The 144179-nt window shown below is 42.3% G+C and overlaps 1 protein-coding gene across 14 annotated transcripts; it reads right to left on the minus strand.

Moving 5' to 3' along the window:
* Window positions 1–24859: 24859 nt before the first annotated feature.
* LOC123772839 (zinc finger protein 98) lies at window positions 24860–102724 on the minus strand. Of its 14 annotated transcripts, none has more exons than XM_069323198.1 (4): window positions 102637–102724; window positions 86072–86211; window positions 35494–35585; window positions 24860–31683 (listed from the first exon to the last, which is right to left on the minus strand). In XM_069323198.1, exon 4 carries the CDS (start codon window positions 31584–31586, stop codon window positions 30555–30557), a length of 1032 nt encoding a protein of 343 aa, XP_069179299.1. In that variant the 5' UTR covers window positions 31587–31683; window positions 35494–35585; window positions 86072–86211; window positions 102637–102724; the 3' UTR covers window positions 24860–30554. The 14 variants fall into 14 exon arrangements, 13 of the variants coding, with proteins under 13 accessions (XP_069179299.1, XP_069179303.1, XP_069179298.1 ...); XM_069323202.1 differs by having other exon boundaries at window positions 24860–31680; window positions 102614–102711; XM_069323197.1 differs by having other exon boundaries at window positions 102614–102711.
* Between the last annotated feature and the right edge of the window lie 41455 nt (window positions 102725–144179).

Below are 144179 nucleotides of genomic sequence, written 5' to 3' on the forward strand. Positions count from 1 at the left end.
GCCGTTCTGATGTTAGCCAGCCTCGCATATGCCGCAGACGTTATTCTCTTTATGTGGGCTTCAGGAGACAGGTTTGGTGTGATATCAACTCCTAGATCTTTCTCTCTGTCTGTTTCATTAAGTACTTCATCTCCTATTCTGTATCCTGTGCCTGGCCTCCTGTTTCCACTGCCTAGTTTCATTACTTTGCATTTACTCGGGTTGAACTTCAACAGCCATTTGTTGGACCATTCACTCAGTCTATCCAGGTCATCTTGTAGCCTCCTACTATCATCCTCTGTTTCAATCCTCCTCATAATTTTTGCATCGTCGGCAAACATTGAGAGGAACGAATCTATACCCTCTGGGAGATCATTTACATATACCAGAAACAGTATAGGTCCGAGGACTGACCCCTGCGGGACTCCACTTGTGACGTCTCGCCAATCTGAGACTTCACCCCTCACACAGACTCGTTGTCTCCTGTTGCTTAGGTATTCCTCTATCCACCGGAGTACCTTCCCTCTCACTCCAGCCTGCATCTCCAACTTTCGCACTAGCCTCTTGTGTGGCACTGTATCAAAGGCTTTCTGACAATCCAAAAATATGCAGTCTGCCCACCCTTCTCTTTCTTGCCTTATTTTTGTTGCCTGGTCGTAGAATTCAAGTAACCCTGTGAGGCAGGACCTGCCATCCCTGAACCCATGTTGATGCTGTGTTACAAAGTTCCTTCGCTCCAGATGCTCCACTAGTTTTTTTCGCACAATCTTCTCCATCAGCTTGCATGGTATGCAGGTTAGGGACACTGGCCTGTAGTTCAGTGCCTCCTGTCTATCCCCTTTCTTGTATATCGGGACTACGTTAGCTGCTTTCCAAATATCTGGCAGTTCCCCTGTTGCCAGTGATTTGTTATACACTATGGAGAGTGGTAGGCTCAGTTCTCTTGCTCCTTCCTTTAGAACCCAAGGGGAGATTCCATCTGGGCCTATAGCCTTCGTCACGTCCAACTCTAGTAAACACTTCCTTACTTCCCCACTGGTAATCTCAAACTCTTCCAGTGGTTCCTGGTTAGCTATTCCCTCACTTACCTCTGGAATTTCTCCTTGTTCTAAGGTGAAGACCTCCTGGAATTTCTTATTCAATTCCTCACACACTTCCTTGTCATTTGTAGTGAATCCTTCCGCCCCTATCCTTAATCTCATAACCTGTTCCTTTACTGTTGTTTTTCTCCTAATGTGGCTATGCAACAATTTAGGCTGAGTCTTTGCCTTGCTTGCGATGTCATTTTCGTATTGTCTTTCTGCCTCTCTTCTCATCCTGACATATTCATTCCTGGCATTCTGGTATCTTTCTCTACTCTCCAGTGTCCTGTTATTCCTATAGTTTCTCCATGCCCTTTTACTTTGCTGCTTAGCTAGCCTACATCTTTGATTAAACCATGGGTTTCTCATCTTCATTTCTCTGTTTTCCTTTTGGACTGGGACAAACTTGTTTGCTGCGTCCTTGCACTTCTGCGTGATGTAATCCATCATATCTTGGGCCGTCTTTCCCCTGAGCTCTGTTTCCCATGCTATATCTGTTAGGAATTTTCTTATCCCCTCATAGTTTCCCTTTCGGTATGCTAACCTTTTGGTTTCGGTATCCCTCCTCGAGTTCAATAACCCTTCTTCAATCAAGTACTCAAACACCAGTACACTGTGGTCGCTCATTCCTACTGGGTCCTCAAAACCGATTTCTCTTATGTCGGAGTCGTTCAGAGTGAAGACTAGGTCGAGTCTCGCTGGTTCGTCATTGCCTCTCATCCTTGTGGGTTCTCCGACATGCTGCGTTAAAAAGTTGCTTGTCACCACCTCCAATAGTTTGGCTCTCCACGTATCCTCGCCTCCATGCGGTTCCTTGTTCTCCCAGTCAATCTTTCCGTGATTGAAGTCGCCCATGACTTCAATGTGTGTGTGTGTGTGTGTGTGTGTGTGTGTGTGTGTGTGTGTGTGTGTGTGTGTGTGTGTGTGTGTGTGTGTGTGTGTGTGTGTGTGTAATTACCTAAGTGTAGTTACAGGATGAGCTACGCTCATGGTGTCCCGTCTTCCCAGCACTCTTTGTCATATAACGCTTTTAAACTACTGACGGGCTTGGCCTCCACCACCTTCTCACCTAACTTGTTCCAACCGTCTACCACTCTGTTTGCGAAAGTGAATTTTCTTATATTTCTTCGTTATCTGTGTTTAGCTAGTTTAAATCTATGACCTCGTGTTCTTAAAGTTCCATGACTCAGGAAATCTTCCCTATCGATTTTATCAATTCCTGTTATTATTTTGCATGTAGTGATCATATCACCTCTTTTTCTTGTCTTCTAGTTTTGGCATATTTAATGCCTTTAACCTCTCCTCGTATCTTTTGCCCTTCAGTTCTGGGAGCCACTTAGTAGCATGTCTTTGCACCTTTTCCAATTTGTTGATGTGCTTCTTAAGATATGGGCACCACACAACCGCTGCATATTCTAGCTTTATGTGTGTGTGTGTACTCACCTAGTTGTACTCACCTAGTTGTGTTTGCGGGGGTTGAGCTCTGGCTCTTTGGTCCCGCCTCTCAACCGTCAATCAACAGGTGTACAGATTCCTGAGCCTATCGGGCTCTGTCATATCTACACTTGAAACTGTGTATGGAGTCAGCCTCCACCACATCACCCCCTAATGCATTCCATTTGTCAACCACTCTGACACTAAAAAGGTTCTTTCTAATATCTCTGTGGCTCATTTGGGCACTCAGTTTCCACCTGTGTCCCCTTGTGCGTGTTCCCCTTGTGTTAAATAGACTGTCTTTATCTGTCGGAAAATCCGACACCATTTAATAATAATATCATACAGACAGATAAGAGCTGTGTTGTATAAACAAGTTACCCATAGAAAACGTAACATTGTAGTGGAATTACCGTCTAAAGAAAACGGGATATCATCACCACATAAAGAACACTGTTTCCAAAAACTGTGGGTTTTCTGAGTGGAAGAAAACGTATGTCTGGAAGCCGACTTTAACCGCTCCAAGCTGCGCGCGCATTGACCCGAGGTTATATAAACCGGGACGGAGACGGCGTGGGCCCCTTTCCCCAAGCCAGCAGCTGCTCTTACATAACGACTCACTGCTGCTCAGCGAGTCGTAAACACAGAAGTTTAGCCCCAGCATGGACCCTACAACAGTTCCTCGCGACAACGACTCGGAGCGACCCGTTAGGGGCGTCCTGCCCTTCTCAACATTTAAGGTAGTTTTTGTGTTTTGTTGGCGCGTCGGACCAGTGTTTGTCTCTTTGTTGGCGCGCGCGCCCTGAAGCACGCCTGTTGGTTCAGCCTTGGTGACCAAATGCAGGTGCAGTGGTCCTAGAGGGGAAGGTGACCCTCGGTGTTATGGGGCACTGGGTTTTTCTCCAGTAGGTGGCTGTTATTTGAAGCACACTCGGGAGGAGTGTGCTTCAAGATAACAGTCTCCGTGGTGTAGTGGTAAGACACTCGCCTGGCGTTCCGCGAGCGCTATGTCATGGGTTCGTATCCTGGCCGGGGAGGATTTACTGGGCGCAATTCCTTAACTGTAGCCTCTGTTTAACGCAACAGTAAAATGTGTACTTGGATGAAAAAACGATTCTTCGCGGCAGGGGATCGTATTCCAGGGACCATAGGATTAAGGACTTGCCCGAAACGCTACGCGTACTAGTGGCTGTACAAGAATGTAACAACTCTTGTATATATCTCAAAAAAAAAAAGGAGGCCTGTCCACCCCCACCCTCTCCTTCCCCAACTGCTCAGCCCTGTCCTTAAGCTCCCCACCCAGTCGACGGGAGGTATGCTGTTGGGCGACTTCTGTTATGCCTTTATTTATTATTTACGTTCTTTATATGTCCTTCCTTACAGTCTGACTGTTAGTCAGGGTGTGTTTCCTCACGCTACAATATTTACTGTAATTTTACCTTTGCTTTTGCCCCTAGCTTTAATTTTTCATGGATTTGTATTTTCATAAGTTCCTTAATTTATTAATGAATTTAATGGTGGCAAGCTGCATGTTTTATTTTGTAGGCTTTTCATTCAGGTCTGTTTTAACTTTTGCTTATTGCCTATAAGTTATTAGGTAAAGTCAGCTAGGTTAGGCTAGCTGCCGAGTCACAGGCCTCTGGCCACCAGCTTTAAGTTTAATGGACTAGTTTTTCCATAAGTTTCCTTAACTTATTACCGATTTTAATGCAGTGTCAAGCTCCATGTTTCTTTTTCAGGTTGTACATTTAGTTTTATTTAACTTTAGCTTATTGCCTATAAGTTATTAGGGAAAGTCAGCTAGGTTAGGCTAGCTGCTGTGTCACAGGCCTCTGGCCCCTAGCTTTGTTTTCATGGACTTGTTTTCCCACAAGTTTCCTTAATTTACTACTGAAATTTATGCAGTGTTAAGCTGCATGTTTCTTTAGCTGGTTTTACATTTAGGTTTGTTTTAACTTCTGGTCATTGCCTATAAGTTAGTAGGTAAAGTTAGCTAGGTTAGGCTAGCTGCAGTGTCACAGGCCTCTGGCCCCTAGCTTCGTTTTCATGGATTTGTTTCCATAAGTTTCCTCATTTTATTATTGAATTTTATGCAGTGTCAAGCTGCGTGTTTCATTAGCTGGTTTTAAATTTAGGTTTGTTTTAACTTTTGGTCATTGCCTGTAAGTTATTAGGTAAAGTCAGCTAGGTTATGCTAGCTGCTGTGTCACAGGCCTCCGGCCTCTAGCTTTAAATTTTCTTGGACTTGTGTTTTCCATAAGTTTCCTTAATTTATTATTGAATTTAATGCAGTGTCAAGCTGCATGTTTTCTTTTGCAGGTTTTACACTTAGGTTTGTGTAACTTTGCTTGCCTATAAGTTATTAGGTAAAGTCGGCTAGGTTAGGCTAGCTGCAGGGTCTCAGGCCTCTGGTTCCTAGCTTTGTTTCCTGGACTTGTTTTTCCATAACTTTCCTTAATTTATTAATGAATTTTATGCAGTGTCAAGCTGCATGTTTTCTTTAGCTGGTTTTACATTTGTTTCTTTAACTTTTGCTATTGCCTTTAAGTTATTATGTAAAGTCAGCTAGGTTATGCTAGCTGCTGTGTCACAGGCCTCCGGCCTCTAGCTTTAAGTTTTTATGGACTTGTTTTCCATAAGTTTCCTTAATTTATTAATGAATTTTATGCAGTGTCAAGCTGCTAGTTTCTTTGCTGGTTTTACATTCGTTTGTTTAACCTCTGCTTTGCCTTTAAGTTATTATGTAAAGTCAGCTAGGATGTGATAGTTGTCGGGATCGGGCCCTTGCCTCTTGCTTTAAGTTTCTTCTGGCCCTGCATTTATATTTAGTTTCCTCAGCAAATGTCCTGCATTTTACATCGCCCTTGCTGCATGTTTTTACTTTACTGGTTTACAATTGTTTGTTTAACTTATGCTTCACCTTTAAGTAAAGTCAGCTAGGATGTCCTAGATGTTGTCTTCGGGCCTCATGCCTCTCCCTTTAATTTTATCTCGGACTCGTATTATGATTAGTTCCATCAGCAATTTATTACTAATTATGCATTGCCCAAGTGCATGTCATTTTACTTACTGTTTTACCTTTATACTTGTTTCCTTGACTTTGTCATAAAGTTGTCAAGTACTGACGCTAGACAATACCAGTTTCGTTTACCAGTACCAGTAAACGTTTTTCCAGTCGTTTTGTCTGCCCGGTGTAGTTAGTTAGTTTAGTTCATTTATTATGCACCCCATACCCATCTTGTGGGCGGTAGTGGAAAGGGTTACAGAGGCACATAATGGGCTCAGGGACTGAACCCCACAATTCATTTAGCTAAGCAAGTTACAATCTTGATGAGCTAGTTACAAAATTCAATATAAGTCATCACATCAACAATGGGTTCGAGATCGACCTCAAGTACAGGTTCTAAATTAAGCAACTGACATATGTGGAGAGCTAGTGTCAAAATTTATATGTTTGTCCTGCACACCGCCCCCCATCCAGTGGGCAGCGGTGGATAGGTTACAATCACTTAGTTACTACCTACAGTTAGCAAACTGGGGATATTTGGCTAAAATTTCTGGTAGCAGATCATTTTGAATGAAATATTGACACATCGCTGGAACATTGGTTATAGAATTGTCTCTAAATTCACGTATCTTTTCGCACTCCATCACATAGTGACGGAGGGTGTGCGAATAATTTTGTTGACACAGTTTACATTTGGTCAGGTCTACATCAGCAGATAATGAGAATTCCCAGAGATACTTGTAACCGAGTCTAAGCCGAGCAGTAGTAACATCTAGAAGTCTGCTGATTTTATTGGATGATCCATAGATGTGTGGCTCCTCTTGCATGATAGTATGATGATAGATGGAATTACTGGTGTCAATTTCACTTTGCCTCAGATCTACAAGATCTTGTTGAAGTTCTCGGTGTACAGCTGCTCTCAGATTGCTCATTGACAATCCAAGGTTACACTCAACGGCTCCTTTAAAGGCAGATTCTTTGGCTAACTTATCAGCTCTATCATGCATTCGGAGGCCAACATGAGATGGAGACCACATGAAATGGACTCTGTTACCATCCTTAGTAATTTTGTTGTATTTGTGTCTAGCTTCGGACACGAGCATGTTACAGTTATGTCTTAAAGAGTTGAGAGCATTTAAGGATGATAAGGAGTCACTTACAATTAATGTATCAAGTTTTGAGACTTGTACACATTTCAGTGCAAGGATCAAGGCAAATAGTTCAGTCTGAAGGGTAGAGGCCCAGTTGTTTATACGGACTCCCCACTCAAAGTATAGGCCATCGCCCATTGTCAGGACAACTGCACTTCCAGCTGCACCCGTGGTGCGGTGTAGGGAACCATCAGTGTATATAATTTGAGAGAGAGAATGCTCTGTGGACAGAGCATCAATATGGCTTAAGGCGTTGAGCTTTGCCTCAAGACGAAGCTTGGGCTGATCTCTAATTTGCTTCTTGGGTGGAAAGGGAGGGATTAAAACTGGAAAGGGTGTAACCTCCCACGGTGCAGGAAAGTGCCGCTGTTGTTTCTCTTGGTACAAATCATGAACCTGATACATTCTGAGTTGAGTTCCAGTTTTTGTTATCCATTTGGAACAATGCTGATCTTCAATAAAGAAATTCTGGAGGGCTTCTGTGCAAGGATTAGGATGAGTTAGCCTAAGCATTTTTATACCAATTTGACAGTTAATTTCAGTAACACGATCAACAACACTCAGAATATTAAGTTCCTTTCTCATATTAAGTATCTTTGTGGTACGAGGGCACCCAAGGATTATCCTCAAGGCTTCGTTTTGCAATTTTTCAAGCCCTCCAAGCCCAGAAGAATCTGCAGCCTCCCGGCTGCTGGCTTATCCAGACATGTGTGGCCTCCCAGGACGCTGGTTATCAGACGTATTGTCTGCTCGGTGTAGCCCGGAATATACTGCAGCCTCCCAGGCCGCTGGTTATCAGACGTATTGTCTGCTCGGTGTAGCCCGGAAGATACTGCTGCTTCCCAGGCCGCTGGTTTATTCTAGACGTTTAGTCTGCCCAACGTAGCCAGGAAGGTTGACAGCCGCTGCCGTCTTAGCTGACTGCGTTCAGGGGCTGCTCCCCAGCCGACGTCCTTCCTGTGATGAGTTAAGCCGGCGATGTTCTACAGGTATTATATTTATATTGGTCATATAAATACACGGCCTTTCTGGCCGCGGGTTTATCCAGACGTGTTGTCTGCCAGTGTAGCCCGGAATCTACTGCGGCCCCCCAGGCCGCTGGTTTCTCCAGACGTTTTGTCTGCCCACTGTAGCCACGAAGGTTGTCATAGCCGCTGGCGTCTTCGCTGTCTGCGCTCGGGGGTTCATGTCCAGCCGACGTTCTTCCTGTGGTGAGTTAAGCTGGCGATGTTATTCAGGTATCTTATTTACATTGGCCATATAAATATGCGGCCTTCCAGGCCGCTGGTTTATCCAGACGTGTTGTCTGCCCGGTGTAGCCCGGAAGTCACAGTGGGGCCCCCCCATGCCGCTGGTTTATCCAGACGTTTCATCTGCCGGTGTAGCCCGGAACGTTTCCACAGCCACCGACTGTGGAAACTTACAAGTGTTAATCCCGTTTCTCTAACGAATTATAGTCCAGCTTTATTTTGAGCATACTTTGTTTTGCAATTTATAATTATTTATAATGTTATAATTAATTAGTTATAATTGGTTTATAATTTTATTATTTACACCATTTATTTACGATTATTCATATAATATTCATATTACATTGTTAGGCTTTCCAACGACGTCGTCCCAGCCGGTGTTGTTCCTGCAGAGGATGGGCCAGCTGGTGGCTCGGCCGTAGCTGTTGCAGTGGGCGCCCTCACAGACTCGGCTAGTTTCAGCAGACGATGTTACAGCTGCTAACGCCCCAGTTCAATGTTAGGCTTCCCGGCAGCCGACGCTTCAGTCATGAAGCTCCAGCTGAAGCGTTCCACCCGATGTTGGGCCCATCAATTTATCACTCTTTTCAGTTTAGTAATTCTCGCTTTCCCAGCTTCATGAATTGTTCCCGTTATTTTCTAGGACAGTTATATTCCAGTCTTTAGCCTAAGTTGTCTTGCAGCTGGCCCTCTACTTACCACTAAGGTCTTCTCTGGTGGCCAGTTGCCCTATTTTCCTCCCTTTATCAGATGTTGATGCTCCAGCGGTCGATGTCCAGCTGCAGGTGCCCAGCTCCGATGTTCCAGCCGCTGATGGCAGGATTTTGCAGTTCAACATTCGGCAACGGTCGTTAAGTTAATCCATTATATTGCACAATTTTGACTATTGGTGTTTGTGTTACACGCTACGTTTAATGCGGGTTTAAGGTCCAGCTACTACCCACGTGCATATTTCTTTAACTTATAAAACCCGGGCTTATTGTACTTGAGTTATTAACTAAGCCAGCTAGGTTGTGCTAGTTGCCGTGTCACAGGCCTCTTGCCTCAGTTTCCCTGGCTTCGCTTTTTCCACTAGCCTACTCACTTTATTCCCACTCAGGATGCTTTGTCTTGTTGCATGTGTCTTTTACTGTGTTTACAGTATGTTTGTTTAACTTTTGCTTTGCCTTAAGTTATTAAGTAAAGTCAGTTACGGGCCCTTGTCTCCTGCTTTAAGTTTCTGGCCCTGCATTTATGTTTAGATTCCTCTGTAAATTATTACTGTTTACGGGTAGCCTTGCGGCATATTTGTTGTTTCTCCAGGTTACGTTATGTGGTTTATCATTTACGGCCTAAATGTTTACATTTACCCTATCACAGTTTAATTCTTTTGATGCCCTCCCAACACCAGCTGCAGGTTTTACTTCCCGGTGGAATTTTATGCTTGTTCGCTCGACTTTAAGTTGTTAGGTAAGGCCAGTTAGGCGGAGCGAGTGGCTACTCGCTGTCTCGGTTAGCTCTACCTTAAGCTTTGACGCCCTGGCGTCGTGCGGTACGCCGTTTTGGTGTTTTATAATTTATATTTGTGAACAAGTTTAAAATATATCTTATGATTGCTAGACTTTCAGTTAAGAGTTGTATTGCTTCCGCAATTTATAGCATTGCTTTCGCCTCATGCCTAAAATTTGTTATTGTTGGACTCGCAATTACGATTCGTATTTAATACAATAAAAAAAAAAAAAAAAAAAAAAAAAAAAATTCCCGCAATTTACACTTTGCTTAAGTTTCACGTTCAATTTGTTATATTAAGGGACTTTCAATTAGGATTTGTATTAATCTATTGCTTTGCCTCTGTGCCATTAAGTTAATTTCAGCTAGGGTACGCTAGTTGCAGTGCATTCGGGTGGGGTACCCCCCCCCCCATTTTTTCCTCCGGTTATTTCGTCCTATTACACTCGTTTCCCCCATTATATATTCTAAATATTGTGCATTATATTTGACCACCCATTCTTCTTCGCATGGACAGTACATTAAGATACATTTGGAATGCTACAGAGAAGTTGAGCATGGCCTCGCGCACGGTGTCATGCAATAACTGGCCATCGGCCTTCCTTTCATCAAGCTTAAGCCAGTCAGCTAGCATGATGTCGGCCAGTATGTTGTTGGCCAGCAGCAGCCAGCATGCTGTTGGCCATCCGGTCGCTAACGTTCTTTGGCCATCCGGCCTTCTGGGCTAATTTAATACTTTTTAATAATTTAATAATTTTAATAATTTAATACGTTAATACTATTATCTTCCCTTATTTGCTAGGCTATATGGTAGTATTATATTATTCCGTATCGTTACTGTCATTCCAGTATTATTTTATTAAAAATATAAATTGTTATTATGGTTTGGCGTTGCTTTCTTGATTTCTTCCATTCTGCGGCACTTGCCGTCATCGGTTATTTACGATATTACATTGTATTCTTACATTGTACGATTATTTACGACATTGTATTCTTAATATTATTCCTTATTACAGTTACTGGATTACGGTTCCCTGCCGTCGATTTCACTTTGCTCCTGTTCTAAAAGATGTAGCCGAAGTTCACGGCGTACTAGCTGCGGCTTGCAGACGCTCATTGACAACACAAGACTACACTCAGCGGCCACTTAAGGCAGACTCCTCGGCTTCTATCCAGCCCTATCACCCGTCTGGAGGCAGAGATGGGATGGAGACCAAGGGTAATGTTCCCCGCTCACATTCTACATCCGCTTAGGACACAAGCATGTTATAGATTTGGCTTTAAGAATTGGTTCTTATTCCATTTTATTGTTTATGTATATATTGCTTTGTTGTATATACCCGTTCTTGGTATATGTTTGGTTTATATTCAAGATTTACAGTGTTTCGTATTATCCCTGTTTATAGCTGCTTTGTGCTTCTTTGCTGTTCTCCTACTGGCTTTCTCCCACCTTTGCTCTTAGCAAAGGTACTTCCCCCTTCTGTTTTCTGGAAGATTCTTAGAATTGTTAGCCCCCTTCATTGCTTCAGTATAATTGTTCGGAAAACTCTTTATTCATCCAGGATTGTTAATTATAAGGAATCTCTTAATTCCTGTGCCGGGCTCCCTCCCCCCGTTTACGTCTCCGTATTGATTCAGCTAGGGTTTCCCTCTCGTCTGTGCCCTTGCCTGTCACGATAACACTGCATGCCGCTTCTGCCCACCCTTACTGCCTTATATCTTTCAGCCCGGGGGAGGTGATCTATGCGACAAAAAATCGACGCACGCTCCGACTGGACCAGGTATCGCTTACATGGTCAGGAATCGACACTCTTCGGATCCTACAAGCGCAGTGCAGGGCGCACGCATACCCTAGCCCAGCGAGCGCCCCCCGGCAAGTTCTACCCGGCCCGTGCCCAGTGAACAGGCAACACTTCTTCAGGGCGATTAATTCGCGCCGCCCTCGCAGAGATAGGCTCGCCTTCAGCCGACCACGCACTCTTACCTTTAGAATTGACAGGGCCACTCGGCTCTCTTGACGGGCTAGCCATCGGAGTTAACGGCGGGTCCAGCAACCAGCTGGAACACCTAGCTGACTACGTCTGGGACGTTGTTGCACTGCCATTCTGAGGCCTCCTTGCGACCAGCGGGCCTCGCCCTTCGGGGGGGGGGGTCCGGCCAGCTGGCCTGCGGTGGGGGTGCAGCGCCGGTCCCCAAGTGTCCCGCTGTCCACAGCTAATCCTTTGCCCAGTCTACGTGCTAGTAAGAGTAAGGAACCCCCCCTCCTTAATCCTTCTCCCGCTGGCCCTCGCGGGATTGGGGGTGCTCCGCCGGAACCCCCAAAGTGATAAGCCTGCAGATAGCTAAGAAATATTCCCATGAATTGTAATTAGTCTAATTAATGCAACTTTCATTTACTACCTATGGATGTAGTTATTAATTGTAATTGATCTCTACTTTATCATTAAGGATTATTCATTATAATTATTCCTTAATACTTTATTGTTATACACTAGTCAATAATTATTTATCATTCATCCTAATTAGCTATTTGATTCATTAAAAATAATTGCTTATCATTATACTATTTGTTATTATTATTATTATTATTTATTATATAATAATTTTATCTATTTGTTATTTATTAATTTATATAATAATTTAATTTATATAATAATTTAATTTATATAATAAATTAATTTATTATATATTAATTTTATATATTAATTTATTATTTACCATTATAAAATAAACAAGCCCCCAATCTCAGCACGTTTTCTTCCAACCTCAGAAAAAAGAACACTGTTTCCCAAAAACGGTGGGTTTTCTGAGTGGAAGAAAATGTATGTCTGGAAGCCGACTTTAACCGCCCCAAGCTGCGCGCGCATTGACCCAAGGTTATATAAACCGGGACGGAGACGGCGTGGGCCCCTTTCCCCAAGCCAGCAGCTGCTCTTACATAACGCCCACCCTCCTCCCGGGATCCTCTGCATCCCCTGTTTTAATTTTGAAAGGGACGGCCCACAGATGTGCTCAGGGGGCACTTGCTCTAGCATGCTAAACATTTGCTGTATCTTTGGGGGTGCTCCGCCGGAACCCCCAAAGTGATAAGCCTGCAGATAGCTAAGAAATATTCCCATGAATTGTAATTAGTCTAATTAATGCAACTTTCATTTACTACCTATGGATGTAGTTATTAATTGTAATTGATCTCTACTTTATCATTAAGGATTATTCATTATAATTATTCCTTAATACTTTATTGTTATGCACTAGTCAATAATTATTTATCATTCATCCTAATTAGCTATTTGATTCATTAAAAATAATTGCTTATCATTATACTATTTGTTATTATTATTATTATTTATTATATAATAATTTTATCTATTTGTTATTTATTAATTTATATAATAAATTAATTTATTATATATTAATTTTATATATTAATTTATTATTTACCATTATAAAATAAACAAGCCCCCAATCTGAGCACGTTTTCTTCCAACCTCAGAAAACTATTATAATTCACCACCTATTATGGTGGGAATTATTCTTAAATACATTAGTCTTTGGACTTTACCATCATAAAAACATCTTATATAAATTAACTTAATTATCAATATTAAAGTAGAGTAAATGTGACCCTTCTATCACTTTCTGACATTTGGACAATGTAGGCCAGGCGTCAGTGGGGAAGGAGGGCAGCCATTGTTGTTGATACTAGACCAGAGGCACACGGGAGCAAATACGGCTCCTGTTAATTTTACTTGGACGTAGTGTTATGGAAACCAAAGGTGTACCATTTTCAACACGCTGTCAACAAATTCAAGTTAAGTGTTCTTTCCGAAACCCGTTTATTTTCATTTATGGCCATTAATGTCATTATATAGGGTGATCCGGTTAGAGCATGTGGTAGCCTCAAACTAAAGGTAATTAAGCCAGGTCTTCATGTTCCATGTACAGTTTTCTCTGAAATACTTGTCATATATAGAATCTGGCTTTACAGCTAGCGCCCTTTTGACAGGTCAAGACGAGGAAGCATATGCTTTGTGCATCAGTTACTGGGTGATGGAAGCTACCTCAAAGAGGATAATTTGGTGTCTACACCCTAGTTATACCTGGTGGACTAGCCTGCTGTACTATAAGATAAGGAACCTCTTCAATGTATGTAGTCTATTACTGTAGTTTGATTGGCTGCATATATATTCAATTAATATAAACCCCCCTAATGTGTAGAGGATCGATTTGTGAGATTAAGAGATTATTGCAGAAATACAGTCCACTTATCATTATACAAATTGCTATCGAAGTATATAAATTAACGTAAATATAAATTTATATAAATTAAATAAATATAAATCTCACAGGTCGGTTCCCACATTATTTGGTCATGTTCGAACCGGATGACGGATTATTTGATCCTTTGAACCCACATTTGGTCATCTTAGTACCGGATGAACCAGTTAACCAGTGGATTCATTAAATAAACTAGTGCAGTGTGATTTAAACAAAGGCCAGCCAGTCATAGACAGCGGCGTTGACTCGTGCCAGTTCACGAGCCCCGCTCAGTTCAGATCAGCCTTAGTCAGCGGTTTCATGCACACCCACAGATTTGGTGGAGTGTTATTCTGTGAAATGACAGCGCTAATATAGAAGCCAGCCAAATTAGTGGCTGTGTCCTCGCAAGATTGTTCACGGATTTCGTGGTGTTAAATTTCGCGAGAGATTATCCACGAATTTTGTGGACTTTATTTCGCGAGGTCACTAATAATATTTAATACTTCTAGATAATATTAGAAGTTTCATAGAGGCTAATTAAGAGGCTATTATCAATAATTGTGTATATTATTTCTCCAAAATAGAGAATTATTTAATATATATTGCACTAGTGATCACAGTATAATATTTACTAATTGCCAACCCACAACAGGGTAGGATAAAACCATTGACTAGTTGAACTATTATCGTTCATCCTAGTCCCATTATTACCATAGTCAGTTGTACTATATTCAACAACCTAACACCATTAATGAATGGTCCAGACCCTATTTTGGGTGTAATTTTTATCAACTCGAGTTGAGTTGTATATATAATAATTTACTTATGATCATTACACCTTTGAGTGATTAATTAGTGTCTCTACCATCCTAGGGTGATATTGAAGAGCTAACCTAAAGGTACTTCCAGTGACACTGGTTTATCACTCAAATCATTAGTGTGGATGATTGTATATATATAATGTGTATTAATTTTAAGTGCTAACCTCTAGTAGAGGTAGGATTATCGCCTAGTGAGTGCAGAATTTGACCCTAGGCTACCATCAGTGCTTGTTCAGTATTATGAGCAGCCCAAGTACAAGTCACCATGACTAATCCACAGAAAGCAAAGCGTGCTTTAATATCAAGCAAACGTCAACTGACAAGAGATCTCGACCAATATGAACAGTTGTTATATGAGCCTGTAATTAATTATCATCGGTTGAAAATACCACTGTTGCAGATTCAAACCCAATTGCATATATTGAAAGCAAATAGGAAATCTTACCAAAATCAGGTCCACGACGACGACGACATAGTAGTTGAAGATGTGGAACCATTCCTGTCTGACCTAGCACAATATGAAGAAGAAACTCAAGGCAGGTTGGAACATTTACACAGGATAATTGAATCAGAACAAATAGCAAGTACATCAAATAAAGTAGATAATGTTATGGATGATCTGGATCTTTTTGAGAATAAATGTAAAGCCAGATTAGATCCTTTAATCAACAAGGATAAAGCTTCACCCAGGAAAGCTTCACTCACTACAGCTTCACCTAATATTATACCACCAGAAATTAAGCAGTTCTCAGACAATTTATCCACTGTCTCTGTGGATTCTGAAAACCCAATACCTGAGGCTACTAAGTTAACATGCCTCCAAACTAGAGGTGAAGCTGAATCAGTAGTAGAAAATGTAAATGAAAATAGCGACAGCACTAATTTCTCAGTCCAGCTTCCTAGGGATAATGCTGGCAATGAGAAAACTGTCATACATCTAGTACTACAATTGTTGGATTTACCTCAACCTGACCAGACTGCTGACTCATTACAATCCTTCAGCATGGAGTTTGAGTCACTACTAAGAACATTCAGTCTTAAGGTTGATATAACTACTAGTGAATGGATGACCAAAGTAGTCCTTCAACGAAAATTGTCCAGCGATATACTAGATGAATTATATTCACATCAACATAACACCATCCTGACAGTACAGGACATCACTGAAGGTTTACATTCCATCATAAACAAACGACGTGCAAATGAGGAAGTTAAAGCCTCTTGCAAGCCTTCAGAAATAGAAAATAAGAGTCAATTAAAGGGTAAAACAACTACCCCAAATAAACATCAGTCAATTACTCTAACATCAAGTTGCAGAAAATCTGACAATGCAGCAGCATCCTCCAAGCCTACTGTTACTAGTTCACCCAAACCGGTAACTTCCAAACGTGCAGTAGGCTGGGGGACATGTATGTTCTGCAAAAAGAAACATTCAACATACTGTTGTGCTAATTATCCAACCAGAGACATTCGTATGGAGCGACTCCAGGAATTAGAGAGATGTGCAAGGTGTCTCAAGTCACACAACATAGACTATTGTGATACCCAATTCAACACCTGCAACAGGAGTAGAAGAGGTAGACACCATGCAGCACTGTGCAAATATACGAAATTAACGTATTCAAGACCCAAGGTGGAAGATAGCATTCCCACCACAGTACAGTACTGCAAGGTGCAACAAACAAAGAGTGTCCATTCGGCAAAGTCTAAAGGTAATACGACTTTGCCTACTGCCCAAATTACCATCCTGAATAAGAGGGCCAAGGTCCATACCCGTGGGTTGTTTGACCAAGGATCCCAAAGAACATATGTCACTAAAAAGTTGGCAGATGAACTACAATTAAGGCCTGTAGCCCAGATGTCATTCAACATCTCAGGGTTTGTAACAGATGCAGGACCTCAAGTCTACCAGGTGGTACAACCATCAGTACGCTTAGGCAGGTACGTCTGTCGAGTACAAGCCATTGTGGTGGACAAAATACCAGTAGACCTACAAGTTCAAGGTCTGAGAGCAACAGCCAAATTCCTGAGAAATAGAGGAATAAAATTGGCAGATAATATTAAGTCTGATCACCTCACTGACTTCGGTCTCCTTGTGGGGACAGACTATTGTCATCGATTCATCGGTAGCCCTACTAAATATCAGGGTATAACCATGTTAAACTCTGCAGGAGGTAAATTACTCTCAGGCCCAGTAACAAGCCTGAGGAGACCTATGCCTGCAGATAAACAATACTAGTAGAAATCTAAATTTGTCAGCTGATTATATTTCTCCAGTAGCATTATACTAAGGAGATTACAGCTGACTATACCAACAGAGGTTGATGTTAGTATCATCATTTAAAGCTGGAGATGAGTTCATGAGGCCTCAGTGGCAAATCAGTGAACAGTAGCCTAAAACAGCTACAAGTCACTGCGACCAATGTCACTGAACCCACTGCAGTCTCAGAACCATACTTTACTTTAATGATGAGCTATTCAATCTTCTGAATCAATTAATTAAATTAAACCCCAGTAAATCTGATGACTGATTTGATACATTTATTATTTAATCAAGATGTATTCCATGGGCCTCAGTGTTTATATATCAGTGACCAGTTACCTGAACAAACTTCAAGTTATATCTAATGTCACTGATCTCACTGCAGTCCCTGAATCATACTTGACTGTAGTACTTGATCACATTCAGTCTTCTGGGTTAAATAATATGTAATTAGGCTTGAATATTAGCCTTTCAAGAGTTGACAGGGAAATGAAATTGCATTAGACTTCTAACCTCTGCAACTCTAGTACGGGACATCCGTCCTGTACGAACAGACACACAAACGTGTGATTACTAACTACTAACATCAAATTAATCTAATAATTCGAAGGAGGAGTATCGGTGTTCGTCTGTTCTAAAGAAGACTTCGACCCGTGAGCAGCCCCCTGGGGAATTATGTCGGAAAATCCGACACCATTTAATAATAATATCATACAGACAGATAAGAGCTGTGTTGTATAAACAAGTTACCCATAGAAAACGTAACTTGTAGTGGAATTACCGTCTAAAGAAAACGGGATATCATCACCACATACTATTATAATTCACCACCTATTATGGTGGGAATTATTCTTAAATACATTAGTCTTTGGACTTTACCATCATAAAAACATCTTATATAAATTAACTTAATTATCAATATTAAAGTAGAGTAAATGTGACCCTTCTATCACTTTCTGACATTTGGACAATGTAGGCCAGGCGTCAGTGGGGAAGGAGGGCAGCCATTGTTGTTGATACTAGACCAGAGGCACACGGGAGCAAATACGGCTCCTGTTAATTTTACTTGGACGTAGTGTTATGGAAACCAAAGGTGTACCATTTTCAACACGCTGTCAACAAATTCAAGTTAAGTGTTCTTTCCGAAACCCGTTTATTTTCATTTATGGCCATTAATGTCATTATATAGGGTGATCCGGTTAGAGCATGTGGTAGCCTCAAACTAAAGGTAATTAAGCCAGGTCTTCATGTTCCATGTACAGTTTTCTCTGAAATACTTGTCATATATAGAATCTGGCTTTACAGCTAGCGCCCTTTTGACAGGTCAAGACGAGGAAGCATATGCTTTGTGCATCAGTTACTGGGTGATGGAAGCTACCTCAAAGAGGATAATTTGGTGTCTACACCCTAGTTATACCTGGTGGACTAGCCTGCTGTACTATAAGATAAGGAACCTCTTCAATGTATGTAGTCTATTACTGTAGTTTGACTGGCTGCATATATATTCAATTAATATAAACCCCCCTAATGTGTAGAGGATCGATTTGTGAGATTAAGAGATTATTGCAGAAATACAGTCCACTTATCATTATACAAATTGCTATCGAAGTATATAAATTAACGTAAATATAAATTTATATAAATTAAATAAATATAAATCTCACAGGTCGGTTCCCACATTATCTACCCTATCAATCCCTTTCAGAATCTTGAATGTGGTGATCATGTCCCCCCTAACTCTTCTGTCTTCCAGCGAAGTGAGGTTTAATTCCCGTAGTCTCTCCTCGTAGCTCATACCTCTCAGCTCGGGTACTCGTCTGGTGGCAAACCTTTGAACCTTTTCCAGTTTAGTCTTATCCTTGACTAGATATGGACTCCATGCTGGGGCTGCATACTCCAGGATTGGCCTGACATATGTGGTATACAAAGTTCTGAATGATTCTTTACACAAGTTTCTGAATGCCGTTCGTATGTTGGCCAGCCTGGCATATGCCGCTGATGTTATCCGCTTGATATGTGCTGCAGGAGACAGGTCTGGCGTGATATCAACCCCCAAGTCCTTTTTCCTTCTCTGACTCCTGAAGAATTTCCTCTCCCAGATGATACCTTGTATCTGGCCTCCTGCTCCCTACACCTATCTTCATTACATTACATTTGGTTGGGTTAAACTCTAACAACCATTTGTTCGACCATTCCTTCAGCTTGTCTAGGTCTTCTTGGAGCCTCAAACAGTCGTCTTCTGTTTTAATCCTTCTCATAATTTTAGCATCGTCCGCAAACATTGAGAGAAATGAATCGATACCCTCCGGGAGATCATTTACATATATCAGAAACAAGATAGGACCGAGTACAGAGCCCTGTGGGACTCCACTGGTGACTTCACGCCAATCGGAGGTCTCACCCCTCACCGTAACTCTCTGCTTCCTATTGCTTAGATACTCCCTTATCCACTGGAGCACCTTACCAGCTACACCTGCCTGTCTCTCCAGCTTATGTACCAGCCTCTTATGCGGTACTGTGTCAAAGGCTTTCCGACAATCCAAGAAAATGCAGTCCGCCGAGCCCTCTCTTTCTTGCTTGATCCGTGTCACCTGATCGTAGAATTCTATCAAGCCTGTAAGGCAAGATTTACCCTCCCTGAATCCATGTTTGCGATTTGTCACGAAGTCCCTTCTCTCCAGATGTGTTACCAGGTTTTTTCTCAGGATCTTCTCCATCACCTTGCATGGTATACAAGTCAAGGACACTGGCCTCTTGTCTGTCGCCCTTTTTGTATATTGGGACCACATTCGCCGTCTTCCATATTTCTGGTAGGTCTCCCGTCTCTAGTGACTTACTATACACTATGGAGAGTGGCAAGCAAAGTGCCTCTGCACACTCTTTCAGTACCCATGGTGAGATCCCATCTGGACCAACAGCCTTTCTAACATCCAGATCCAGCAGGTGTCTCTTGACCTCCTCTCTCGTAATTTCGAACTCCTCCAAGGCCGCCTGGTTTACCTCCCTTTCTCCTAGCACAGTGACCTCACCCTGTTCTATTGTGAAGACCTCCTGGAACCTCTTGTTGAGTTCCTCACACACCTCTCTGTCATTCTCTGTATACCTGTCCTCGCCTGTTCTAAGTTTCAATACCTGTTCTTTCACTGTTGTTTTCCTTCTGATGTGACCGTGGAGTAGCTTTGGTTCAGTCTTGGCTTTGTTTGCTATATCATTTTCAAAATTTTTCTCTGCTTCTCTTCTCACCCTGACGTACTCATTCCTGGTTCTCTGGTATCTCTCTCTGCTTTCTGGTGTTCTGTTATTCCGGAAGTTCCTCCACGCCTTTTTGTTCAGTTTCTTCGCTTCGATACATGCCCTATTATACCATGGATTCTTCTGTTGCTTCTCGAATTTTTCCCTTTGGGCCGGGATGAACCTGTTTACTGCCTCCTGACACTTTTGGGTAACATAGTCCATCATACCCTGTACAGACTTGTCTCTGAGGTTTGTGTCCCAAGGTATTTCACTTAGGAAACTTGTCATCTGTTCATAATTCCCCTTTCGGTATGCCAGCCTTTTGATTCCTAGTTCTTTTTTGGGGGAGATAAGTCCTAGCTCTACCAAGTACTCAAAGTTCAATACACTGTGGTCACTCATTCCCAAGGGCGCTTCCATCTTAACTTTCCTTATATCCCATTCATTTAGGGTAAATATCAAATCAAGCATTGCTGGTTCATCTTCTCCTCTCATTCTTGTTGGTTCTTTGGTGTGCTGGCTTAGAAAGTTTCTTGTTGCCACGTCCAGCAGCTTAGCTCTCCATGTTTCTGGTCCTCCATGCGGGTCTCTGTTCTTCCAATCTATCTTCCCATGGTTGAAGTCTCCCATAATTAGTAGTCCATATCCATTCCTGCTAGCAACAGAAGCTGCTCTTTCTATTATGTTAATGGTGGCCATGTTGTTTCTATCATATTCCTGTCTAGGTCTTCTGTCATTTGGTGGTGGATTATATATATGACTGCGACTATAATTTTTTTCCCTCCATTTGTTACAGTACCTGCTATGTAGTCACTGAAACCTTCACAGCCCTGAATATCCATCTCCTCAAAATCCCAGCCTTTTCTTACCAGCAGAGCTACACCACCCCCACCTCTTCCTTCCCTCTCCTTCCTCATAACATAATAGTCCTGTGGGAACACTGCATTTGTTATCGTTTTCGTGATCTTTGTTTCTGTGAGGGCTATTATGTCTGGGTTTTCCTCGAGTACCAGTTCTCCAAGCTCATTTGCTTTATTTGTAATTCCATCTATGTTAGTGTACATCGCTTTGAGGCTCACTTTCTTCTGTCCCTTCTCAAATCGCCTCCTTGGCGAGTGTTCTGCTGGTGGGGGAGGCTGTTCCATGGTTGTGAGGACCTGTGAGGTGGATAACAGGGTCTCAGAGGATACTGGGATGAGGGGCGGGGGATCCAGTGAAGGGGGAGGGACAGGGAGGGTATGGGGTGAAAGGGGAGGGAGGACGGGAAGGAAAGGGGGGGGAGGGAGGACTCGGGAGGAAGGGGAGGGGTAGAAGGGTGGGGATTGGGTGTGGGGGGAGGGAGATTTGGCTGAACATTTGAGTGGGGGCAGGGAGGGTTTGGGGTAGGGGGGTTTTCTATGCAGAGGAGGGAGGTGGGGTTGTCCTACCTTCTGGTGTTACTGGGTAGCTGGTTGTGGGTTCCCCCCTCGCCTCTGGGGGTGTCGTGCTGGGAGCTGTGACTTCCTGGTTTTCCCCTCTCGCCCTGCGCCTCTTCCTTGCTTCTGCCGCCACGGCTCTCTCCTCCCTTGTCATGTCTCTCTGGAGGAATACATTTTTTAATTTTCCCACGTTTTTCAGGGAGCTCTTCCTTGATAGGATCTTCTCTTTTGTGTTCTCGTTTGCAAACACTATCTTTATCATTCGATCTCGGTCTTTGATGTACCGGCCTAGCCTGAAAACCTTCTCAATGCTATGTGTGTGTACTCACCTAATTGTACTCACCTAATTGTGCTTGCGGGGGTTGAGCTCTGGCTCTTTGGTCCTGCCTCTCAACCGTCAATCAACTGGTGTACAGATTCCTGAGCCTATTGGGCTCTATCATATCTACATTTGAAACTGTGTATGGAGTCAGCCTCCACCACATCACTTCCTAATGCATTCCATTTACTAACTACTCTGACACTGAAAAAGTTCTTTCTAACGTCTCTGTGGCTCATTTGGGTACTCAGCTTCCACCTGTGTCCCCTTGTTCGCGTCCCACCAGTGTTGAATAGTTCATCCTTGTTTACCCGGTCGATTCCCCTGAGGATTTTGTAGGTTGTGATCATGTCCCCCCTTACTCTTCTGTCTTCCAGTGTCGTAAGGTGCATTTCCCGCAGCCTTTCCTCATAACTCATGCCTCTTAGTTCTGGGACTAGTCTAGTAGCATACCTTTGGACTTTTTCCAGCTTCGTCTTGTGCTTGACAAGGTACGGGCTCCATGCTGGGGCCGCATACTCCAGGATTGGTCTTACATATGTGGTGTACAAGATTCTGAATGATTCCTTACACAGGTTCCTGAACGCCGTTCTGATGTTAGCCAGCCTCGCATATGCCGCAGACGTTATTCTCTTTATGTGGGCTTCAGGAGACAGGTTTGGTGTGATATCAACTCCTAGATCTTTCTCTCTGTCTGTTTCATTAAGTACTTCATCTCCTATTCTGTATCCTGTGCCTGGCCTCCTGTTTCCACTGCCTAGTTTCATTACTTTGCATTTACTCGGGTTGAACTTCAACAGCCATTTGTTGGACCATTCACTCAGTCTATCCAGGTCATCTTGTAGCCTCCTACTATCATCCTCTGTTTCAATCCTCCTCATAATTTTTGCATCGTCGGCAAACATTGAGAGGAACGAATCTATACCCTCTGGGAGATCATTTACATATACCAGAAACAGTATAGGTCCAAGGACTGACCCCTGCGGGACTCCACTTGTGACGTCTCGCCAATCTGAGACCTCACCCCTCACACAGACTCGTTGTCTCCTGTTGCTTAGGTACTCCTCTATCCACCGGAGTACCTTCCCTCTCACTCCAGCCTGCATATCCAACTTTCGCACTAGCCTCTTGTGTGGCACTGTATCAAAGGCGTTCTGACAATCCAAAAATATGCAGTCTGCCCACCCTTCTCTTTCTTGCCTGGTCGTAGAATTCAAGTAACCCTGTGAGGCAGGACCTGCCATCCCTGAACCCATGTTGATGCTGTGTTACAAAGTTCCTTCGCTCCAGATGCTCCACTAGTTTTTTTCGCACAATCTTCTCCATTAGCTTGCATGGTATGCAGGTTAGGGACACTGGCCTGTAGTTCAGTGCCTCCTGTCTATCCCCTTTCTTGTATATCGGGACTACGTCAGCTGCTTTCCAAATATCTGGCAGTTCCCCTGTTGCCAGTGATTTGTTATACACTATGGAGAGTGGTAGGCTCAGTTCTCTTGCTCCTTCCTTTAGAACCCAAGGGGAGATTCCATCTGGGCCTATAGCCTTCGTCACGTCCAACTCTAGTAAACACTTCCTTACTTCCCCACTGGTAATCTCAAACTCTTCCAGTGGTTCCTGGTTAGCTATTCCCTCACTTACCTCTGGAATTTCTCCTTGCTCTAAGGTGAAGACCTCCTGGAATTTCTTATTCAATTCCTCACACACTTCCTTGTCATTTGTAGTGAATCCTTCCGCCCCTATCCTTAATCTCATAACCTGTTCCTTTACTGGCTGAGTCTTTGCCTTGCTTGCGATGTCATTTTCGTATTGTCTTTCTGCCTCTCTTCTCATCCTGACATATTCATTCCTGGCATTCTGGTATCTTTCTCTGCTCTCCAGTGTCCTGTTATTCCTATAGTTTCTCCATGCCCTTTTACTTTGCTGCTTAGCTAGCCTACATTCTTTGATTAAACCATGGGTTTCTCATCTTCATTTCTCTGTTTTCCTTTTGGACTGGGACAAACTTGTTTGCTGCGTCCTTGCACTTCTGCGTGATGTAATCCATCATATCTTGGGCCGTCTTTCCCCTGAGCTCTGTTTCCCATGCTATATCTGTTAGGAATTTTCTTATCCCCTCATAGTTTCCCTTTCGTTATGCTAACCTTTTGGTTTCGGTATCCCTCCTCGAGTTCAATAACCCTTCTTCAATCAAGTACTCAAACACCAGTACACTGTGGTCGCTCATTCCTACTGGGTCCTCAAAACCGATTTCTCTTATGTCGGAGTCGTTCAGAGTGAGACTAGGTCGAGTCTCGCTGGTTCGTCATTGCCTCGCATCCTTGTGGGTTCTCCGACATGCTGGGTTAAAAAGTTGCTTGTCACCACCTCCAATAGTTTGGCTCTCCACGTATCCTCGCCTCCATGCGGTTCCTTGTTCTCCCAGTCAATCTTTCCGTGATTGAAGTCGCCCATGATGAGCAGGTGGGATCTATTTCTACAGGCAGCAGAGGCTGCCCTCTCAATTATAGTGTTAACTGCCTTGTTGTTGTTTTCATACTCTTGACTGGGTCTCCTGTCATTTGGTGGAGGGTTGTATATTACTGCTACTACTATTCTTGGTCCTCCCATTGTTATGGTGCCTGCTATGTAGTCTCTGAACTCCTCACAGCCCAGGATGGCCATCTCCTTAAAACTCCATTCCCTTCTCATGAGTAGGGCCACTCCGCCTCCTCCCCTACCTTCCCTCTCTTTCCTTATTACTGTATACTCCTGGGGAAACACGGCATTCGTTATGATTCCAGAGAGTTTTGTTTCAGTGAGTCCGATTACATCTGGGTTAACTTCTTGTGCTCTTTCCCTTAGTTCACTTGTCTTGCTTGTGATCCCATCTATGTTCGAGTACATCACCCTGAAACTGACTCTTTTGCTTTTCTGGGGGGGACCTTTGCGATCTGGGGTGAGTGGGAGCTGGGGGGACCTGGCACGGGGGGATTGGTGGAGGAGGGAGGTGTGTGTGTGTGTGTGTGTGTGTGTGTGTGTGTGTGTGTGTGTGTGTGTGTGTGTGTGTGTGTGTGTGTGTGTGTGTGTGTGTTTGTATGTGTGTGAATTACGAAAATTAACACGTGATGAAAAGTGTGACAGTGTCAGACCACGAAGGAAGAATTAAAACAGGAATTTCCTTAAGTACTTTCATTTTAATAATACAACTTCATTAAGATATATATATGTATATTATATATGTCATACCTAGTAGCCAGAACACACTTCTGGGCCTACCATGTAAGGCCCGATTTGCCTAATAGGCCGAGTGATTTTCTAAATTTTCAAAAAATTGTTCCCAATTGGTTTATTTGTATTATTATTATTATAATATCCTAAGAATATAAAATTATTGACTTAGTTGTGTTAGTTTAGGTTAGGTTAGGTTTGGTTATATGTCAACGTTAGTTTTTAACTCAAATTAAATAAAATAAACTCATACATAATGAAATGGATAGGTTTATCATTTCATAAGAAAAAAATTAGAAAAATATATAAATTCAGGAAAACTTGGCTTATTAGGCAAATCGACCCTTGCGTAGTAGGCCAAGTATGGTGTTCTGGCTACTAGGTACAACATATATATATATATATATATATATATATATATATATATATATGTCGTACCTAGTAGCCAGAACTCACTTCTCAGCCTACTATTCAAGGCCCAATTTGCCTAATAAGCCAAGTTTTCCTGAATTAATATATTTACTATAATTTTTTTCTCATGAAATGATAAAGCTACCCTTTTCACTATGTATGAGGTCAATTTTTTTTTATTGGAGTTAAAATTAACGTAGATATATGACCGAACCTAACCAACCCTACCTAACCTAACCTAACCTATATATATAGGTAAGGTTAGGTTAGGTAGCCAGAAAAAGCTAGGTTAGGTTAGGTTAGGTAGACGAAAAAACATTAATTCATGAAAACTTGGCTTATTAGGCAAATCGGGCCTTGCATAGTAGGCTGAGAAGTGAGTTCTGGCTACTAGGTACGACATATATATATATATATATATATATATATATATATATATATATATATATATATATATATACACACACATGCAACAATGATCACAAAAACACTGATTCAAGTATGCAGAATATATGTATGTGAATAATATAAGTGAATAATATATATACAGGTATACAGTATATAATAATATATGTATATGCAGAATATATATAAGCAGTATATATGTATGTGTATATATACACACACACACAAAACAAAATCATCAGAACAAAAGCATGTTCTAAATTTTATATATGGAAAAATACCATTTTTTTTTAACTTGTTTACGTATGAAAATTTCTGAGTTTTCCTATTATTTGCAGCTTCACTGCGGCTTGCTTGATGAATGAAGTGAATTGAAATGTTGGTAAATAGCAGATTATATTAAAATACTACCTCCCCAGTATATTTTAAATGAAACTCAGAACTTCCATATACAGCCATTTGCTGGATGTCCAAATGACATTACACTGTACACTAAATATAAAGTCCTGTTTCTAAACAGTATATTGGATCAATGGGAAGTTATGTTCTGACATGTATTCGATATAATACTGTACAACTTGATTAAATGGCACTCAAGGTTTATCCAAAATATGCATCATCTGGTGTCGACTAAAATTAATTTGATTTCTAAGACATTAATAACAATTATAATTTATTTTGTTTTATTGGGGACTGACATCATATATATATATATCAAGGTTACCTTGAGCTGCTTCCGGGGCTTTGTGTCCCCGTGGCCCGGTCGTCGGCCAGGCCTCCTGGATGCTGCATATACACAGTACAGTACAACCTCGATTCAACGCACTATATGGGACCAACCCCAGTGCGTTGGAGCATTGGATGATTTGCAAGAGGTGACCTTCAGGAGGCGTTTGCATCAGTGTCTTTTTTTTCTTGTACACAATAAAAATGCATTATCATATAATATACTGTACCTATATATTATTACCCTACTAAAAAATAGTGTTACATTTGTTATTTACCTTATTGTTGGAGTTATGTCCATCTTGAAGTCTCATGGAGTTATGAATGCTGTAAATACGTACTGTAGTGATTATAGCATTAACACTGTGTTGATTAAGTAGCTCTGCTGTATGTTGAGTACTACAATACAGTTTATGAAAACTATTGTACACTAAAGTTACTGTAACTTTAATTTTAACTCTGCGTACACACTTAAATTTAGCACTTGTTCTCACTGTTCACGCCACTCACGATATTTTTAGATGTTTGCATCAGCTTTGCTGGTGCTCGCTGCTGCTGTGGCTTCAGCTGCTTCTGAGCTGGTGCTGGCTGCTGTTGTACCAGTGCTGGGTACGGCTGTTCTCATGCTGGGTACGGCTGTTCTCATGCTGGGTGCGGCTGTGCTCGTGCTGGTTGATTTTCTGCTACAAGTTCTTGCAAAATATTGCTTCATTTTTGGCATTAATAAGGCACTATTAGTAAGCCCATGAGACATTTTGTTGTATAACAATACAGCTGTAGTAAAAAAATGGTAAATTCCACAATTATTCTTCCACCGGTGGATAAATACTGTATGTCAATCGCAGACAAAGCTAAGGGCACTGGGTGCATACTGTACGAACACAGACTAGGTCTATATGTACACCTTACAGTAGGCTGGTGTTTAAGACAGATCTAGTAACATGAATTTCTCTCATATATTCGATTTACATCAAATTAAATATTTTAGGTTATATATTTAGTTTAGCAACATTATTATGATAATAAGAGCTATAAAAAATACCTATTTTAGAACTCATTTAATTAGTTTATTATTTTGAAGCCATAGGTCACTGAACTGTGGTGACAAAACTGAATAAAACACACATAGTGTTGTGCACACGGATTAGACCCGTCCACTCGCGCTGGAGTTGTGCCACCAATAGCATGAATAATTTCTCAAATAGCAGATATCTATCATATTACAGTATTTTTTGGTTTTATTTAGTTTAGTGTAATTATTATAATAAAGAGTTATTAAAACACCAGTTTTAGAAGTGATTTATTAATCTGAAACGTTCAAAGTCATGGCTCACTGAACTATGATGACACAGATGAGTGGACCATTCTGGCTGGTGTTTGGTTCATATGGTTCACTTGTTGTGTGGTCCACTTGTGTGAACCAACTTGTCTTATGAAGGAATTATTATTTGTCATCTGTGACAGAATGAGACAGTTTTCCACCACTCTGTGAACTCTGTCCCAACATCATAAGCTTGTGGACCACTTGTAGTCCACTTGTGAGGTCCACTTGTGAGGTCCACTTGTGTGGTCCACTTGTGTGGTCCACTTGTGTGGTCGGTCCACTTGTGTGGTCCAACTTTGTCATATGAAGGAATTATTAATTGTAACCTATGATGGAATGGGAAAGTTTTCCACCACTCTGTGAACTCTGTCCCAACATCGTAAGCTTGTGAACCACTTTGGTGGTTCACTTGTGTGGTCCACTTGTGTCATCGAACTTGTCATATGAGCTAATTATTAATTGTAATCTGTGATAGAATGGGAAAGGTTTCCACCAGTCTGTGAACTCTGTCTCGACATCGTAAGCAAATCCGAACATCCCCCGCTTCGAAGAACCATTGTTCGTTGAACCGGGTGAGTAAATCCGGCCTGAAAAGTGGCGAACTTGCCGGAGATTCGTTGAATCAGGGTATATTGAATCGAGGTTGAACTGTATAAGCGAAAAATGTAAATCAGATCCAGGCCTTTTCTATAAATTCATTAAAAGCAAGATAATAATTAGAGGTTGAAAATGGAGGACAGATAGACAGAAAATGAAAAGGAAATGTGTGAAGCATTGAACGCAAAGTCCCAAAGTGTATTTATAAAAAATGAGATCTTCAGAGAACCAGACACAATAAGAAATCAATGTATTGGACTGGAGAAATGTCACAAGTGGAGTACCACAGGGTTCAGTTCTTGCACCGGTGATGTTCATTGTCTACATAAATGATCTACCAGATGGAATAGAGAATTATATGAACATGTTTGCTGATGATGCTAAGAAAAAACGAAGGATAAGAAACTTAGATGACTGTCATGCCCTTCAAGAAGATCTGGACAAAATAAATATATGGAGCACCACTTGGCAAATGGAATTTAATGTGAATAAATGCCATGTTATGGAATGTGGAATAGGAGAACAAAGACCCCACACAACCTATAAATAATTTGAGAAAGCTTTAAAGAATTCTGATGAAGAAAGATATCTAGGAGTGGTTCTAGATAGAAAACTATCACCTGAGGTCCACATAAAGAACGTTGTGCGAGGAACCTAGGCTACACTTTCTATCTTCAGAATTGCTTTTAAATACATGGATGGCGAAATACTGAAGAAACTGTTCACGACTTTTGTTAGGCCAAAGCTAGAATATGCAGCGGTTATGTGGTGAACATATCTTAAGAAGCACATCAACAAACTGGAAAAGGTGCAAAGACATGCTATTAAGTGGCTTCCAGAACTGAAGGGCAAGAGCTACAAGGAGAGGTTAGAGACATTAAATATGCAAAAACTAGAAGACAGAAGAAAAAGAGGAGATACGATCACCACTACATACAAAATAGTAACAGGAATTGATAAAATTGATAGGGATGATTTCCTGAGACCTGGAAATTCAAGAACAAGAGGTCATAGATTTAAACTAACTGAACAAAGATGCCAAAGAAATATAGGAAAATTTACTTTTGCAAACAGAGTGGTAGACGGTTAGAACAAATTAGGTAAGAAGGTGGTGGAGGCCAAAACCGTCAGTAGTTTCTAAGCGTTATATGACAAAGAGTGCTGGGTAGATGGGACACCACGAGCATAGCTCTCAATCCTGTAACTACTTAGATAATTACATTTAGGTAATTACTTGTCATTTGTATCACAGACACAGAAATTTCATGAAAATCAGTATATAATGATCTGATATATTGATGTTAACTGTAACCTTATGTTTGGTAGTGTACCATGACCTGACGAATAACTGTTAACTGTAACCTTACATTTGGTAGTGTACAGCTATGGACAAAAGTGCACAGCTATTTTTGTGCACAAAAGTGTACAGCTACAGACAAAAGTTAAAAAAAGATTATATGAAAGCAAAAGAGGCATCATTGAAGATGAATTTGCACCGATGAATGTGAACAGTAAGAGAAAAATGCCATAGTTATTCCTGAAAGCATGAACAATAATCATCAATTATTTCAGAAAAAAACAGTCAGTATTGATTTCAGAAAACAGGAAGGTCATTATTGATTTCATAATCTAATATAGTATGCTGAATCTTAAAAAATTATTGAAGTTAGATAACAAGATAAGATTACAAGATGTAAACACTAGAACAAGGTTCATCTTGTCTTCGACATTAAATTTACAATTAATATACTGTAGACGATAATTTATTAACAAGATACCTGTGGAAGCTCTGAGCTGTTGACAGGTTTGAGTGGTAACCCTTTTAATTAAAGGATTAAATCATAAGAAGGCTGGCAACCGGTGGTATAGCTGTGTAGTCACGGGTTGCTGCCTCTTTCCCTGGCACATTGTTCCTATGTTATCTAAGCCATGAGGGGTTCTGATTTCGAGGTACACACCAAGATTGAAGTACTGTACTGACCTTCTCTAGGATGCAATACCACAACAGTTGCCTAGCTCCTGGTTATCTATTTAATGCTAGGTGAACAGAGGCCTTAGACAAATGGAATCATGCCCAACCATTTTCGTGTCCTCCCCAAGATTCAAACCCGGGATTCCCAATTGCAAGCCGAAAACAAATCCAACTGTACTACCGACACCCATTAAATGACAAGAGCATCAGAGCTTGTGAAGTTTGTCACCAGGATGTACTAATATGTGACGTATTATACTATTACGGTGCCTAAATCTTTTCCCACATTCAGCGCACTCAAAAGGTTTATCAGTTGTATGAATTGTTGTGTGAGTCAACATAGCTTCAATTTGATTAAATCTTTTCCCACACTCCGGACACTCAAACAATTTATCATCTTCATGAACCATCATATGCCTTTCCAAATTTTCAAGTTGACTGAATCTTTTCCCACACTCTGAACACTCGTGCAATTTATCACCTTTATGGACCTTCATATGCCTTTTCATATTTTGACGTTGACTGAATCTCATCCCACACTCTGGGCACTCATGAGGTTTATCACCCGTATGCACTAACATGTGAGTCTTCATATTACAAAGACGACTGAAGCTTCTCCCACACTCTGGACATTCATGTGTATTATCACCTGTATGTAAAAACATGTGAGTCTTCATGCCTCCAAGACGACTGAATCTTTTCCCACACTCTGGACACTCATGCGGTTTATCACCAGTGTGCACCGTCATGTGAGTCTTCATATTTGTGATATGACTAAATCTTTTCCCACATTCTGGGCACTCATGGGGTTTATCACCTGTATGTGTTAACATATGACTCTTCATATAATCAAGACGACTGAAACTTTTTCCACATTCTGAACATAAGTGAGACTTATCACCCGTATGCACCAACATATGAATCTTCATAGATCCCAAACGGGAGAATTTTTTCCCACACTTCCTACACTTGTGAGGCTTATCATCAGTATGTATCTTCGTATGAGTCATCAGATTTCCAAGTTGACTGAATCTTTTCCCACACTCTGTACACTCGTGCAATTTATCACCTGTATGAACAGTCATATGCCGCTTCACATGACCAAGTTGAGTGAATCTTTTCCCACACTCTGAACATTCATGAGGTTTATCACCAGTGTGTAACAACATGTGCATCTTCATATTTTGAAGACTGCAAAACTTCTTCCTACACTCTGGACACCTGTGAGGTTTTGTCATCTTTATGATTCGTATAGATTCCGTGAAGTTATCCCCTCCTGGTGACTGCAGGAGCTGCCTTGTGACCTAGGACGTCTTCTGGAGGCCAACACTCCTACTGGGTAGAAGAATTTAACCTTTAGGAGTTGTGAATTAAAGGGCGACGACATGAAACCTTTAGGTTTATTAAGGTTTTATTCTATCTTGACTCCATTGGATCTACATGCAAGCTGATATTGACCTGTAACAAAATATGCTGTCACAAATCTACAATAACCAACATATTGATTATCACTACTGCAAGTATTACACAGCAAACCTTGCAAAAAAAAAAAAAAAAAAAAAAACTTGCCTTTCAACCAAAATGTCAGATCACTTGGTAAACATTTTGATGATATGAACAGCCCATCCTCCAAAAATGGGGAAGTAAATGTAACAGCCCCATAAGTGCAATTATGTACTATGTATGGCAGTCAGGAAATGTACTTATTACACTTAGTATTAAAACGTACTGTCAATTCGGAGGATGGGTTGGATATAAATGCACTACTCACAGCACTTGGTACTAAACAATCGTTCATTATTTTTAACAGAAACATGGTTAAGTAAAGACCATACCCAACTTTACAACTTAGCCAGTTATACAGCCATTCACAACTGTAGGCCAAATGAAAGAGGAGGTGGCAGAGCTATATATTACCAAGATACCTTTATCTTCATTAGTGATAGAGATGACTACTGTGATCATACCTTAGGTCAGTTCCCACTTAAATCCCTTAAATAATCCTTGACTATTGGAGCTATCTATAGATTTCCCAATACTAATATAACTGCATTCTCAGATAACCTAAGAAATCTTATAAACAACAAGCTCAACAAAAATCACATTATTCTAGGTAACTTCAATATTGATCTGTGTCAACAAAATAGCCCTCAAGTCGATTATTTCCTAAATTGCATGAACTCCTGTATACTAATCCCCAGAATCACCAAGCCCACCCTAATCATTCAAACATCCACAATTGCCTTGGATCACTTATGGACTAACATAACAGCTCTCCTTGCATCTGGTATAATCACGAACAGAACAACTGACCACTATCCTACCTTCCTCATAGCTAACACGGACATAACACAAGAAACTTACATTTAGGCTACACAGTGAAGCAGCAATAGGCAATCTCACAAATGCACTTCACAATACAAACTAGAAATCTGAATTCAATAATACACAGGACATAAATTCATTAGTCAACATACTGTATTCCTTTTCAAAATTTGAAGCTTCTACAACACTCACTGTCCTCTCCTCACCAAGCAAGTAATTGTCTAAAGATTAAACAGCCCCTGGCTCACAAGTGGCATACTCAAATCAATTAACAATAAACATGAACATGAAAAAAACTTAGGATTGTTATAGTTATAAAAGTAGTAGTTAGGAGGTACCCCTCAATGCTTACAAGTATAACAATAGGAGCAAAATTTTCCTATTATGAGAATAGATTCAAAGATGCAAAAGGCAACATGAAAAGCACATGGAAACCCATCTCAAACATCCTAGGATCTAAACAGCAATCACATAACATGCAGAAAAAACTTTCCAAGGATAGTTATACACCTGCAACAGATTTAGAAACAGCAATTGAATTTAATACCTTCTTTTCATCATTTGGTGCTAACCTTAACAGAAAAATCCCACAGACCCCCACACATGTTACTACATACCTTACAGGCAGCAATCCAAACTCTCTTCTTCTTTTACCAGTCAACCCAATAAATGTTATGTCTATCATGCACTTACTAAAAACCAAAGCTGGGAACATTAATGAAATACCATTTATGGTATAAAAGAAGGTCTCCTTGCCCTTGTACCACCTATAGCTCTGCTATTCAACAAATCTCTAGTGTAATACTTTCCCCTGATATCCTTAAAAAAGCACGAGTAACGCCAGTTCATAAATGCCATACGGCATAAACAATTACAGACCAATATTAAATCTACCTATATTATTAAAAATATTTGAAAAAAAAAAATATTTATAAACAGCTCAACTCTTACCATGTAAAATTCAACATACTAAGTCCCTGTCAGTTTGGCTTCCTCTCGTACTTGTGGTCATTCTCGAACCCATTGATGATGTGACGACTTATATTGAATTTTGTAACTAGCTCATCAAGATTGTAACTTGTTTAGTTATATGAATTGTGGGGTTCAGTCCCTGAGCCCATTATGAGCCTCTGCAACCCTTTCCACTACCGCCCACAAGATGGGTATGGGGTGCATAATAATTGAACTAAAAAAAAAACTATCAAAAAGAGTACCAACAATGAAATTATTAGTCTGCTTGATATAATCTACACAGCCCTTGACAAAAGTGAGTTCCCAAGTGGACTCTTCATTGACCTGAGAAAGACCTTTGATACTGTTAACTATAACTACCTCTTACTAAAACTTCACCATTATGGAACCCGAGGCCTTGCCCTGAACTATATCCGATCCTATCAAAGTGACAGAAACCAATATGTAGCCATCTACTTCGCTTTATTGGTAAAAAAAATGCTCTTTCATCCTTCTGAAAAATTCCTAACTAATCATTAAAGTCTCCATGTACTTAAATAAGTATCTACCTCAGTATCTTAGTAAAATCTTACTCATATGTATAATCTTACCTTATCTTTAAATTTAATTGTAATTTGATTTATATTAGTCATTTATCGGAATTAATTTTTTTAGTTCATTTTTGTTTTCTTAAGTTCATACTAATTATAGTATCATAACTAAGCTACTTAAAGTTAATTATCATTAAGATTATTTTACTTTATGATTAGTATTCTTATTATTATTCTCATTATACATTATTCTTGTCAATTTTTTTATTTGATTTATTTTTTACCTAACTTCTGTATCCTTCTTGCCTATCTACAGTGATCTTTATTTTACCTCTAACTATTTCTATTATATGTGTATTTGCATTTATTGTTGTGTTTTTACTATATTTACTTTATATTTACAGCAGATTTAGTATTTAACTGTTCTGTAATTGCTTGTCTTATTGTATCTTGACCCCAATGCATCTACATGCAAGCTGATATTGATCCTGAAATCAATCTTCTGTCACAAATTTACAGTAATCAGCATACTGATCATCACTATTGCAAGTATTACACAGCAAAAAACAAACTCCAAAATAACACTTGCTTATCAGTTTTCAACCAAAATGTCATTTCACTTGGTAAAGATTTTGATGATATAAATACACTACTCACAGCACTAGGTACTAAACTATCATTCATTATTTTAAAAGAAATCCGACTAAGTAAAGACTATACCCAACTTTACAACATAGCTGGTTATAAAGCCATTCATAGCTGTAGGCCAAATAAAAAAGGAGGTAGCACAGCTATATATTACCAAGATACCTTCATCTGCAATAGTGCCATTAATAGAGTGCCATTAATAATACTGCAATAGAGACGACTACTGTGAATATACATTTGCCCAGTTCTCGCATAAATCCCTTAAATCCTCCTCGACTATCAGAGCTATCTATAGATTCCCAATGCTAACATAGCTTCATTCTCAGATAACCTAAGGAATTTTATCATAAAAAACAATCTCAACAAAAATCACATCATTCTAGGAGGAGACTTCAATTTTGACCAATGTCAACAAGATAGCCCCCAAGTCGACTATTTCCTAAACAGTATGAACTCCTGTATGCTAATCCTTACAATTGCCAAGCCCACCCAAACCACTCAAACATAAGCTACAGAGCACCATTTGGTTTCCAAAACTCTTGAGGACGAGACCCGTCGATTATCGTGCAAGTTCGTAAAGGAGAAATGAAGGAAAATGGAGAAAAAATATATAAGGTAAGAAATCGACAGGTTCATAGCATACATGCGACAGTAGTTTGTTTGCACTCACCAATAAGAGAAGTTCTGATCTCCTTCTCCCTCAGGAGAGGTGGGACCAAAGAGCCAGAGCTCAACCCCACAAGCACAACTGGGTGAGTACACCTAGAACAAGAAACTTCATTGGTAACTCAAATAGAGGAGGTTAATTAAGAACTAGAAAAGTATAAAAATCCAGCGTTGAATGTAATGAAACGCCATTTTCTGGGTGAGTCCCAGAGGCTTCCCGGAGCTATCCAGGCTGAATGGATATGTATAACTTTCTGGCATCAGTCAATGCATGGAGTTCTTGCCTACCGGGGACCACGAGCCAGAATCTAGAGAGGCACGAGGAGCAATGGCCTATAGAGACCCCCCTTATGATTGGGAGCATTCTATGTCTGCCATCGACCGGGACAGGCACCCAGAAAGGTAGGCGCCCCAAAACAAACCCCCTATTCTGGTAAACTATTGCGACCGAAGATCGAACAGGTGGACAGAACTCCCCAAACGAAAATTAGCCCTCATGACATCATCATGTCGCCGCGCCGCCGTCTGCGCAACCCCCCCCTCCCCGGGAGGGGGAAGGGGGGAGCCCCAGACCCCACCGTCGGCGACCCAACCATTAGTTCTTAGGCTGGATGTCAAAAACGCAAAAAACACCGCCGACCGGAGGGAGGGAGGGATGCCGGGGAGCCTCCGGGACTCACCCAGAAAATGGCGTTTCATTACATTCAACGCTGGAATTCTGGGGGGAGCCCCGTCGGCTCCCCGGAGCTAACTACCCAAAGATAAGGAAAAAACAGGGACTTACCCGGGCGGCGGTCCGTCCTCACTCCTCAACGCGAAGGCGAGACAACTGGCTGCAACCATCGACCCAAAGCAACGCAGGCCCGACGAGGCCCAGGAACCTTCACCAGGTAGCGAGCGGCCAGGACCCTGTTCGATCTCCAAGAACCCCGGGCCCGAATGTCCACCCAAGACATGTTGCCAAAGACAGCCGCCAAAGCAGCAAATTTACGAACGTCGTGGGCTCGGGGAAAAACCGCAGGCTGGCTACACTTAATAACCCTGCGGACAACCTGAGAGACCCGAGCCCGGGAACAGAGAAGAAGGGAAACTGGATCAACCCAGAGCGCATCCCCGGCAACAGAAGCCGTGGCGCGCAAATAACAGCGTTGAGCCGCAACTGGACACAACACATGATGCACCCCCGGCCTGACCAACCAAGCATCAACAACCCACGGCCCCCTCCGGAATGCAGCCGACTCATTCTTTGCCAGAAAAGAGGAAGACGGCTGCAAACGAACAAAACGACCACCAGGACCGAAAGAGCAGAAACCCCAGCGCTGGAGGAGAGCATGAAGCTCGCCAACCCGACCCCCCCGAGGCTAATGCCAACAGGAAAAGAGCCTTGGAAAAACAATCCCGAACGGAAGGGGCCACCACAAACCGGGGCAGAGAGAGAGAAACGAGAGCACTCGGTCCAAAGACCAAGACGGCTCAGGCGGCGCATGAGCAGGCCGGAGGTGAAACAACGCCCGGGATAACTTGCGAAACGGGGCTGAAGTAACATCAACCCCGAAAGCAAGCTGAAGTGGCTCCGCCAACGCCGCACGATACGAAGCGACAGTATTCGGCATAAGATGACGGTCCTGAAACAGCCAAGAGAGAAAGGACAGAACAACCCTATCAGAGACCGAAGAACACCGACGCAATGATAGGAAAAACCGGAAGGACCGCCAGGAAACCTCATACTGCCGCTGAGACGAAGCACGCAGATGGGAGACCAACAATGAAGCCACCTGCGCACCATACAACGAATGATAAACCTGAGTCAAAAACACCAGACGCGAAGACTCGAGGAGAAGATGGAACCAGCCTCGTACAGGGCCGGACCGATCTGCTGAAAGAGGCGGAGCCGCGGGAAGACCCTCGGGTACGGACACCGAGCAAGCAATGCCTGAAACCAAGGCTGGGCCGGCCACCAAGGGGCCAGAAGGACCACACGACCCTGGTAAGTCTCCAAGCGAGTCAGGACCTGGAGCAACAGCGGAACCGGGGGAAAGAGGTACAGGTAATCCCACCTCGCCCAGTCCAGCCGGAAGGCGTCGACCCCGACGGCTTTCGCAGTCGGGAAAAGGCGCCACATAAACTGGAAGACGCCTCGACCACGCCGACGCGAAGAGATCCACATCCGAAGTCCCAAACATCCGGCACAGCCAACGGAAGGAGTCGGCATCGATCGTCCACTCCAAGGACAGGGGACGGAACCGAGACAGGCCGTCCGCCAGGACGTTGGACACCCCCCGGACATGAACCGCCAGGAGAGCCAAACCCCGAGAACTCAGCAGACGAGTCACCCGAAGCGACCAGCCCCAAAGAGCCAAGGATCGCATCGAACCCCCTTGGCTCAAACAATGAACCACCGGGGTGCAGTCCGAATGGAGCTGGATCGTCGATCCGCGAGCGACTCGAATCCTCCGAAGCGACATCCACACTGCCGCGAACTCCCGCACTGTGCTGTGAGCCCAACGGAAAGACGGAACCCACCGTCCCTGGCCGGCCTGGTGAGCACTGGTCACAAAACCCCAGCCAAGAGATGACGCTTCCATGTACACATCGAGCGAGGGCACAGGGAAGGCGCCAAGGCACCGAACCCCGAAAAACCCGAAGAGGAAACCAGCGACGCAGCAACCGACGCAAAGCCCCCGGAGGTCGAACCCAACGATCGCGAGAGAGGCGGAAGGGCCGGCCCCGAAGGAACCAGAACAGCCGACGAAGCCACACCCGACCCGGCGGGTAGACCATCACGGCAAAGTTCAGGCTCCCGCACAAACTCTCGAGCAACCGCCTTGTGACCCGGGAACCCCTCAGAAACGGGCGAAGGCGGGACCGCAGGCGCAAGAGACCCGCCGGAGGAAGAGACAAGGAAGCAGTCCAAGCGTCCCAAACCAGACCCAGCCAAGACCGAACCTGACAGGGAACCAGATGGGACTTCCTCCAGTTCACCAAGAACCCGAATCTGGCGAGCTGGGAAAGAACCAAATCCCTGGCGAGCAGACACGCGGACCGGCTGGGAGCCCAAACCAGCCAGTCGTCGAGATAGGCCAGCACCCGAACACCTAGCAGACGCAGGCGGGCCACCACGACCCAAGTGAGGCGTGTGAAAACACGTGGCGCCAGATTCAACCCGAAGGGAAGACAACGAAAGCGGTAACCTTGACGCCCCACAACAAAACCGAGCCAGTCCCTGAACTCCGGGATGAACCGGGACGTGCCAATACGCGTCCTTGAGATCCAGGGACACCATCCAAGCGCCCCTCTCCAAGAGAAGACAGACCTGGGACAGCGTAGTCATCCGAAAGGAGGGGCACAACACCCACGGGTTCAGACGGGACAAGTCCAGAATGAACCGGAGGTCTGTGCAGTCCCGTTTCGGAACCGGAAACAGGGGGAAAACCCACCTGAGGGACAACGTCGTTTCGACTACGCCCAAGCGAACCCACTCCGAGATGACCTGACAGAGCGCAGGAGAAGAGGCCTGCCCCGCAAGCCCCGAACCCCTGAGGGAGGAAGAGCCACCCAACGCCACCACAGGCCGCGCGAAACGACCCGAAAAGCCCATGAATCGTGGGACCAGGCGTGGGCAAACCGGGCGAGCCGCCGCCCCCCCCCATCGCCCCATCAATGGGGCGAACCGCGAAAGGGCCGACGCACCTTGCGAGAACCAAGGCGGCGAACAGGACGGAGCCCACTCCGTCCAGCAACAGCCAGAACCGAAGGCTGCCGCCAGCCCCGAATCTGGCACCAAAGGCTTCCCCCGACGAAAAGACCCCCGAGCCCTGGCACGACCCTTCCGGGAAGGCCCCCCACGAGCCCCCTGGAGCAACAACAACTCCAACATAGGCCGACAACTAACCGAGGCTGCCTGCAGATACTGCCCCACCGCAGACTCCACAAACAGCAACGGACAAAAGGGCGAGGATAAACGAAGAGCCAGGGCTCAGGTGGACTCCAAGGAGGAAGCTAGCACCACCTGACGACACGCGAGGCGAGAAGCATAGAACCGCGAAACCGCATCACGCAGGATGGGCGCGAAGAGCTTCAACAAAGCAGACGACGCCCGCACAGCCGAGGGCAGCGCACCAGACCCAGCAGCGGCCCCAAGCGCTCCCACATCCAACTCGAGCCAATCCCGAGGATAGCTCCAGGAGGGAAAAGAAACGCAGAGCCGAAGCAAGCAGGCCACGAGTCCGCAAATCCTCCGCAATCAAGGCAGCCGAGAGGGAAGGAACCTGCACGTGAAGCTGCATGACACCAATATCCCACGGAAGGGCAGGGGCTAACAAACAAGCATTCAGATGCTCAAAAGCGCCCCCCAGGAAAACCTGCAACGCCAAGGAAACTTCTCGCCACTCAAGCGCACGGGACCGACAGAACATGTGCCAAGCCTCCAATGAAAAGAGAGGACAGTCTGCCAACCAGGACGACTCCGGAACCTCATAACGAAACCAGCACGAACCTGGGGAACCGTACATGAAGGAACGAGGATCCATCAGGAAGGCATAATCCGGGTCACGCAAGAGGTAAGCCGCCAAAACCTCAGAGGGAAAAACAGAGGTGGGAAACCTCTGGAAAGACGGAACCGAAGAACCCTCGGGATCACGGAACCTAACTCGGGGAGGGGTGGACACCAAACCCAATTTGTACGCGGAGGGAGCGAAAGAGAACCCCTCTCCTTGTAACACCAAGCCCCGCTCGGAGGGCAAAAAAAAAAACAGGCGGGGTCCAATGGGGCCCAAGGCCCCCAAGCCAACCCCTCCCCAATCCCAGGAACCTCACCCAGAAGGCCCGGGGCCGAGCCGTCTTCCTGAGCCCCCACCCCCAAAGAAAAGGTGGGAGCAGCCGACAAAGCAGGAACAAAGGGGGCCCACTGGCCAGACCCAGAAGCTTCGGCAGAAGGACCAGGCTCGAATGCCTCCGCCACTGCCCCAGAAGGGGACACCCCCGAGACCGCCCGAGTCTCACAACCGACTAAACCCTGCCCCGGCTCCGAAACCCTCAGACATTTAGGAGCCGGCAGCAAGGGGGGGGGGGGGGGGACGGAACGAGCAACAGAAGGGGAAGGACTTGGAGGGGCGGATGGAACCAGAGCTGAAGCGACCCCCACCCCCACGTCCGGGTCCCTATAACCAAAACGGGTCAGTCTCAGGGCATCCGGGGCAGCGACCAACCTAGCGTGTTGCAGCAACCTAAATCGAGCATGCAACGCCTCAGCTGCCCTCACCTGCATATCAGGCGCAGTAGCCTGGGTGAACTGGAGTACATACAGACAACACACGTCGCACGACTCAGGGTCAAAACAATCACCAACCCAACAAGCAGCATGGCGGAGGCAAAACCGGTAAGTGTCCCCCCTGAGACAAGGGGACAGAGCAACCGTCAAACTCGCAGGACCCGAGGGGGGACTCAGGGGTCACATCCATCGGACCACGTAGCCCCCGTGGGGTTTTCCAGGGCCCGTAGCCTTGATAACACGCTAAGGGAAGCCCAGGCAGGGTACTGCGAACCGGCACCCAAAACTACCAACAAACTGCTATAGCTGAACCCCCAGGACATGTACACTCACGGGGCCAAGCGGGGAAGACCACCAAGTAGACAATCTGGAGACAAACCCCAAGAACAGCGATGGGGGACCAAACAGGCAGACCCCCCCCACCAGGCAAAAACAAAAGAAAAACCCCGCAAGAGGACAACGTACCCAGGCGGAACAGAGTCGGCCGCTGTTGTTGGTGAAAACTAGCTGTGCAGTACCCCGCACCTCTGCCAATGACGAAAACTACCCCCTACCCAGAGACAAACAAGGGCAAGACAAAACCCCAGCTGGCCCCAAGGGCGGCCATGTACCGAGCAGTACACGGCACAGCGGAGGTAGACCCCAAGGTTGACCCAGGGAAGGTAGCCCTAAGCCACAAGGGCAGTACTTACAGGGCACCTAGGGAAGATAACCCTAGGCGCATGCAGCCCGAGCACCGTGGAATAATACTCCTGGCCCACACACCACCGGAAGGGACAGCTCACACCACTAGGAACAGAACTGCAACTGCAAACAGGAGCCAGAGGCACGACCGCACCAGATCCCATCAGCCTGAGAACTGATGGTTGGGTCGCCGACGGTGGGGTCTGGGGCTTCCCCCTTCCCCCTCCCGGGGAGGGGGGAGGGTTGTGCAGACGGCGGCGCGGCGACATGATGACATCATGAGGGCTAATTTTCGTTTGGGGAGTTCTGTCCACCTGTTCGGTCTTCGGTCGCAATAGTTTACCAGCATAGGGGTTTGTTTTGGGGCGCCTACCTTTCTGGGTGCCTGTCCCAGTCGATGGCAGACATAGAATGCTCCCAATCATAAGGGGGGTCTCTATAGGCCATTGCTCCTTGTGCCTCTCTAGAGTATTTGCATGTTTTGTTCACCATAACGAACCACTAATTTGCTATTATGAGTCAAAAAGTAACGAGGAGTGACCGCCGTGTACCAGCCAGCCACTCACGCCCTCCCTCAAGTCACCTGACTCACCCACATTTTCCTCCCACAATACTGTTTTTGCTCTTATATACAGACGTTATATATAAGTATTTACATGTTTTGCTCACCATAACTGTACATCTAAGCTTGTATGGTGAGTAAAGGCACAAAGACGTAGGACCTCACACAGTCAGCTGATGGCTGCCGCCCTCAAGGCCAGACGCACTAATATTTCTCCTCCAGCAATACTATTTGTGGTGTTATCACGCTATATTCACACATTATATATAAATATCTACCTGTTTTATTCACCATACTTGTACATGTAAACTGGTATGGTGCCCAAAGACCATCGTGGTAACCTGTAAACAACACCATCGTCTGCACGGTGGCATCATGCAGACAACGCCACCTCCCTCACCAAAATGGCGGCTCCCAACCTACTCTTGCTGTTTATACCCTCTATACACAAATTATATATAAGTATCTACATTTGTATTCACCATAGCGAACCACTAAGCTGGTATAGTGAGTGCAGTCAATAAAAGGTGGCCACACACAGAAGACATCGCCACTACCCTCCCTCCAACAGCATTACTCCTCCCTCCATGGCGCACAGCGCTAAATATCACCACAATCCTGCTATTATCAGAACCCTGGTCAGTTTTATCACAGTCAGGGGTCTTCTGTAATAATATCATCGCTACATAATAGCATAAACAAGTACATTATGGCATTTTTAGGCAATGCTGTGGTCACAAGCTGAACAGCAGTGCTGTGAGCTCATGCTGCGTGCGTTAGGCTTGGTAGCTCACTCAATAGTGAGGCCCTTCACACCCGGGAATTTGGCCCACGATTTTTTTTTTAAATGGTGTCTGTTTACAAGAGCCCTGATGAATGTGTGGTGAACCCCGTGTATCCGCGGGCCGTTTAAATCTTGCGTAGTACTCCAAAGCATCACATGATGCGATGCGCAATTTACTGCAAGTTGGTCAAAGCATCATATGATGCGATGCGCAATTGAAGGGTTAAGCAGGCCACAAGAATGAGGGAAGGGGTTGTACCGTCAGTACTGGATCTCGTATTCACCAGGAAAGAAGAAGAAATATTTAACATCAAGTACCTTCCTCCATTGGAAAAGAGTGATCATGTCCTGTTAGACATTAAATATGCTTTAAGATATCATCTAGAAGAAAATGGGGACATTGAAACAGTTGATAAACTCGATTTCAAGAGAGGACACTATGGGGACCTTCAAAATTTTTTTAATGAGTATAATTGGACAGGATTCCCTTCCTAGGCAGGAAAGTAAATGAGATGTATGCAAAATTTTGCAAAATATACGATGAAGGCACACAAACATTCATACCTAAACGAGATACTATAATCTCAATCTCAACCAATCCTGATTTCTGCGGGGCCAGAAATCAGGATTGGTTCAACAGAAATTGTGAGAGGGCCAGAGACCAAAAGACACAAAAATGGAACCAATATAGGAAGAGGCTAAACCCTCAAACATACCAGCGATACAAAGATGCAAGTAACAACTACAGCAGTAAGGAGAGGGGCAGAAAGAAATTTTGAAAAAGGGATAGCGGACAAATGTAAAACAGAATAAGACCTATTCTATAAATTCATAAACAACAAATTGCAGGTAAAGGATAATATCCAGAGGTTGAAAATGGTTAACAGAGTCACGGAATATTAAAATGAAATATGTGAAACATTAAACGAAAAGTTCCAAAGTGTGTTTGTACAAAATGAAATCTTCAGAGAGCCAGACACAATAAGAATTCCAGAGAAAAACATAGTAGAGCACATAGTGGTGTCTAGAGACGAAGTGGAAAATATGCTAAAGGAGCTAAGTAAGAACAAAGCAGTTGGCCCACATGGAGTTTCACCATGGGTTCTGAATGTGCAGCTGAGCTCAGCATTCCACTTCACCTGATTTTTCAGGCATCCCTGTATACAGGAGTCGTAGCAGACGTGTGAAAAAAAGGCCAACATAGTTCCAATCTACAAAAGTGGCGACAGGGAAGACCCCCTCAATTATAGACCTGTATCGTTGACAAGTGTAATAGTCAAAACAGTGGAAAAATAATTAAGATTAAATGGATAGAACACCTGGAGAAAAACGATATATCAAACCATCGGTATGGTTTTCGATCTGGAAGATCCTGTGTAACAAATTTACTCAAGTTTCTATGATCGAGCAACAGAGATTTTACAGGAAAGAGACGGTTGGGTTGACTGCATCTATTTGGACCTAAAAAAGTCCTTTGACAGTTCCACATAAAAGGTTGTTCTGGAAACTAGCACACATTGGAGGGGTGACAGGTAAGCTGCTAACAAGGATGAAAAACCTTCTGACTGATAGAAAAATGAGGTCAGTAATAAGAGGAAGTGTATCGGACAGGAGAAATATCCTACGCAGTGTACCACAGGGTTCAGTTCTTGCACCGGTAATGTTCATTGTCTACATAAACGATCTACCAGATGGAATACAGAATTATATGAACATGTTTGCTGATGATGCTAAGATAATAGGGAAGATAAAGAAAGGGATCTAGGGTAGTTCTAGATAGAAAACTATCACCTGAGGATCACATTAAAAACATTGGGGGGGGGGGGGGCAATGCTACACTTCCTATCTTCAGAATTGCTTTTAAATACATGGATGGCAAAATATTAAAGAAATTGTCATTAGTTATTAACCCTTAAGCTACTAAGGGGTCCTGAGGAGATTTACACCCCTGTGCGCAAGAAAAAAAATTCTAAAAAATTATTTCGTCTTCTAAAAATGTTGTGTTCCCTGAGTATGGGAAAAAAAATAAATCGTAGGTGACATATTTTGGGCGCAATAGACCGAGGAAGTCTGGCAAAAAGTGGGCGTTGACAGAGCGGTCGTCAGAGCCAGTCAGTGTCACCCGAGCTGACAGGTGGGAGTTGCAACAAAGATATTATCACTTAATTATTTCAATGTCTCCGATTGATTTTTTCTTAATTTTTTGCAGTAATATTATTCAATAGTGAGTATTGTGATATATTTATATAATAAAAGGGATGAATAATTGCTATACTCAAAAGTATGGTGTGCATATTAGTGATTCAATTATGTTCATAAAACAATAAACAAATAGTTTTGCTGTTATTACACTCTATAAACAGGTTATATATAAGTACCTGCATGTTTTGTTCACCATAACGAACCACTAAGTTGGTACTGAGAGTCGAAAAGCAATGAGGAGTGACCGCCACACACCAGCCAGCCACTCGTTGCCACTCCCTCAACAATGCCTCACTTTCCCACTTTCTCCTCCCACTATCCTGTTTTATATTTTATTTACAATATACAGACGTTATATTTAAGTATCTACATGTTTTGTTCACCACAACTGTACAACTAAGCTGATATAGTTAGTTCAGGCACTAAGAGTCGTCGCTATGCACAGTCAGCTGGCGGCTGCCTCCTGCACTCATTCAAGTTCACATGCACTAAAATTTCTCGCTCCAACAATACTGTTTGCAGTGTTATTACACTATATACACATACAGTATTATATATAAGTATCTACATGTTGTATGCACCATAACTGTACACCTAAGCTTGTAGTGTGGCCACTATGCCCAAAGAGCATAGTGGCCACCCTCTACACAGTCAGACAAATCATGCATACGACGTCACCTCCGTCACCTAAATGGCTCCTCCCAACATAATCCTTTTGCTGTTATTACACTAATACACACATTATATATAAGTATCTACATTTGTGTTCACCATAGAGAACCACTGAGCTGGTATGGTGAATGCAGACAATAACAGGTAGCCACGCAGTCAGTAAACAATGCAATCTCCCTCCGTCCCTCAGCATCACTCCTCCCACAGCGCTAATTATTACAACAATCCTGCTATTATCACAATCCTGGTCATTTTTATCACAGTCAGGGGTCATCTGTAATATTATCATCGCTAAATAATAGCAGTTATATATTGATTTTGACATTTTCAGTGATGCTGTGGTTACAAGCTGAACAGCAATACTGTTCACTCATGCTGCGTGCACCAGCCTTGGTTGCTCCTACAGTACTGTGGCTCTCACACCTGAAAATATTGCCCATGATTTAAAAAAAAAATGCATTCTATTTACAAGAGCCCTGAGGAAGCTAATGTGAACCCCGTGTAGCGGCGGGCCATTTGAATCGTGCTTGGCACCATATGGCGTATGTATACACCATACACATTGTGGGACATGTTACTCATAGCGTATATATACGTCATGCGCAGTTTAAAGGTTAAACTAACAAAAGTCGTGAGTTCACGACTTTTGTTAGGCCAAAGCTGGAATATGCATAAATTGCATAGTGCCCATATCTAAAGAAGCACATCAACAAACTGGAAGAGGTGCAAAGACATGCCACTTAGTGGCTCCCAGAACTTAAGGTCAAGAGCTACGAAGAGAGGTTAGAGGCATTAAATATGTCAAAACAAGAAGACAGAAGGAAAAGAGGTGATATGATCACTATGTACAAAATAGTAACAGGAATTGATAAAATTGATAGGGGAAGATTTCCTGCGACCCGGAACTTCAAGAACAAGAGGTCATAGATTTAAACAAACTAAACACAGATGCCGAAGAAATATAAGAAAATTCACTTTCGCAAACAGAGTGGAAGACAGTTGGAACAAGTTACGTGAGAAGATGGTGGAGGCCAAGACTGTCAGTAGTTTCAAAGCGTTATATGACAAAGAGTGCTGGGAAGACCGGATACAACGAGCGTAGCTCTCATCCTGTAACTACACTTAGGTAATTACACCCTCGCTGTTGCGAGGGGTGTAATTACCAAGTTGTAAATTAGGGTGTCTCCCTCCCTTCCCCCCTTAGTAGATTGCCAGCCAGAGAATCTCCATCTAATACATTAAAGCATTCATGAAACAAGTATTTTTATAACTTTTTATATAATAATATTACTAAACAAAACCTGTAACCAAAAATATATATGATTATGTACATTCAGAATTGAAGAAACAAATCTGGCTAACGGGGTTGAGTGTGATAGGCTTATCAGAGTGAGCCCGCCCCTCCCTTACCACAGACACACCTCCCCCACCATCCCTACATCCCATACACACTCCCATACTTGGGAGTTCTATCCCAAGTTCTTTCCCAAGAGGCAGACAAGAGGAGCACCAGCATATTTCAATAATCCTAAGTATTGTAGCACAGGATGATGATAGTGAGTGGTGTCCCAGAGAACATAAAGGTATAGTGCTTTTGAAAAATAGGTGAGATAACAGGAATGTGCCAAGGGAAGTGAAACAGTGGATGAGAAAAAGTTGCCCAAGTGTTTCCAGTGCAGAGAACAACATTCAAGATGGCTGCCGACAAGAGGAAATACAAAACAGAGCTTGATTTTGCTGGATTCAGTGAAGAAAGCATTGAGATAACCAGTCTATACAACAAGTTGGTAAAATTAGATACTATAGTGACCTCTCATGTAGAAATAATTAGTAAATTGAAAGAAAGTAATGACCATTTAAATAGCAAAGTTGTATGTCTTGAGGGTGTAGTGAAAGACTTGCGCAAGGATAAGATTCAATTGGAAACAAATTGCAAAGCCATGGAAGAAGAAAATAGACTCTTAAAAATAGCTTTGGAAGAAGTTAAAGTAAATTTAAACATAAATGACTTCAATAGGTTAGGTAAGGAATTTCAACAGGAGAAACAGCTTTTGTCAGCACAGATGGAGGAAGTTACACAGGGAATAGAACAGTGCAAGAAAGATATGCAACTCACTTATGTACAAGTGGCCAAGGAGAAAGAAAAAATAGAAGAAGCAGTAAAGGAAGTCAAACACTGCAGCAACCAAGATAAAACAAACATTAGGCTAGAAGTGAGGAAAGAATTGGCATCTAACCCGAAGTTGGTGCAAAACACAGTTGATCGGAGTCCCTGATCATTTTTGGCTGCAAAGAAAAGGAGATAACATCTAGGTCAGAAAGAGCTGTAGACGAAGCAAAAGTAGTAGATAAAATTGTTGGCCTCGTGGAAGGTCTTACAACCATAGAGAATGTGTGCGACTACAGGAGAATAGGCAGATATGTAAAAGAGAAAGATCGACCTTTGAGGATCACTCTAAACGGTGCCAAACAGATGGAAGAAGTACTAAGGAATGCTAGAAAAATACAAAGTGATGAGGATGGGAAAGTGTGGTCGTTAAAACGAGATCTTTCAAAAGAAGATAGAGAGAAGCTGAAATTGAACCTCGCCAAGGCAAAACGTTTAAATGAGAGCAGGAATGAAGAAGAAATCAATTCTTTTTTCTACAAAGTGATAGGGGTAGGCAGGCCAGTAAAGTGGTACACAAAGGCAAACCAACAAAATCATTAGAGAAAGGGAGAGTGAAAAATAAGAAGAGGGGGAACAAGTTCCTCAAGATTGCATACACCAACATAGATGGAGTAAGATCAAAGATACTGGAGTTAAGTGATATAATACAGCTGCAGACACCAGACATTGTTGCACTCACGGAGACAAAACTTGAAGATGCTATTTTAAATGAGGTCATATTCCCAAGGGGCTACTCAATTTGGAGACGGGACAGAAAAATCAGGAAAGGTGGTGGAGTTGCTGTGCTGGTGAAAGAACACCTAAAGGTGAAGGAAATAGTGACTGCCAATCCACAAGAAGTTGACATAATAGCACTAGAGATCTGCCATGAGGATGATAAACTAATGATCATAAATGCATATAGTCCACCACTAAGCAGCACATGGTCAAAGGAGGAGCTAGATAGTAAACGAGAAGGTCTTATAACAATAATGAGAGAGATCATAGAGAGAGCAGATAACGATAGTTCACGACTGTTGATAGTCGGCGACTTCAACTTGAAATCCATAGACTGGGAAGCATGTGAAGCTAAAACAGAAGATTTCTGGACCTGTAAATTTGTAGACCTCATCCTGGAAACATTCTTGTATCAACATGTTAAACAAGCTACGAGGATGAGGGAAGGGGACGTTCCCTCCATGCTAGATTTGATATTTACCAGGAAGGAGGAAGAAATATTTGACATTCAGTACCTTCCTCCCTTGGGTAAAAGTGACCATGTCTTTTTGGGAATAAAGTATGCAATGCGTTATAATCTGGAAGAAAATAAGGAGGTTGAAGCAGTTGAAAAACCAGACTTCAGGAGAGGACATTATGGTGACCTTAGAAATTTTTTTAGTGAGTATAATTGGACAGACTTGATGCTAGGCAAGGAAGTGAATGAGATGTATGGCAAGTTTTGTGAAATATATGATAAAGGCACAAAAAATTTTATACCGAAACAGAGAAGCAGAACTAGGAAACAGGATTGGTTCAACAGAAAGTGCGAGAGGGCTAGAGACCAAAAGACACAAAAATGGAATCAATACAGGAAGAGGCCGAACCCCCAAACATACCAGCGATACAAAGATGCGAGAAACAACTACACGGCAGTGAGGAGAGAGGCAGAAAGAAATTTTGAAAGAGGGATTGCGGACAAATGTAAAACAGAACCAGGTCTATTCTATAAATTCATAAACAACAAATTGCAGGTAAAGGATAATATTCAGAGGTTGAAAATGGGAAATAGATTCATGGAAAATGAAAAGGAAATGTGTGAAACGTTAAACGAAAAGTTCCAAAGTGTGTTTGTACAAAATGAAATCTTCAGGGAACCAGATAAAAGAATTCCAGAGAACAACATAGAGCACATAGAGGTATCTAGAGACGAAGTGGAAAAAATGCTCAAGGAGCTAAATAAGTACAAAGCCGTTGGTCCAGATGAAGTTTCACCATGGGTTCTGAGAGAATGTGCACCTGAGCTCAGCATTCCTCTTTAACTGATTTTTCAGGTATCCCTGTTTACAGGAGTTGTAGCTGATGTGTGGAAAAAGGCTAACATAGTTCCAATCTACAAAAGTGGAAGCAGGGAAGATCCCCTTAATTATAGACCGGTATCATTGACAAGTGTAATAGTCAAAATATTGGAAAAAATAATTAAATCTAAATGTGTAGAACACCTGGAGAGAAATTATATATCAGACAGACAGTATGGTTTCGATCTGGAAGATCCTGTGTATCGAATTTACTCAGTTTCTATGATCGAGCAACAGAGATATTACAGGAAAGAGATGGTTGGGTTGACTGCATCTATCCGGACCTAAAAAAGGCTTTCGACAGAGTTCCACATAAGAGGTTGTTCTGGAAACTGGAAAATATTGGAGGAGTGACAGGTACGCTTCTAACATGGATGAAAAATTTTCTGACTGATAGAAAAATGAGGGCTGTGATCAGAGGCAATGTATCGGACTGGAGAAATGTCACAAGTGGAGTACCACAGGGTTCAGTTCTTGCACCAGTGATGTTTATTGTCTACATAAATGATCTACCAGTTGGTATACAGAATTATATGAACATGTTTGCTGATGATGCTAAGATAATAGGAAGGATAAGAAACTTAGATGATTGTCATGCCCTTCAAGATGACCTGGACAAAATAAGTACATGGAGCGCCACTTGGCAAATGGAATTTAATGTTAATAAATGCCATGTTATGGAATGTGGAATAGGAGAACATAGACCCCACACAACCTATATATTATGTGAGAAATCTTTAAAGAATTCTGATAAAGAAAGAGATCTAGGGGTGGTTCTAGATAGAAAACTATCACCTGAAGACCACATAAAGAATATTGTGCGAGGAGCCTATGCCACGCTTTCTAACTTCAGAATTGCTTTTAAATACATGGATGGCGATATACTAAAGAAATTGTTCATGACTTTTGTTAGGCCAAAGCTAGAATATGCAGCTGTTGTGTGGTGCCCATATCTTAAGAAGCACATCAACAAACTGGAAAAGGTGCAAAGACATGCTACTAAGTGGCTCCCAGAACTGAAGGGCAAGAGCTACGAGGAGAGGTTAGAAGCATTAAATATGCCAAAACTAGAAGACAGAAGAAAAAGAGGTGATATGATCACTACATACAAAATAGTTACAGGAATTGATAAAATCGACAGGGAAGACTTCCTGAGACCTGGAATTTCAAGAACAAGAGGTCATAGATTTAAACTAGCTAAACACAGATGCCGAAGAAATATAAGAAAATTCACCTTCGCAAATAGAGTGGTAGACGGTTGGAACAAGTTAAGTGAGAAGGTGGTGGAGGCCAAGACCGTCAGTAGTTTCAAAGCGTTATATGACAAAGAGTGCTGGGAAGACGGGACACCACGAGCGTAGCTCTCATCCTGTAACTACACTTAGGTAATTACTAAAGAAATTGTTCACGACTTTTGTTAGGCCAAAGCTAGAATATGCAGCAGTTGTGTGGTGCCCATATCTTAACACTTTCCTGGATTTTCGACTTGGACTTACGGGCGGTTTCCCTAACCGCTTGTCGGATCACGACGTAAATTTATGAACAGTGTTATATTGGGTATTTACTACTCGATCGACTTGGGGTTTGTATGAATATGTTTGCCATTAAATTTTTGTTTTCTCTAATAGGCACTGTGCCTATTTGAGAAAACGGCAATGTATTGTAACTTAGAGGAGAGACTATTGAATTGGTGTCACAACGAGGGTAATCGCGCACTCCACACACTCTTGTGTTGGCCGCGATCATGATTCTACATTTATATGCATATGTCTGTGTAGAGAATTTTATTCCGCACACTATACAAACAAAAAAAAACGGAGTGAATCAAGTATAAACTTGAAAAAACATGAGCAAAGTAAAAACTTTTTACGCTCACGGGTACAAACACGCATAAGATTCGCGTAAGATTTTATTCGCCGCAAATTTATTTGACGCTCTGTTGGCCAATTCTACCCATGTTCTTATAGAACTTTCTATTGCGAACACATTGCTATAAAAATGAAATACGTAGCTCGAGAAATAATGTCATGACAGTGAAATAAGTATAAACTTTCAAAGCGCTGCATCACAACAGTGTCGTCTCTGCTGAAATCACGGCTAACGCTTCGCCCAGTTCCCACACTCGTGCGGAAAATAACTAAACATTGATAGGCATATGTCTGGGTGGGGAATTTTATTGCGAGTTCAGTGATATCAAAATAAGCGCTGTAGGATGACTGTGAGGCTGGCAACAAACGAAAGAGTATGAACATTTACTTCCGGTTTGGGTGTCACGGCGAGTCATCTTCGTGTTTATTTACTTCGTGGTGGGATAGCAAATGCTTGGGTGACATTTTATGCATATGATCTTGTAGAGAATTTTATTGCCAACGCATTGATACCAAAATGAAAAACGTAGCTCGAGAATTGATGTTAGGAGCGTGAAAAGATTATAAACTTTTCTGGGGGGAGCCCCGTCGGCTCCCCGGAGCTATCCCAGGCTGATATGCTAATGTCAGACTTTGGCATCAGTCATGTGTATGGAGTTCTTAGGCCTACCGGGGACCACGGCCAGAACCGGGCCCCCTCAGAGAGGCAAGGGGAGCAATGGCCTATAGAAGCCCCCGTGTAGTTGGAAGCATTCTATGTCTGCCATCGACCGGAACAGGCACCCAGAAAGGTAAGCGCCCCAAAACAAACCCCTATTCTGGTTAAAATTGCTACCTAATACCGAACTAGTGGATAGAACTCCCCAACCGAAAACAAGCAAATTAGTGTGACGTCACACACTGCCGCGCCGCTGTCTGCGCAGCTCCCCCCTCCCCGGGAGGGGGAAGGGGGAGCCCCAGACCCCCCGCGCCGGCTACCCACACCTCAGTTCTTGAGGCTGATGCTATAGGCGATGGTCGTGTGCTCTGGCTCCGGTGTCGCTACTGCACTGTGCTTTGAGTGTGGTGTTAGTTTTGTGGGTGCGAGAGCCAGGAGTTATCTTCAGTACTCGGGCTGCATGCGCCTAGGGCTGCCTTCCCTAGGTGCCCTGTAAGTACTGCCCTTGGGGCTTGGGGCCGCCTTCCACAGGCTCCTCGGGGTCTGCCTCTGCTGGTCCGTTTTACCTTTCGGTTTTTCGGCCGCCTGTTGGGCTCTTGGGTGTTCTGTTCTCCCTTGTTACCGGCAGGTAAGAGGCAGTTTGCACTGGTAGGGGCGCAGGGTGCTGCTCAGCTTGTATTTCCCGACATCGCGGCTGGCTCTGTTCCTTGGGGTTCGCTGTCCTCTTGCGGGGTTTTGTTTTTCTTTTTCTTTTTGCCTGGTGGGGGGTTCTGTCATTTTATTCAGTTTGTTTTTGCCCTTCCACTGTTCTCCTCGGTGGCGCCCCCTGCTAGGTCCCCGTGAGTGTACACGTCCCTGGGGTTCAGCTTTAGAAGTTTGCTTGGTAGTTTTGGGCGCCGGTTTGCAGCACCCTGCCTGGGACTACCTGAGCGTGAGTCCTCTTAAAGTAAACGCTCAGGACCCTGGGAATCCCCTAGGGGGCGCGTGGGTCCGATGGATGTGACCCCGGAGTCCCCACTCGCTGTGTGCGAGTTTGAGGGTTGCTCGGTCCCCTTGTCTCAGGGTGACCCTCATTGTTTTTGCCTCTGCCACGCTGCCTGTTGGGTCGGTGATACTTTCGACCCTGAGTCCTGTGAGTGTTGCTGCTTGCTTGTGACTCAATTTACCCAGTCCTCTGATGATTCTATTCGGGTACAGGCGGCACGTGCGTTGCAGTCTAGGTTTCGTCTGTTGCAACGCGCTCGGTTGGTTGCTTCCCCGGATGCCCCGGGGCTGCCCCGCTTTGCTTTTCGAGACCCGGACTTGGGGGTGGGGGTCGCTTCGATCCTGGTTCAGTCCGCACCTCCTCGTCCTTCCCCTTCTGTTCGTTCTGGTCCCCCGCCCCTGCTTCCGGCCCCGAAGCGTCTGAGGGTTTCGGGGTCGGAGCAGGGGTTACTTGATCTCGAGACTCGGGCAGCTTCGGGGGTTGCCCCTTCCGGGGGGGCGGCAGAGGCATTCGAGTCTTGTCTCCCGGCCGAAGCTTCAGGGTCTGACCAGTGGGCCCCCCTTCCTCCAGCTTTTCCGGCTGCTCCGTCCTTGTCTTGTGGGGTCGGGGCTTGGGGAGAGGACTCGGCCTCGGGTCCTGTGGTGACGGACCTCGAGGCTGGGGAGGGGCTGACTTGGGGGCCTTGGGCCCCGCTGGACCCCGCCTGGGTTTTTCTTCCCACTGAGCGGGGCTTATTGTTACAAGGAGTGGGGTTTTCTTTCCCCCCCTCTGCGTACGAGTTGGATTTGGTGTCGGCCCCTCCCCGGGTACGGTTCCGTGTTCCCCCGGGTACGTCGGTTCCGTCCTTTCGGAGGTTTTCGGCTTATCGCATCCAACCTGGTGTGGTGCGAGCGGCCTTTGCAGCTTACCTCCTGCGTGACCCGGATTATGCCTCGGAAATGGATCCGTCCGCGTTCAGGTTTGGGACTTCGTTCCCTTTCTGGCTCCGTTACGAGGTTCCGGAGTCGTCCTGGCTAGCAGACTGCCCCTTGTTTGGTCTGGATTCCTGGCATTCCTTCTGTCGTTCCCGCACGCTGGAGTGGCGGGAAGCTTCCACGGTGCTTCAGGTTTTCCTGGGGGGTGAACTTGAGTACCTGAATGAGTGCTTGTTTGCCCCTGCCCTTCCCCGCGATGTGGGCGTTATTCAGCTCCATGTGCAGGTTCCCTCCCTTTCGGCGGCGCTCGTGGCGGAGGACTTGCGCGCTCGGGGCCTTTTGTGTTCAGCCTTGCGGTTCTTTTCCCTCCTGGAGCTGTCTTCGGATTGGCTCGTGGAGGATGTGGGGACGCTTGGGTCCGTCCCGGGGTCCGGCACCTTGTCCTCGGCTGCGCGTTCGTCGGCTGCCTTGTTGAAGCTGTTCACGCCGATTTTGCGGGATGCGGTTTCCCTGTTCTATGCTTCCCGTCTCGCGTGTCGGCAGGCGGTGCTGGGTTCCTCCGTGGAATCTGCTTGGGCTCTGGCTCTTAGGCGTTCTTCACCTTTTTGTCCTCTCCTGTTTGGGGAGTCGGCCGTGGCGCAGTTTATTCAGGCTGCGTCGGCGGCTTGTCGTCCGATGTCGGACTTGTTGGTTTTCCGGGAGTCCCGGGGTGGGTCTTCCCGGAAAGGTCGTGCCAGGGCTCGGGGTTCCTCTCGTCGTGGTAGGCCTCTGGTGTCAGGTTTGGGGTTGGCTCCTCCTGCGGACCCTCCCTCGTCTGGTCGGCGCGGTGTTCGCGCTGTGCGGGGTTCTGGGTCTCGTAAGGGTCGCCGGCCCTTTCGCGGTTTGCCCCTTTGACGGGGCGATGGGGGGGCGGCTTGCGCTGTTCGCCCGCGCCTGGTCCCACGATTCGTGGGCCTTTCGGGTCGTGTCTCGCGGCCTGCGGTGGCGTTGGGTGGCCCCTCCCCCCTTTGGGGGGTCGGGGCTGGCGGGGCAGGCTTCTTCCCCTGCGCTCTGTCGAGTCGTCTTGGAGTGGGTGCGCTTGGGCGTCGTCGAAACGACGTCGTCCCTCAGATGGGTTTCCCGTCTGTTTCCGGTTCCGAAACGGGACTGCGCGGACCTGCGGTTCATTCTGGACTTGTCCCGTCTGAACCCCTGGGTTCATTGCCCCTCCTTTCGGATGACTACGCTGTCTCAGGTTCGGCTCCTCTTGGAGCCGGGTGCTTGGATGGTGTCCCTGGACCTCCGGGACACTTATTGGCATGTCCCGATTCATCCGCGGTTCAGGGACTGGCTCGGTTTTGTAGTGGGGCGTCTGAGTTACCGCTTTCGTTGTCTCCCGTTCGGGTTGAACCTGGCACCTCGCGTGTTCACACGCCTTACACGGGTTGTGGTGGCTCGTTTGCGTCTCCTAGGTGTTCGGGTGTTGGCCTACCTCGACGACTGGCTGGTTTGGGCTCCCAGCCAGTCAGCTTGCTTGCTAGCCAGGGATTTGGTTCTTTCCCAGCTCGCCGGGTTCGGGTTCTTGGTGAACTGGAGGAAGTCCCATCTGGTTCCCTCTCAGGTTCGGACTTGGCTGGGTCTCGTGTGGGACTCTCGGACCCCCTCCTTGTCTCTCCCTCCGGAGTCTCTCCTGCGGCTGCGGTCCCGCCTTCGTCTGTTTCTGGAGGGCCCTCGGGTCACCCGGCGGTTGCTCGAGGGGCTGTGCGGGAGCCTGAACTTCGCGATGGTGGTCTACCCGCCGGGTCGGGTTTGGCTTCGACGGCTGTTCTGGTTCCTTCGGGGTTCCCCCTTCTGCCTCTCTCGCGATCGCAGAGTTCGACCCCCGGGGGACTTGCGTCGGTTGCTGCGTCACCGGCTTCCTCTTCGGGTTTTTCGGGGTTCAGTGCCTTGGCGCCTACCCGAGCCCTCGCTCGATGTGTACACGGATGCGTCGTCTCTCGGCTGGGGTTTTGTGACCAGTGCTCACCAGGCCGGCCAGGGGCGTTGGGATCCGTCCTTCCGTCGAGCTCACAGTACGGTGCGGGAGTTCGCGGCAGTGTGGTTTGCTCTGGGGAGGATTCGGGTGGCCCGCGGATCGACGATTCGGCTCCATTCGGACTGCTCTCCGGTGGTTCATTGCCTGAACCGCGGGGGTTCGGTGCGGTCCTTGTCTCTTTGGGGTTGGTCGCTTCGGGTGACTCGTCTGCTGAGTTCTCGGGGTTTGGCTCTCCTGGCAGTTCACGTACGGGGCGTGTCCAACGTCTTGGCCGACGCCCTGTCTCGCTTCGTTCCCCTCTCCACGGAGTGGACGGTCGACGACGAGTCCTTCCGTTGGCTTTGCCAGACGTTCGGGCGCCCCGAGGTGGACCTCTTCGCGTCGGCGTGGTCGCGGCGTCTTCCCGTTTATGCGGCGCCCTTCCCCGATTGCGAGGCCGTCGGGGTCGATGCCTTTCGGCTCGACTGGTCGGGGTCGATGCCTTTCGGCTCGACTGGTCGAGGTGGGGGTTCCTGTACCTCTTTCCCCCGGTTCGGCTGTTGCTCCAGGTCCTGACTCGCTTAGAGACTTACCGGGGGAGAGTTGTCCTTCTGGCCCCTTGGTGGCCGGCCCAGCCTTGGTTTCAGGCGCTGGTTGCTCGGTGTCCGAACCCGAGGGTTTTTCCGCGGCTCCGCCTCTTTCAGCAGATCGGGCCGGTGCGTCACGTAGCTGGTTCGATCTTCTCCTCGAGTCTTCGCGTATGGTTTTTTTGACTCGAGTCTATCATCATCTCTATGGTGATCAGGTGGCCTCTTTGTTGGTGTCCCACCTGAGGGCTTCTTCTCGGCGGCAGTATGAAGTTTCCTGGCGGTCCTTCCGTTTCTTTTTGCGTCTTCGTCGTGTTAGCTCCTTGTCTGTTCGGGTGGTCTTGTCCTTCCTCTCGTGGTTGTTTCAGGACCGTCATCTTATGCCTAACACTGTCGCTTCGTATCGTGCGGCGCTGGCGGAGCCGCTTCAGCTTGCTTTCGGTATCGATGTTACGTCTGCGCCGTTTCGCAAGCTGTCTCGTGCATTGTTTCACCTCCGGCCTGCTCATGCGTCGCCTGAGCCGTCCTGGTCTTTGGACAGAGTGCTCGCTTTCCTTTCATCTCCTCGTTTCGTTGTGGCCCCTTCGGTCCAGGATTGTTTTTCCAAGGCACTTTTCTTGTTGGCTTTGGCCTCTGGGGGTCGGGTAGGGGAGCTTCATGCTCTCCTCCGGCGCAGGGGTTTCTGCTCTTTTGGTCGTGGTGATAGTTTTGTTCGTTTGCAGCCGTCTCCTTCTTTTCTGGCGAAGAATGAGACTGCTGCGTTCCGGAGGGGTCCATGGGTGGTTGATGCTTGGTTGGTCAGGCCGGGGGTGCATCATGTTTTGTGTCCGGTTGCGGCGCTTCGCCGTTATTTGCGCGCCACAGCTTCTGTGTCCGGGGACGCGCTGTGGGTTGATCCGGTTTCCCTTCTTCCCTGTTCGCGGGTTCGGGTCTCTCAGGTCGTCCGCAGGGTTATTAGGTCTAGCCAGCCTGCGGTCTATCCCCGTGCCCATGACGTTCGTAAGTTCGCGGCTCTTGCTGCCGTCTTTGGGAATATGTCTTGGTCTGATATTCGGGCGCGGGGATTTTGGCGGTCGAACAGGGTCCTGGCTGCTCGTTACCTTGTGAATTTCCCTGGCCCTCGTCGGGCCTGTGTTGCTTTGGGTCGGCGGTTGCAGCCAGTTGTCTCGGCTTCGAGTTGAGGGGTGAGCGACGACCGCCTCCCGGGTAAGTCCCTCTTTTTCTGTCTGTGGGTAGTTAGCTCCGGGGAGCCGACGGGGCTCCCCCCAGAAAACCAGCGTTGAATGTAATGAAACGCCATTTTCTGGGTGAGTCCCGGAGGCTCCCCGGCATCCCTCCCTCCCTCCGGTCGGCGGTTTTTCGCGTTTTTGACATCCAGCCTCAAGAACTGAGGTGTGGGTAGCCGGCGCGGGGGGTCTGGGGCTCCCCCTTCCCCCTCCCAGGGAGGGGGGAGCTGCGCAGACAGCGGCGCGGCAGTGTGTGACGTCACACTAATTTGCTTGTTTTCGGTTGGGGAGTTCTATCCACTAGTTCGGTATTAGGTAGCAATTTTAACCAGAATAGGGGTTTGTTTTGGGGCGCTTACCTTTCTGGGTGCCTGTTCCGGTCGATGGCAGACATAGAATGCTTCCAACTACACGGGGGCTTCTATAGGCCATTGCTCCCCTTGCCTCTCTGAGGGGGCCCGGTTCTGGCCGTGGTCCCCGGTAGGCCTAAGAACTCCATACACATGACTGATGCCAAAGTCTGACATTAGCATATCAGCCTGGGATAGCTCCGGGGAGCCTCCGGGACTCACCCAGAAAATGGCGTTTCATTACATTCAACGCTGGTTTTTTGTGTTTACGCTTGAGCGCCCAGAACGCCGCACGCACAACCCGCTTTTTTTTCCAGCTAGTGCCGCGCGCACTAAAGTGTTAAGAAGCACATCAACAAACTGGAAAAGGTGCAAAGACATGCTACTAAGTGGCTCCCAGAACTGAAGGGCAAGAGCTACGAGGAGAGGTTAGAGGCATTAAATATGCCAAAACTAGAAGACAGAAGAAAAAGAGGTGACATGATCACTACATTCAAAATAGTAACAGGAATTGATAAAAAATCGATAGGGAAGATTTCCTGAGACCTGAAACTTTAAGAACAAGAGGTCATAGATATAAACTAGCTAAACACAGATGCCGAAGAAATATAAGAAAATTCACTTTCGCAAACAGTGGTAGACGGTTGGAACAAGTTAGGAGAGAAGGTGGTGGAGGCCAAGACCGTCAGTAGTTTCAAAGCGTTATATGACAAAGAGTGCTGGGAAGACGGGACATCACGAGCGTAGCTCTCATCTTGTAACTACACTTAGGTAATTACATACACTGCTTAAAGGTCACATAGTTCAACTTGACATCCATCCCGCCCTCCCTGCCTCTGTGCATGCCTGCCAGCCAGCCTACCTGCCAACCTGCCTGCCTGCCAGCCTGCCTGCCTGCCAGCCTGCCTGTGGGAAAACTTGACTCATGTAAATCATATATATTGCTACTATTTCGATAGCTACGAAGGTCCACCACCTTTTGAGAAAAAATGGAAAACAAAGGTCGAGCAAGTGGTTAAATATTTTACTCCATGAACTAGTGTCCTATAGATGTTTAAATTAATATTACATTGAATATTAAAGGGACTGTATTATGAGTCAAATTCACTTACCTAAATTGGGGGGTTCATGCTAAAAGATTAATACATCCCTAGCATTATTCTGGTACTGGTATTTCACCAGAGTAATCATAATATGAATGTAAATAAAATTGATCATATAATAATAATTAGAGGTAAATACACCTCAATACACTACTGTAATATAGACTAATATTACTATGGCAATGGTTAGTAATATTGATCTGGGAGATCAATAATGATTGGGAGATCATTAATATATACATGGTTATTTTTACGGATAAACATGAACAGCTTAGCTGTAAAATCTAGATAGATGTAATCGGTCGCTACACTCCACTACATATCGTATCGGTCAAATTGTTGCACGTGTAGATGGGGAAGCCTAACACTTTGGTTGACGTGGACCTGGGAGCTGGAAGGCAATTACATTGTAGAAATCTACTACTTAGGTAACTACAAGTACATCCTAGATTAAGGAATTCTTCCATAAGAAAATTAATTGATGTATATATCCAGCACTGTAAAATTCTTCTACAGAAATAATGAATATAATCTCCTGACTAAGTTATAAAAACTGCTGGAGAAAATATACGAGATTTTGTTATTTTGCATTCGGCCAAACGACAACTAGTCTAAATGTTAACTGTGGCCACATGAAAACAGAAAGGAAATAATAGTTGCTGAGCCGTGTGTCTGTTGATGGAGAGAACTGTGCAGTCCTTCGTCCTCCAACTGCTGCGTGAAAAGCGCTGACTATGGAATTGCAGTTATACTAGTTATGGGACATGGCTGTTGATTGCCATTTCACGTAGCAACGTTTTTATAAATGTAAGAATGAACAGAAACTGAGCAAATTCTTTGCTATGGCGTCTCTTTCTGCAAGCACGTTGGTAAGTTATGGCGTCGTCCACACCGAGTGGCGTCTTCTTCATCCTCTCTATTGCGCTTGCGCGACTCTCGATAGGCATCTCGAGCGTAAATGGATTTATATACATCGGAATTAACTAAGGAAGGAAGAGATTGTGACGAGTATTTGTCACGTTTAAATCTTTCATGTTATAATATAACTCCTCGTAGCGTAAGTCAACTTATTAAAGTTACGTACATAAATGAGGAATATAAAGTGGAATTATTTTACATTTAAATAATTTCCACTGGAATGTTGACCAGACCACACACTAGAAGGTGAAGGGACAACAACATTTCGGTCCGTCCTGGACCATTCTCAAGTCGATTGTGAGAATGGTCCAGGACAGACCAAAACGTCGTCGTCCCCTTCACCTTCTAGTGTGTGCTCTAGTCAACATACTTTAGCCACGTTATTGTGACTCATTGCTTCTACTGGAATGTTTAATATCAGCTAAATAAGGGAGTTCCAGTAAGCAGTAATGTGCTACGAAAATAAACTTATTAGTAAGTAATTATCCTTAGTAAAGGAAATGATAAACTGGACTCTGTTACAAATCCAACTAAATGTGGAAAGAATTCATGTTTCAGCCTGTCGTTCCTCACGTCGGCACTCTGACTAGGAAAATCTGGCAATATGACTATTATAAATCATAATGATGATTAATTTTACAAGTTGGTAATTTTAATAACTACAGTACTTGTGGTTAATACAGTATCCACTCAATTTAACGGCCTCTTTTATACCGATCTGCCGGTAATAACGACCAGTTTGGGAGACCATTATTTAGAGCCTCATATAACGGTCTGTCGGTCGATATTACCAAAGGTCGGTATTGGGTTTGTTTTGGCATCAGGGGGTCCTCACATGACAAGCAGGCTGCCTACCTCTATCATCCCCTCCCTCACCCTCACTGCACGTCTCCCCCATTCCCTCACTCATGCTCTCCCCCACACCCTCACTTCCTGCCCCCCCCTCCCCAAACCCTTCTGGGAAATGGCTCAGTAGATTGCCAGCCAGCCAGTGACAGCCTGGATAGTCTCCATCTAATAAAATAAAGAATTCATGAAACAAGTATTTTATAACTTTTTATTATCCTAATAATATTACTAAACAAAATCTGTAATCAATGTATGATGATATACATCCAAAATTTAACACTTTCGCCCGGCGATGACTCAGCATTGAGTCCTCCGTAAAATAGGGGCAAGTCTGGCGAGGACTCAGCATTGAGTCCTCCGTGAGGCAACAGTAGTGGCGTTTTCAGGAAGGTTTTGCTGCAGTTTTGGACATTATATGCATATACTCTTGTAGGGAATTTCATTGGGAATACATTGATACCAAAATGAAAGTCCTAGGACCAGAATTGAGGTAACAAAGCTGAAAACAGAATACCCATTTTATTGCTCTTTATTAGCACTCATGGGGGTAACGCTCTGTCACTTTCCCTGCTTGTTGTGGATGGTACGCCAGGTTTTTGGACTTTATATTTCCATACTCCTGTAGGGAATTCTATTGTGAACACAATGATATCAAAATGAAAGACTTAAGACGAGATTTGAGATGTCCAAAGTGAAGAGAGTGTACACATTTTATTGCTCTGGCTTGCTCCAGGGTAACACGCTCTCACTTTCTCACTTTCTTTCTTTCTTTCTTTATATGCATTTAGTCCTGTAGAGAATTCTGTTGCGAACACATTGATACCAAATTGAAAAACCTAGGACAAGAATGGAGATGACAAAGTTGAAAAGAATATACACTTTTCATAACGAGAAGCGCCTTGGGGTGGCGCAGCACTCTCTTTCTTGTAACCGCGGCCTGTTTTCATCATGTCGGCGGGAGGAGATCGCTGCTGTTTTTTATATTATATGCATATAGGTCTGTTCGGAATTCTATTGCAAACACATTGATACCAAAATTAAAGACCTAGGACGAGAATTGAGTTGACAAAACTGAAAAGAGTGTAAACATTTTATCACTCTCGTGCGCTCCCGGGTAACTTTCTCTCACTTTCTCTGTTAGTTGCAGATGGTAAGCCAGGCCTTTGGAGTTTATATGCATTTAGTCCTGTAGAGAATTATATTGCGAACACAATGATACCAAATTGAATATCTTAGGACGAGAATTGAGCTGACAAAGTGGAAAAAATTATACACTTTTCAGAATTTACCGGGCTCTCCCTCACACTCCCGCAGAACGCCCAAGCCCACCTGGGGTAGTGGGGAGGTCCCGCGCCCAGTGAGCGAAAGTATTAAGAAACAACAAATCTGGTTAACTGGGTCAAGTGTGTTAGGCTTATCAGAGTGAGCCAGTCCTTCCCCACCACCGACACCCCCCCCCCCCATACATCCCATACACACAGTCTCTGCTTCACCTCAACTCAACACCCATCCCTCCATTCTTCCTTCCCTCCCTCCCTCCTTCCTTACCTCTCTCCCCCTCCTTCCCTCCCTCCTTCCTTCCCTCCCTCCCTCCCTCCTCCTTCCTTCCTTCCCTTCCTCCCTCCCTCCCTGCTTCCTTCCTTCCCTCCCTCCCTCCCTGCTTCCTTCCTTCCCTCCCTCCCTCCATCCTTCCTTCCCTCCCTCCCTCCTCCTTCCCTCCATCCCTTCCTCCCACCCTCCTTCCCTTCCTCCCTCCCTCCTCCTTCCCTTCCTCCCTCCCTCCTTCCCTCCCACCATCCCTCCCTGCTTCCCTCTATCTCTCGATCCCTACCTCCATCCATCCATCCACCCCTCCATCTATCCATCCATCCCTCCATCCAACCATCCCTCCATCCATCCATCCATCCCTCCATCCATCCCTCAATCCATCCTTATATCCATCCCTCCATCCATCAATCCTTCCATCCATCCCTCCATCCTTCCATTCATCCCTCCATCCATCTCCATCCTCTCCCTCCCTGCCTACCTCGCAGCCTCTGCCTACCTGCCTCCTTCCCTGCCTCTCCCTCCCTGCCTCCCTCCCAAACTCTGCCTGTCTGCGTCCCTCCCTGCCTCTCCCTCCCAGCCTCTTCCTGCCTGCCTGCCTACATTTCAGCCTCTCCATCCCTGCCTGCCCATCCACCCACTCACCAGTCAGCCATCACTGACACAATGAGTGCATTTGGAGCCGACATGGTGCACGGATGTTCCTTGAATGTGCAGGCATGTCCAACAAAGTCACGGAATGAACACTCCAACCTCTTGACAAATCAAAATTATGTGCCGTGAATCTGTGAAATCACAGGGTAGAAGGCACTAGACTGGTGGACCAATTGGCTGTCTGTACAAAATATATCTTACCTGAATGTTACTTGAAAAATTATCGACACTTAATTTCAGAAATACCGGAGCTCCGGAAATAACAACCAGGGTACAGCCCCATATAGGCCGTCAAATCGAGTGGATACTGCAGATGCACATATAACAGAAACAAGTGAAGTAAAAAAAGTTACTGTAGTGATACAGTAGTAGCAAAATAACAATACAGTAAATGGCAAATGAAGAATTGAACAATAAAAAATAGTCGGTTAAACAACGGAAAAAAAGAGAAAAACAATTACAAAAAACCAGCGTTGAATGTAACGAAACGCCATTTCTGGGTGAATCCCGGAGGCTCCCCGGAACTATCCAGGCTGGATGAATATGTATAACTTTCTGGCATCAGTCAAAGAGCTTAGAGTTCTTGCCTACCGGGGACCATGAGCCAGAACCTGGCCCCCCTCAGAGAAGCACGAGGAGCAATGGCCTATAGAAACCCCCCTGTGGTTGGGAGCATTCTATGTCTGCCATATGTCCGGAAGATGAGAGGAAATGTCAACACTGTGGAGAAATGCCCGACAGACCACTGGAACATTATCTAACACAGTGCACAGTTACAAACCCATTAAGATTTCAACTTAGATTCAACAGAGCAGAAGTTGTTAAACACATATGGCAAAATCTTACTGAAGCGACCATACGAGTAATAAATACTCATACTCCGCCCAAGTAAAACAGAAACAAGCAACATTCAGTGGGCCAGCCAGAGGCTTAGGGCCTGCGCAGGAATATCCCTGAAAAAAAAAAAAAAAAAAAAAATATGTCTGCCATCGACTGAGACAGGCACCCAGAAAGGTAGGCACCCAAAAACAAACCCCTATTCTGGTGAAAATATTGCTGCCGAAAGCCAAACGAGTGAACAGAACTCCCCAAAGAAAATTATGAAACTAGCATGACGTCATCATGTCGCCATGCCGCCATTTATGCAACCCCCCCTCCCCAGGACGGGGAAGGCGGAGCCCCAGACCATCCACGCCGGTGATCCAACCGGCAGTTCTTAGGCTGAATGTCAAAATAAGCGAAAAACACCGCCGACCAGCAAGAAGGAGGGATGCCGGGGAGCCTCCAGAACTCACCCAGAAAATGGCTTTTTATTACATTCAATGCTGGTTTTCTGCGGGGGGGGGAAGCCCCATCGGCTCCCCAGAGCTACCTCACCACGGATAAGGAAAAGAGGGAAGGATCCGGGAAGCGGACGCCATGCGCCCTAACCTAAAAAACAAGACCACAGACGAAACTAAAAGGCCATGCAAACCCAAACCCCAGAAAAGAAATGAGGGAAGGAAGGGAACCCAGTCAAACCAAAATACATCCGTGACCCCAGAGGCCAAGATGCGCAGGGAACAGCGAAGAACCATAACCGAACAACAAAGTAAGCACCCCCGGCCTGACCAACCAAGCAGCAACCCAAGGACCAAAATGAGGAGAAGAAAAAAAAATAGACCATACGAGCCAATGACCAGGACGGCACCGGAAATGCAAGAGCAGACCTGAGGTGAAACAACGCCCAAGACAGCCAGCGGAATGAAACAGAAGGAACAGCAACACAGAATGCAAGCTGAAGCGGCTCCACCAGCGCCACCCAAGACTCGGTAAAATGTCTTTATAACCGCACCACCCTTCTACTGGGTGGTGCGGCTCGTATACCAGTCGGACATACACATGTCGGACATACACATATCGTACATACACACATCGTACATACACCAGCAAGGCGTACATAACGAATACGAGGACTGTCGAAACAGGAAAGAAAGATGATGTGAAAACAAAATAAGGCAGAACAGAAGCAAAAGACAAGGAAGACAGAAGGGGACCAAAAAGTCCGAAAAAGGACCAGAGGAAAACCACCCCGGAAGTCAACAGATGTTCCAATAATATTGGAAGGTACAAAGAGGTTCGCAAACTAACAAGAACCATGACAAGCAAGCACAATTGCACGGAGGTACATATGAACAAAAAACCAGCGTTGAATGTAATGAAACGCCATTTTCTGGGTGAGTCCCGGAGGCTCCCCGGAGCTATCCCAGGCTGATATGCTAATGTCAGACTTTGGCATCAGTCATGTGTATGGAGTTCTTAGGCCTACCGGGGACCACGGCCAGAACCGGGCCCCCTCAGAGAGGCAAGGGGAGCAATGGCCTATAGAAGCCCCCGTGTAGTTGGAAGCATTCTATGTCTGCCATCGACCGGAACAGGCACCCAGAAAGGTAAGCGCCCCAAAACAAACCCCTATTCTGGTTAAAATTGCTACCTAATACCGAACTAGTGGATAGAACTCCCCAACCGAAAACAAGCAAACTAGTGTGACGTCACACACTGCCGCGCCGCTGTCTGCGCAGCTCCCCCCTCCCCGGGAGGGGGAAGGGGGAGCCCCAGACCCCCCGCGCCGGCTACCCACACCTCAGTTCTTGAGGCTGGATGTCAAAAACGCGAAAAAACCGCCGACCGGAGGGAGGGAGGGATGCCGGGGAGCCTCCGGGACTCACCCAGAAAATGGCGTTTCATTACATTCAACGCTGGTTTTCTGGGGGGAGCCCCGTCGGCTCCCCGGAGCTAACTACCCACAGACAGAAAAAGAGGGACTTACCCGGGAGGCGGTCGTCGCTCACCCCTCAACTCGAACCCGAGACAACTGGCTGCAACCGCCGACCCAAAGCAACACAGGCCCGACGAGGGCCAGGGAAATTCACAAGGTAACGAGCAGCCAGGACCCTGTTCGACCGCCAAAATCCCCGCGCCCGAATATCAGACCAAGACATATTCCCAAAGACGGCAGCAAGAGCCGCGAACTTACGAACGTCATGGGCACGGGGATAGACCGCAGGCTGGCTAGACCTAATAACCCTGCGGACGACCTGAGAGACCCGAACCTGCGAACAGGGAAGAAGGGAAACCGGATCAACCCACAGCGCGTCCCCGGACACAGAAGCTGTGGCGCGCAAATAACGGCGAAGCGCCGCAACCGGACACAAAACATGATGCACCCCCGGCCTGACCAACCAAGCATCAACCACCCATGGACCCCTCCGGAACGCAGCAGTCTCATTCTTCGCCAGAAAAGAAGGAGATGGCTGCAAACGAACAAAACTATCACCACGACCAAAAGAGCAGAAACCCCTGCGCCGGAGGAGAGCATGAAGCTCCCCTACCCGACCCCCAGAGGCCAAAGCCAACAAGAAAAGTGCCTTGGAAAAACAATCCTGGACCGAAGGGGCCACAACGAAACGAGGAGATGAAAGGAAAGCGAGCACTCTGTCCAAAGACCAGGACGGCTCAGGCGACGCATGAGCAGGCCGGAGGTGAAACAATGCACGAGACAGCTTGCGAAACGGCGCAGACGTAACATCGATACCGAAAGCAAGCTGAAGCGGCTCCGCCAGCGCCGCACGATACGAAGCGACAGTGTTAGGCATAAGATGACGGTCCTGAAACAACCACGAGAGGAAGGACAAGACCACCCGAACAGACAAGGAGCTAACACGACGAAGACGCAAAAAGAAACGGAAGGACCGCCAGGAAACTTCATACTGCCGCCGAGAAGAAGCCCTCAGGTGGGACACCAACAAGGAGGCCACCTGATCACCATAGAGATGATGATAGACTCGAGTCAAAAAAACCATACGCGAAGACTCGAGGAGAAGATCGAACCAGCTACGTGACGTACCGGCCCGATCTGCTGAAAGAGGCGGAGCCGCGGGAAAACCCTCGGGTTCGGACACCGAGCAACCAGCGCCTGAAACCAAGGCTGGGCCGGCCACCAAGGGGCCAGAAGGACAACTCTCCCCCGGTAAGTCTCTAAGCGAGTCAGGACCTGGAGCAACAGCCGAACCGGGGGAAAGAGGTACAGGAACCCCCACCTCGACCAGTCGAGCCGAAAGGCATCGACCCCGACGGCCTCGCAATCGGGGAAGGGCGCCGCATAAACGGGAAGACGCCACGACCACGCCGACGCGAAGAGGTCCACCTCGGGGCGCCCGAACGTCTGGCAAAGCCAACGGAAGGACTCGTCGTCGACCGTCCACTCCGTGGAGAGGGGAACGAAGCGAGACAGGGCGTCGGCCAAGACGTTGGACACGCCCCGTACGTGAACCGCCAGGAGAGCCAAACCCCGAGAACTCAGCAGACGAGTCACCCGAAGCGACCAACCCCAAAGAGACAAGGACCGCATCGAACCCCCGCGGTTCAGGCAATGAACCACCGGAGAGCAGTCCGAATGGAGCCGAATCGTCGATCTGCGGGCCACCCGAATCCTCCCCAGAGCAAACCACACTGCCGCGAACTCCCACACCGTACTGTGAGCTCGACGGAAGGACGGACCCCAACGCCCCTGGCCGGCCTGGTGAGCACTGGTCACAAAACCCCAGCCGAGAGACGACGCATCCGTGTACACATCGAGCGAGGGCTCGGGTAGGCGCCAAGGCACTGAACCCCGAAAAACCCGAAGAGGAAGCCGGTGACGCAGCAACCGACGCAAGTCCCCCGGGGGTCGAACTCTGCGATCGCGAGAGAGGCGGAAGGGGGAACCCCGAAGGAACCAGAACAGCCGTCGAAGCCAAACCCGACCCGGCGGGTAGACCACCATCGCGAAGTTCAGGCTCCCGCACAGCCCCTCGAGCAACCGCCGGGTGACCCGAGGGCCCTCCAGAAACAGACGAAGGCGGGACCGCAGCCGCAGGAGAGACTCCGGAGGGAGAGACAAGGAGGCGGTTCGAGAGTCCCACACGAGACCCAGCCAAGTCCGAACCTGAGAGGGAACCAGATGGGACTTCCTCCAGTTCACCAAGAACCCGAACCCGGCGAGCTGGGAAAGAACCAAATCCCTGGCTAGCAAGCAAGCTGACTGGCTGGGAGCCCAAACCAGCCAGTCGTCGAGGTAGGCCAACACCCGAACACCTAGGAGACGCAAACGAGCCACCACAACCTGTGTAAGGCGTGTGAACACGCGAGGTGCCAGGTTCAACCCGAACGGGAGACAACAAAAGCGGTAACTCAGACGCCCCACTACAAAACCGAGCCAGTCCCTGAACCGCGGATGAATCGGGACATGCCAATAAGCGTCCCGGAGGTCCAGGGACACCATCCAAGCACCCGGCTCCAAGAGGAGCCGAACCTGAGACAGCGTAGTCATCCGAAAGGAGGGGCAATGAACCCAGGGGTTCAGACGGGACAAGTCCAGAATGAACCGCAGGTCCGCGCAGTCCCGTTTCGGAACCGGAAACAGACGGGAAACCCATCTGAGGGACGACGTCGATTCGACGACGCCCAAGCGTACCCACTCCAAGACGACTCGACAGAGCGCAGGGGAAGAAGCCTGCCCCGCCAGCCCCGACCCCCCAAAGGGGGGAGGGGCCACCCAACGCCACCGCAGGCCGCGAGACACGACCCGAAAGGCCCACGAATCGTGGGACCAGGCGCGGGCGAACAGCGCAAGCCGCCCCCCCATAGGGGCAAACCGCGAAAGGGCCGGCGACCCTTACGAGACCCAGAACCCCGCACAGCGCGAACACCGCGCCGACCAGACGAGGGAGGGTCCGCAGGAGGAGCCAACCCCAAACCTGACACCAGAGGCCTACCACGACGAGAGGAACCCCGAGCCCTGGCACGACCTTTCCGGGAAGACCCACCCCGGGACCCCCGGAAAACCAACAAGTCCGACATCGGACGACAAGCCGCCGACGCAGCCTGAATAAACTGCGCCACGGCCGACTCCCCAAACAGGAGAGGACAAAAAGGTGAAGAACGCCTAAGAGCCAGAGCCCAAGCAGATTCCACGGAGGAACCCAGCACCGCCTGCCGACACGCGAGACGGGAAGCATAGAACAGGGAAACCGCATCCCGCAAAATCGGCGTGAACAGCTTCAACAAGGCAGCCGACGAACGCGCAGCCGAGGACAAGGTGCCGGACCCCGGGACGGACCCAAGCGTCCCCACATCCTCCACGAGCCAATCCGAAGACAGCTCCAGGAGGGAAAAGAACCGCAAGGCCGAACACAAAAGGCCCCGAGCGCGCAAGTCCTCCGCCACGAGCGCCGCCGAAAGGGAGGGAACCTGCACATGGAGCTGAATAACGCCCACATCGCGGGGAAGGGCAGGGGCAAACAAGCACTCATTCAGGTACTCAAGTTCACCCCCCAGGAAAATCTGAAGCACCGTGGAAGCTTCCCGCCACTCCAGCGTGCGGGAACGACAGAAGGAATGCCAGGAATCCAGACCAAACAAGGGGCAGTCTGCTAGCCAGGACGACTCCGGAACCTCGTAACGGAGCCAGAAAGGGAACGAAGTCCCAAACCTGAACGTGGAAGGATCCATTTCCGAGGCATAATCCGGGTCACGCAGGAGGTAAGCTGCAAAGGCCGCTCGCACCACACCAGGTTGGATGCGATAAGCCGAAAACCTCCGGAAGGACGGAACCGACGTACCCGGGGGAACACGGAACCGTACCCGGGGAGGGGCCGACACCAAATCCAACTCGTACGCAGAGGGGGGGAAAGAAAACCCCACTCCTTGTAACAATAAGCCCCGCTCAGTGGGAAGAAAAACCCAGGCGGGGTCCAGCGGGGCCCAAGGCCCCCAAGTCAGCCCCTCCCCAGCCTCGAGGTCCGTCACCACAGGACCCGAGGCCGAGTCCTCTCCCCAAGCCCCGACCCCACAAGACAAGGACGGAGCAGTCGGAAAAGCTGGAGGAAGGGGGGGCCCACTGGTCAGACCCTGAAGCTTCGGCCGGGAGACAAGACTCGAATGCCTCTGCCGCCCCCCCGAAAGGGGCAACCCCCGAAGCTGCCCGAGTCTCGAGATCAAGTAACCCCTGCTCCGACCCCGAAACCCTCAGACGCTTCGGGGCCGGAAGCAGGGGCGGGGGACCAGAACGAACAGAAGGGGAAGGACGAGGAGGTGCGGACTGAACCAGGATCGAAGCGACCCCCACCCCCAAGTCCGGGTCTCGAAAAGCAAAGCGGGGCAGCCCCGGGGCATCCGAGGAAGCAACCAACCGAGCGCGTTGCAACAGACGAAACCTAGACTGCAACGCACGTGCCGCCTGTACCCGAATAGAATCATCAGAGGATTGGGTAAATTGAGTCACAAGCAAGCAGCAACACTCACAGGACTCAGGGTCGAAAGTATCACCGACCCAACAGGCAGCGTGGCAGAGGCAAAAACAATGAGGGTCACCCTGAGACAAGGGGACCGAGCAACCCTCAAACTCGCACACAGCGAGTGGGGACTCCGGGGTCACATAAATCGGACCCACGCGCCCCCTAGGGGATTCCCAGGGTCCTGAGCGTTTACTTTAAGAGGACTCGCGCTCAGGTAGTCCCAGGCAGGGTGCTGCAAACCGGCACCCAAAACTACCAAGCAAACTTCTAAAGCTGAACCCCAGGGACGTGTACACTCACGGGGACCTAGCAGGGGGCGCCACCGAGGAGAACAGTGGAAGGGCAAAAACAAACTGAATAAAATGACAGAACCCCCCACCAGGCAAAAACAAAAAGAAAAACAAAACCCTGCAAGAGGACAGCGAACCCCAAGGAACAGAGCCGGCCGCGATGTCGGGAAATACAAGCTGAGCAGCACCCTGCGCCCCTACCAGTGCAAACTGCCTCTTACCTGCCGGTAACAAGGGAGAACAGAACACCCAAGAGCCCAACAGGCGGCCGAAAAACCGAAAGGTAAAACGGACCAGAAGAGGCAGACCCCGAGGAGCCTGTGGAAGGCGGCCCCAAGCCCCAAGGGCAGTACTTACAGGGCACCTAGGGAAGGCAGCCCTAGGCGCATGCAGCCCGAGTACTGAAGATAACTCCTGGCTCTCGCACCCACAAAACTAACACCACACTCAAAGCACAGTGCAGTAGCGACACCGGAGCCAGAGCACACGACCATCGCCTATAGCATCAGCCTCAAGAACTGAGGTGTGGGTAGCCGGCGCGGGGGGTCTGGGGCTCCCCCTTCCCCCTCCCGGGGAGGGGGAAGCTGCGCAGACAGCGGCGCGGCAGTGTGTGACGTCACACTAGTTTGCTTGTTTTCGGTTGGGGAGTTCTATCCACTAGTTCGGTATTAGGTAGCAATTTTAACCAGAATAGGGGTTTGTTTTGGGGCGCTTACCTTTCTGGGTGCCTGTTCCGGTCGATGTCAGACATAGAATGCTTCCAACTACACGGGGGCTTCTATAGGCCATTGCTCCCCTTGCCTCTCTGAGGGGGCCCGGTTCTGGCCGTGGTCCCCGGTAGGCCTAAGAACTCCATACACATGACTGATGCCAAAGTCTGACATTAGCATATCAGCCTGGGATAGCTCCGGGGAGCCGACGGGGCTCCCCCCAGAAAAGACACCCCTCATCAAGGGACATGCAAGGACCCCGATACAAAGGGAACAGTATCGCGATGTAAGAGCGAAAAGGGTGAAGAAAAGGGGGTGAAACACACCCCCAGGAATGATGGGACCGACAGCCCTGAAGGGACACAGAACCAAACCCAGGGAGGGGTAGACCCGAAACCAACATGAACGCAGAGGGGGAAGGAAAACCCCACTCTGAGGAACTGCAAGCCCTGCACCGAGGGTACAAAGACCAACGGGGCAAAACGGGGCCGAGGCCCCCCAGGCAATCCCTCGCCAACTCCGGGAACCTCTACAGCAGGACCCGGGGCTGAGCCATACCCCCAAAGCCCCAGCCTCACAAGGAAAAGCCGGGGCAGCCATGCAAACACTAAGGAAGGGAGCCCACTGGTCAGACCCATACAGCACAGCTGGAGGAAGGCTCGAATGCCTCCGCTGCCACACCGGAAGAAGAAAACCCCCAAGAACACCCATCTTCCGGCCTCTACTGGACCCCTACCCTCTCTTTCCGCCTCTACTGGACCCCTGCCGTCTCTCCTTGATAGCGAGTGCAGGTGGCTGCACTCGCTATCTGGGTCTGGAGTAGGGTCTAGTTGGGTTGCCAACCAGACCCTACTCCAACCCCGAAACCCGCCTACGGTTCGGAGCCGGAAGCAAGGGGAGGAAATATGCACAACAGAAGGGAAAGGACTAGGAGGAGCAGAAGGAATCAGAGCAGAAGCGACCCCCACTCTCAAGTCCAGAACTCAACAACCAAAACGGGGCAGTCTCAGTGCATCCGGGGGCCACAACCCACCAACAGCATTGCAGCAACCTAAACCTAGCATGCAACGCCGCAGCCACCTTGCACTCGCTATCATGACCAGTGCAACCCGTTCTCACACAAGACAGCACATATATGACTTAATGCTTAAAGTCAATATGTTGAATATGAATTAGTAAATATGTGATATATTCCCAGTTACTTTTTTTACCAAGGCCCAAACTCTTCCTCACGTACCAATTTACGTGTCACAGTACCCGTCCGTCAACATAGATAGCAGAATATTCGTGATTGGTTCAATTATAAGGAAAATTGTAGTTTTCAGGTCCCACATGGGTTGTGAAATTTACCTACTGTTGTCCATGCTCTTATAATATTACAGATCAGCTATATCCTATTGAAGGCTCGTAGTTTTGTTTTGAGAAATATTAGTTGTTCTTAGTAAATTATAATAAGCACTATAAATTATTACATAGAATAACAGTGCTTCACCAATCAATATTATATACCATAGTTTGGCTTTAAAAGTCTTTAAAGAATGTTTTGTAGGAACGCTAACAGAAAACGATGTTACATTTGAATATCTATGGGGTAAACTACTGCAAACAGGACGGTATTGTGTCTACTATACCAACTATAGCTAGGATGGGTATATTGTCACCTACCGCCTGTTAGGTGGGAAAGGGGTCCAATACCACCCACAGGATGGGTATGAGGGTCACATCCACCCACAGGATGAGTATGGGGATCACATCCACCCACAGGAAGGGTATGGGGTCCAATATACCACCCACAGGATGAGTATGGCGTCCACTACAACCCACAGGATGGGTATGGGGCTCCAACCACCCATAGAATGGGTATGGGGCTCCAACCACAAATAAAATGGGTATAGGGTCCAATAACACCCACTGGATGTGTATTGCGTCCATTGCCGCGCGTCGAGCTCGAAAACCGCAGCATTCATCTCAGAACCATGCCTATTTCACACAGATTCCTTAATAAACGTAAGAGTTTTATATGTCACAAGAAAGATAGAAATATAAGCTTCATTCTAAATACCTTACCATGGGCATATTTAAATTTAAAGCGAAGATACGTGTACTTTTATAATAGCCGAGCTTTAACCCCGGACAGATTGATCGACCGAGCAACTCTCTCTCAGAACAATGTTTATTTCACGTGAATTCGTTAATAAACATATATGTTTTATATGTCTCAAGAAAGGCAGACATATAAGCTTCACTTTAAACACTTTACCATAGACATATTTAAAGTTCTAATGAAGATACATGTATTTTAAAAATTACGGAGCTCCCACCCCGTACAGACTGAACGACAGAGCAACTCTCTCTCAGATCAATGTTTATTTCACGTAAATTCGTTAATAAACACAAATGTTTTATATGTCTTAAGCAAGATAGAAATAAGAGCTTCATTTTCAATACATTACAATAGATATATTTATAGCTCAAGTGAAGATACATTTGTTTTTATAGTAGCGCTCAGTAGCTTGTCGGGCATGGAGTGCAGACGCCTACGCACTTGCCGATATATTGTATAATTATCAAAGATACGCTAATAAAGCCTAAAATCTTATATGCCTCCAGAAAGACCGAGATATGAACATTATTATGATTTCACCAAATGAAATATATCATGTTCGAGAACAAAGATATATCAATTTTAAATTAAGTTTCGACTCTTGCTCGGGCGAGAGAGAGGGAGCGACTCTCGCCCCATCTATTGGAGATTCTGTCCACTAAAGACCCAAAGCTACTCAAACCCTCCTAGCATTATTTAAGTAATGAAGTAATATGGTATATTTACTATAATATGGGTGCTGAATGCAGAACATGATAAAACATATATTTACTCCAAACTAATATAATTTCATTATAAAATAAGTAAATAAGTAGCATCAAAGGAAGTCGACGGTCCAAGCGTCAATGTTGTGGAACGACTTATCCAAGATATATCGTTGTTTGGAAAGTGTTTGTTGGCATATCCAGTTGTCGCACTTCTCTGCACAAATTATCACAAATTTAAATTATAATGTTAACAAGTAGAATACGTATTTTTAATAAAATCTAACATAGCTAGCCAGAAAACATTTAACATTTATTAAAAAAATATATGTTTGGAAGTTAAATCGACTTCATAGGACAATAGTGTTGTTATATATACTCGTTATTCGTTGACATGCGTTCGCTACTTAAACTACCATGTACTGTACTTATGTGAAATCTCCCATGTCTCTTCGCTCATCTTACCGAACCCTACGGGCTCTGTGATATATTGCTTAATTAATTGAGATTCACAAATAAAGCTTATAATTGTATATGTTATCAAAAAGGCAGAGCTTATTTTAGTTCATTTATTATGCACCCCATACCCATCCTATGGGCGATAGTGGAGTGTTACAGAGGCACATAATGGGCTCAGGGACTGAGCCCCACAATTCATATAGCCAAGGAAGTTATAATCTTGATAAGCTAGTTACAAAAGTCAATGCACATTGTCACATCAACAATGGGCTAGAGACCGACCACAAGTACAGTTTATAATTTAAGCAACTGACATATATGGAGGGCTAGTGTCACAATTGATTTGTTTATCCTACACATAACCCCCTCTCCCCCATCCAATGGGCAGCGGTGGATAGGTTACAATCAAGTCGTTTTTTTGCGTTTTATTCAGAGATTAGATCTTATTGGGTGAGGAAAGATATTCATATTTTAAAGAAGGCTTCTTGGCTGATGCTCTCCATTGATGGAAAATATACAACCTTTTGAAAATCAATGTTAGTTTGATCTAGATATTGTAATTAACGAAAGTATTTATGTCATCTGAAAGGTAGAAATATAGGCTACATCTAAAATCCTTTGTCATAAATATAACTGAAGTGAAAACGAAGATATATGCATTTTGATAGTTACTTGATGGCTAGCTCTGAGAGTGTGAAGCCCTGCACACCAGCCAATAAATTGTATAATTAGTTTCCATATATTTTAATTAATCTTAAAAATCTATATGTCAGAAGAAAGGAAGATGTAGCCGTTAATGTGACAACATTTAAAAATATATATATCTTAAGTTAAATAAATAATATCACCTTATCGCCGGTGTCCGGACACATAAAAATTACCTAGGTATCAGTATCCAGCCAGGCGGGGATCACAGGCTGCACAATACTGATAAATTATGTAATGCACTACTTGTGGTCCATCTCGAACCCATTTATGATGTGACGACTTATAATGAATTTTGTAACTAGCTCATCAAGATTGTAACTTGCTTAGCTAAATGATTTGTGGGGTTCGGTCCATTAATTTTCTTTCTTTATTATGCACCCCATAATACACATCCCGTGGGCGGTAGTGTAAAGGATTACAGAGGCACATAATCGGTTCAGGAACTGAACCCTCTAGTTCGTTTAGCTAAGCAAATAACAATCTTTTGACGCTAGTTACAAAATTATTAATGTACACATACTTATGCATACATGTACATATTCATACGTATACATATATACATACACATACATATTTAATCACCACCACAAAAACACACATCAGTAATCTTTTGTGTCACAAGTGATCAACAAGAGGCTCACAACAGTCACTATACAAGGCACTTTACATTTATGAGGAGTCGCACAGTTACTAGTCTTGCTGCACACCCACCCAACTGGGCGGCAGCTTTACAGTCATGTGCTCCACACCCACCCAACTGGGCGGCAGCTTTACAGTCATGTGTATGCATTACCTACAGTAAGCAAATTTTGGATACTTCGCTAAGATTTCGTGCAGCACATCATTATGAATGAAGTACTTACACATTTCATGGACACTATTGATGTTGTTATCTTTAAATTCCGCGATTTTTCACATTCCATTATATAATGACTCAAAGTATGCGAATAGTTCTGCTGACAGAGTTTACATTTAGTCAAATCTACATCATCAGATGTTACAAACTCCCAGAGGTACTTGTAGCCGAGCCTAAACCTAGCAGTGGTAACATCTAGAAGTCTGCTAACATTATTGGATGACCCATAGACGAGCGATTCATCAAAGTTTATACAATATTGTGAAATTGACAGTCAGTGTAGTAACATGAATTGGTAAATAATAAATATTGTAAGTTAAGAATCTGATGCATGTGTGTGTGTTGGGGGGGGGGGCGGGGGTTGTACCCTTGGTAAGCGAGAGTGGAAAGTAACCTTAGACGTACTGCGGTCAATGTGGGGGGGGGGGGGAGGGAGGGTGGGAGAGTCAAATCCACCCTCCAACATCTGGACATAGTACCACCAGCCTCCACAACACTCCATCAGCCTCCAGCTGATGCTTGTAGATGCCTCATCTAACCTCACCTATGTCACACATTAACCTACAGTTCCTGTGATATTTAAACTCCTCATCACAGTGGCGTCTCACCAATATAAACTGTATTGGATTTTGTCCCGAAATAGCTATATGCTGACTGGACGTGTATGTATGTATGTATGCATGTATGTATGTGTGAATGTATGTATGTATGTATGTATGTATGTAAGTATGTATGTATGTATGCATGCATGTATGTATGTATGTATGTATGTATGTATGTATGTATGTATGTATGCATGTGTGTATGTATGTATGTATGTATGTATGTATGTATGTATGTATGTATGCATGTGTGTATGTATGTATGTATGTATGTATGTATGTATGTATGTATGTATGTATGTATGTATGTATGTATGCATGTGTGTATGTATGTATGTATGTATGTATGTATGTATGTATGTATGTATGTATGCATGTGTGTATGTATGTATGTATGTATGTATGTATGTATGTATGTATGTATGTATGTATGTATGTATGCATGTGTGTATGTATGTATGTATGTATGTATGTATGTATGTATGTATGTATGTATGTATGTATGTGTGTATGTATGTATGTATGTATGTATGTATGTATGTATGTATGTATGTATGTGTGTATGTATGTATGTATGTATGTATGTATGTATGTATGTATGTATGTATGTATGTATTCCCAATCACGTTAAAGAGTCCCCCTCTATCATCCAGTTTAAGAGAAAAACAACTATGTACTAAATAATCAACTCCTTGTAACTTTAATTATGCTGACCTTCCTGTCTGTATTCAGACTGAGCCTACCATCATTAAAGGTGATTATAACGCTAGACATAGGAATATTGGTAATTCGCAGTTCAGTAATCGTAACGGCAACTAGTGTCACTATTAGGTAGTCACGATGATGCACAGATTGTGGGTGACCTTGAACCAACGCATATCTACGGAGGTATTCTTGATCTATGTCTCGGTGTCAACGTCTCCCACACCGTGTGCGCCTCGTCAATAGTGCCAGATATGGCGTCTGATCGTCTGGGCATATTAGCGACTGTAAGCATTGGCAGCTCTATCCTCCCTGGTGGAGTGTTCAAGCGGAAGAGGCTGGCTCTGCCCATCGATCAACGAGACAATCTTGTTGCTCATGTGTCAGATTGGTGCAGTTCATCTGAGCCTTCATCAGTTGAAGATTTTAACAATGAGCTCACAGGTACTATCGAGCAGTTTATAGAATCACTTGATTCATCGTCCAGGCCACGTAACCCAAATTACACTGGTCATAGCACTTATGCTTATTATAATGATTCTAAATTGCATGCACTAAAACGCACTGCCAGAATAATTGGACTAGCTTGTAGAAGGACCCGCACTGCTGAAATGCTTCGGCTCTTTCAAGCGGCTCTGGCTAAGGCCAGGGAACGTATGGTGGAGCTGAGGCAGACAGACTGGGAAACTTTTGTCCGTGGTCTCAATTCTCACACGCCACTAAGTCGGGCATGGAAGAATATCAACAAGATCAAAGGGAAAAATGCTGCAGAGATCTCGTACCCTTATCCTCTGCACAGAGCAAATGATCTTGTTGATGCTTGGGCCACGACTTCCAGCTTTGACAGTCTTCCTCTACCCTCACAGAATGAATTAAATGATAGATATACTGATAGAGCAAGGCTCCTTGACTTCATGCTTCATCAAGAGGATGACTGTGACATGCTTTTTACTGAATACAAACTAGATTCTGCTCTACATAAAGGCAAAGCTACATCACCCGGGGAGGATGGAGTTACTTACGGCATACTGCATATGCTTCTGCTAGTTCCAAGGAATACCTTTCTTCAATTGTATAATTGAGCTATGTAACTGGGGAGCTTCCTAAGTCATGGACCAACAGTGTTATTATTCCCATTCCTAAACCTCACCAGCCGAGTGCTTTATGCCCAGTCTCCCTCACTAGTTGTCTCTATAAGTGTCTTGAAAGGATGTTCTCAACCGTCTCCTTTACAAAATTAATAATATGTTGTCTCCCCAGATATATGGCTTTACGCATGGAAAGAGTGTACATCACTGTATTACCACATTCCTCACCCTGCATACTGATAGGTCATATACCACTTTCCTAGATCTTAAGTCAGCCTTTGACATTGCTAACCCACACGTCATTCTGAGAGAACTTGCTAAAATGAATGTTGGAATGTTAATGTTAAAAATTGTTCAAACTGAAATAAATATATAACACTGTACGGTACAGTTGTGTTTAATTATGTTTTGCGATTCCTTTGGAAAAGGTATTTGTGCACCAAGTACTACTAGGTCATTATGAGATATGCTGAATGTTGTCAATATACCATCTGAATACGCTTCACTTTCTGTTAATCATTGGACGTCCTAATGATTAAGGTCCCCAAAAGGACTTAATCAGACCTCAGTGGATAATTTTACTCTCTCTCTCTCTCTCTCTCTCTCTCTCTCTCTCTCTCTCTCTCTCTCTCTCTCTCTCTCTCTCTCTCTCTCTCTCTCTCTCTCTCTCTCTCCCCCTCCCCCTCTCTCTCTCTCTCTCTCTCTCTCTCTCTCTCTCTCTCTCTCTCTCTCTCTGTCTCTCTCTCTCTCTCTCTCTCTCTCTCTCTCTCTCTCTCTCTCTCTCTCTCTCTCCCCCTCTCCCTCTCTCTCTCTCTCTCTCTCTCTCTCTCTCTCTCTCTCTCTCTCTCTCTCTCTGTCTCTCTCTCTCTCTCTCTCTCTCTGTCTCTCTGTCTCTCTCTCTCTCTCTCTCTCTCTCTCTCTCTCTCTCTCTCTCTCTCTCTCTCTCTCTCTCTCTCTCTCTCTCTCTCTCTCTCTCTCTCTCTCTGTCTCTCTCCCTCTCTCTCTCTCTCTCTCTCTCTCTCTCTCTCTCTCTCTCTCTCTCTCTCTCTCTCTCTCTCTCTCATAACATCCACTTATGTGTTGTATGTGGGTGCTGAAGTTCAGTCTCTTGTCTATGTATAGGTGAAGGAACTTTCCATAATTGTTATTGCTAATGTTTACTTGTAATACTGGGTATACATCCGGTGTTCTTACCCTCGACCGCGGCGAGGGTAAGCCGTGGCCGTATGGTCTGAAACCCACAAATATTTACAATGGGGGGGGGGGGGATAACATTTCCTCTTCAAGCACGCGCACACAAATGAACTATGTTACTTAACTGGAAGCACTCGTACAACATAATTTACACGATTTCTCAGTATAATTATACTTCTTACCAGCATATATACAGTATAGTACCTAGGAGGTTCTCTTCAATGATATCTAAGATAATTAAAAGAACCCAAGCAAACCACTGTGGAAATGTGCAGGACAAACATATCAATTGTGACACTAGCTCTCCACTTATGACATTTGCTTAATTTAGAAACTGTACTTGTGGTCGATCTCGAACCCATGTTGTTGATGTGACGATGTGTTATGAATTTTGTGGCTAGCTCCTCAAGAATGTAACTTGCTTAGATAAATAAATTGTGTGTTCAGTCCCTGAACCCATTATGTGATAAATTAACTAAACTAAAAACTATAGTCTGGCGACGAAGCCTGAACTGCATAATGTAAATAGGGATTAACCAGAAAAAGATATAGGTGAGGAATAACATCAGGTAACTGCGTTAATTACAATATTAGATCAAACTAACATTGATTTTCAAAAGGTTGTAGATTTTCCATCAATGGAGAGCATCAGCCAAGAAGCCTTCTTTAAAATATGAATATCTTTCCTCACCCAATAAGATCTAATCTCTGAATAAAACGCAAAAAACGACTTGATTGTAACCTATACCACCGCTGCCCATTGGATGGGGGAGAGGGGGTTATGTGTAGGATAAACAAATCAATTGTGACACTAGCCCTCCATATATGTCAGTTGCTTAAATTATAAACTGTACTTGTGGTCGGTCTCTAGCCCATTGTTGATGTGACAATGTGCATTGACTTTTGTAACTAGCTTATCAAGATTATAACTTCCTTGGCTATATGAATTGTGGGGCTCAGTCCCTGAGCCCATTATGTGCCTCTGTAACACTCCACTATCGCCCATAGGATGGGTATGGGGTGCATAATAAATGAACTAAAATAAGCTCTGCCTTTTTGATAACATATACAATTATAAGCTTTATTTGTGAATCTCAATTAATTAAGCAATATATCACAGAGCCTGTAGGGTTCGGTAAGATGAGCGAAGAGACATGGGAGATTTCACATAAGTACAGTACATGGTAGTTTAAGTAGCGAACGCATGTCAACGAATAACGAGTATATATAACAACACTATTGTCCTATGAAGTCGATTTAACTTCCAAACATATATTTTTTTAATAAATGTTAAATGTTTTCTGGCTAGCTATGTTAGATTTTATTAAAAATACGTATTCTACTTGTTAACATTATAATTTAAATTTGTGATAATTTGTGCAGAGAAGTGCGACAACTGGATATGCCAACAAACACTTTCCAAACAACGATATATCTTGGATAAGTCGTTCCACAACATTGACGCTTGGACCGTCGACTTCCTTTGATGCTACTTATTTACTTATTTTATAATGAAATTATATTAGTTTGGAGTAAATATATGTTTTATCATGTTCTGCATTCAGCACCCACATTATAGTAAATATACCATATTACTTCATTACTTAAATAATGCTAGGAGGGTTTGAGTAGCTTTGGGTCTTTAGTGGACAGAATCTCCAATAGATGGGGCGAGAGTCGCTCCCTCTCTCTCGCCCGAGCAAGAGTCGAAACTTAATTTAAAATTGATATATCTTTGTTCTCGAACATGATATATTTCATTTGGTGAAATCATAATAATGTTCATATCTCGGTCTTTCTGGAGGCATATAAGATTTTAGGCTTTATTAGCGTATCTTTGTTAATTATACAATATATCGGCAAGTGCGTAGGCGTCTGCACTCCATGCCCGACAAGCTACTGAGCGCTACTATAAAAACAAATGTATCTTCACTTGAGCTATAAATATATCTATTGTAATGTATTGAAAATGAAGCTCTTATTTCTATCTTGCTTAAGACATATAAAACATTTGTGTTTATTAACGAATTTACGTGAAATAAACATTGATCTGAGAGAGAGTTGCTCTGTCGTTCAGTCTGTACGGGGTGGGAGCTCCGTAATTTTTAAAATACATGTATCTTCATTAGAACTTTAAATATGTCTATGGTAAAGTGTTTAAAGTGAAGCTTATATGTCTGCCTTTCTTGAGACATATAAAACATATATGTTTATTAACGAATTCACGTGAAATAAACATTGTTCTGAGAGAGAGTTGCTCGGTCGATCAATCTGTCCGGGGTTAAAGCTCGGCTATTATAAAAGTACACGTATCTTCGCTTTAAATTTAAATATGCCCATGGTAAGGTATTTAGAATGAAGCTTATATTTCTATCTTTCTTGTGACATATAAAACTCTTACGTTTATTAAGGAATCTGTGTGAAATAGGCATGGTTCTGAGATGAATGCTGCGGTTTTCGAGCTCGACGCGCGGCAATGGACGCAATACACATCCAGTGGGTGTTATTGGACCCTATACCCATTTTATTTGTGGTTGGAGCCCCATACCCATTCTATGGGTGGTTGGAGCCCCATACCCATCCTGTGGGTTGTAGTGGACGCCATACTCATCCTGTGGGTGGTATATTGGACCCCATACCCTTCCTGTGGGTGGATGTGATCCCCATACTCATCCTGTGGGTGGATGTGACCCTCATACCCATCCTGTGGGTGGTATTGGACCCCTTTCCCACCTAACAGGCGGTAGGTGACAATATACCCATCCTAGCTATAGTTGGTATAGTAGACACAATACCGTCCTGTTTGCAGTAGTTTACCCCATAGACATTCAAATGTAACATCGTTTTCTGTTAGCGTTCCTACAAAACATTCTTTAAAGATTTTTAAAGCCAAACTATGGTATATAATATTGATTGGTGAAGCACTGTTATTCTATGTAATAATTTATAGTGCTTATTATAATTTACTAAGAACAACTAATATTTCTCAAAACAAAACTACGAGCCTTCAATAGGATATAGCTGATCTGTAATATTATAAGAGCATGGACAACAGTAGGTAAATAACACAACCCATGTGGGACCTGAAAACTACAATTTTCCTTATAATTGAACCAATCACGAATATTCTGCTATGTTGACGGACGTGTACTGTGACACGTAAATTGGTACGTGAGGAAGAGTTTGGGCCTTGGTAAAAAAAGTAACTGGGAATATATCACATATTTACTAATTCATATTCAACATATTGACTTTAAGCATTAAGTCATATATGTGCTGTCTTGTGTGAGAACGGGTTGGACCAGTGGCCTAGGTGAACGAGAGCACGTACAGAAAACACCTGTCGCACGACTCCGGGTCAAAAGAACCAATGACCCAACAGGCAGCAAGGTGGAGGCAAAACAGGTGAGTGACATCCTGAGACAAGGGGACAGAGCAACCTTCAACTCGCAAGATGCGAGAGGGGACCCAGGGGTCACATCCATTGGATCACAGAGCCCCTCATGGGGTTTCCCAGAGCCTTTAGCCTTGGTAACACACTAAGAGAAGCCCAAGCAGGGTACTGCGAACCACCCTGGAAACACAAACCGAAACTGTCTCTATTTTCCGCTTGTTACAACTTGTAATAAAGTTGTTACATCTTGGCTTAACGTGTTTATGACGTATTAGAACGTTGTTACAACTTGCTATATTGGTTGTTATAACTGGTTAGCAGGTGTTAAAACTTGTTCGAACGTTGTACCAACGTCGTAGTTTCGGTGTGTGTTTGGCGGGCAGCGCCCAAGTCTAACAAACAAAATTCTAAAACCTGAACCCCAGGGATGTGTCCACTCAAAGGTCCAAGCGGGGAGTACCACCAAACAAAAAACATATATAGAAAAAACCATAGAACAGCAAAGGGGCACCACAAAGGCAGACCCCCCCCCCCCCCCCAGGCAAAACCAAAAAGAAAAGAAAAACCCTGCAAGAGGGCAACGTACCCAGGCGGAACCGAGCCGGCCCCTGTTATAGGTGAAAACTAGCTGTGCAGTACCCTGCGCCCCTACCAGTGACAAAAACTACCCCCTACCCAGAGACAAACAAGGGCAACAAAACCCCAGCTGACTCCAAAGGCAGCCCAGTACCGAGTAGTAAAGGACACAGTGAAGGTAGAACCCAAGGTGACTTGTGGAAGGTGGCCCCAAGCCCCAAGGGCAGTACTTACAGGGCACCTAGGGAAGAGCGCCCTAGGCGCATGCAGCCCAACTACCGTGGAATTTCACTCCTGGCTCACACCCCACTGGTAGAGACAGTCCACACCACAAGGCACAGAACTGAAATAAAACCGGAGCCAGAGGCACTCGACCGGCTAGTAATCACATCAGCCTAAGAAATGCTGGTTGGATCGCCGGCACGGATGGTCTGGGGTTCCCCCTTCCCCCTCCCGGGGAGGGGGGGGTTGAGCAGACGGCGGTGCAGCAGGATGATGTCATGCTAATTTGGTAATTTTGTATGGGGAGTTCTGTCCACTCGTTCCGCTTTCGGTAACAATATTTTCACCAGAATAGGGGTTTGTTTTGGGGCGCCTACCTTCCTGGATGCCTGTCCCGGTCGATGGCAGACATAGAATGCTCCCAATGACAGCGGGGTTTCTATAGGCCATTGCTACTCGTGTTTCTCTGAGGGGGGACCAGGTTCTGGCTCGCGGTCCCGGTAGGCAAGAACTCCAAGCACTTTGATGCCAGAAAGTTATACATATCCATTCAGCCTGGATAGCTCCAGGGAGCCGACGGGGCTCCCCCCAGAGAAGATAAATTTAAAAACCTTCTGAAAGGAAAGGCAGAGCTATAGCACACTTTGGTTATTAGACGAAACTAAAATTTATGATCTGGTTATTCAGCTGTTATCCCAGTCATCGAGGAAAGACCTGAGGTGTGCCTCATTGGTTATTTCGTCAGCTTTCCCAGCATCAGTCTTCTTAGCTAGAATTTGTTTATACTAAATCTCAGACACTAAATCCCACAGACTCAGACACAAGTTACCACATATCTTTCAGGCAGCTACCCAAACTCTCTTCTCTCACCAGTCAGCCCTACAGATGTTGTGTCCATCATTCACTCACTAAAGTCAAAGCTGGGAACATTAATGAAATTTGTCTCATATGCTCTTGCTCTACCCATAGCTTTGCTGTTCAACAAATCTCTAGTGTGATACCTTCCCTGATATCCTTAAAAAAGCATGAGTAACGCCAGTTCATAAAAGAGGTAATCTGGCAGACATAAACATATACAGACCAATATCAAATCTACCTATAAAATCAAAAATATTTGAAAAAATTATTTACAAATAGCTCTACTTCTATCTCGTAAAATTCAACATACTAAGTCCCTGTCAGTTTGGCTTCCGCTCCCAACAGAGCACCAATGATGCAATTGTTAGTCTGCTTGACTTAATCTACTCAGCCCTTGACAAAAATGAGTTTCCGATTGGACGCTTCAATGACATGAGAAAGGTCTTTGATACTGTTAACCATAACTACCTCTTATTTAAACTCCAAAATTATAGAATCCGAGGCCCTTGCCCTGAACTATATCCGCTCCTATCTTAGTGACAAACACCAATATGACAGACACCAATACATCAATGATGTAACCTCTGCCATTTTACCATTAACCGTAGGAGTGCCACAGGGCAGCATCCAAGGACCTCTCCTTTTCTTATATACATCAACGATCTGCCTAATGTCTCTAACATTCTTAAATCTATATTGTTTGCTGATGATACTACCCTCATCTACTCAGACCCCAGTTATTTTGAAGTTACCTTGAAGTGTTTCTGGGGCTTAGCGTCCTCACAGTCCAGTCGTCGACCGGGCCTCCTCGTTGCTGGACTGGTCAACCAGGCTGTTTGACGCGGCTGCTCGCAGCCTGACGTATGAATCACAGCCTAGTTGATCAGGTATCCTTTGGAGGTAACCCACGTATATTAAATAACGTTGCAAATAATGAATAAAAATATGGATGTCAACCAACAAACTCACATTAAGCATAGAAAAGACCTATTACATCTTATTTGGAAGCAAATCAACAAATGCAATTCAGCTTCAGATAGACAATGTTAACATCAGCAATAAAAATGATGGAATCTGAGGATGAAATTAAATCTTATTAAAATTAAAACCAAAAAGTACCTAATTTCATCTTCATAGTTTCCTACTTAGTGCTTGAAACTCACACTGTATCTAGTGTTACCCAATTCCCCAATATATGTAAATATGCCATACAACTTTACCATTGTAATCATTGCTGCTATCTTGTATCATGTTGTACACATGGTTTGCTGCATTGTGTCTTGCAATCATCCTCAAATTTTGCTAAAATGAACCTGTGGATTACCCTTAAATTTACTTTAATGTACCTACTTTTTTCTGTCAGATTTCTTATACAATGTTCTTTTTTGTACTTTTTTACAATGTATTTTTGTACTTTCTTGCAATGTACCTGTAAACATTTCTTCAATGTTTCTAGAAATTACCTTTTTAAAATTATATGTTAGATTAAGGATCTGCTCGAAACTTTATGTGTGCTAGTGGCTTTACAAGAATGTAAACCTCAAGTCTCTGTACTCTCATGAACCCAATGTACTGTACCTTCTTGTATATAAATAAATAAATAAATGTAATAGGACCCATAGTCACCAAATCAGAAATAAATACAATGGGGCCTCAACTTACAATGCTAATCCGTTTCCAGAGACGGATCATAAGTCGAAATATCGTAAGTCGAAGCGATTTTCCCCATAAGAAATAGAGATTTTAATTAATCCGTTCCCCACCCTCCAAAATATTAACATACAAATACATTTTATACTGAAAACAATGTTTTTGTCTAACTACAATACAGTACAATAAGTTTATCGTACCTTTATGGAGAGGCTCTTGATGGCAGATGGTGATGGGGGGGGGGGGGGGGGGAGGAGAGTTGTTACTGTTTGGAAGGGGAGTCCCCTTCCATCAGGCAGTGATGTTTTCTCTGGGGTACTCTCTCTCCTACGTTTTGCCTGAATACCACTAGGACCTGGTTGTTGTTCAGTGCTTGTTTGTCTCTACAAATTTGTCAAGAGACGTTTGTTTTTCCCTTCGTTTTAACATTTGTCTGTAATGATACATCACTTTAGTACCCATAATATCCTTTTTCTTACCCAGTATGGTGGATATCGTTGACTGAGATTTGTTGTACTACCTAGCCAGTCCAACAACTCGCACACCATCTTCATATTTACGAATGATCTCTTGTTTCTGCTCTATGGTCATCCTTACATGGGAACTCATATGTTGAGCCTTACCACTGACTTTCCTGGGACTCATGGCATGATATATAATAATTACTTTAATGTTCAAAATGCAAAAAAATCACCACAAAAGTGAAATTTCTTATAGGCGCAATCGTCACTAAGAGGTGTTATGATCCCAGGTAGCCGAAAAACGAGTCTTCCCTTTGAGAATTATTCTATCAAGCCTGACCTGACTAGGAGGTCGGAGATATACAGACATGAAGATTCATATGTAAAAATAATTGGGTAAATTTTACATTGAGTTTAAGAATGTGGGCATTGAATAAGAAAATAGATAAATGACTGGTTATGAGATGTGGATAATTTGCAGGAGGCGTGAGGCTCGCTTTGGGAGGGCTCTGACCCCACTTGAGTACCAGACATCATGAGAGGAAGCTGCGCTCCATTTGAGCTCCCGTTGGAGAGGATCCGCTGTTGGATATTCCTTCAAGAGAAAGGAAGTGTGCAGCCGTTCCAGCTGTGGAATCGAGCTGGGAATGTGTGGTCTCAAGTCCTGGACGGCAAGGAGAGTTTGTTAAGCCGCCCAGAGACATTATCGTGGGCCGTGGGAGCGCCCTGATCTGACTCCGTCAGAGGGAGAGCGCCCTCGACTAGAGAATCTGTGGTTTGTCTGGGGAAGAAGTTGTTGAGAACTTCGAGCCAGTAGAGTGAGTTAGTGGAAGAGACTCCAAGACTGATGAAGGAGCAGTGTACTCTGAGGAAGAGTAGCCCCACAGTGAAGAGTAGAATCTCGAGCTGTGAAGAGAAGCAGTGAAGAGGAGTGTCACATGCTTCTGTAATGTCAGTGGTGAAGCACCATTGTTGATCAAGAAAGACTTCATGGTGTAGCAGCCAGGAGAGCTGTGGAGGACCCTGGTAGGAGTGGTGAAGCACCTTCGTTGTTCGAGGAAAACTTCATGGTGTAGCAGCCAGGAGAGCTGCGGAGGATCCTGGTAGTTAATCCCGGAAGAACCTGAAGATGTCAGGGTAGTGAGCTTCCAGATGTGGAAAGGAAGCTCTGGTTGAATACTTGTAGGGAGTTGGTAGAGTGTTTGGTTGTCATTAGCGTGCAAGATGCAGTGAAAGGTGAGTGATTGTTTGCCATTTTTGTGCCAAGGAGTACTTATACTGAAGTATAGTTACAGTCGTAGGCTGGATTACCTACAGAGACATACATATGTGTTCTAGGACTGATAGGGTGATCGATTGATCATTGTTGTATATCAAGGAACATTTATACTAATATTTATGATATTGCAGCCATATGCTGGTTTTCCTTGTACATGTTTATAGATATATATTCTCTTGCTGATAGTGCAACATTGTGTTATAAGACTTGACCCACTTGAGGAGGTTGGTAATATCAGGTGGTGAATCAGGAGATAGGATACCATTTGATAAGCAGATGATAGAGTTCTGATGGTATTGGAGTGCAACCTGACTGAAATAGTATAGAGTGTAGGATTCATTATTTTTTATTATTATTATTATATGTGTGTATGTGCTTTGTCCTGTAAATGTATTCAAATTTGCTGGTGTTTGGCCTTGTCCTAGTGAGGCTTCCCAGGAAGTAGGAAAGAAGGAGAGAGAAAGAACCAAGAACCACAGCTGTGGACAGGGTAGAACGGAATACTAACAAGTCAAAGGGGATTGAGATCATATCACATAAGGAGAGAGTGGGGAGTCACAGTGGCTCGAGTGGGTGTGTGCACGTGACAACGAGGCTAAGTATTGGAGCTGCATCCCCTAAACGTGTGACGTTGAGCCCCTCTCCAAGAGCCAGAAGCACCCAGGGTGATCTCTTGGTAAAGTATAAGCACTCTACCGAGTTTTGGGTTGGGTTGTCCATAAGGAAGGATCAACGACAACAACACACCCAACCCACAATATAATAGCGGGCAGCTGTAGTAAACTGAGGCAGGTCGGTCGCGTGACCGGGAACCACGCGCTCGGTCGACCCAAACGTGTACCAACAAATATCGTAAGTCGACGACACCATCAGATGTCGAGTCGCATTTTTCGATGAAATTTACATCGTAACTCAAAATTATCGTAAGTCGAGGTGCCACTGTATCTCTTTGATAGCCCCAAAGTCAAACTTAATCTGTGTAAACACTCTATGGAAGTAAAGGGACCTAGTCTATGGAACTCACTCCCTAATGAATTGAAAAGCTGTCCAACTTTTGCCATGTTCAAAAACAAAAACAAAAAGTACCTAATTTCATCTTCATAGTTTCCTATCTAGTGCTTTAAACTCACTCTGTATCCAGTGCTTCCCCACTCCCCAAATATATGTACCAAAGCCATATAACTTTACCATTGCAATCATTGATATCATCTGATATCATGGTTGTTATTTTGAGTGCATATTCTACTGCATTATTCCTTGAAATGATCCTCAAATTTTGCTACAATGAACAAATTGATAACCCTCAAATTTTACCCTAATGTACCTAGTAATCTTTGTCTTTATAGTGCATTGTCATTATTATGTATTAATCTAATCTTTGTGTCATGTGTCAAAATTTCTTACAATGTACCTGTAAACATTATTCGTCAATTTTGCTGGAAATTATCTACTTAATATTATCTGTTAGATTAAGGACTTGCCCGAAATGCTATGCATACTAGTGGCTTTACATGAATGTAAAATCAACATTGCTATGTACTCTCTTAACCCCCCAATGTATCTTCTTGTATATAAATAAATAAATAAAATAAATAAATACAAATCAATGACATAACCTCCCCCACTCTACCATTAATCGTAGGAGTGCCACAGGGCAGCATCCGAGGACCTCTCCTATTTCTTATATACATCAAGTGATCTGTATAACATCTCTAACATTCCCAAACCTATACTATTTGCCGATGATACTACCTTCATCTACTCAGACCCCAACCCACACACACACTAAATAATGTTGTAAATAACGAATTACATAGAGTCCACTTACGGATGTAAACCAACAAACTCACACTAAACATAGAAAAAACCTACTACATTTTGTTTTGAAGTAAATTGACAAATGTAATTGAGCTTCAAATAGACAATATTAACATCAGCAATAAAAATGATGGAAAGTTCCTTGACCTATACATAGACAAGAGACTCAATTTCAGCACACACATACAACACATTACCAAAAGTGTCTCAAAAATGGTCGGTATACTTTCTAAAATCAGATATTATGTTCTAAACTCTGCTCTCCTCTCATTAAACTAAGCGCTAATCTATCCCTATCTTACATACGTTATCTGTCCATGGGGTTCAACCACTGCAAACCAGCTGAAGTCCATCATCATCCAGCAAAAATCTGCTATTAGAACAATAACAAACTGTTTTCTGACAGCACACTGCCTTTCAATTTAAATCCTTAAACATGTTAAACATAAACTCCCTGCACACATTCTCTTGTGCCATTTACATGTACAAAACCTTGTTCCTAGATGCAAATCCTGATCTGAAACTCTTCCTTGACAGATAAGAGAACCCATAATCACCACACCAGAAATAAGTACCTCTTTGATATCCCTAGTCAAATTAAATCTGTGTAAATACTCGAACCCCAGTTGGAATCAGACCCAACTATGGGATGGGTTAACCCAAGTATCGCATTTCCAAAAGGGTCGCCCATGTTGGAAAAGACGAATGCTGAAAGAATATTGTTGAAAACATCTTAATAACTTATTAAACCAAAATTATTTATTAGTCAGAAGAAAGACAGAAACACAATCTATATAGAAAACCTCTACCAGACAAATATTTTAAGTAAAACCGAAGATATTTGTAGTTGTATAAAAGTGGCAGTTTTCATCGCTCGTCGAGCTCGAAACCCGCAATATTCATTTCAGAACAATGCCTATTTCACGCAGATTCTTTAATAAACGTAAGAGTTTTATATGTTGTAATAAAGATAGAAATATAAGCTTCATTTTAAATACCCTACCATGTGCTTATTTAAATTTAAAGCAAAGATACGTGTACTTTTATAATAGCTGAGCTCCAACCCCAGACAGATCGATCGAAGGAGCATCTCTCACTCTCGGAACAATGTTTAATTCACGTGAATTCGTTAATAAACATACAGTGTATGTTTTATATGCCTCAAGAAAGATAGGAATATAAGGCTCATTTTAAACACTTTACCATAGACATAATTAAAGTTCTAATGAAGATTCATGTGTTTTAGTAATCGCCGAGCTCCGACCCCCGCACAGACTGATCGACAGAGAAACTCTCTCTCAGAAAAATGTCATTTTACGTAAATTCGTTAATAAACACAAATGTTTTATATGTCTTAATTAAGTTAGAAATATAAGCTTTATTTTAAATACATTACAATATAAATGTTTAAAACTCAAGTGAAGATACATATGTTTTAATAGTGGCGTTCAGTAGCTTGTCGGGCATGGAGTGCAGATGCATACGCACTTGCCGATATATTGTATAATTAACAAAGATACGCCAATAAAGCCTAAAATATTACATTCTAGAAAGACTGAGATATAATCTTTATTGTGAGTGCATCAAAGGAAATATATCATGTTGGAGACCAAAGATATAACAATTTTAATTTAAGTTTCAACTCTCGTCTGGGCGAGAGATAGGGCAACTCTCGCCCCATCTATTGGAGATTCTGTCTACCTACAGACCCAAAGCTACTCAAACCCTCACAACATTACGTAATTAATGAAGTAATATGGTAAATTCACTTACTATAATGTTGGTGCTGGATGCAGAACATGAGAAAACATAATTTTACTCTGAAAAAATATAATTTCATAACAAAATAAGATGTAATTATGTAATATCAAAGGAAGTCGATGGTCCAAGCAACAATGTCGTGGAGCAACTTATCCAAGATATAATGTTGTCTGGAAAGTGTTTGCTGGCTTAACAGCCTTCTGTACACAGTGATCCAGTCGTCGCACTTCTCTGCTCAAATTATCGCAAATTTAATTTATGATGTTAACAAGTAGAATGCATATTTTTAATCAAATTTAACATAACTAGCTGGAAAACATTAAAGATTATTTAAAAATACATAGCTGGAAGTTAAATCGACTCCATAGAACAATAGTTTTGTTATAGATGCTAATCGTTATTTGTTGGTATGCGTTTGCTACTTAAACTACCGCGTACTGTACTTATGTAAAATCTCAGTTTCTTCGCACATGGAACACCGAACCCTACACGCTCTCTGATTTACTGTTTAATAGCGATTCACAAATAAAGCTTATGATTGTATACGTTATCAAAAAGGCAGTGACAAAGTCATTTTGCATTTTAATCACAGAGATTAGATCTTATTGAGTTTAATTTAGTTCGTTTATTATGCACCCCATACCCATCTTGTGGGCGATAGTGGAAAGAGTTACAAAGGCACATAATGGGCTCAGGGACTTAACCCCACAATACATTTAGCTAAGCAACTTACAATCTTGATGAGCTAGTTACAAAATTCAGTATAAGTCGTCACATCATCAATGGGTTCGAGATCAACCACAAGTAGTTTCTAAATTAAGCAACTGACATATGTGGAGAGCTAGTGTCACAATTGATATGTTTGTCCTGCACACCGCCCCCCATCCACTGGGCAGCGGTGGATAGGTTACAATCACTTAGTTACTACCTACAGTTAGCAAACTGGGGATATTTGGCTAAAACTTCTGGTAGCAGATCATTTTGAATGAAATATTTACACATCGTTGGAACATTTGTAGAGAGGAAAGATATTCACATTTTAAAGAAGGTTTCTTGACCGTCGCTCTCCCTATTCATAGGAACTAACTTTTTTTGTTATTATTAACAAGCTTAGGTATACACAGCAATGTGCTGCTACCCTATTATATATGAAAATTACGCAGTATACAGTGGCACCTCGACATACGATTGCCCTTACTTACGATAATTTCGAGTTACGATATAAATTTCATCGAAAAATGTGACTCGACATCCGATATTTGTTGGTACACGTTCGAGTCGACTGAGCGCGTGGTTCCCGGTCATGCGGCCAACCTGCCTCAGTTTACTACAGCTGCCCCGCTTAGTGACCATCTCGCCTATAAGAAATTCCGCTTTTGTGGAGATTTTTTGCATTTTGAACAATAAAGTAATTATTGTATATCACACCATGAGTCCCAGGAAAGTCAGTGATCTCAACATAAGAGATCCCATGTAAGAATGACCATAGAGCAGAAACAAGAGATCATTCGTAAATATGAAGCTGGTGTGCGCGTAGGTGAACTGGCTAGGCAGTACAACAAATCTCAGTCAACGATATCCACCATACTGGCTAAGAAAAAGGACATTATGAGTGCTAAAGTGGCAAAAGGCATATCAATAATCACGATACATAGAACACAAACACTTGAGGATGTTAAACAGTTATTATTAATTTGGATACACAACAAGGAGTTAGCGGGTGATAGCGTTTCGGAGGCCATCATTTGTGAAAAGGCAAGAAAATTGCATGAAGACCTTTTAAAGAAAACCCCTGGAACGAGTGATGCAGAAGTGAAAGAGTTTAAGGCAAGCAGGGGATGGTTTGAGAAATTTAAAAAAAGAAGTGGAATTCATAGTGTTGTGAGGCATGGGGAGGCTGCCAGCGCAAACAAACCAGCGGCTGAAAGATTCATTGTCGAATTTAAAGATTTTGTGCAGAGTGAGGCATACCTACCACAACAAGTGTTTAACACTTTCGCGAAACGGCGTTTGAAAAAAAAAATTTTGCCCAAGTGAAATCACCGTTTCAGCAATCGAGCGGCAACATTTAAAAGTGTATATTCTTTTCACTGTCCTGACGTTAATTTTCGATGTACATATTTCATTTTTGTACCGATGTGCTCACAATAGAATGTTCTAGAAGAACATAAGTATAAAATGTCACCAAAATATAAGTTAGATCAGCACCAAATAAAAAACTACGTCGATGACTAGCCGCGAGCGCCAGACAGCAACGAAATGTTTCTACTATCTTCAGGATTGACAACTCCACACTTGTCCTACAGGGTTAATTTTGGTATCACTGAAATCCCAATAAAATTCTCTACACAGACATATGCATATAAATATAGAATCAATGTCGCAACTGACCCACAAGAGTGTGGGAAGTGGTCAAAGTGTTACCCGCGGCGGCATATCGGCGAAACTGCATCGAAAAGTGTATATTCAATTCACTGTCCTGACATTATTTTTTTATGTACGTATTTCATTTTTGTACCAATGTATTCGCAATAGAATGTTCTAGAAGAACATAAGTATAAAACGTCACATAAGGATGCGTTCGACCGGCAACAAATATAAAAACTACGTCGATCATACACATCGTATCAATAATACAATTGTTTTACCACGATGATTCACTGCCATGCCGTTCTCCCAAATAAGCTCTTCGGCTATAAGAGAGAACGTAAATTTCATGGCGAACATTTCTAAACTAACCCCAAGTAGATCGGATCGAAATTGGAATTTATACAAATATTTATTCTTGTGACTCCCGTCAGAGTCAGCTTTGCGGAACCCGAACAAAAGTTAGTGACACGCTCACGCGCCACTGAGTGGCGAAAGTGTTAATTGTGACGAGACAGGGCTATTCTGGAAAAGATTGCCAAAGAAAACATACATTACCAAGGAGGAGAAGTCATTGCCTGGACACAAGCCTATGAAAGATCGGTTTACTCGTGTTGTGTGGTAATGCGAGTGGAGATTTGAAAATTAAACCCTTGCTTGTGTATCATTCCGAAAATCCAAGGGTTTTCAAAAAATATAATGTGCAGAAACACAAAATGTGTGTGATGTGGAAGGCTAATGCTAAGGCATGAGTGACTAGGCAATTTTTTACAGAGTGGGTGAATATGGTGGCGTGCCCTGCCATCAAAAAATATTTGCAGGAGAACAGTTTGCCACTCAAGGCCCTGCTTCTCCTCGATAATGCTCCTGCCCATCCTCCAGGCTTGGAGTATTCATTGGATGAGGAATTTAAGTTTCTTACAATAAAGTTCCTTCCTCCCAACACCACTCCTCTACTTCAGCCTTTGGGCCAGAAAATCATTGCCAATTTTAAGAAACTTTATGAAAGGGCACTTTTCCGGAGATGTGTCGAAGTGACGGATGCCACAAACCTCACCCTCAAAGAGTTCTGGAAAAACCATTTTAACATTTATAGTGCTTTAAAACTTGTTGACAAAGCCTGGCAAGAACTGATTGTAAGAACCATGATCTCTGGCTGGAGAAAACTGTAGCCTGAATGTGTTGCAAAATAGGATTTTGAGGGGTTTGAGCCTGGACCTGTAGTGCCTCTTGTTGAGGAAATTGTTTCTCTGGGTCGGCAATTGGGTTTGGAGTTGGATGGTGCGATGTGGAGGAGTTGGTGGAAGAACACAACGAAGAACTGACCACCGAAGAACTCCAAGCCCTTCAAAAGGAGCAGCAAGAAGAGGCAGCTGAGGAAATTTCTTCAGGGAAGGATGTGCCAGTAGAGGATGTTTCTTCCTCAAAAATTAAGAAAATGTGTGCAATATGGGAAGAATTGCAAACCTTTGCTGAAACGACTCACCCAAATCAAGCTGCAGTATGTCGTTGCCTTAACCCATTCAATGACACTGTGATGCATCATTACCGACTAACGTTAAAAAGAAGGAAAAAACAAATGTCTGTTGACAAATTTTTAGTGAGACAAACAAGCACTGAACCACAACCAGGTCCTAGTGGTATTCAGGCAAAACGTAGGAGAGTACCCCAGAGAAAACATCACTGCCTGATGTGATAATGGAAGGGGGACACTCCTCTTCCAGACAATAACAACTCTCATCCTCCCCCCTCATCACCATCTTCCATATGCCATCAAGAGCCCTCCATAAAGGTAAGTGAAACTCTGGTACTGTATTGTAGTTAGAAAAAACATTGTATTCAGTATAAAATGTATTTGTATGTTAATATTTTGGAGGGTGGGAAACAGATTAATTCAAATCCCTTTATATTTTATGGGAAAAATTGCTTCGACTTACGATATTTCGACTTACAATCTGTCTCTGGGAACAGATTAGCATCGTAAGTCGAGGCCCCCATTGTATATCAAAAACTAGCTATAAGTTCATCTAATATTCCCATCTCACAGGATGGTTTGTTGTACATTGAATCAGGGATAAAATACCAGCTACAATACAAAAAAAAAATCAACTCTGACTAACAATCAGGTGAGAACATAAAATGTAAGGCTGATGTTATCTATTAGCCCCATTAGCAAAATCTAGGTACAGCATAAGAATATCTTCCAATATTCCTAAGTGCATGAAGTAATCACAGAGCTCAAAGTACCTCATACCATTTGGCCTGAAGTCACTTATAACAGGGCAATCACAGATATAGTGTTGGAGAGTATGTCCCAGCTCTTGTTCCCATAGTTTACAATTAGAATGTTCACCATTGGGGGCATTCATTACCTGCAGCCACCTGCGATAAATATTGATATCCCAGCCTAATTCTGGAAATTACAATGTCCCACTGTCTAGATGTTTTATGCTGCCCGTTCATATAATTATCAGTTCCAAACATGTCATAGCTCTTTATACTCGTGCTTTCTGGCTTTTGTGTGTCAGTGACTGCACTTCTGTCTTCCCTAATTACCAAAAATATTGCGGCATTTACAGAAGAGATTGGAATGCACATATCTAACTCAATTGCAGGCTTATCACATTCAGTTTTAGCTGCCTTGTTTGTGTCATCATGCTGGACAACACCTATATGAGAAGGTATTCATACAAATGAGACTTTGAAACTCCTACTCTTTGCAATAATAATGTTGTTTATAATGGATGTTACAACTACAACCTTCTGAAGATCAATATTTTATCTATATAATGTAATACGAAAGTTTTCTATGTCAAAAGCAAGGCAGAAATATAAGCTACATTTTAAATACTTTGTCATAAATATAAATGAAGTGAAAGCGTAGATATATGCATTTGTATAGTACTTGATAGTTTATAGTTACTCGATGGCTAGCTCTGAGTGTGTGAAGCCCTTCACACCAGCCAATAAATTGTATAATTAGTTTCCATATTTGCTAATGAACTTTAAAATCTATATGTCAGAAGGAAGGAAGATGCAGACGTTAGTGTGACAACATTTCAAGAAATATTTATCTTAAGTTAAATAAATAATACCACCCTATCGCCAGTGTCCGGACACATGAAAACTACCTAGGTATCAGTGTCCAGTCAGGCGGGGATCACAGGCTGCACAATACTGATAAATTATGTAATGCACAGAGATGCGTTGATAAACATTAATGTTTTATATTTTATTAAAAATACAGATATAAACTTTGTTTCAAACGTTAAATGTAACAATATTTCAGTATGAATAATATAAGCATAGTATATATAATTCAGTATATACAATATATAATAAGATATTGTATATTTAACAATATAAGTATAAGAACCAAGATATATTTATGATTTAGCGATTTCCCATAAAGTTGCAATGATACCCCAATTGCACACTATCATCATATACAGAAAGAAATTAACTTATAAAATTTAAGTCGCCTTAATACACAAAACAGAAGTAAAGATATATACTGTATGTATGTAAATTATGATGCATGATCGATGTCTAGGTGAATTATGGTTGAAACAGTCAGATTATTTATGTCAGCAACAAGCAAGTAATTATCAAAAGGTGCCAAGCTGAGGATTGTCATCCACATGTACAGCCACATTTACCTTTTTTATAAACCTTAATATGTTCTATATCATCAGAAATTCGGAAACATACAGTCGCAAACTCGCTCATGAAACACTCGCTTGTATCTGCCAGGGAGGACTGACCAGGTGCCAATCCTTAACATTAGCCTAGCTCTGATCACTAAGCAGTGAATGGGTACCTTTGTTTAACGATTTGGAGAGTTGTATTCCGGGGTCAAAATTAGGATTAAGGACATGCCCGTTTCTCTATGCGTGGTAGTGGCTTTACAAGAATGTATGAACTCTTGTATATATAAATTAAATTAAATAAATAAAAAAGCAGCAAATTAGGCTAGTTAATTTTGAGCGTCCGGCGCTCATAAATTAATTCATCATCCTTATAGACGTTGGGCTACTAATGTTAAAGTCAATGATTGATTAGTTGTCCACATATAAATGTAATGTGTGTAATTTGACAGCTGCGTCAAACAGCCTGGTGGACCAAAAACCAAACCGGAGGAGGCCTGGTCTTCCAGGGTAATTAGCTTTGGTAATTACATGGACCCCTGGGGTGATGTAATGACTATGGGGTGCACAGTAAACTAAGGCTCACAGGATGAGTATGTGGTTCAAAATATATAATTTAATGACAAAAATTTTAAAATGTATTTTATGTTTCTGAATTTCTCATGATATATAATATATAAGATTTATACTTAAGTTAAGAGCTGTACTTGTGGATGACATTCCCCGGTTTGGCACCTTTTTTTGATAATTAGCTCCTTGTGGTTGACATATACAATCTGACTGTGTCAGCCATAATTCACCTAGACATCGATCCTGCATCATATGATGATCATAGAGTGCAATTACGGTATCATTGCAACTTTATAGAAAATCGTTAAATCATATATATATATCTTGGTTTTTATACTTGAAATATTGTTACATTCAACGTTTGAAAACAAAGTTTATATCTGTATTTTTAATAAAATATAAAACATTAATGTTTATCAACGCATCTCTGTGCATTACATAATTTATCAGTATTGTGCAGCCTGTGATCCCCGCCTGGCTGGACACTTATACCTAGGAAGTTTTCATGTGTCCGGACACCGGCAATAGGGTGGTATTATTTATTTAATTCAAGAGATATATTTTTTGAAATGTTGTCACATTAACAGCTACATCTTCCTTTCTTCTGACATATAGATTTTTAAAGTTAATTAAAAAAATATATGGAAACTAATTATACAATTTATTGACTGGTGTGCAGGGCTTTACACTCTCTGAGCTAGCCATCAAATAACTATCAAAATGCATATATATCTTCGCTTTCCCTTCAGTTATATTTATGACAAAAGATTTTAAATGTAGCCTATATTTCTACCTTTCTTATAACATAAAAACTTTCATTTATTATAATATCTAGATCAAACTAACATTGATTTTCGAAAGGTTGTATTTTCCATCAAGGGAGAGCGTCAGCCAAGAAACCTTCTTTAAAATATGAATATCTTTCCTCGCCCAATAAGATCTAATCTCTGAATAAAATACAAAAACCACTTGATTGTAATCTATCCACCGCTGCCCATTGGATGGGGTTGGGGTTACGTGTAGGATAAACATATCAATTGTGACACTAGCCCTCCATATATGTCAGTTGCTTAAATTATAAACTGTACTTGTGGTCGGTCTCGAACCCATTGTTGATGTGACGATGTGCATTGACTTTTGTAACTAGCTCAACTTGCTTAGCTATATGAATTGTGGGGCTCAGTCCCGGAGCCCATTATGTGCCTCTGTAACACTCCACTACCACACACAGGATGGGTATAGGGTGCATAATAAATGAACTAAACTAAACTCTCTGCCTTTTTGATAACACATACAATTATAAGCTTTATTTGTGAATCTCAATTAATTAAACAATATATCACAGAGCGTGTAGGGTTCGGCAAGATGAGCGAAGAGACGTTTAGTTTAGTTAATTTATTATGCATCCCATACCCATCTTGTGGGCGGTAGTGGAAAGGGTTTCAGAGGCACATAATGAGCTCAAGGACTTAATCCCACAATTCATTTAGCTAAGCAAGTTACAATCTTGATGAGCTAGTTACAAAACTCAGTATAAGTCGTCACATCAACAATGGGTTCGAGATCGACCACAAGTACAGTTTCTAAATTAAACAACTGACATATATGTAGAGCTAGTGTCACAATTGATATGTTTGTCCTGCACACAAAAGGAGATTTTACATAAGTACAGTACATGGTAGATTAAGTAGCAAACGCATGTCAACGAATAACGAGTATATATAACAAAACTATTAACTTCCAGACTTGTATTTTTTAATAAATGTTTTCTGGCTAGTTATGTTAGATTTTATTTAAAATACGTATTCTACTTGTTAACATCATAATTTAAATTTGTGATAATTTGAGCAGAGAAGTGCGACGACTGGATCACTGTGTACAGAACGTTGATACGCCAACAAACACTTTTCAGACAACGATATATCTTGGATAAGTCGCTCCACAACATTGACGCTGGGACCGTCGACTTCCTTTGATGCCACTTATTTACTTATTTCATAATGAAATTATATTATTTTGGAGTAAATATATGTTTTCTCATGTTCTGCATTCAGCACCCACATTATCGTGAGTAAATATACCATATTACTTCATTACTTACATAATGCTAGGAGGGTTTGAGTAGTTTTGGGTCTTAAGGTGGACAGAATCTCCAATAGATAGGGCGAGAGTCGCCCCATCTCTCGCCCAGGCGAGAGTCGAAACTTAATTTAAAATTGATATATCTTTGTCCTCAAACATAATATATTTCCTTTGGTGCACTCATAATAATGTTTATATCTCGATCTTTCTGAAGGCATATAAGATTTTAGGCTTTATTAGGGCATTTTTGTTAATTATACAATATATCGGCAAGTGCGAATGCGTCTGCATTCCATGCCCGACAAGCTACTGAACGCCACTATAAAAACATATGTATCTTCACTTGAGCTTTAAATATTTATATTGTAATGTATTTAAAATAAAGCTTATATTTCTAACTTAATTAAGACATAAAACATTTGTGTTTATTAACGAATTTACGTAAAATAGACATTTTTCTGAGAGAGAGTTGCTCTGTTGATCAGTCTGTGTGGGGGTCGGAGCTCGGCGATTACTAAAACACATGAATCTTCATTAGAACTTTAATTATGTCTATGATAAAGTGTTTAAAATGAGCCTTATATTCCTATCTTTCTTGAGGCATATAAAACATATACTGTATGTTTATTAACGAATTCACGTGAATTAAACATTGTTCCGAGAGTGAGAGATGCTCCTTCGATCGATCTGTCCGGGGTTGGAGCTCGGCTATTATAAAAGTACACGTATCTTTGCTTTAAATTTAAATATGCACCTGGTAGGTTATTTAAAATGAAGCTTATATTTCTATCTTTATTGCGACATATAAAACTCTTACGTTTATTAAAGAATCTGCGTGAAATAGCCAATGTTCTGAGATGAATACTGCAGGTTTCGAGCTCGACGAGCGATGAAAACTGCCACTTTTATACAACTACAAATATCTTTGGTTTTACTTAAAATATTTGTCTGGCAGAGGTTTTATATATAGATCGCGTTTCTGTCTTTCTTCTGACTATTAAATAATTTTGGTTTAATAAGTTATCAAGATGTTTTCAACAATATTCTTTCGGCGTTCGTCTTTTCCAACATGGACAACCCTTTGGAAACGTGATACTTGGGTTAACCCATCCCATAGCTGGGTCAGTATCCATTATGGTTCAAAGCATAAACACTATACAAATAATGGGACCTTGTCTATGTAACTCACTCCCTGACAAATTAAAAATGCTATCTTACCTATGCCTTATTCAAAGGTTTAGTTAGTTTAGTTCATTTATTATGCACCCCATACCCATCTTGTGGGCATCAGTGGAAAGGGTTACAGAGGCACATAATGGGCTCAGGGATTGAACCACACAATTCATTTAGCAAGTTACAATCTTGATGAGCTAGTTACAAAATTCAGTAGAAGTCGGCACAAAGGCAAAACCAAAAAGTACTTAATTTCATCTTTATAGTTTCCTACCTATTGCTTCAAACTCGCACTGTATCTTGTGCTACCCACTCCCCCAAAATATGTGACTAAGCCCTACAACTTCACTTCACCGTTGTAATCACCTACATCATCTTTTATCTTGGTTGTTGTGTTGAATGCAAATTCTACTTCCTAGAAATAATCATCAAATTATGCAACAATGTACCTGTTGATGATTCTCAAATTTCTCTAATTGTACCTACTAATTTCCTTCAAATCTTCTTACAATGTGGCTGCTAATATTTTCCAATTTAGCTTGCGTGATGCACGTTGTGTTAGATGATAGTGTGTTGTGGTCGAGTACGTCGCTTGCGTTCCTGACAATTTTGTACGTTTTCTGTATTAGAAATAATTGGGTAATTTATAAAATATTGAATAACCTTTGGAAGAAGAGAAGCTCAACAGATTTATAATAACTTTAAACCCTATTGTAATAACTAATGTACATCTTGTAACCTTTAAATATCTAATAAATCACAACAAAACACAAGAGGATGGGGGGGGGGGGGGAACCACAGAAACTGTATTAGAAGGGGGGACCAAAACATGCCCTCTAATGCGTAATGTGTGATTTCTTCCGAGGATAAGGGTCCCCTTTTTCCAACCCGAGGTGGTACCCGTGTGTGGTGAATCTAAAAAATCTGAGGTGTGTTTTAAACTCATAAAGGAACTGCACCCAGTTTAATTTAGTCCGACTCTCCTGTCTAATAACGATGGTCAGCTTTCAGCCTCTGATTCTGCTATTGAGTTCAATAGGTTCTTCTCTTCCATTGGTTCATCCCTTGCAAATGATATTCCATCTTCCAGTACTGACATTAAGGACTATCTTACAGGTAACTATCCACAGTCTCTGTACCTAAAGCCTATTAACTCCACTGACGTCAATGAGATAATCCTTTCCCTTAAAACCAAGTCTGGTGCCCTTGAGGAGATACCAACTTTAATTTACAAAAAAACCTCCAGATCTTTAGCCCCTGCTATTGCTTTGCTCTTCAACAAGTCACTTGAACTCCAAACCTTTCCAGATATTCTAAAAAAAGCGAGAGTAACGCCTGTCCACAAATGTGGTGACCCCACAGATGTTAACAACTACAGACCTATATCAATCCTGCCAAACTTGTCAAAAAATTTTGAAAAACTTATATACAAGCAGCTTTACTCATATCTAGCCAAACTCAATATACTTAGCCCTTGCCAATATGGCTTCAGACCCAAAAAAAGCACTAACGATGCACTTATTAGTATGCTTAACTCGATTCATACAGCTCTTGATAAAAAGGAGCTCCCTGTTGGGTTATTTGTGGACCTGCGTAAAGCTTTTGATACTGTCAACCACCAAAACCTTCTTCTTAAATTACATCATTATGGAGTCAGAGGACACTCCCTACAATACCTCGAGTCCTACCTTACTGACAGGCTCCAATATGTTTCTGTGAATAATACAATTTCTCCCACCCTACCCATCAACATTGGTGTTCCTCAGGGCAGCATACTTGGCCCTCTCCTCTTTCTCATCTACATTAATGACCTTCCACATGCCTCCCAACACCTCAAACCAATTCTATTTGCTGACGACACAACCTTCATTTACTCCAGTCCTGACCCTCTTGCTCTAAATGCCACAGTAAATACTGAGCTAAATAAAGTCCATCTTTGGCTAACTGCCAACAAACTCACCCTTAACATTGACAAAACCTTCTATATTCTGTTTGGCAATAAATCCTCTAGTCTTATAAATCTCAAAATAAACAATACCCAAATTTGTAACAAATTAAATGGCAAATTCCTTGGCATTCTCATTGACCACAAGCTGAATTTCCAGGGACACATTCTAAATATATCAAAAAAAGTTTCAAAAACTGTGGGCATTCTTTCTAAGATCAGATATTATGTACCACGCCCTGCTCTGGTGACTCTCTATTACTCCCTTATCTATCCTTATCTCAACTATGGTATTTGTGCTTGGGGTTCTACTACCCAAAATCACTTACGTCCTCTAATTACCCAACACAAAGCCGCTATTAGAACAATATCCAACTCTGGCCCCAGACATCACTCGGTACCCCTACTCAAATCTCTTAATATGTTAGATATTAAGTCACTGCACATTCTCTCATGTGTATTATACATATATAAAACGCTAAACTATAATGCCAATCCTGATCTTAAAAGCTTCATAGAAGGTTGTAACAGAACCCATGAGCACCACACCAGAAATAAATACAGTTTTGATATTCCTAGAGTACGTCTTAATCAAACTAGAAATGCTCTGCAAATCAAGGGGCCCAGAATGTGGAATGACCTTCCCAACCATGTTAAAGACTGTACTTCTCTCAACCAGTTTAAGATAAAAACTAAACACTACCTAATAAATTCCCTGTAATCTACCTCACTCCTCTATTGTCAACCCATGTCCGTTATTTTCTTTTTTTTTCTTTTTTTTTTTAATCAACACTGTTTGTCAACCTATTGTATTTGTGCTGCTTTTTCAGTCATGTTCCTCCTTTTTTTTATCTTTATTTGTATTTGTTCTCAACATCTTTTATTCTTTATGCTCAATTAGTATTAAGTTCTAGATATTATTGTTTTTCTTGCCCGAAACGCATTGCGTAATAGTGGCTTTAGGCATTGTATGTACTAGCTCTATCTATATATCAATCCATTAATGTAACATCACTTGTATGTATATACCTTACCTGAATAAACATCTGAATCTGAATCTGAATCTAGTGTCAAAGGCTGTACCTCTCTCAACCAGTTTAAGATGAAAACTAAATACTACCTAATTAACTCCATGTAACATACCTTACCCATAATTATTAAATGTCAACCCATGTCTTACTATTTTTTTAAACAATGCTGTTTGTTGACCAACTTGTATATTGGCTATTTTCTACCATGTTCCCCCTCGGTAACATCAATGACTCTAGGGCGAATCTTCTCTATTTTTCTTCACTCGATAAGTTGAAAAGTTTACTCTCCAAAGTTCATTTCACAATTTTATTATGACCTGACGGTTTAGATGCGTTTCGCTGACTCCTGTCAGCATTATCAAATATGTTTGTTGACCAACTTGTATATTGGCTATTTTCTACCATGTTCCCCCCTTAGAATTCTTGAAGGGCTGGAAAAGATGCAAAACGAAGCCATAAGGATAATCCTCGGATGCCTCCGTACAACTAAATTACTAAACATGATTAAGGAACTGAATATTTCATGTGTAAGTGATCGTATTACTGAAATTAATGCTTATTTATTTATTTATTTATGCATATACAAGAAGGTACGTCATTTGTTAATGTGAGGATACATAACATGGTAATTACAGTCTTGTAAAGCCACTAGTACGCGCAGCGTTTCGGGCAGGTCCTTAATCTAAGAACATTTTAAGTAGGTAAATACTTGCAAAATTTATAGACAAAAAATGATAACAGTTACATGGAATGAAAAAAAGATGAGAGAAAATTGTAGGTACAGTATATTAAAGCACATAGGTAGCTAAGATTGATTGCAATGACAGCTTGAATGGTAGTTGACAAAAATTGGTGGTCACAATACAGCATATATGGCTAGCACATAAAAGAAGACAGCAATGAACACAATGATAAGGTTGTTTGATACTACATAACAATTAGGAGATTGGGTAACACTAGGTACAGAGCAAATTTAAAGCTCAGTGTAGGAAACTAAGAAGATGAAATTAGGTACTTTTTGGCTTTGCTTTTAAATAAGGCAAAAGTTTTAAAGTTTTTCAATTCACTAGGGAGTGAGTTCCATAGACTAGGTCCCTTAATTTGCATAGAGTGTTTACACAGATTAAGTTTGACCCTGGGGATATCAAAGAGATATTTATTTCTGGTGTGGTGATAATTGGTATCAAGATGCTTAGGCTAACCAACCCTAACCCCTGCACTGAAGCCCTCCAAGCCTTCTTCCTTGAAGATCAGCATCCCTTTAAATGGATTGCCATAACTGCCAATGTGCTCAGAATGTATAACTTTCATCACCCCTACCAAGAGAGACAACAAAAACACTTTCCTGCCCCATGGGAGATCACTCCTTTCCAAATTACTGTCCCCCCTTTCCCACCCAAGAAGCTGATTAAAGAACAACTTTAATTAACTTTAAAGAATTAACTTTAGTTTAAAAAAGAAAAAAAAATAATAAAAGAATAATATTGTCATCTTTATTATTGTCTTTTTTTTTCTTTTTACTCCCATGTTCCATAGTACACTGGCTTTGCCTGTGTCCTCTAGTATTAACTTCATTATCCAATGTTCCTGAGTGTATCCCTATTTAAACTACCTCAGTTTGTTTTAGTGTAACTTTAGTATTCAATTATAGTGTACTTATAATAGTATAGTAAGCAAGCTTATTATCTTATAGATTTCATAATTGTTTTTTTTTTTTTTTTTTACTTTTTTGGTCATCTATTGTTATTAATTATTTTAGTTAATTTTTTACATTCCTAGTTCCCATTAAGTTTTTTTTTCTTTTTACTTAAAATTACCATTAAGTTTATTTTACTTTAGAATTTTTAATCTGCTTTTTTCTTTGTTTTCTATTTTGTAATTTGCCATTCTTACCTTGTTTTCCTGCAATCAGCCTTTTTATGCAGACAAGTATAGACCCAGAACTAAACCTCTTATCCACTATCTATGACAATCATCACTTCAATGATCAAAATTGCAGATATTTTACAGCACATGATGTAAACAATGTATTAACAGATAATCTCAATATCTCTGTAATCAACTTGAACGTTAGATCCCTAGGTAAACACTTCGATGATGTTAGTGCCTTGATTGAAACTATTGACAACAAATTCTCTTTTATTATACTTACTGAAACGTGGTTGAAAGAGGATAATACTCAACTCTTTAACATGCCTAACTACTCGGCAATTCACAACTGTCGTCAAATGCAGAGAGGTGGTGGTACTGCTCTTTACTACCACCAAGAACTAACATGCTTAAAAATAATTAGAACTAGAGACTGCTGTGGGGAGTATATCTTCGCCAGTTTCAGAGTCAAGGGTGCCGAGTCTGTCCTGTCTGTGGGTGCAGTCTATAGAATTCCTAACACTGATATGTCTGAATTCAACTCAAACCTTAGAAATCTAATACTAGATAACAGATTGAACAAAAACCATCTAATTATCGCAGGGGACTTTAATATTGACCTCTGCGAGCCTGAACACCCTACTGCTGTTAGCTTCCTCAACTGTATGAATTCCTGCTTCCTCATACCCTTAATCACTAGACCAACTAGAATCACTGATAGTACTGCTACGACTCTAGATCACATCTGGACCAACATAACCTCTCCGCTTACTTCAGGTATAATCACCGATAGCACTACAGACCATTACCCCACATTTCTCTTAACTAACATTAGCAAACCACCTCTAGAGACAAGGGAGTTAAGCTTTAGGCTGCACAATGAAACTGCTATAAACAATTTTATAACTGCTGCTGATAATGTCAACTGGGAGTCCGAGTTAGGTAACATAGGGGACATCAACCTAGCAGTGAAATCTTTTCTACAAACAACTCTTAGCCTTTATAACACCCACTGTCCTATGCTTACAAAACAAGTCACAAGCAAAAGACTTAACAATCCTTGGCTTACAAAGGGAATACTTAAATCCATTAACAAAAAACACGACCTTGAGAAGAAGTATAGGCTAGGAACAGTCTCCAAAGAATTCTCAAAGAATTACTCGTTATTGCTATCTAAAATAATTAGACGAGCCAAAACTAAATACTATGAAGATAAATTTACCCAAATAAAGAGCAACATTAAAAAAACTTGGAGCACAATTTCACAAATATTGGGATCAAAGAAGATTTTAAATAACAAACCAACACTCCTTTCCAATAACGTTGGTCAGCTTTCAGCCTCTGATTCTGCTATTGAGTTCAATAGGTTCTTCTCTTCCATTGGGTCATCCCTTGCAAATTATATTCCATCTTCCTGTACTGATGTTAAGGACTATCTTACAATACAATACAATACAATACAATACAATTTTATTTAGGTAAGGTACATACATACAATAAATATTTACAAGGATTGTTTGACTTATAGGTATAGCTAGTACATACAATGCCTAAAGCCACTATTACGCAAAGCGTTTCGGGCATGATAAACTTAAATGACAAGCTTAATACTAATTGAGCATAATGAGTAGAATGAAAACAAGAAATGAAAACATAGATGAAAAAGCAGCACAAATACAATTATGTCGACAAACAGCGCTCTTTAAAGAAAAACACAGACATTGGTTGACAATAGAAGGGAAAGGTAGGTTACAGGGAATTTATTAGGTATAGCTTCGCTTTTAACTTAAACTGGTTGAGAGAGGTACAGTCTTTAACATGGTTGGGAAGGTCATTCCACATTCTGGGCCCCTTGATTTGTAGAGCATTTCTAGTTTGATTAAGTCGTACTCTAGGAATATCAAAACTGTATTTATTTCTGGTGTGATGCTCATGGGTTCTGATACAACCTTCTATGAAGCTTTTGAGATCAGGATTGGCATTATAGTTTAGCGTTTTATATATGTATAATACACATGAAAGAATGTGCAGTGACTTAATGTCTAACATATTCAGAGATTTAAGTAGGGGTACCGAGTGATGTCTGGGGCCAGAATTGGATATTGTCCTAATAGCAGCTTTGTGTTGAGTAATTAGAGGACGTAAGTGATTTTGGGTAGTAGAGCCCCAAGCACAAATACCATAGTTGAGATATGGATAGATAAGGGAGTAATAGAGTCACCAGGGCAGGGCGTGGTACATAATATCTGATCTTAGAAAGAATGCCCACAGTTTTTGAAACTTTTTTTGATATGTTTAGAATGTGTCCCTGGAAATTAAGCTTGTGGTCAATGAGAATGCCAAGGAATTTGCCATCTAATTTGTTACAAATTTGGGTATTGTTTATTTTGAGATTTATTTGATTAGAGGATTTATTGCCAAACAGAATATAAAAGGTTTTGTCAATGTTAAGGGTGAGTTTGTTGGCAGTTAGCCACAAATGGACTTTATTTAGCTCAGTATTTACTGTGGCATTTAGAGCAAGGGGATCAGGACTGGAGTAAATGAAGGTTGTGTCGTCAGCAAATAGAATTGGTTTGAGGTGTTGGGAGGCATTTGGAAGGTCATTAATGTAGATGAGAAAGAGGAGAGGGCCAAGTATGCTGCCCTGGGGAACACCAATGTTGATGGGTAGGGTGGGAGAAATTGTATTATTCACAGAAACATATTGGAGCCTGTCAGTAAGGTAGGATTTGAGGTATTGTAGGGAGTGTCCTCTGACTCCATAATGATGTAATTTAAGAAGAAGGTTTTGGTGGTTGACAGTGTCAAAAGCTTTACGCAGGTCCACAAACAACCCAACAGAGAACTCATTTTTATCAAGAGCTGTATGAATCGAGTTAAGCATACTAATAAGTGCATCGTTAGTGCTTTTTTTGGGTCTGAAGCCATATTGGCAAGGGCTAAGTATATTGAGTTTGGCTAGATATGAGTAAAGCTGCTTATAGATTAGTTTTTCAAAAATTGTTGACAAGTTTGGCAGGATAGATATAGGTCTGTAGTTGTTAACATCTGTGAGATTACCACATTTGTGGACAGGCGTTACTCTCGCTTTTTTTAGAATATCTGGGAAGGTTTGGAGTTCAAGTGACTTGTTGAAGAGCAAAGCAATAGCAGGGGCTAAAGATCTGGAGGCTTTTTTGTAAATTAAAGTTGGTATCTCCTCAAGGGCACCAGACTTGGTTTTAAGGGAAAGGACTATCTCATTGACGTCAGTGGAATTAATAGGCTTTCGATACAGAGACTGTGGATAGTTACCTGAAAGATAGTCATTAATGTCTGTACTGGAAGATGGAATATCATTTGCAAGGGATGAACCAATGGAAGAGAAGAACCTATTGAACTCAGTAGCAGAATCAGAGGCTGAAAGCTGACCATCGTTATTAGACAGGAGAGTCGGTTTGTTATTTAAAGACTTCTTTGATCCCAATATTTGAGAAATTGTTCTCCAAGTTTGTTTAATGTTGCTCTTTATTTGGGTAAATTTATCTTCGTAGTATTTAGTTTTGGCTCGTCTAATTATCTTAGACAGAAATAATGAGTAATTCTTTGAGAATTCTTTGGAGACAATTCCTAACCTATACTTCTTCTCAAGGTCATGTTTTTTATTAATAGATTTAAGTATTCCCTTTGTAAGCCAGGGATTGTTAAGCCTTTTGGTTGTGACTTGTTTTGTAAGCATAGGACAGTGGGTATTATAAAGGCTAAGAGTTTTTTGAAGAAAAGATTGCACTGCAAGGTTGATGTCCACTATGTTACCTAACTCGGACTCCCAGTTGACATTATCAGCAGCAGTTATAAAATTGTCTATAGCAGTTTCATTGTGTAGTCTAAAACGTATCACTCTTGACTCAAGAGGTGGTTTGCTAATGTTAGTTAAGAGAAATGTGGGGTAATGATCTGTAGTGCTATCGGTGATTATACCTGAAGTAAGCGGAGAGGTTATGTTTGTCCAGATGTGATCGAGCGTCGTGGCAGTGCTATCAGTGATTCTAGTAGGTCTAGTGATTAAGGGTATGAGGAAGCAGGAATTCATACAGTTGAGGAAGCTAACAGCAGTGGGGTGTTCAGGCTCGCAGAGGTCAATATTAAAGTCCCCTGCGATAATTAGGTGGTTTTTGTTCAGTCTGTTATCAAGTATTAGATTTCTAAGGTTAGAGTTGAATTCGGACACATCAGTGTTAGGAATTCTATAAACTGCACCCACAGTTAGGACAGACTCGGCACCCTTGACTCTGAAGCTGGCGAAGATATACTCCCCATAGCAGTCTCTGGTTCTAATTTCTTTTAAGCATGTTAGTTCTTGGTGGTAGTAAAGAGCAGTGCCACCACCTCTCTGAATTTGACGACAGTTGTGAATTGCTGAGTAGTTAGGCATGTTAAAGAGCTGAGTAGTATCCTCTTTCAACCATGTTTCAGTAAGTATAATAAAAGAGAATTTGTTGTCAATAGCTTCAATCAAGGCACTAACATCATCGAAGTGTTTACCTAGGGATCTAACGTTCAAATTGATTACAGAGATATTGTGATTATGAGTTAATACATTGTTTACATCATGTGCTGCAAAATATCTGCAATTTAGATCATTAAAGTGATAATTGTCATAGATAGTGGATAAGAGGTTAAGTTCAGGGTCTATACTTGTCTGCATAAAAAAAGCTGATTGCAGGAAAAACAATGGAAGAAAGGCAAATAACAAGGTAGAAATAAGCTATAAAATAGGGAAAAAGATGTACACAATACAGAACAAAGCAAACTCAAAAGGGGCTTACAGGGGTACAATGGAGTAAGGGAGTATGGCTAGGCTAGGCAACCTAGGTAATAAATGAGATTAACGAAAAAACATATAAACATGGACTATACAAAACACAAGATATAGAAATACAAAACAAAAATATAAACAAGACTAAGCAATACAAAAACAAATTGAGCAAAAATGAAAAATGAGGTAGATTGCTTACAAGTACTCTCAGGTACACTGTAAGTAACAATTTGCAATTTGAGATGCAGGCAAAGCCAGGGGTACAATGGAGTAAGGGAGCATGGCGAGGCTAGGCAACCTAGGTAATAAATGAAATCAAAGAAAAGTTGAATAATAAGCATAGGCAAATTTAAGCTAATGATTATTAACTATAAATAGTTCAGTTATGACTGTATAATTAATAAGACCTGAAGAACTATTTATGCACTCAATTAAATAATTTCAGTAAATGACTAGTTAAGAGTAAGTTAAAAATTAAGTCAGAAAATGAAACAATGAGACTTAGGAAACCTAGCCCCACTAGTTGACAGGGGGTTAATTAAGTTAATTCACTGGGAGTGATAATGAGCTGAGACAGACCACATTGGGAGAGGAAAGCGTTGAGGTTCTCTTCTTTAGTAATTGTGAACATTTTGCCCTCTGCGGTTTTTCTCACCTTTATCAGTCCATCTCTAACGAAGCACTGATGAATCGCATCTGGGTTTTTTTGACGGATTTGACGCAGGCGGTAGAGGAGGTGCTGTCTGTTCCTAGTCAAGCACTCGTTGATGTATAATACCTTCCGTTGGGCTACAGCTGTCCTGACTAGATTGGATTTCGTGAACTGGGAAGACAGCTTCAGGCGAATTTTCCGTTGGTTTTGACTTGATGGATTCTTTTTGCCTACTCTGTAGGCAGCAATAACGTCAGATTTGTTTAGAATGAGCTGCAATTTGTCTTTTATGAGATCCAGAGCTATTTCGACACAGTTTTCACCATCATGTTCCACAGGTATATCTTGGGACGACACTATAACAGAGTCTAGCAGCTTTTGCTGGTCTTGTTCATCCTGGGAGACAGAACGCTGGGCTGAAAATGTACTGATACATGCAGTCATTTTGTTGAGGGCTTCCTCCTGTTTTTTAATGGCTTCATCAGTTTTCAGAAGGTTGCTTTCCTCACGGAGATCATTTAAATCATGCTGTAGTTGGTCTTGGCTTGCCTTGCAGTTTCTAATTTCCTCGCGGAGGAGGGTTATTTCTTGTTGTTGTTGTTGGAGATTAGCGCGGATCGCTAGATTCTCATTTAGAAGACTCAAGATGATAGCATTTTGAGACTCGAGGACTTGGCACAACTTTTTGAACCACTGATTCTCGGCCCAGTTATAGAATTCCGGTGAGGGACCGGAAGCTCGCTTGAGTTGCTTATAGTGGGATGCTAGCATGTCCATAGGAGAGGATTGAGATGTCTCTGCTCCCTTGCTCAAAGGGGTGGAGGGGAGGGCAGCACCGCTGCCCTGGACCCCAGAGCTTCCAGACGGAGAAACACGAATATTGTTTGAGTTGGCCGGGATGGTTGCCTTGTTAAGGGGTTTGTTGTCCTTCTTTCTCTGCACAGCCCCATGTTTAGGAGACATGATTGGTTAGAATGGACTGGGGGTATATATTGTGAAGAAACTTGCGTCAGGCAGCGCGGTGGCGGCAGCATGCACTGGTACTCACAGCCGTAGAGGAATGTTTTGAAACTTAATTGAGATGGAATGAGTTGATTTTGGTCGGTTACTTTGGTTTTGCTATAACATGCTAGGACTCCATGTACTTAGCTGCCTGTGGGTGGCGGTCTACATCATCTGGCAATAGTATAAGGGCTGATATACAGCTTAGAGTGAGGAGCGCAGCGTGATCACGTTGGTCTCGTAGCGTACACTTCAAGCGCTTCACCAGCGCTTTACAGGTAACTATCCACAGTCTCTGTACCTAAAGCCTACTAGTTCCACTGATGTCAATGAAATAATCCTTTCCCTTAAAACCAAGTCTAGTGCCCTCGAGGAGATACCAACTTTAATTTACAAAAAAGCCTCCAGATCTCTAGCCCCTGCTATTGCATTGCTCTTCAACAAGTCACTTGAACTCCAAACCTTTCCTGACATTCTAAAAAAAGCAAGAGTAACCCCTGTCTACAAATGTGGTGATCTCACTGATGTTAACAACTATAGACCTATATCAATCCTGCCTAACTTGTCAAAAATATTCGAAAAGCTAATCTACAAGCAGCTTTACTCTTTTCTAGCCAAACACAATATACTTAGCTCTTGTCAATATGGCTTCAGACCCAAAAAAAGCACTAACGATGCACTTATTAGTATGATTAACGTAATTCACGCAGCTCTTGATAAAAAGGAGTTTCCTGTTGGGTTATTTGTGGACCTGCGTAAGGCTTTTGACACTGTCAACCATCAAAACCTTCTTCTTAAATTGCATCATTATGGAGTCAGAGGACACTCCCTGCAATACCTCAAATCTTATCTTACTGACAGGCTCCAGTATGTTTCTGTGAATAATACAATTTCTCCTACCCTACCCATCAACATTGGTGTTCCTCAGGGCAGCATACTTGGCCCTCTCCTCTTTCTCATCTACATTAATGACCTTCCAAATGCCTCCCAACACCTCAAACCAATTCTATTTGCTGACGACACAACCTTCATTTACTCCAGTCCTGACCCCCTTGCTCTAAATGCCACAGTAAATACTGAGCTAGAGAAAGTCCATCTTTGGCTAACTGCCAACAAACTCACCCTTAACATTGACAAAACGTTTTATATTCTGTTTGGCAATAAATCCTCTAATCAGATAAATCTCAAAATAAACAATACCCAAATTTGTAACAAATTAGATGGCAAATTCCTTGGCGTTCTCATCGACCACAAGCTGAATTTCCAGGGTCACATTCTAAATATATCAAAAAAAGTTTCAAAAACTGTTGGCATTCTTTCTAAGATCAGATATTATGTACCCCGCCCTGCCCTGGTTACTCTCTATTACTCCCTCATCTATCCATACCTCAACTATGGTATTTGTGCTTGGGGTTCTACTACCCAAAATCATTTACGTCCTCTCATTACCCAACACAAAGCTGCTATTAGGACAATAACCAACTCTGGCCCCAGACATCACTCGGTACCCTTACTCAAATCTCTGAATATGTTAGATATTAAGTCACTGCACATTCTCTCTTGTGTATTATACATATATAAAACGCTGAACTGTAGTAGTAGGGTGTAAGCGCTAGCGGCCCTTTTTTTTTTTTGGGGAGAGGACCCCTGTGGAATGTAAGCGCCACAGGCAATTTTTTTTTTTGGGGAGAGGACCCCTGTGGACTGTAAGCGCCACAGGCAATTTTTTTTTTTTTTTTGTCAGTCACAGATTTTAAAAGTAAGGATTTCTTATGAGAAAAATAATTTCCGAGACTTAGAAGTTTGTTAAAGTCTTATCATAAAAATAATTTCCGAGACTTAGAAGTTTGTTAAGGCCTTATGGGAGAAATTCAAATTCATGTTTATGAGCCAGGGTTTTCAGGTAAATTTTGTCAGTCACAGATTTTTAGAAGTTGTTAAAGTTCTTATAATTAAAAATAATGTCATACGAGTACGGACTGTTTTGTGTGCATATCCATGTGTACTATTGTCAAGACCGACAGACACGTGAAGCTATGTGTGTTTATGTGTACCTGTAATTGAACCACACCCCCTCCCTCCCCCCTTACCTCGCAATCTGTCGCATCACCTGTGTTTACTTTAGACGTCAGCCAGACACGGCCTTCAGGTCACCTCTGTAATCGTATCTTATCTTCTCCATAATAATATCTGCACCGTCCCTCTCTCTCTCTCTCTCCTCCTATTTCCTTACAGCTATTTTCAGAGAATATTGTCTTAGATGTTTTGTTAAGGAAAACAGACAACTTATCCATAACATTTAGTTTTATATCCATTTACGGCTATTTCATCTGTAAAGACCAAAATTGAACAGAGCCCAGTTTTAAGCTCATATTTCATCAGAGTCCAGTTTATACCGAAAATTCGCCAGAGTCTACTTTGAGAGCAAAATTAGTCAGAGACAGTTTTAAGCTCATATTTCATCAGAGTCCAATTTATACCTAAAAATGAACAGAGTCTACTTTGAGAGCAAAATTCGTCAGAGACAGTTTTTCTAGCAAATTTCATCAGTGTCCTGTAATCTGTGAAAATTTGACAGAGTCCAGTTCTTGATCGAAATTCATCAGAGTCCAGTTTATACCGAAAATTCGCCAGAGTCTACTTTGTGCCAAAATATTCAGAGTCCAGTTCATGATCGAAATTAATCAGAGTCCAATTAAAGACCCAAATTTGACAGAGACCACATTTTCGCTACTAGCAGTCCAATCCCCCTGAAATTTTAAACAGTCATATTTCAGACGTAGTAAATAAGATCAAGTCAGTTACAGAGCTCCAGCTCTTGTCCCCCCTGTATTTGCATATTTTCTCTATATTCAGCTGTGTTCTTCACATTTTTTCCATGTTTTCTGTGTTCATTCCATGTTCTATAAATGTTCACAGCAAGCTCAGTTCAAATTTTTTCTGCCATTTTCCCCGTATGTTCACTATGTTCTTTGTCATATTTTCATGTGCATCATATGTTCTCTGTATAACTTTTTATACTCAATATTCATGTTCTCAATGTTCTTAGCTTGTTCTTCACACGTTCAGTGTTCATTCTTTGTATTCCCTATGTTCCTTATCATGTCTTCATATTCTCTATAAGTTCATATTCCCTGCTTGTTCACTCTATTCATCAACTTTTTCTTACATGTTTTCTGTGTTCACCGTATGTTCACTGTGTTCAATCCCTTACTTAACCTCATTTTTTTTATGTTCTTTGTTTCTTCCATTCACTAACTAGTTCTTTGTCAAATAATATTATACTGCATTACAGTTCCCTCAACAATTTTAGTCACCAAGTTTTATTTTCAAAACTATGTCAAAGTAATTCTCGTTGTCAACTTAATAGTTCTACCAACCCCGTTCTTAAACAAATCTACACTTTATTCAGTTCCAAATTTACAAAAGACAAACCTTTCTTGTAACTTCTTAACTAAAAATCTTTCGCCAATCAACTGAAACATAGTCACTTTCCTCATTTCTCAACTAACTTATTATCCAATCAACCAAAAATTGTCAAAGGAATCTTTCCAACACTGTTCATAACTAAACTTATTCCCTAGTCATCAGAAAATAACCGTGTTCTTCATGTTTCATTGTCATTTCATAACTAAAAAAATCTTTCACCAATCAACTAAAAACATAGTCACTTTCCTCATTTCTCAACTAACTTATTATCCAATCATCAGAAAAAAGTCATGTTCATCATGTTTTGGCTTTTGCTCAACTAAAAGTATTCATCGGTCAACTAAAAATAGTTACTTCATCATGTTTCCTTGTCATTTCTTAACTGAAATATCACTTCTCTCATCTGAAAATAGTCAGGATTAACCTCATTCAACACCGTTCTTAACTAAACAGCCTTTCGCTTAGCTAAAAATTGTCAAAGGAATCTTTTCAGCACTGTTCATAACTAACTTTATCCATAGTCAAGTAAGAAAATATAGTCAAAGATATCTATCATCGTCGTTCTTAACTGGCATTATACTTTGTGGAGCACTAAAATAGTCACTGTCGTCATATTTTGTCTTTTTCCTCAACTAAAAGAGTCAAATGTAACTTTTTCAACACTTTCGTAACTAAAATTATATGTCGCTAAGTAAGAAAAAATAGTCAAATGTAACTTTTTCAGCACTTTCGTAAAAATTATATGTCGTTAAGTAAGAAAAATAGTCAAAGGTGCTCTCCGTAACACCAAAGTTACTCTTCGAGATAACAAAAAGACGTTCTCAAACACTCAAAAATTTACTCGCATCCTCAAAGTTATTCTCAGAGTCATCAAAAAGTTAATCTCAGTTATCAAAATGCTATTCTCCAAGTAGCCTTTCATTCATCAGAGAACTTTCTAAGACATCTTCGTTCATTAAAGTTAATCTCAGAGGCATAAAAGTTATTCTCGGAGCTATCAAAAAGTTAATCTCTAAAACAACAAAAGTTAATCTCTGTCATCAAAGTTGATCTGCAAGATATCTTCGAGTCATCAAAGTTACTTTTCATTACATCAAAGACGCGTTCAAATACTACCCATGTTCTCAGAAGTCATTCTCAAAGTTATTCAAAGAGCTAACAAAAGTTATTCTCAGAGTCACCTTCGTTCTTCAGAGAAACTTTCCAAAACATCTTTGTTCATCAAAGTTATTCTCAGAGTTAACAAAGGTAATCTCTAACTCACTCTCAGTCATCAAAAGTTATTCCAAGAGACGTCAAAGTTAATCCAAGACATCATCTTTCATCAAAGATATTCTCTCTAAGCCATCAATGTTCTTCTCTAAGACATAAAAGTTATTCTCTATGTCATCAAAAAGTTATTCTCTGAGCTAACAAAATACTACTCATGTTCTCAAAGACATTCTCCAATTCATCAATGTTGTTTCAAAGACATCAAAGTTAATCTCAGAGTTATCCAAAGACATTCTCAAAGTCATCTAAAGTTATTCTCTAAGACATCAAAGTTATTCTAAGAGTTATCAAAAGTTATTCTCAGTCATGTTATGTTATTCTCTAACTCACTTCCATTCATCAAAGACATTCTCTAAGCCCTCAAAGTTATTCCCAGAGTCATCAAAAAGTTATTCTTCAAAACATAAAATTTGCTCTGTAAGATATCTTCGTTCATCAAACTTATTCTCAGAGATATCTAAAGTTATTCTCAGAACAATCAAAAGTTATTCTAAGACAACAAAGTCTTTCTCAGAGTCATCAAAGTTATTCTCAGAGTCACCTTTGTTATTCAAAGAAGCCTTCTGAGACATCCTCGTTCAACAAAAACTGTCCTCAGAGCCATCAAAAAGTTAAATACAGTCGTCAAAGTTATTCTCTAAGTATCTTTTCGTTCATCAGAGAAGCTTTCTAAGACATCTTTGTTCATCCAAGTTGTTCTCTAAGACATCAATCTTGTTCTCTAAGACATCAAAGATGTTCTCTAAATCATAAAAGTTAATCTCTAAGTTACCTTCGTTCGTCAGAGAAACTTTCCAAAACATCTTTGTTCATCAAACTTGTTTTCAAAGTCATCAAAAGTTAATCTAAGACATCTTTTTTCATCAAAGTTATTTTCAGAGACATCTAAAGTTATTATGTAAGACATAAAAGTTATTCTCAGAGTCATCAAATGTTATTCTCGAAGTCATCAAAGATATTTTCAGAGACATCTAAAGTTAATTTCTATGTTATAAAAGTTATTCTCAGAGACATCTAAAGTTAATCTTGGTCATCAAAGTTGTTCTCCAAGACATCAAAGATGTTCTCAAAATCATAAAAGTTATTCCCAGAGCTATCAAAGTTATTCTCAAAGTCATCAAAGTTATTCAAAGAGCTAACAAAAGTTATTCTCTAAGTAACCTTTCGTTCATCAGAGAAGCTTTCTAAGACATCTTCGTTCATCAATGTTGATCTCTAAGTCACCTTGGTTCATCAAAGAAACTCTCCTTCTTCCATCAAGTTATACTTTAAGACAACATTGTTGTTCTCTAAGACATCTTCAGGCATAAAATTTCTCTCCAAATGTAACTAGTTCAGCTTTTCATATCAAACTTACACTTCTGTTAAATATATTTTCTTAGTCGCTTTACCCTAAAACTGTTCTCTGAACTACACTGTTCAAACCCACGTAACCTATCCTCTCCACCCAATGTTACTTAGTTAACGTAACGTTCCTAAACCTAACTTTACCTATCCTAACATAACTTACCTTACCTTACCTATCTTACCTAACTTTACCTATCCTAACATAACTTACCTTACCTTACCTATCTTACCTAACTTTACCTATCTTACCTAACTTAACCTGCATAACCTAACTTTACCTATGTTACCTTACCTTACCTATCTTACCTAACTTTACCTATCTTACCTAACTTAACCTGCATAACCTAACTTTACCTATGTTACCTTACCTTACCTATCTTACCTAACCTAACTTTACCTATGTTACCTTACCTTACCTACCTTTCCTAACTTATCCTGCTTAACCTATCTTACCTATCTTACCTAACTTTACCTATCTTACCTAACTTAACCTCCATAACCTAACTTTACCTATGTTACCTTACCTTACCTATCTTACCTGACTTTACCTATCTTACCTAACTTAACCTGCATAACCTAACTTTACCTATGTTACCTTACCTACCTTACCTATCTTACCTAACCTAACCTAACCTAACCTTATCCTGCTTAACCTATCTTACCTATCTTACCTAACTTTACCTATCTTACCTAACTTAACTTTCATAACCTAACTTTACCTATCCTAACATAACTTACCTTACCTTCCCTATCTTACCTAACTTTACCTATCCTATCCTAACCTAACTTGTCTTACCTAACTTAATCTTACTTTCCCAAACTGATGTATCCTAACTTATCTAGTCCAACCAGACATGCTCTAACTTACATAAGTATTCCTTCTTGTCTTTTGTGTTTCGTCAATCATTGTCTCATATTCATTTACTCATTTCATTAGTTAATTTCTCAAATGGTCACTTTTGCATTTCAAGTGTTATTTGTTTAAGATTGGGTGTTTAATCATTTCAAAGGTTTTTCTTATATATGGGCATTTACTCATTTCAAGGGATAATTTCTCAAATGGACGTTTTGCATTTCAAGTGTTATTTGTTTAAGATTGGGTGTTTAATCATTTCAAAGGTTTTTCTTATATATGGGAACTTACTCGTTTCAAGGGCTAATTTCTCAAATGGTCATTTTTGCAGATCAAGGGTTATTTGTTAAAGTTCATCAAGTTGCCCATAAGTTGTATTTATTATGTTTGTTATCATATGTTCTTATTCCCCAACCCTTTAACCTAACCTCTTGTAATCTTAGTGTATTTAGTAGGTTCTATCTTATGTTCTTATTCCCCAACCCTTTAACCTAACCTTTCAGATGTAGTTTGTTGAATATATTATCCTTTTCCTAACCTTTCAGATGTAGTTTTTTTTCTCCTTTTTGTATATTTTTACCCAAACCCACCATCCCACTTAACCTTCTTTCCTTCTTTACTTTGATTCTCCTACTCCTTCTAACCCTCCTTTTCTATCTCTCTCCCTTATTCTCTCTCTTCCTCCCCCTCTCTCTCCCTCATTTGCTCAAATGCTCTCTTGTTTCTCAAATTCAAGTCTTATTGCTCCCATTCTCACACCCTCATTCTCATTCACTTAGTTTTTCTTTTTCTCAATTCAAGTCTTAGTGCTCCCATGCCCACACTCTCTCTCATTCTCTCTTCTTTGGTCCCATTTTCTTCCGCCCCCCTCTCTCTTACTCTTTTCTCCTCTTTTCATGCTCTTGCTCTCTTGTTTTTTTCAATTTCAAGTTTTAGTAGATCTGATTCTTTACTATTGTAATTTTATTATTACTATGATAAAGAATGAACTTATATGTGAAAACAAAGTAAAGAAGGAAAGAAGGTTAAGTGGGATGGTGGGTTTGGGTAAAAATATACAAAAAGGAGAAAAAAAACTACATCTGAAAGGTTAGGAAAAGGATAATATATTCAACAAACTACATCTGAAAGGTTAGGTTAAAGGGTTGGGGAATAAGAACATAAGATAGAACCTACTAAATACACTAAGATTACAAGAGGTTAGGTTAAAGGGTTGGGGAATAAGAACATATGATAACAAACATAATAAATACAACTTATGGGCAACTTGATGAACTTTAACAAATAACCCTTGATCTGCAAAAATGACCATTTGAGAAATTAGCCCTTGAAACGAGTAAGTTCCCATATATAAGAAAAACCTTTGAAATGATTAAACACCCAATCTTAAACAAATAACACTTGAAATGCAAAACGTCCATTTGAGAAATTATCCCTTGAAATGAGTAAATGCCCATATATAAGAAAAACCTTTGAAATGATTAAACACCCAATCTTAAACAAATAACACTTGAAATGCAAAAGTGACCATTTGAGAAATTAACTAATGAAATGAGTAAATGAATATGAGACAATGATTGACGAAACACAAAAGACAAGAAGGAATACTTATGTAAGTTAGAGCATGTCTGGTTGGACTAGATAAGTTAGGATACATCAGTTTGGGAAAGTAAGATTAAGTTAGGTAAGACAAGTTAGGTTAGGATAGGATAGGTAAAGTTAGGTAAGATAGGTAAGATAGGTTAAGCAGGATAAGTTAGGAAAGGTAGGTAAGGTAAGGTAACATAGGTAAAGTTAGGTTAGGTAAGATAGGTAAGGTAAGGTAACATAGGTAAAGTTAGGTTATGCAGGTTAAGTTAGGTAAGATAGGTAAAGTTAGGTAAGATAGGTAAGGTAAGGTAACATAGGTAAAGTTAGGTTATGCAGGTTAAGTTAGGTAAGATAGGTAAAGTTAGGTAAGATAGGTAAGGTAAGGTAAGTTATGTTAGGATAGGTAAAGTTAGGTAAGATAGGTAAGGTAAGGTAAGTTATGTTAGGATAGGTAAAGTTAGGTTTAGGAACGTTACGTTAACTAAGTAACATTGGGTGGAGAGGATAGGTTACGTGGGTTTGAACAGTGTAGTTCAGAGAACAGTTTTAGGGTAAAGCGACTAAGAAAATATATTTAACAGAAGTGTAAGTTTGATATGAAAAGCTGAACTAGTTACATTTGGAGAGAAATTTTATGCCTGAAGATGTCTTAGAGAACAACAATGTTGTCTTAAAGTATAACTTGATGGAAGAAGGAGAGTTTCTTTGATGAACCAAGGTGACTTAGAGATCAACATTGATGAACGAAGATGTCTTAGAAAGCTTCTCTGATGAACGAAAGGTTACTTAGAGAATAACTTTTGTTAGCTCTTTGAATAACTTTGATGACTTTGAGAATAACTTTGATAGCTCTGGGAATAACTTTTATGATTTTGAGAACATCTTTGATGTCTTGGAGAACAACTTTGATGACCAAGATTAACTTTAGATGTCTCTGAGAATAACTTTTATAACATAGAAATTAACTTTAGATGTCTCTGAAAATATCTTTGATGACTTCGAGAATAACATTTGATGACTCTGAGAATAACTTTTATGTCTTACATAATAACTTTAGATGTCTCTGAAAATAACTTTGATGAAAAAAGATGTCTTAGATTAACTTTTGATGACTTTGAAAACAAGTTTGATGAACAAAGATGTTTTGGAAAGTTTCTCTGACGAACGAAGGTAACTTAGAGATTAACTTTTATGATTTAGAGAACATCTTTGATGTCTTAGAGAACAAGATTGATGTCTTAGAGAACAACTTGGATGAACAAAGATGTCTTAGAAAGCTTCTCTGATGAACGAAAAGATACTTAGAGAATAACTTTGACGACTGTATTTAACTTTTTGATGGCTCTGAGGACAGTTTTTGTTGAACGAGGATGTCTCAGAAGGCTTCTTTGAATAACAAAGGTGACTCTGAGAATAACTTTGATGACTCTGAGAAAGACTTTGTTGTCTTAGAATAACTTTTGATTGTTCTGAGAATAACTTTAGATATCTCTGAGAATAAGTTTGATGAACGAAGATATCTTACAGAGCAAATTTTATGTTTTGAAGAATAACTTTTTGATGACTCTGGGAATAACTTTGAGGGCTTAGAGAATGTCTTTGATGAATGGAAGTGAGTTAGAGAATAACATAACATGACTGAGAATAACTTTTGATAACTCTTAGAATAACTTTGATGTCTTAGAGAATAACTTTAGATGACTTTGAGAATGTCTTTGGATAACTCTGAGATTAACTTTGATGTCTTTGAAACAACATTGATGAATTGGAGAATGTCTTTGAGAACATGAGTAGTATTTTGTTAGCTCAGAGAATAACTTTTTGATGACATAGAGAATAACTTTTATGTCTTAGAGAAGAACATTGATGGCTTAGAGAGAATATCTTTGATGAAAGATGATGTCTTGGATTAACTTTGACGTCTCTTGGAATAACTTTTGATGACTGAGAGTGAGTTAGAGATTACCTTTGTTAACTCTGAGAATAACTTTGATGAACAAAGATGTTTTGGAAAGTTTCTCTGAAGAACGAAGGTGACTCTGAGAATAACTTTTGTTAGCTCTTTGAATAACTTTGAGAATGACTTCTGAGAACATGGGTAGTATTTGAACGCGTCTTTGATGTAATGAAAAGTAACTTTGATGACTCGAAGATATCTTGCAGATCAACTTTGATGACAGAGATTAACTTTTGTTGTTTTAGAGATTAACTTTTGATAGCTCCGAGAATAACTTTTATGCCTCTGAGATTAACTTTAATGAACGAAGATGTCTTAGAAAGTTCTCTGATGAATGAAAGGCTACTTGGAGAATAGCATTTTGATAACTGAGATTAACTTTTGATGACTCTGAGAATAACTTTGAGGATGCGAGTAAATTTTTGAGTGTTTGAGAACGTCTTTTTGTTATCTCGAAGAGTAACTTTGGTGTTACGGAGAGCACCTTTGACTATTTTTCTTACTTAACGACATATAATTTTTACGAAAGTGCTGAAAAAGTTACATTTGACTATTTTTTCTTACTTAGCGACATATAATTTTAGTTACGAAAGTGTTGAAAAAGTTACATTTGACTCTTTTAGTTGAGGAAAAAGACAAAATATGACGACAGTGACTATTTTAGTGCTCCACAAAGTAATAATGCCAGTTAAGAACGACGATGATAGATATCTTTGACTATATTTTCTTACTTGACTATGGATAAAGTTAGTTTATGAACAGTGCTGAAAAGATTCCTTTGACAATTTTTAGCTAAGCGAAAGGCTGTTTAGTTAAGAACGGTGTTGAATGAGGTTAATCCTGACTATTTTCAGATGAGAGAAGTGATATTTCAGTTAAGAAATGACAAGGAAACATGATGAAGTAACTATTTTTAGTTGACCGATGAATACTTTTAGTTGAGCAAAAGCCAAAACATGATGAACATGACTTTTTTCTGATGATTGGATAATAAGTTAGTTGAGAAATGAGGAAAGTGACTATGTTTTAGTTGATTGGTGAAAGATTTTTTTAGTTATGAAATGACAATGAAACATGAAGAACACGGTTATTTTCTGATGACTAGGGAATAAGTTTAGTTATGAACAGTGTTGGAAAGATTCCTTTGACAATTTTTTGGTTGATTGGATAATAAGTTAGTTGAGAAATGAGGAAAGTGACTATGTTTCAGTTGATTGGCGAAAGATTTTTAGTTAAGAAGTTACAAGAAATGTTTGTCTTTTGTAAATTTGGAACTGAATAAAGTGTAGATTTGTTTAAGAACGGGGTTGGTAGAACTATTAAGTTGACAACGAGAATTACTTTGACATAGTTTTGAAAATAAAACTTGGTGACTAAAATTGTTGAGGGAACTGTAATGCAGTATAATATTATTTGACAAAGAACTAGTTAGTGAATGGAAGAAACAAAGAACATAAAAAAAATGAGGTTAAGTAAGGGATTGAACACAGTGAACATACGGTGAACACAGAAAACATGTAAGAAAAAGTTGATGAATAGAGTGAATAAGCAGGGAATATGAACTTATAGAGAATATGAAGACATGTATAAGGAACATAGGGAATACAAAGAATGAACACTGAACGTGTGAAGAACAAGCTAAGAACATTGAGAACATGAATATTGAGTATAAAAAGTTATACAGAGAACATATGATGCACATGAAAATATGACAAAGAACAATAGTGAACATACGGGGAAAATGGCAGAAAAAAATTTGAACTGAGCTTGCTGTGACATTATAGAACATGGTAATGAACACAGAAACACTGGAAAAAATGTGAAGAACACAGCTGAATATAGAGAAAATATGCAATATGCAGGGGGGGACAAGAGGCTGGAGCAAGTCTGTAACTGACTTGATCTTATTTACTACGTCTGAAATATGACTGTTTAAAATTTCAGGGGATTGGACTGCTAGTAGCGAAAATTGTGGTCTCTGTCAATATTGGGTCTTTAATTGGACTCTGATTAATTTCGATCATTGAACTGGACTCTGAATATTTTGGGCACAAAGTAGACTCTGGCGAATTTTTCGTATAACTGGACTCTGATGAATTTCGATCAAGAAACTGGACTCTGTCAAATTTCACAGATTACAGGACACTGATGAAATTTGCTAGAAAAACTGTCTCTGACGAATTTTGCTCTCAAAGTAGACTCTGTTCATTTTTAGGTATAAATTGGACTCTGATGAAATATGAGCTTAAAACTGTCTCTGACTAATTTTGCTCTCAAAGTAGACTCTGGCGAATTTTCGGTATAAACTGGACTCTGATGAAATATGAGCTTAAAACTGGGCTCTGTTCAATTTTGGTCTTTACAGATGAAATAGCCGTAAATGGATATAAAACTAAATGTTATGGATAAGTTGTCTGTTTTCCTTAACAAAACATCTAAGACAATATTCTCTGAAAATAGCTGTAAGGAAATAGGAGGAGAGAGAGAGAGAGGGACGGTGCAGATATTATTATGGAGAAGATAAGATACGATTACAGAGGTGACCTGAAGGCCGTGTCTGGCTGACGTCTAAAGTAAACACAGGTGATGCGACAGATTGCGAGGTAAGGGGGGAGGGAGGGGGTGTGGTTCAATTACAGGTACACATAAACACACATAGCGTCACGTGTCTGTCGGTCTTGACAATAGTACACATGGATTGCACACAAAACAGTCGCGTACTCGTATGACATTATTTTTTAATTATAAGAACTATAACAACTTCTAAAAAATCTGTGACTGAGCAAAATTTACCTGAAAACCCCTGGCTCATAACTGAATTTGAATTTCTCCCATAAGGGCCTTAACAACTTCTAAGTCTCGGAAAATTATTTTTATGATAAGACTTTAACAAAACTTCTAAGTCTCGGAAATTATTTTTCTCATAAGAAATCCTTACTTTTAAAATCTGTGACTGACAAAAAAAAAAAAAAATTGCCTGTGGCGCTTACAGTCCACAGGGTCCTCTCCCCAAAAAAAAAAATTGCCTGTGGCGCTTACATTCCACAGGGGTCCTCTCCCCCCAAAAAAAAAAAGGGCCGCTAGCGCTTACACCCTACTACTAACTGTAATGCCAATCCTGACCTCAAAAGCTTCATTGAAGGTTGTAACAGAACCCATGAGCACCACACCAGGAATAAATACAGTTTTGATATTCCTAGAGTACGACTTAATCAAACTAGAAATGCTCTACAAATCAAGGGACCCAGAATGTGGAATGACCTTCCCAACCATGTTAAAGACTGTACCTCTCTCAACCAGTTTAAGATAAAAACTAAACAATACCTAATAAATTCCCTGTAACCCACCTCACTCCTTTATTGTCAACCCATGTCTGTTATTTTATTATTATTATTATTTTTTTTTAATCAACACTGTTTGTCAACCTATTGTATTTGTGCTGCTTTTTCAGTCATGTTCCCCCTTTTTTTTATCTTTTTTTGTATTTGTTTTCAACACTTTTTATTCTTTATGCTCAATTTGTATTAAGTTCTAGATATTAATGTTTTTCTTGCCCGAAACGCATTGCGTAATAGTGGCTTTAGGCATTGTATGTACTAGCTCTATCTATATATCAATCCATTAATGTAACATCACTTGTATGTATGTACCTTACCTGAATAAACATATTTATATTTATATTTATTAACAGTCCTTGCTTCAACAAGAAGCAAAGTACAATGCCTTAAGCCAAATTGATGCTTTAGTCAGAGAGCGCTCCCTTTCTCAGATTATTTACACTGATGGATCCTTGCATCAGTCCTATGGTGCAGCTGGAAGTGCAGTTGTTGTGACAGGGAGAGATGGTTCCATCTCCCATGAGTGTGGAGCGCATCTAAGTAACTGGACCTACACTCTTCAAACAGAATTGGTTGTCATAATCCTTGCACTCGAGCGCGTATATGAATCCAAAGTTGACACGCTAATTGTAAGTGACTCCTTGTCATCCTTGACTGCCTTCAGCTCCCCAAGGCATAACTGTGACGTGCTTATCTCTGAAACTAGACACTGATATAGTGAAATAATCAATGATGGAGTCAGAGTTTGTCTCCTGTGGATTCCTTCCCATATTGGTCTCCGAATGCATGATAGAACTGATGAGTTAGCCAAGACTTTTGCTCGTAAAGAGGGAATTGATTACCAACTTGGACTGCCTTTGAGCAGCCTGAGGGCAGCAATATCCCAGAAACATCAACTAAATTTCGGAGACTTGAGACAAAGTGAAATTCACACCAGTTACTCCATCTATCATCATTCTATTATGCATGAAGAACCGCACGTCTATGGGTTATCCAATAATGTTAGCAGACTTCTAGATGTTACAACTGCTAGGCTTAGGCTCGACTACAAGTACCTCTGGGAGTTTGTAACATCTGCTGATGTAGATTTGACTAAATGTAAACTCTGTCAGCAGAACTATTCGCATACTTTGCGTCATAAATATAATGGAATGTGAAAAAATCGCGGAATTTAGAGATAACACCATCAATAGTGTCCAAGAAATGTGTAAGTACTTCATTCATAATGATGTGCTGCCCGAAATCTTAGCGAAGTATCCAAAATTTGCTTACTGTAGGTAATGCATGCACATGACTGTAAAGCTGCCGCCCAGTTGGGTGGGTGTGGAGCACATGACTGTAAAGCTGCCGCCCAGTTGGGTGGGTGTGGAGCAAGACTAGTAACTGTGACTCACTATAGATGTAAAGTGCCTTGTATAGTGACTGTTGTGAGCCTCTTGTTGATCACTTGTGACACAAAGATTATTGATGTGTGTATTTGTGTGGGTGATTAGATATGTATGTGAATGTATATGTGTATACGTATATATATATGTACATGTATGTATGAGAGTGTGTACATGTGTATATAACATTAATAATTTTGTAACTAGCGTCAAAAATTGGTATTTTCTTAGCTAAACGAACTAGAGGGTTCAGTTCCTGAACCAATTATGTGCCTCTATAATCCTTTACACCACTGCCCACGGGATGGTATAGGGTGCATAATAAAGAAAAAAATTGAATTGTTCCCCCTTTTTTATCTTTTATTTTTTTCTTTCAATGCAATATACTTTAAGCTCAATTACTTTTAAGTTCAAATAAAAAAAATCAAATGTTTATTCAGGTAAAGTACATACATACAAGAAATTATACAAAAATTTATAAATTTATAGATAGAGCTAGTACATACAATGCCTAAAGCCACTATTACGCAAAGCGTTTCGGGCAGGAAAAACATTAAAGACTAAAACTTAATACTAATTGAGATTAAAGTAAAAAAGTGTTGAGAACAATAAAAATAAAAAAGGGGGGAACATGGCAGAAAAAACAGCACAAATACAATTAGGTCGACAAACAGTGTTGCTTAAAAAATAACAGACATTGGTTGACAATAGAGGGGTAAGGTAGGTTACAGGGAATTTATTAGGTATAGCTTCGTTTTTATCTTAAACTGGTTGAGAGAGGTACAGTCTTTAACATGGTTGGGAAGGTCATTCCACATTCTGGGCCCCTTGATTTGTAGAGTATTTCTAGTTTGATTAAGTCGTACTCTTGGAATATCAAAACTGTATTTATTTCTGGTGTGGTGCTCATGGGTTCTGTTACAACCTTCTATGAAGCTTTTGAGGTCAGGATTGGCATTACAGTTCAGCGTTTTATATATATATATATATATATATATATATATATATATATATATATATATATATATATATATATATATATATATATATATGTATATATATATATAAATATATATATATATATATATATATATATATTATATATATATATATATATATATATATATATATATATATATATATATATATATATATATATATAAGGGAAGGGAGTACCACCTCTGGCTGGAAGAAGGGGGACCCATAGCCTCGGAGGAAACCACACATAACGCATTGGAGGGAATGTAGGTCCCCTCCAATACAGTTTCTGTGTGCTTTTCTCCTACCACCCCCTTCCCTTTTTTTTTTCCTTTATTGTGTATTTAAAGGTTACAAAACATACAAGACAAATGCCCTAAAGGTTATGGATCTCTTGAAGCTCCTCCGCTTCTGGACAGGAACCGAGGACGCAGCAAGCATTTCCCCTCTGGATCGCCACACTGAGATGCTGAAACAAAAAACTGGAAGCCCCTTGGGATCCCGGTGACGTCAATGAGCTTGGAACCCAATTCCTTGAGAAATCCCAAGGCACTCTTGCCCCAGGGGCCATGCGTCTCAGACGCTATGGGAACAAAGAGGTATTGACCTTCCAGTCGCCTGTACTTGAGTGATTTTGCTGTTTCCCTGTGGTTGGCCGCCCCACCTGCTTGATCAGCTCCGAAGTGTACATAGGTGTCAGCCAGGGTGGATACACATGTGTAGTCCCACACCAACTGTCTACCCTCCTTACATGAGTATATGGTGATACCATCAGGGCGAAGTGCGGGAAAATCCGGGTTTTGGACCCCTAGGATGCGAGGTTCTCTCTCCGCTGGGCACCTAGCTGAGACGCGGCTTGTCTTGATGATGTCATTGACCTCGTTGTGTCTTGCATGCCAGCCCTTTGTGCTTCCGCAATGCAACCCATGCAGTCCATATTGGTCTGCTTCCACCCTGTTGCAAATACACTTGTATTCAGTGTGAATTGGGGCACCAAGGCAGAGGGCCACTGCTACAGGAAGGGATTCTGGATCTAGGTGCGTGCCCATTGCTGACATGGGTACTGCCAGGAGGAAGTCTCCTGCATGGGGGGCACGCACTGCTCTGAGGCGGGCTTTCTCCTTGTCTGATGTTTGCGACGCTGAGCATGGCATCAGCTACTTTTTCCACTAGAGGTGGTCCCAGCCGGACTGTTTGTGTTGTTTTGTTGGCTCTATAATGGTTGCTGGGGCTGCAAGAACATCCCACTGATTTGAACATTCAGTGAAAGCTAGGATCGTGTATTCCTGCTGAATCTCTCAGGGTTGCAGGTAAAATATCTCTGACGAGGTCCGTGCGATGCATGAGAGGAGGAAAGGAAGGCTGCTAGAGCAATTTGGGAGGACTGTGCGGACACCAAGGCCGCCGAGTCTTACAGGAAGGGTGCTTGCTCCCACTGAGAGTCGTCCAATGGCAGGTTCAGGACTTTCACCAGCATGAACCTCAGAAGGGTGTCGTACACATTTAACTTAGGGCTGCTGTAGGAGGGAGAACATCTCAGAAAGTAGGTCAACTTAGGGAGAGACAGGCATCTTGTGAGAAGAAGAGAGCATCATGGGCATCAATCTTGTCAATCCTGTCCAGCATTCTCTTTAGGTCAGTGATTTTTGCAGCCAGGACCTCCTCGATTGCTCGTGGGCCAATGGGGGCACCCAGGAGAGTGCAGTCCGGTGGCTTGACAACGAGAATGTCTGGAAGAACATTTTGTATTTGCCCAGTGATGTCTGGGGTTGCGGGAGATTATTTCACATTTGGATGCATTGAGAATGAGGCCTAAGGCTGCTCCCTGCTCCTGATTTTTTTCTTATATCCTCCAAAATAGTTTCCGGAGTTCCAGCTAGAGTGCCATCATCCAGGTACCAGATGTTTAGCTCGCTTGTCAGACTATCAGTGACCTCTTTGATAGCTAGGCAGAAAAGGAGGGGGCTAAGGGGTCACCTTGTTGGACACCTTCACAGGAGTTTATTTCATGCTCCCCAAAAAGAAGCTTAGAGTCCCCACTGTAGCACGATCGGATGAATGGGTAAAGGGGACTGAAATGGTTGTGTACAGCCCTGAGGACAGCGTCTCGTCTGACTTGATTGAAGGCATTTTTGAAGTCAAGCTTTACTAATGCCTTCTGGTCCGGGAGATCAGCAATGTAAGCCCGCGCTGCATGTGCTGCAGCTTCACAACCTAGGGGGATCCCAAACCCGAGCTGATGAGGTTTCAGCAAGGTGGCTGCTTCCTGGCTGATAGATCTGACTGCAGCCTTAGCTACGAGGCGGTCGGAGGGGGTGTTGCCAACGGCAATGGGGCCTGATCCTTCTTCTATGGATCCTTCTTCCGGATATATCCTTCTTCCGGATATATCCTTCTTCTTTAGAGCACAGAGTGCTGCTCCATAAAAGACAGGCCTGATGTCCTCAGGGATGCCGCCAGCCAAACACATGTTGGAGAATCTGGCAAGTTCCACTAGAACTTTGCAGTCTCCGTGGTGTAGTGGTAAGACACTCGCCTGGCGTTCCGCGAGCGCTATGTCATGGGTTCGTATCCTGGCCGGGGAGGATTTACTGGGCGCAATTCCTTAACTGTAGCCTCTGTTTAACGCAACAGTAAAATGTGTACTTGGATGAAAAAACGATTCTTCGCGGCAGGGGATCGTATTCCAGGGACCATAGGATTAAGGACTTGCCCGAAACGCTACGCGTACTAGTGGTTCTACAAGAATGTAACAACTCTTGTATATATCTCAAAAAAAAAAAAAAAAAAAAAAAAAAGGTATATATATATATATATATATATAAAATACACATGAGAGGATGTGCAGTGACTTATTATCTAACATATTCAGAGATTTAAGTAGGGGTACCGAGTGATGTCTGGGGCCAGAGTTTTATGTTGTCCTAAAGCAGCTTTGGGTTGAGTAATTAGAGGACGTAAATGATTTTGGGTAGTAGAACCCTAAGCACAAATACCATAGTTGAGATAAGGATAGATGAGAGAGTAATAGAGCGTCACCAGTTAGTTTAGTTCATTTATTATGCACCCCATACCCATCTTGTGGGCGGTAGTGGAAAGGGTCACAGAGGCACATAATGGGCTCAGGGACTGAACCCCACAATTCATTTAGTTAAGCAAGTTACAATCTTGATGAGCTAGTTACAAAATTCAATATAAGTCTTCACATCAACAATGGGTTCGAGATCGACCTCAAGTACAGGTTCTAAATTAAGCAACTGACATATGTGGAGAGCTAGTGTCAAAATTTATATGTTTGTCCTGCACACCGCCCCCCATCCAGTGGGAAGCGGTGGATAGGTTACAATCACTTAGTTACTACCTACAGTTAGCAAAACTGGGGATATTTGGCTAAAATTTCTGGTAGCAGATCATTTTGAATGAAATATTGACACATCGCTGGAACATTGGTTATAGAATTGTCTCTAAATTCACATATCTTTTCGCACTCCATCACATAGTGACGGAGGGTGTGCGAATAATTTTGTTGACACAGTTTACATTTGGTCAGGTCTACATCAGCAGATAATGAGAATTCCCAGAGATACTTGTAACTGAGTCTAAGCCGAGCAGTAGTAACATCTAGAAGTCTGCTGATTTTATTGGATGATCCATAGATGTGTGGCTCCTCTTGGATGATAGTATGATGATAGATGGAATTACTGGTGTCAGTTTCACTTTGCCTCAGATCTACAAGATCTTGTTGAAGTTCTCGGTGAACTGCTGCTCTCAGATTGCCCATTGACAATCCAAGGTTACACTCAAAGGCTCCTTTAAAGGCAGATTCTTTGGCTAACTTATCAGCTCTATCATGCATTCGGAGGCCAACATGAGATGGAGACCACATGAAATGGACTCTGTTACCATCCTTAATAATTCTGTTGTATTTGTGTCTAGCTTCGGACACGAGCATATTACAGTTATGTCTTAAAGAGTTGAGAGCATTTAAGGATGATAAGGAGTCACTTACAATTAATGTATCAAGTTTGGAGACTTGTACACATTTCAGTGCAAGGATCAAGGCAAATAGTTCGGTCTGAAGGGTAGAGGCCCAATTGTTTATACGGACTCCCCACTCAAAGTATAGGCCATCGCCCATTGTCAGGACAACTGCACGTCCGGCTGCACCCGTGGTGCGGTGTAGGGAAACCATCAGTGTATATGATTTGAGAAAGAGAATGCTCTGTGGACAGAGCATCAATATGGCTTAAGGCGTTGAGCTTTGCCTCAAGACGAAGCTTGGGCTGATCTCTAATTTGCTTCTTGGGTGGAAAGGGAGGGATTAAAACTGGAAAGGGTGTAACCTCCCACGGTGCTGGAAAGTGCGCGTTGTTGTTTCTCTTGGTACAAATCATGAACCCCATACATTCTGAGTTGAGTTCCAGTTTTTGTTATCCATTTGGAACAATGCTGATCTTAAATAAAGAAATTCTGGAGGGCTTCTGTGCAAGGATTAGGATGAGTTAGCCTAAGCATTTTTATACCAATTTGACAGTTAATTTCAGTAACACGATCAACAACGCTCAGAATATTAAGTTCCTTTCTCATATTAAGTATCTTTGTGGTACGAAGGCACCCAAGGATTATCCTCAAGGCTTCGTTCTGCAATTTTTCAAGCCCTCCAAGTTTTCTATCAGGCATCAAAACAAGCAGAGGTGCAGCATAATCCACTAAACTTTCCTAATACTAACATAGCTTCTTTCTCAGACAACCTAAGGAATCTTATTATAAACAACAATCTCAACAAAAACCACATAATTCTGGGAGGAGACTTTAATATTGACCTGGGTCAACAAAACTGCTCTCAAGTTGACTATTTCCTTAACAGCATGAACTCCTGTATGCTAATCCCCACTATCACCAAACCTACCCGAGTCACTCAAACATCAGCCACTACCTTGGACCACATATGGACAAACATAACAGCTCCCCTTGTATCTGGTATAATCTACGACAGAACAACTGACCACTATCCTACCTTTCTCATAGCGAACATGGACATAACACCACCAAAAGCAAGAAACTTCATTTAGGCTACACAGTGAATCAGCTTTAGACAATCTTACAGAGGCACTTCACAATATTAACTGGGATTCTGAATTCAATAATACCCATGATATAAATTCATTAGCTAACCTCTTCCTCTCCAAAACTCTAAGCCTCTACAACCTTCATTGTCCCCTTCTTACAAAGCAAGTAACTGACAAAAGATTAAACAATCCATGGCTCACAAGTGGCATCCTCAACTCAATCAACAAGAAACATGAATATGAAAGAAAGTTAGGATTGGCCTAGTTTCAAAGGAAGTAGCTAAAAGGTACTCATCAATGCTTACCAGTATCATAAGAAAGGCAAAACTTGCATATTATGTGAATAGATTCAATGAAGCAAAAGGCAACATGAAAAACACTTGGAAAACTATCTCTAGTATCCTAGGAACTAAACAACACTCACATAACCAATAAAACTCTACAAGGATGGGGATATACCGTCAACTGATTTAGAAATGGCAAATGAATTTAATAGTTTCTTTCATCGGTTGGTGCTAATCTTGCCAGTAAAATCCCACAGACTCAGACACATATTAACACATATCTCTCAGGCAGCTATCCAAACTCTCTTCTCCTTTCACCAATCAGCCCGGCAGATGTTGTGTCCATCATACACTCTCTAAAAACCAAGGCAGGGAACACCAGTGAAATTCCGTCCATTGTCTCTCAGGCAGCTATCCAAACTCTCTTCTCTTTCACCAATCAGCCCGGCAGATGTTGTGTCCATCATACACTCTCTAAAAACCAAGGCAGGGAACACCAGTGAAATTCCGTCCATTGTGTACAAGAGAGCCTCCCATGCCCTTGCCCCACCCATAGCACTACTGTTCAACAAATCTATAGAGTGTCACACCTTCCCTGATATCCTCAAAAAAGCAAGAGTAACGCCAGTCCATAAGGAGGCAATCCGGCGGACATAAACAATTATAGACCAATATCAAATCTACCCATTCTATCAAAAATATTTGAAAAAATTATTTACAAACAGCTCTATTCCTACCTCGTAAAATTCGACATACTCAGCCCCTGCCAGTTTGGCTTCCGGTCCCAAAAGAGTACCAATGATGCAATCATTAGTCTCCTTGACATTATCTACTCAGCCCTTGACAAAAATGAGTTTCCGATTGGACTCTTCATTGACCTAAGAAAAGCCTTTGATACTGTTAATCACAACTACCTCCTACTTAAACTCCAGCATTATGGAATCCGAGGCCTTGCCCTTGACTACATCCGATCCTATCTTAGTGACAGACACCAATATGTAACCATCAATGATACAACTTCTTCCACTCTACCAATTACCGTTGGAGTGCCACAGGGCAGCATCTTAGGACCTCTTCTATTTCTTATATATATAAACGATCTGCCTAATGTCTCTAATATTCTCAAACCTATATTGTTTGCTGACGATACTACCCCTTATCTACTCAAACCTCAACCCACATACACTAAATAATGTTGTGAATAATGAATTAAAAAAAGTCCACTTATGGATGTCAACGAACAAACTAACATTAAACATTGAAAGACTTACTACATCTTATTTGGAAGCAAATCATCAAATGCAATTCAGCTACAGATAGACAACATTAACATGAGTAATAAAAATGATGGCAAGTTTCTTGGCCTATTCCTAGACAAGAGACTCAACTTCAGCACCCACATTCAACACATAACTAAGAAAGTCTCTAAGACAGTTGGTATACTCTCCAAAATCAGATATTATGTTCCTAACTCTGCTCTCCTCTCACTATATTATGCACTAATCTACCCCTATCTTAATTATGGTATCTGTGCATGGGGGTCTACCACTGCAAACCACCTTAAGCCCATCATCACACAGCAAAAATCTGCTATCAGAATAATAACTAACTCTGCTTTCAGACAACACTCAGCTCCCTTGTTTAAATCTCTAAACTTGCTAAATATTAACTCCCTCCACACATTCTCTTGTGTCAACTACATTTACAAAACCCTGTTCTTAAATGCAAACCATGCTCTGAAACTCTCCCTGGACAGATGTAATAGGACCCATTATCACCACACCAGAAATAAATATCTCTTTGATATCCCCAGGGTCAAACTTAATCTGTGTAAACACTCTATGCAAATTAAGGGACCTAGTCTATGGAACTCACTCCCTAGTGAATTGAAAAACTGTAAAACTTTTGCCTTATTTAAAAGCAAAACCAAAAAGTACCTAACTTCATCTATTTAGTTTCCTACACTGAGCTTTAAATTTGCTCTGTACCTAGTGGTACCCAATCTCATAATTTTTATGTAATATCAAACAACCTTATCATTGTGTTCATTGCTGTCTTCTTTTATGTGCTAGCCATATGCTGTATTGTGACTACCAATTTTTGTCAACTACCATTCAAGCTGTCATTGCAATCAATCTTATATTGTTTCTGCTGTATTGTGCCTACCAATTTGTGTCAACTACCATTTTAAGCTGTCATTGCAATCAATCATAGCTACCTATGTGCTTTAATATACTGTACCTATAATTTTCTCTCATCTTTTTTTTTTCATTCCATGTAATCTGTTATCATTTTTTTGTCTATAAATTTTGCAAGTATTTACCTCCTTAAATTTTCTTAGATTAAGGACCTGCCCGAAACGCTGTGCGTGCTAGTGGCTTTACAAGACTGTAATTACCATAATTGTATCCTCACATTCCTTATGTACATTCTTGTATATGCATAAATAAATAAATAAATAAATAAATAAATGCCTGGTTTGCAGTGTTGTTAGCCCTGTGGCCTTCAAGCATTCCTGATATGTGAGATGGCTTAACTCTGGAATGACTTTTGTTGCCCGGAGTTGCACCTTCTCCAGAGTAACTATGTCCTTCTGAAAATGAGGTCTCCATGCTTGGATACTGTAATCTAAGTAGGGACACACCAGAGATTTATTCAGTTGAACCATTACCTTCTTTATTTATTTTATTTATTTATTTATGCATATACAAGAATGTACATAAGGAATGTGAGGATACAAATATGGTAATTACAGTCTTGTAAAGCCACTAGCACGCGCAGCGTTTCGGGCAGGTCCTGAATCTAAGAAAATTTTAAGGAGGTAAATACTTGCAAAATTCTTTTTCTTATAGTCAAAGGTATGCTAGATTATCCCAAGAGTTTTGTAACGGTTCTATTGTTACGTAAAGTATGGTGACAAATAAACACAGACACTAAGATACTATATATATATTTGGTCGAATATACAGAAGTACACCGGTGATACTTTGGTGTGAGTTGAGCGCACTGAGCGTCGGTACAGTATCTCGCAAGTGTCTGCTCTAGACCACACTTGAAAGTAGACTAGTTAATGTTCGCTACACCGCTGCTTATATTGCTCGGGTATCTCACCGTGTTGCCCGGGCAACGCCTCACCTCATTCATCTCCAAAGGTTGACAGGAACATTAACACTATATTTGGAGCGAGTATATTATTGGGATAATCTACTCACTACAGAACTCCCCCTCCCAGGGGATGAAAGGAAAAATACTTGATCAAGGAACTTAGCTGGTCGGCGAATTGTACGCCCTGCTCGCGTTACATAACCATCAAAGTTAACTTCCTCCTCTTCGCTGATGTCATCTAACTGGGGTCGTAGGGTGGGAGGTCGCACAGGATCGTCCGTCGTCGCAGGATCAGGTTGTGGTGCGGCTGTGTAACTGGGGTTGTAGGGTGAGAGGTCGTACAGGATCGTCCGTTGTCGTAGGATCAGGTTGTGGTGCGGCTGGTAACTGGGGTCGAAAAGGGAACTGCGTAGTCGGCGGATGTGTCTCTGGATTTAGCAGTGTCGCAGGACGTTGAGACGAAGCCTGGAGCAGAGCAGAGAGCTGAGTGAGGCCGGAGTCGTGGAGCTCTATGTGGGAGAGCGTGGCGGCTCGATTGAGATTTGTGAGTGTCTAAACTCGGGGAGCGAGAGCGTGGCGGCTCGATGCGGTCGTAGTCTGCTGTCTGCTCTGTGTCGAAGCTGTAGCGTCTTGGTTGATTAGGACTGTACACGCCGAGTACTACATTGTTGACTGTGGAAATTGTAGTCTGGTACCAAAAGATGTAGGCAGTGTGTGGACAAGCTCGGTGTAGCAGGAGAGAAGAATGTGCATAATTGTTGCGTCCTTGGGTCGCTGGTGGAGCATTTAGATCCGGGGCGGATGGGCTCGGGCACCAGGACATTAGGAGGTAATGTAGGCACGTAGTTAGGACAACGAGGTAATCACATCTAGAGCTGAATTGTCCTGAAGGCGACGAAGTGTCGGAAACGCAAGCTGTAAGTCCTGTACTGCGCAAAGGGCTTGAGTCGGCCGAGTATCAAATGCAGTGAACGTGTAGACGAATCTGATGACAGAGCAGCTGTCGTGGGCGTAGGACAAGCAGTGCCCTGGCAGCGACGGAGAGTCGGCAGGACAAGCTGTAGATCCAACATGATGTAATCATTGATGAGGCTGTCAGATGAGTGAGTAACGATCGTGGAGCAGCAAGCCGTAGTAGATGAAAATGCAGAGATGGACGCGATGAAAATAGCTGTGGCGAGGGTGTTGGCAGTGTTCATCACAGCAAACAGTAGCAGTAGAGGTCAGTGAGAGTCCATGTTGTAGTCCATCGTGGCTGGGTATCGTCGAAACTTCGTGAAGGTCGAAAATAGCCTCCATCTGCATGAACCAAAATTCTGAATCATCTGCGTTGTATGCTGGAAACCTGGTAGATAAATCCATGACGAAGATCTAGTTTGTGACTAGGTGTTCTTTTTCACTCACTGGGTCACCAATGTAACGGTTCTATTGTTACGTAAAGTATGTGACAAATAAACACAGACACTAAGATACTATATATATATTTGGTCGAATATACAGAAGTACACCGGTGATACTTTGGTGTGAGTTTGAGCGCACTGAGCGTCGGTACAGTATCTCGCAAGTGTCTGCTCTAGACCACACTTGAAAGTAGACTAGTTAATGTTCGCTACACCGCTGCTTATATTGCTCCGGCATCTCACCGTGTTGCCCGGGCAACGCCTCACCTCATTCATCTCCAAAGGTTGACAGGAAACATTAACACTATATTTGGAGCGAGTATATTATTGGGATAATCTACTCGCTACAGTTTGGTTAGCTCTTTTGACTGCTGCACCCACCTGTTGTGCAACTTTAATGAATGGTGGATCTTGATTCAAAGGGTCCTTTCTTTACCAATCTGCTGTAACGTAATGCTATTAATTTAGTAGTCGAGGACGTGGGTTGTTATGCCCCACATGCACGATCCTTGCCTTTGTCAATATTAATCCTTTTAACTGCGCAACACGCCTGCAGGCTCAGGCTTCAGGTGCGCAACGCACCTCCGGGTGTTTTTATTTTCACATTCCATTCAAAACTCATGCGGCTACATGGGGTTCACATCAGCTTCCTCAGGGCTCTTGTAAACAGATGCCATCTTTAAAAAAAAATCATGGTCCACATTTCTGGGTGTGAGAGCCTCAGTAGTGAGTGAGCAACCAAGGCTGGCGTTCGCAGCATGAGCGCACAGCTCTGCTGTTCAGCGTGTGACCACAGCATCGCCTAATAATTTTTTTTTTTTTTTTTTGAGAGAGAGAGAGATACAAGAGTTGTTACATTCTTGTACAGCCACTAGTATGCGTAGCGTTTCGGGCAGGTCCCTGGAATACGATCCCCTGCCGCGAAGAATCGTTTTTTCATCCAAGTACACATTTTACTGTTGCGTTAAACAGAGGCTACGGTTAAGGAATTGCGCCCAGTAAATCCTCCCCGGCCAGGATACGAACCCATGACATAGCGCTCACAGAACGCCAGGCGAGTGTCTTACCACTACACCACGGAGACTGTAAAAATATGTATATGAAAATATATGTATATATGTCAAAATAGTGTATATAACCTGTATTATTTAGCCATGATAGTATTATAGAAGAGCCTGAGTATGATAATGACTGGGTACAATGTTCAAATATCAGTGATTCAATGCTGTTCACGATGTTCACAGCGCTAGCCACAGCACCACAGCATTATTTTGTCCATCTAGAATCTTCAAACGACTTCTTAGGTTCCTTTTCAAATAAACTTGTGGTCAATTATTAATTTACAGAAATTAGTGACCAGGTTTTGTGGTTATAATTAGCGTTGTGCGTAGTATTGTGGAAGGAGGATTTTTGGTGAGGGAGGAAGGGAGAGAATTGAGGTAGCCTCACTGTGTGGCAGCCCCTCTTGTTTTGCTCAGCATACTAGCTTCGTGGTTCGCTATGGGAACACACATGTACATGGGTATATACAGTTTGTGTTATATAGTGTAATAATAGCAACAGGAGTATGTTGAGTGGAGCAATGTTGGTGAGGGAGGTGACGTCGTAATTGTAGCGTTGTCTGCTGTGTGATTTCTCATGCAGTATATGGTGGCCACTGTACGGTTTGGGACACAATACTGGGTTACTTGCATAGTTCTGGTAAATAAAACATGTAGATAAGTATGTATAACATGTGTAAATAGTGTTATGAAAACAATAACAGTATGGTGGGAGGAGCAATGTGGCGAGTAAGATGTTGGAGTGAGGAAGGGCTGTTTGGGTGTGGCTGCTCACACTCGCGATGTTCTGAATGTGTTGATGGTAAATGTATATAGTGTGTGACAGTGCATAGTGTGTACACATGTTGTATATATACATAAATGAACATGAAACATTGGTGTGAATAAACTGTATGATGGGAGGAACAATGTTGGCGAATACAATTGTTGGAGGAGTGAGGGAGGGCTGGCTGGGTGTGGCTGCTCACACTCGCTGTGTTCTAAATGTGTTGATGGTGAATGTATATAGTGTGTGACAGTGGTATAGTCTGTAAATAGATTGTATATTATACATAAATTAGCATGATACATGGTAAATATGTGCAACATATGTGTACACAAGTGTCATGCACGTAACACAGTGTCCTTGGACAGTACGGATGTTTTACTGCCATAATATAGTTTTCGTGTTCATTATACATAGGATTAGCACGTAAAAACAAATAAAATGTATTTGGAACTGTGCTCAAAAAATGAACAAAATTATATTTGCGGCAACTCGCGCGCCCCGCCCCGGGCGCCCCACTGGCCCCGCGAGCTTACTGCACAGGCGCATGGGGAATGATGACATCATGCGCCACTTTATGGACCCCATAGCAGCCAAAGTAAGTACAATTTCGAAATTCCGTTGCTATACCCATATACAGGGAGGGGTTTTTCACACTTTCAGAACAAAAAGAATTTTTTCACGAGAATTTATTTCTTGCGCACTGGGGGGTGTAATATTTATTGGCCCGCACAGTTAAAGGGTTTAAAAGCATTTTCCAGTCTTCTGACCATTTGTGGAGTTAATGTAGATCTCTTTGTAAGGCTTCAATATCGTCATCATTTCCAACTTTACCATAAATCTTTGTGTCATCTGTAAATTTTATGATGCGGTTTGTAATATTCTCATATATGTCATTGATGTATATGACAAAATGGGTAGGTTCCAAAATGGTCCCCTGTGGCGCACCCCCTTATCACATTTCTCAGATTCATTTCCATTTAGCACAACCCTTTGTTTTTTTCCTTCAACCATTGTTTTATCCATTTAAATATTTTACCATTTATTCCATGGGCCTGTAATTCCTTGCCAGTCTTTCATAGTGGTACCTGATTGAAAGCTTTAGCAAAATCCACATATACTACATCCACCACAAGGCCTTTTATCTGAGTAGCTGATTACCTTTTAAAAAAATGTGAGCAAATTTGTAAGGTAGAATCTGTTTTTAACAAATCCATGTTGTGTTGATTGTATAAGGTTGTTCAGTGAAAGATGGTGAATGATTCCCATCCCCCTCTTTGCCCCTAACCTCTCATTTTGCTCTAACTTCCCATTTTTGTCCCTCAACATCCCTAATTCCTTTTTCCCTCAACTTACCTATTCTTTGCCCCCTCACCTTCCCTCTTCTTTATCCATCATTTTTTTTTCTGACCTCTCAGCTGAGCCATCACTCTACCCTATTCAGGACGATGACGCGGCCCGATATGTGACGTCGTTTAAGGAGGTGCAGGATACGGAGTATGGCTGCTGCCCTGGCTTCTACGGTGACAACTGTGATAACTGTGAGTTGTATAATTACTAAGTGTAGTTACAGGATGAGATTTATGCTCGTGGTGTCCCATCTTCCCAGCACTCTGTCACATAACGCTTTGGCATTACTGACGGTTTAGGCCTCAACCACATTCTCACTTAGCTTGTTCCAACCATCTACTACTCTTCCACTTTCATTATCTTAACATAAACATGGCTAAGTAAAGACCATACCCAACTATACAACTTAGCCCTGTATAAAGTCATATGCAACTATAGGCCTGACAAAAAGGGTGGTACAGCTATCTATTATCAAGATGACTTCAATTGCACAAGTGTTATTAGATATAGTGACGACTGCTGTGAATATACCTGTTGCTCAATTCTCGTTCAAATCCTTTAAATCGTCAATAACTATTGGAGCTATTTCTATATTTCACAATACTAATACAACTACATTCTCAATTAATATAAGAAACCTAATCAGAAACAGCAAACACAACAAAAATTACATCATTCTAGATGATCCTAAAACTTCAACATTGACCTCTGTCAACAAAATAGTCCCCAAGTCAAATACTTCCTAAATAGCATGAACTCCTTTATGCTAATCCCCACAATCACCAAGCCCACACGAATCACTCAAACATCTGTTACAACCCTGGACCACATATGGACTAATATAACAGCCCCCCTTGTCTCTGGAACAATTAATTGAAACCCCTGTTAGAATCTGACCAGATTGTCAATTGAGTCTACCCATGTGTTGCGTTTCCAAAATGGTCGCCCATGTTGGAATCGGCAAATGCCCAAAAATAGTGTTGAAAACATCTTGATAACGTATTAAACTAAACATCTCTATATGTCAGAAGAACAACAGAAACAGGACTTGTATGTGAAACCTAAACCAGAAACAATATTTAAAGTAAAACCGAAGATATTTGTAGTTGTATAAAAGTTGCATTTTTCAAATTTTGTCGAGCTTGAAACCCACAATATTCATCTCAGAATAATGCTTATTTAACCCTTAAACTGCGCAACACATCATATGACATGTTTAGTTGCAATAAATTGCGCATCATGTCATATAACATGTTGGAGTACCAAGCAAGATATGAATGGCCAGTGAGGTGGGGGGGGGGGGCATACGCTGCCCAGGGGCTATAGTAAACAGCCGCCATTTTGTAAAAAAATCCAGTTCATGCTACCAACGCATGGAGGACCCAGTTACCCAGCGGTCACCATGGCAAGCGCACTACCAAATGCCTCCCGGGCATGCACCATGCAATCACTTAGCCAGGAGCAAATAACTAGAGACTATTTTCTGATGGTGAGGAAAGTGATTTTGATGACTCTGGCAATGATAAGGACTACACACAATTGACTGATGATAGCACAGACAGTGAAAA

Source organism: Procambarus clarkii, chromosome 12 (assembly GCF_040958095.1).
Source record: "Procambarus clarkii isolate CNS0578487 chromosome 12, FALCON_Pclarkii_2.0, whole genome shotgun sequence".
In the NCBI taxonomy this organism is placed as follows: Eukaryota; Metazoa; Arthropoda; class Malacostraca; order Decapoda; family Cambaridae; genus Procambarus; species Procambarus clarkii.

What these genes read in the sequence shown, in the direction of transcription:
- LOC123772839 (XM_069323204.1), bottom strand. Translation starts at nt 31,586, where the DNA reads ATGACAAAACCTCACAGGTGTCCAGAGTGTAGGAAGAAGTTTTGCAGT.